The sequence below is a fragment of the Misgurnus anguillicaudatus genome, chromosome 3 (genome assembly GCF_027580225.2).
Source record: "Misgurnus anguillicaudatus chromosome 3, ASM2758022v2, whole genome shotgun sequence".
NCBI lineage: Eukaryota > Metazoa > Chordata > Actinopteri > Cypriniformes > Cobitidae > Misgurnus > Misgurnus anguillicaudatus.
In genome coordinates, this window is record NC_073339.2 from 34,757,220 (window position 1) to 34,901,398 (window position 144,179).

The 144,179-nt window shown below is 38.5% G+C and overlaps 2 protein-coding genes across 15 annotated transcripts; both read right to left on the reverse strand.

The window, feature by feature from the left end:
• Positions 1-410: 410 nt before the first annotated feature.
• Positions 411-8,599, reverse strand: casp3a (caspase 3, apoptosis-related cysteine peptidase a). 4 transcript variants are annotated; one of them, XM_055205694.2, is made up of 7 exons: positions 8,441-8,599; positions 7,442-7,544; positions 6,313-6,455; positions 5,871-5,999; positions 4,831-5,006; positions 3,718-3,826; positions 411-1,552 (listed from the first exon to the last, which is right to left on the reverse strand). In XM_055205694.2, the coding sequence occupies exons 2-7, from the start codon at positions 7,483-7,485 to the stop codon at positions 1,323-1,325; spliced, it is 831 nt and encodes a 276-aa protein (XP_055061669.1). In that variant the 5' UTR covers positions 7,486-7,544; positions 8,441-8,599; the 3' UTR covers positions 411-1,322. The 4 variants fall into 4 exon arrangements, with proteins under 4 accessions (XP_055061669.1, XP_055061670.1, XP_055061671.1 ...); XM_055205695.2 differs by having other exon boundaries at positions 7,442-7,565; positions 8,441-8,589; XM_055205696.2 differs by lacking the exon at positions 7,442-7,544 and having other exon boundaries at positions 8,441-8,562.
• A 2,674-nt stretch (positions 8,600-11,273) lies between these two features.
• On the reverse strand, positions 11,274-109,395 carry fat1a (FAT atypical cadherin 1a). 11 transcript variants are annotated; one of them, XR_012368565.1, is made up of 31 exons: positions 108,172-108,321; positions 103,115-106,398; positions 79,856-80,170; positions 64,591-64,652; positions 56,349-56,675; positions 55,372-55,582; positions 54,939-55,007; positions 53,492-53,631; positions 45,057-45,332; positions 44,327-44,537; positions 39,600-43,670; positions 38,284-38,480; positions 37,727-37,880; positions 34,396-34,629; positions 30,378-30,767; positions 29,927-30,141; positions 29,380-29,517; positions 29,139-29,282; positions 26,626-26,823; positions 24,991-25,804; positions 24,769-24,897; positions 24,491-24,648; positions 23,008-23,470; positions 22,772-22,925; positions 21,185-21,295; positions 20,440-21,086; positions 20,218-20,352; positions 18,057-18,118; positions 13,981-14,040; positions 13,538-13,573; positions 12,805-12,849 (listed from the first exon to the last, which is right to left on the reverse strand). XR_012368565.1 is itself a non-coding variant. In XM_073865519.1 (30 exons), the coding sequence occupies exons 2-30, from the start codon at positions 106,371-106,373 to the stop codon at positions 12,772-12,774; spliced, it is 13,377 nt and encodes a 4,458-aa protein (XP_073721620.1). In that variant the 5' UTR covers positions 106,374-106,398; positions 108,172-108,321; the 3' UTR covers positions 12,623-12,771. The 11 variants fall into 11 exon arrangements, 8 of the variants coding, with proteins under 8 accessions (XP_073721611.1, XP_073721604.1, XP_073721616.1 ...); XR_012368561.1 differs by lacking the exon at positions 18,057-18,118 and adding an exon at positions 17,766-17,806 and having other exon boundaries at positions 12,834-12,849; XM_073865519.1 differs by lacking the exons at positions 13,981-14,040; positions 18,057-18,118 and adding an exon at positions 17,766-17,806 and having other exon boundaries at positions 12,623-12,849.
• Positions 109,396-144,179: the final 34,784 nt, after the last annotated feature.

The following is a 144,179-nucleotide window of genomic DNA, read 5'->3' on the forward strand; positions in this document are numbered from 1 at the left end:
AAGGGAGTGAGGAGCTGTAGCTCATTTGCATGAAAAACGTGCCCAAATAGGTGCATTTTGGACATGTTATAACAAATGATCTGTGGGGTGTTTTGATCAAAAACTTCACAGACAGATTGTAGGCACACCTGAGACTTATATTACATCTTGTAAAATGGTCACGATATGTGCACTTTAAAAAGTTGATATGCAATTTTAAGTGTTTAAAAATAATTTTAATGTCAACCATAAATCTTTAATCACATATTAACCAGCTTCTCAAGTATGACCCTCTATTAGACTAGTCGTAATACAATGTGAAACTGAAATAATTTTCTGTCTGTCTGTGTTTTATATCCACATGCTTTAGTCTATAAATACACCTTGAAACCAGACTGTCAAGGCCGTTTCAGTAAATAATGACCACACGGTGCACTGCAAAGTTGTTTATTACATTGAAATGGTCTAGTTCGTACATACACAAAGGATGTGTTTATGCATAACAAATATGATTAAATAATAAACATGCAAGTATGACCGGAACTTGTATGCACCTCACAGCATGAACGTAGAAGTACACATTCAACGAGGTCTTAAAAGACCATTACTGGAAAATAAGGTAGGCTACTATTTGTGAGTATAAAGATGCTGCGCTCATTCCTTAGTTTGTAAAAGTTATGCACTTATGCAACAAAGCTCTACGAGGCAATAACTGTACATGCATTTCTGTACATATCAATACTTAAAGCACAAGCTTATCTGGTCATGCATTAATGTCATGTTAGAAATTATATTTTAAATAATGTGTGTATTGTGCCTCGGCAAAGACCAGAAGTGTTATAAAAAACGTTATTGTGGTTTAATAAGAGGCACCTGTGAATATTTTTGATTGTAATTTTTAACAGAAGAGCCTTCAAGCTTACTGCCCGATCAATGCCCTGTGATTGTTTCCCTTTTCCCAACACTAGAATTAGTGCTGGATTATAGTAAAGTTTATTAAAGTCCCTGATTGCTGTAATTCTATAAATCCCAAAATGCCTCAGTTGATTGCATCTTTAGACATTGTCATTAGAAAACTTGAGGCACAAACAAGTGAAATGTTATAAGGTCACACAACCACAAACTTAGCACCTATATTACACACACAGACCAAACTTTGCAATTACAGCTAACATACACAACACAACAACAGTCCTGAGAATGCTGAAATGCCAAACTATAAGTATTTGGCAAATGCTACTAAGCAAGTGCTTCTAAAAAGTGATTTCTATCCGACACATCCGATGTGATACGCACACAGGAAATCTGGATAAAACCTCCCAAGTGCTCTCAAGCTTTAATCCTCAAGGGCTGAAGTACATCTCTTTGGTGAGCATTGAGACAATGCAGGGCATCTGTTTCTTGGCGTCAAAGCCGGGAGTGTTGGAGGTCGACTCAAAGTCGAGCGCTACCTTACAGTTGACCCTGGTCATGATATGCATGAGCTCAAGTTCTTTGCCATATTTTGCAATCATTTCACATAGAGACTGAATGAACCATGAGCCGGTCATTGTGTTTCTCCAGGAGTAATAACCTGAAAGAGGAAAGACTTCTGTTAAACATCGTATACTTACAAGCAAGTGATTTATTTAAGTTGATGTGTCTCAGTTAAAGATGCCAGGTTATGGTAGTCTGCTCTACCAAAACCGTATGTATCTTTGGGGGCATGTTTGCACCATTACTTAAAGCAGCTGTATGTATCATTGACTTTTAGCGGTTAAACTTAGTACGGCAGTCTAAATTCAAAATATTGAAGATGTTTTCTTTCTGTCCCCCTCTTTGGTTGCCAGACACATACAGGAGTAGTCCATGGTCTTATTTAAAGGAAAACACCACCGTTTTTATTTTTATTTTATATTTTACTATGTTTTTACCTCAACTTGGACGAATCAATACACACCCATCCCCTTCCAATGTGTGCACCCCCAATCCCTGCACAGCGCTTCGTGAATGTGTTAGCATTTAGCCTAGTCCCATTCATTCCTATGGCTCCAAACAAAAGTTTTATTTTGTGCCACCATACTTACTCGTGTAACTGCTCATGTACATGTAAATAGGGAAAACATGGAAGGCTTACAAATTTATCCCTGTTTGGAGCTAAAGGAATGAACGGGGTTAGGCTAAATGCCAACACATTCACAAGGCGCTGCACAGAGACCGAAAGTGCACGCACTGAAAAAAGATAGGTATGCATTAATTCATCTAAGTTGAGGTAAGAACATAGTAAAATATTGAAAAACAGTGGTGTTTTCCTATAAAGGACAAGTTCGGTATTTTGCACTTGAAGCCCTGTTTTCGGATTGTTTGTGGTGAGGTGGAACGGTTTTGACTGAAGTTCGACGTGTGCGGCTGCCCCGAGAATTTTTGGGTGTTTGTGTTTCACCTCTACAGTGGGTTTGGTGGTGCACTGGAATAGTCCTTCCTGGAATGCATTGAACTTTGGTTTGCAAAGACGTGGGGCTCACCGATTGGTCGGGGGTGTTCACTGGTGTGCTCACACAAAAATCGCTGCAAAAGATGCTTTCCAACAGGTGTTTTAGCATTCGTTGTTAACTTGTGGACCTATTTTTACAAACGCCTCACACCCGTACATTCTTCTTCCGTTGAGAGCTAGAATAATAGACACTCCAGCCCAGATGGTGGCGCTACTCCGCCATTGCCAATTGCAAGAATAGAAACAAAGTTCCCGGCGCGGAGTACTACCGTACCTCACAGCACATCAAATACAAGTCAATGGAGTTGGCAAAAACTACGATAAAACCTGTTGGAATGCATATTTTGCAGCGATTTTTGTGCGAGCACACCAGTGAACACCCCCGACCACTCGGTGAGTTTCACGTCTTTGTAAACGAAAGTTTAATGCATTTTGGGAAGGGTTGTTCCGGTGCACCATTGAACCCATTGTAGAGGTGGGAGGTAAAACACGGGCACCCGAGGATTCTCGGGGCAGCCGCGTGTGTCGAGATTTCAGTCGAGACCGTTCTGTTTCATCATAAACAGTCTGGGGGCGGGGCTTTAAGTGTAAAATACCGAACTTGTCCTTTAAGCAACCGTGAACACTGGCAACTGAGCTGTCAAATTACACTATTGGGTAAATTGGCAGTGGGAAGGATCATAGAGACCAAAAAAACAGCAGACAATCCGACACAATAGGCATATTTCAAAAAGACAATAACTGGCTACATCCATGTTTTTCAGAGATAGGAAATAGATATAGGAAATAGGAAAATTAACCATGGTTTTACTACAGTTAGCACCAAAAAAACATGGTTACTGTGGTAAAACCATGGTAACCACAAAATAAACATGGTTTTGACAACCATGGTTTTCAAAAACCATAGTTAAACCATGGTAAGTGTAGCAAAAGCATGGTTTTGCTAATGGTAATCAATACACCATAAAAACATGGTTACTACATTTTTACCACAATAAAACCATGGTTAATTTTCGTAAGGGGAACAGAGCATGTTTCTTAAATTTTCAAATATATTATAATATTTAGTACAGTGAAAAACCTACATACAGCTCCTTTAATTTGCATAATATTTAGTGTATGCGGTACCAAAACAACACATAAAAATAATTTGCTGTAATTTGTCCCCTGTGTGTGCAGTAGCACAATATGAGGAAATGTGCATTTATGTCTATGTGATGTGTCTTTTGGAAGTCATTGTGTCCTGTTTGTGTGTGTGTCAGCACCTGGTGCTGTCGAATAGGCATACAGGAAGTCGGCCTCAACAGGGATCCTCACAGAATCACCTGGGCCGTCTGTCTCTATACCAGGATCCAGCTCTGTACCTCTACAAGCCTAAAAAACAAAACGCAGCAACACAGTCAACCCAGAAAAGAGCCTCGCATTTACATTTTTCTTATAAAAGTAATATTCCACTTAAAAAAAAAAATCCTGATAATTTACTCATCCCCATGTCATTCAAAATGTTGATGTCTTTCTTTGTTCAGTCGAGAAGAAATTAAGTTTTTGGAGGAAAACATTCCAGGATTTTTCATAATTTAATAGAATTTATTGGGCCTCAACAGTTTACAGTTTTAATGCAGTTTAAAATTCCAGTTTCAACGCAGTTTCAAAGGGCTCTAAACAATCCCAAACGATACATAAGGGTCTTATCTAGCAAAACGATTGTTATTTTTTTGCAAGAAAAATAAAAAATATGCACTTTTAAACCACAACTTTTCGTCTTGCACCAGCCGTGTGACCTGCCAGCATGACCTTACGAATTACGTAATGACGTCGAAAGGTCACACTTGCGGACAATTTTAAACAATAAACTAACACAAAGACATAAATTAGTATCATTCCTTATACAACAACATCGGAACAGTCCTCTTTCTCCACACTTGTAAACACTGAAGCGGTAATTTTGCTTACGCCCTGCGTGACCTTTCGATGTGATGAAGTAAATACGCAAGGTCATGCTAGCACGTCACACAGCTAGTGCAAGACGAGAAGTTTTGGTTTAAAAGTGCATTTTTTTTCTTGCCAAAAAGTCGTTTCGCAAGATTAGACCCTTATGTATCGTTTGGGAATGTTTAAAGCCCTTTGAATCTGTCTTGAAACTGCAATTTTAAACTGCATTGAAACTGTGAACTGTTGGGGTCTAATAAAGTCTAATAAATTGAGCAAAAACCTGTAATTTTTTCCTCAAAAAAAAACCTTACATTTTTTCACGACTGCACAAAAGAAAGACATCAACATATTGGATGACATGGGGGTGAGTAAATTATCAGGATTTTTGTTTTATAAAATGAAATATTCCTTTAAAATACTTCACTCCAAGAGGATGGCAGACCCACCTGTATGAAGAAAAGTTTGGGCTTCCCCACTAGTGTTGGGCATCGGTCCCCTCTGAAAAGGCTTGTTAAGTCCTTGATAGCCACGTGACCATCCGTACCAAAAAACACACCATCATCTCCGTGACTCAACAACACACACACAAACGAAGCACAGCGACTGTGGTTGTCCCTGGCAACTGGGAATAAAAGCAAACGGCACTTAATGTTACTTTTTATTTGCAAAAGCAGGCAACAGTATAAAATATATCATTTTTTTTATTACATATTGGCAAAATCACAAGTAACTGTACCGTAACGTTTGCTTTTTCACACCTAGTTTGTTTGAGCCCTCCAAACGCTCTCGGAGCAGTTCAGGGTGTATGTAAACTCAGACCCTCCTAAAAGGACCCAAAAGTGAACTGAACTCAGACCACGTCCGGAGGTGGTCTGAGTACAGTTCACTTTTGGGTTCTTTTGTGAACACCAAAAGGACTGAGGTCACATTCGGCTAGTTCCTTTTTTGGTTCACTTTGAGTGAACTGGGTTTGGTTCTTTTAAAATGAACTATATGTGAAAACACCCTTAAAGGGGTAGTTCACCCAAAAACGAAAATTCTGTCATCATTTTCTCATCCTCATTTAGTTCTAAACCTGTATGAATTTCTTTTTTTCTGATTAACACAAAAATTATATTTTAATAAATGATAGTAAACAAACAGTTAATGGTACCCATTGAATTCAATAGTATTTGTTTTTCCTACTATGGAAGTCATTGGTTACAATCAGCTGTGTGCTTACTATCATTTATTAAAGATATTATAAGAAAACGCTTATGTTGAGCATTTCATTGTCGCTTATTCATAGAAGTGATATGAATAAGGAGTGCTTAATTATGTTATATCCAATATCTTTGGTTTTATGCAGAGATGATTATATTTTTCCCTATTGTATTTGAAGGCTTTAACTGTTTAAAGGTTGTAGGTCTTAAAAATAACTATCATCCAGAGAAACAAATAAAAATGTGCCAATTCATTTTTTTTGTGGACATAATTAAGTCCATACCTGAGGTTAAAACCTGTAAAATCTGCTGAACTGTCTGGTCATTGTAGATTTTCACATTGTATCCAAGCTTTCGAAACACGTTCATCACGTTTCCTGCATCTACGTCTGTGCCGTTGCGTTGGTTCATGCCTGTAGGACGTAAAGTGCAGATACTGATGTATGTCCTATATATAACTGCTAAACGAAACACACACCCCAAAAAAGATTTACATACATTTCCTTCCAGAACAAATTCATGTTTAATGTATAGATAATAAATAATAATAGTATAATAAAATAACAAAATAGTTCATTTAAAGAACAAAGATGACAACGTCAATGCGTTTAAACAATCATGTCAGTATGATGAGCATCAGAACTGACAACTTTCACAAAAACAGGTGTGGTTGTCCCAGCTTTCTCAAAAACGAACACCCTCAACTGCAGAAAAAAAGAGTGTTACCCGTCCTGCGGTCGAAGTTCTTGTTGTTGATGATGACACAATAACCAATGTTAGGGTAGTCCAGGCTGTATCTGAAGGGGTGCGACTGAGGCTTTGCATCCACTTGCATGGCCTGCTGTCCTGATGGCTCATCCTTACCAGCACTAGATCACATATACAAACAAATGCATTACAATCAGATTATACAAATCTGCATTCATTCGCATTAAATTTAGCCTAATAGGTGAAATTTGATTTGACTTTTTTGATTTTGTCTTATTTATTAGCTTCAAATATAATTTAAAAGTATTTGTGTGGACCATTTAAACCTTTTAATCTTAATAATTAGTTATCATTATTTGTGTGAGCAGGGTTTAAGAGTGAGTAAATGATGACAGAAGTTACATTTGATGATGAACTACCCATTTTAACTGGTGTACTCAAGAGCACAATGTTTGCTGAACATCAAATCATCTCAGGATTAAAAGTAAGTTACTGCACTTTAGTTACCAACCCAAACTGGGAACCACTTTTGCAGATGCTTTGCTACCAAAAAAAATCTGTATCAAGTGCAGCACAGAAATGGTAAACCTGGACGTCTGCATCATAAATAAGTTAATAAATGCCAATGATATTATGATAAAAGCTTGATCCATATAGAGACCGTTTCATCGGACGCACGTGCGGTGACGCGATACGCGTCTGGTCCGAACTTTACTTCCGGTTTCGTTTTTTTTTTTAATGGTTTGACAATTTGCTAAACTGAAATCTTGAACAAATACCTCGTCGAAAATAACAAATGTTTTGGTTTCCTAGGTAATCTACGTGTTGTTTATTTTGCTTTTTATATAAATAAACTACGTTTAAATACTTTGTTTTTATTTATTCTTTGCGAAGTTTACCGAAAGTTACGTGTTGACCACGGACGCCGCTTGTTAAACCGTCTATAGTAAAATACAGTTTGTTTAAAATCTCTAAATCTCTCATACATTAATCTAGTCATAATTGGGAACTATGCATAATATAAAAGACCAAGCAGGAACAAATCAATTTATACATTTAAACACGAAAGAGAACAAGCAAAGCATTAGGAAATCCAATACTGTCACTCCTGAAAGCTGCATAGCAACAGTCGTCAAGATGATCTTACTCTGTTTTGTCCTCGCGCCGCGCGTCCACGCAGTCTCCGTTCATCTCCAAGCAATCGTTAACACTTTTCTAAGAAGTTAAAAGGGGGTTTCCTCCAGAAGAAGCTGTTGGGAAAGTAAACGAAGCCGTTGGAAAAGTAAACGAAGCTGTTACACTGGCCACAGAGAATGCACGCGCAGGGTTGTGCTCTTGCAATAAGCCAATGAGAAGCCACGCGAAAAAAAAACACCATGACGTCCTATGCTTAAATTATAATATAATTTGTTTAGCAAATGGTTATAGCATGGTGTCATACGTAAGTGATTGTTGTATTGTTTACTGAATAGGCATATTTTGTGACTCAATAATAATAACAAAAATAGATGATAAAATATCAATAGGTGTACTTTCCCACACGAAGAAAACACTAGCATAATTGAGTATTTACTACATCTGTTGTACAATTCCTAGACAGTATACTGATTGTATACTACGGTATTTAGCCTACGTCAGTTTTATCGACTTGATATATGTGGCCGCAGTATAAATTAACAAAGTGTAGTTATTGTATAACGTTACTAGTGTGTTAGACACTTCACACCTGCAAATAATTGACATACTGGGTGTGATTCAAAACCTAGTGATCTGCATATCTAAACTACAAAGCACCTTTTGGACCTTAAAATGCTGTCAAGACAAGCAGCTGCTCATGGTGTTTTAAACCACAACCGGGAGGGTCAAGTTCCGCGTGTACTATGTACGACCAACAATAGTGCAAAAAAGGAAAGAGAAACAGACACTTCTGAAAAGTTTAAATACTTTAACGTTTTAAGCGCATACTTGTATCATCCATAAGTTTACAGGACAGTGGCGTAACGTTACATATATCAACTAAGATTTAAAGTATGTCTGCGTTGCATTGCGTTTCTTTGTTTGCATTTGAACCGTCAAACCGATAAAAGAACGATACAATCATTGCGATTTTAAAGTGAACGGTCGAAAAAATAGCATAGATTCTTACCTAAATAGCAGAAAACCCTCTGTTATTCAGAGCTTGAAATGTTTATGCTTCCCAAGACAAAGCGGTTACTGAACATCCAGGAAGTGTTAACAAGACTACACTCGTGTCACTATGGGAGAAAGCGCACTACACTGCGCGGAAGACATGCGCTACAATGTCGCCCTCTGTTGGACAGTTTATTGCTTTACATTTACGCGCTTTAATTCAAAGTGATTTGCATAAAAGGTGTACAAAAGTGGTTTATTATAAATATTTACAATTTATTTTAAAGTTTAAAAATAGTTCATTCAAATGTAAGATTTATCTCTCATTTTAAAATGTATTAATTGATGTACATAAAATATATATTTTAGAATACATAGAATATAAAGTTAAGATATAGTCTTGCTTGGGCTTACTTTGTCATAATTTAAGCTCATATGTTTTCCAAACAAGCCCACATCATGACTGATTTACCAAAAATATATTCATATACAAAAAGTAAAACATACATTTATTTATCCAGTGACAGAGAAATAAAAAAAATCCTTTTACTAATGTTTGTGAGTGCTCATCACCTATACCGGTAACATTCATCAGTTCTTCAATGCCTCATGAGAATCAACTCTCGGCCTCCAAACTGTTTTGCTAGCACAGACAAAATTGTACTTTGCCCTTATGGTAAAAGTGTCATGCCTCTATGATTTTTAGACACGTGTTGTAGTTTTCCCTTTTTTTATTTTCTTGCTGAGAATAATTAATTAGCAGACATCTATTATATAATGGTGCCACACAGTGGATAGTTTGTATAGGCCTATTTAAATATGTAAATGAAGGTATGGTACGGTAGGGTAAAATATTGGTGGTGAAAGCACACAAAGATCTGTTATCATGAAACACTTTCATTCAGAAGATCAATAAAGTTTGTAATTAGAGATATTCCTCATTAAAACCACATTCCTATTTGGTCTTAAATGGTTCCACGATGAATAATGGTGAAAAAAGACACTACTGTGCAAAAGTCTTAGGCCACCACCAGCAGACTTGTTGTTTTAGAAGTTTTAATGTCCATCCATGTTTATTTTTTAATATATTTTATTTATATATATATATATATATATATATATATATATATATATATATATATATATATATATATATATAAATGTTCAGGACTAAATGTCTTCTTTAGGCATCGTCAGTGTTTAGTGTGACCTCTCTTGGCACTAAACACATCTTGAGCGTTTTTAAGCAGAATGAAGTAAAAAACTAATTTCTTTCATTTAGGGGTGGTTTTCTGGACAGGGATTATCTTAATCCAGGACTAGGCCTTAGTTCAATTAGGAAATATAAGTGGTTTTAACAAACATGCCTTCCTAAAAACATTACTTCTCTGCATTTTCAGGCAAAACAAAGAGCACTGATGTATTTTAAGATATGTCAGTGCAAGATGTTTTCAGTTTGGACAGCTCTTACATTTATTTTAGTCTAGGACTAGCCTAATCCCTGTCCGGGAAACCGCCCCTTAGTGTTTGTAGTTCTTAATTCTTTAGCAATCAATCTTTCAGTAAGGGTTGTGGTTTGACCCATGAGATTAGTTTTGTACACAAGCTAAAAAAAACCCTCATGTTTCCATTTTAGGAAGTACTATTTGTTCATACACAAAAAACAACACATGTATTTCTTATTTGACATAATATCAAAGCATTTACGAAAGAAATTGCATAAAAATTACAAAAATATATTTATTTCTAAAGAGTCTTGAAACACCAAAGTTTTGGGTATTGTTGTGTGAGGTACAGCATGCACATGCATGGGTTTAACTCAACACTGACAATGTGATTTGCAGTCAGCATTTGAAGTGGATCCAAAACTTTCATAAGAGTTTTCCTAAAACCAAAATGTGCATCCATTTTTGTCATAGGTCAACTTTTTTTAAACTTTTTGATCAACTTCACATATTGATAGGCCTTTCTATCAGAACCAGCATTCACTTTTTTTTCTAGCAATATCAGCTAGCTCGTCTGTTGTATCGGACCACATGGGCCAGCCTTCACTCCCAATGTGCATCAATGAGCCTTGGCCGCCCATAACCCTGTCGCCGGCCCACTGCTTTTCCATCCTTGGACCACTTCTGATAGGTACTGACCACTGCAGACCTGGCACACCCCACAAGAGCTGCAGTTTTGGAGATGCCCTGTCGTCTAGCCATCACAATCTTGCCCTTGTCAAAGTCCCTCAGCATTTTCCTGCTTCTAACACATCAACTTGTCCTCAAAGTTGGACTCCTTCTGAAATTGCTCTAGTGGAGTCCATGCCTCGATGGGTCAGGGCTGTTTTTGTGGCAAAATGGGGACCTACATAATATTAGGCAGGTGGTTATAATGTTATGGCTGATCGGTGTATATATATATACTGTATATAATACACACCAGAAAACTAATGTTCTGTCAGACTTAGTCAGACTGTTCCTGTTTTTTATTTCTGGCAACAGCCTTGCTAATATGCCTATTGCTATGATAAAAAATCCACCTAACAGATGATCACACTCATTAACCATTTATGGGATAACATAAGCTAAACATCTAGCTTTAAACACTATAGGGTGGTTTTCCGGAAAGGGCTTATCCTAGTCCTAAATCTTGTGCTGACATATCTTGTGGCATTTTTTTGTCCCAAGATGTAAACCAGTAATGTTTATGTAAAGTATGATTGTATAAAACTGAAATGTCCTAATATGACTAAGTCCTAGTCCTGGATTAATTAAAAACATGTCCGGAAAACTACCCCTCCGTGTCTTAAAAATGTGCAGTATTTCAGATGTATGTAAATAAATAAATGCATGAGGCAAACACCCATTTTAGAGAATAATTTATTGCCAGTAGTAAAGCAGTTAAGCTAGTGGCAGTATTTAATAAAAATCATAAAACAAGACCATAGCATTGCTCACACACACAGACCCCTGAAAAAGTCACATGTCTGTGAATAATCTCGCACTATAAATAGATTGGGTCCCATTTTCATGGTGGAAAAATAAAGATGTTCCAAAGTCACAATTTACAAACAACAAATAAACAAAAGAAAAAATAACACATTACAAGAATATGCATTGCAGACGACCATCGACTGATCCGTGCCGTGAAGCGCGATTCATACCCTTAATTATTTTCTTTAAAATGTCTTCTTTGCTTGTCAATGAACATACAGTAAGGCGAATAATGACACACCATTTGAATCGGTATACTACTTTTCCTGTCTTTTTTTTTTTTTGGAAAATAAAAGGCAAAAAAATATCTACAAAAACCTAGTAAAACCTTGAAATCAAAACTGTACATTAAAATTTACATTACAAATGAATGAAGATTTGTATAAAAATCAGTTTGCATGGTTTTATCTATTTGAATACAGATTTCACCTTGAAATGATGCTTTTTCTCTCAAACAACAATACAGTTATGTAAATTGTACATCAGCATGGTCGTGTCAGACATCTTGTGCATGAGGATTGGTACTTTTTAAAAGTCTTTTTATGCTCTCTCTTCAATACTATGTTAAATAATAATAACAGCCCGCAAGAATTACCGGAGAGAACAGAGTTTTGCGATAACCCGGCGAGAGAAAGACTGTGTGCGCAAGTGTTTGGCATTAGTGTTATGTTCGCTTCCGTTCGTGTACCGTTGCGTGATTACGGTAGTAATACACAGTCAGGGTTTCATTTAGGCACTTTTGTTATTTTGCTGCGGTGGATCCAGTGTCAGACTTCAGTATGCTGCTGTTGGTGTTGAGAGTCCAGTGGCGGTATCACCAGCCTCTGAAACTGAGTTCCCTCCTCCTCTCCGCCGCTCTCGAAGTCGCTCATCATCACCTCCGACTCCTCGCAGCAGGCGGACATGTCCGAGCAGGACGCCGTTGACGTGTATAGCGACAGAGATATGTTATCTGCGGCCGGGGGATTGAACTCGCGGCCGAAGCCTAGCGGGAAGCCTCCGCGCCGGTACCCTCCGGTGGTGGAGGACGTGATGGTGCTGGAAGGGTTGGTCTGTGGTTCTGCGTCTGAGGAATAATGGTGCTGGGGTAGGAACTGGGTGAGGCTGTAGAGTTGGGGTAAGGGTGGGCGATGGCGCACCGCAGACCCTCCGGGACTGGAGGGGGTGCTGTTGAGCGCCCGTGTGGCAGACTGCAACGTGTCGTAGCGTTCCCCGTACTCGGGCACGGGCGGAGGAGGTGGTAGGTCGTCGTGGGCTGGAAAGTCATCGGGTGGAGGAGGGAAGTCGCTTTCGATGTCGTATCCGCCCGGATAATAGTCTGTGTCCAGCAAGGCAGGGTCAGTGTAAAGGGTGGGTGGGGACTCCCCTACCTCATACTGAGGGAACTCCTGGATTCCAGGAAGTTGAATGCTCGGCATCCAGTCAGATGTGTCCCAATGATAGCCTGTTGGATGAAAGATAAAAGTCAGTGATAGTCCAACATACAAATGACGCGGATTAGATTTGAGTTACGCACAGAATCACAAGAGGACGACTGGAGTCAATTCAGCTTCACTGAGGTTAATTTAAAAAATAAATTTATACGACAACTGAATTGACTTCAACACCCTCATAAATCACCACGCAGTTAATATCGGCTTAAGTTAGCAGTCAATTAAAACCAAATGCATGCAACGTCAGTATCACACCAACACAATGCACATCACAGTTTAACAAAAATATTACACTGGGTCGCACACAGATACACACACCACACATGTACAAACCACAATAACTCAAAATAAATTTATATAGATCAAAAGAACCATCACAAAATCTGACAAAACATTATTAAAGATCCATTTGTCCACAAATTTAATTATGAATCTTTCTGTGAGTTTTGAATGAAAGGGCTGAGTGAATTTTTGTGGCGATTTTACTGGGAACACAAAAGCAAAAATCAATAAAACACTATTAGTCCTGTGACAAAAACAGCTGGTTTTAAAATGAGTTTTGAAATGAGAGAGTTCATATAAAAGGGAACTTCTTTTGTCACAGAACTGTGGGCATGCAGAGTTTTGTTATATTGAAGGAGGGTCAAACAAACAAAATCAAAAGGCTTCAGGCAAACCGAGCAAAATAAAAACCATCACCTCTTGGGTTCTTGTGTTCATGAGCCGAGAATGACTCTTTAGACAAATGCGAACAGAAAGAGAGAGAGATGAGAAAATGTCAGATACTAGGAGATACTTCAAGTGAAGACTGTAGAAGTAACAAGAGAAATACAGCGTATATGAAGATGATCTTTATGCCATTTGCTTGCAAGCAAACACTGTGCATGCAAGGCAGAGAGTAAGAAATGTTTCTGATTCGTAATTTAGTGATCAGATTTCAATTCGCCATCTTAAATTAACCAAACAATGATATGCAATTAGAATAAAATGAGCGTCTGATTGGCTAACAAGGCATATCATTGAAATCTACATGGTGTGGCAAGTCAAAGAAAGTGTTGCTGGATAAGAAAATGGCATTCTTGAGACCTCATAATCACCCATAAGAAGGACGCAGTAACACTAAGGAAGCAGTAAAAGTATACCTTCTTTCTCCACCGAGTCAACAACAGAGCTGACAAGGTGGATTACAGTCACTAGGGAGGCTTGTAGGAAGGGCAGATAAGAGAAATCTAACATTAATTTTTTGGAAGTGAACATGACAGAAACGAAACACTGGACGTCGAGATAGTGACAGAGAAAGGAAACAACATAGAGACTATAGACACTTCATTCAGTGACAAAACCGATGGTTAATTTGATTGACTGCTGTGTCTAAACAGATAATAAGGTTGGTTTTACACAATTTCAAGTCCTATATTTGTTAGCTTTTGACTGAGATCCTGTTTATACCTGGTATTAAGATCCGCTCTAGTGATCCGATTACAATTGGAAACAAAAAAATTGCGTACTGCTTTTGAAAAAACGTCCAATTTTGTAAACGCATCGAACGTGCAGAAGCCTTCATTGAATACAGTACAGTACAGTACAGCTTCATTGTAATAACTAAAAGTTCATGCTTAAAGGGATAGTTCACCCAAAAAAATTTATTCTGTCATCAGTTAAGTACGTTATAAAGCTGCACTGCAAAAAATGACTTTCTTACTTAGTATTTTTTTTATCTTGTTTTCAGTACAAACATCCAAAAATTCCCAAATTAAGATTTTTCTTGATGAGCAAAATGACCTAAGAAAAAAGTCTAGTTTTTAGATAAAAATATATAATTTTAGCAAATTTGTGCTTAAAACAACAACAAAAAAAATCTGACAATGGAATAAGAAAATATTTCTTGAATTAAGTTAAATATTTCTTATTCCATTGGCAGATTTTTTTTGCTTGTTTTATGCACTAATTTACTTAAAGTTTATATTTTTTGTCTAAAAACTAGACATATTTTCCTAGGTAATTTTGCTCATCAAGAAAATACATCGTAATTTAAGAATTTTTTGATATTTTTACTTACAACAAGAAAAAAATAGTAAGAAAGTAATTTTTTTTTGCAGTGTAGTAGAAATATCTAAAATATCTTAAATCATGATGATTTTTCTTGATGAGCAAAATGACCTAAGAAAATAAGTCTAGTTTTTAGACAAAAAATACATATTATAAGCGAATTTGTGCTTAAAACAAGCAAAAATATCTGCCAATGTGGTGTGAAAAAAATCTTGAAATAAGTTTCCTTTTTTTCTAAAACACTTAAAGCAACACTATTTAGTTTCCATGTAAAAATGACTTACAGCTCACCCATGTGGTTGAAAAGCGCAACAGTGCCTGGTATCAGACACTCTTCTGCAGGCAGGGGAGGGGTGGAGCTGTGTTTCCTACCCTCCACCGCCACTTTCAGAGTGTGCTTGTATCAGCTAGGAGGCTTCTCAGGTTGCAGCAACAGTACAATTTGTCCAGTTAAAAGTTGTTCTATCACTGAAATAATTTTTGAGACATTATTTAAAGGTAAAAAAACTACATAGTGTTGCTTTAATTCAAGAACATTTTTCTTACCCCATTGGCAGATATCTTTGCTTGTTTTAAGCACAATTTCACTTAAATTGTATATTTATGGTCTAAAAATTCAACTTATTATCTCATTTTGCTCATCAAGAAAAAAGCATCTTAATTTAATACATTTTTTTTACTGAAAACAAGACAAAAATACTAAGAACATTTTTTCTTTAAAATCATTTTTTGCAGTGTTTACATTTCTTTGCTATGCTGAACACAAAGACATTTGTAATGAAGCAGGAATCAAAAGCACCGTTGACTTCCATAGCTGGAAAAAATACTACTATGGTGCTTAATGTTACAAACATTGCTCAAAATACCTTGTGTTTAGCAAAACAAAGAAATTAATACAGGTTAGAGGTTACGTAGTGTCAGGGTCCCGAATGTTATTAAGTGTATTGTGTCTTGTTTCTGGTGCCGGGATCCTGACACCCCTTATCCGTGTTCTGCGTCTGTGTGGAGAGTCATGTGGTCTGTGTTTATGTTTTGTGTACCGCATACTCTCCTGTCTTTAGTCTTGACCCTGCCCCCTCGTTTCCTTGTTAATTATTTATGATTGGTTTATTCCCTTCACCTGTTTGTCATTGTTCCCTAGTTTAGTTTTCCCTATTTAAAGCCATTGTGTGTTATGTCTTGTGCCGGTTCATTGTGTATCGTATGATACCGTCTCGTGTGTGCTTTGTCTGTCATGTCAAGATTATTTTCTAGTTATTGTCATTGTTTGCCCCCTCGAGGGTATTTATGTTTTAATAAACGTCTTTAAGTTATGAGCTGTCTGAAAAAATCTTGAAATAAGTTAACTTTTTTTCTTAAACAATTCAAGAAAAATGTTCTTACCCCATTGGCAGATCTTTTTTCTTGTTTTAAGCACAATCTCACCCAAATTGTATATTTATGGTCCAAAAACTACACTTATTTTCTTAGGTCATTCTGCACATCAAGAAAAAAGCATCTTAATTTAAGAATTTTTAGATATTTCTATTGAAAACAAGACAAAAATACTAAGTAAGAAAGTCAAAGTTTTGCAGTAACTCATTCACATATCAAATGATTTATGTATGTCTTACATGCAACATCTACATGATATTTAGTGTACTAAGGTTTTACTTTTTCAATCAGTACATTTCACAAAATATTTACTTGGATTTGAACCCACAACCTCGGCATAACTAGCTAAGAAACAAGAAGCGATCTGTTGAACATGGCCACTTGAGACAGATCTTAATACTGGGTGTCAACACTGGGTGTGATTTGAGGGATGAGTGAATGGTAGCGGATCTGGATTGGTTGGCACAGGCACACGTCTGGGTTAAGCTCTGGTGAAGGACTGTGGGAGTGACGTTGACGTACGTTATCTCATGATTACACACATGAACAGAGAAATGGAAGGAAGGATCGGGAGAATTCTCAAAGATAAAAGAGAACAAAGACTCTCTCTGAGGCCCCAAATCGAAAAAGATAGTCTCATGATAAAAAATAAAAGCAGCAGGGTTGACATTTTGGAAAAATATGGGTATAAATACAAAAAAATTGAATCCAGTGATTTTGTAAATCAGGTTTTCAGTGGGGAAGTGGTTAGGTGAGGGTCAGAGGTTTGAAAAGGACAAATGAGGGTCAAAAATCAGGTTAGATGACTTAAGTCATTTTCACACGACTCGTGTCAAGACTTTGAACAGGAGTGGAATAACCAATCAGCTCGTGGACACATTTTTATTTTTTCCACTGAAATAGCTTTTTTTAAGTTTGACATCATTACACTGTAAAAAGTGAACGTTGGATTAACTTAAAAAAATTTTCACCAATTGAAGTAATTTTTTAAGTGAACATTAAGTGAAAAAGCTTATTTTTTTAGGTGTTACCTATTAAAATATTTTTTATATATTTAATTAAATGTTTCAATTTTAAGTTAATTTTTAAAAATATTTTAAGTGTTATTTTAAGTAATTTTGTTAAGTAAATCCAACTTTTACTTTTTACAGTGTACCCTGACCTTTGTGTAACTTCACGTTTGAACACAAATGTTACGGTCTATTAAAAGCTGCCACAAAGTGTCACGAAAGTGCTGATGCATAATTTTATGATTATTCCCTGAATGCCACAATGATGTCATTCAAACTGTCCTGCAATCAGTGGTAGAGCTTTATAAGCCAGTACATTTTTGAACTTTGTTACGGCAGCATTGCACCTGGGGCAAAGCTTTAACTTGACTCTTCGCTCTATAGAGTCTAATGCATTGGAAAATGTTGACACAAGTCATGTGAAAGGAGCTTTAGACAGCTGTGACCAACAGAAATGATGTGTGCTGGAGACCCAACATGTGTACTTTTCATACCCTGCTTTTACACTGAGCTGATGTCTTCAACCATCCATTGGCTTTAGCAAGAAAAACAAAGAAGGGAAGGGGAAAAGAAGAAAACAGATCCAAAAAGTGAATTCAATACAGAGAAGAATATTAAAGAAATCATCGTCAGACGTTGCTCTGAACTTAAAAGTATTTGCAACAAAAGATGAAAAAGATGCGGGGGCTTGAGAGAATAGACGAGCTTTCTTCTTTTTATGCATTGAGAATTTCACAAAGCCTTCGGCGATTGCTTCCTTCCGCCGTGGGTGAACGTTAACTTACGAGCAGGCCTCTTATTTAAAACCGTGCTCGGTGTCTGTGGTGAGATTTGATCCAAATGGGAGCTGAAGCCCCAGTGCAGCGATAAGAAAAAGAGAGAAACCACATAACACATGACCCAAAAACATCATTCTTTACACTCGGTTACAGCAGTAAACAAGAGAAAGTCAGCGTTATCAGCAGATATTCAGTGAAAAAAACTACTGACACCATATGATGGAGCTGAATTATAAAGTCAATAAGGTCAAACACTTAAACTGAGTACACAAGCGTTACAGGCAATGTTCAGAAAGTAATACTGTATAGAGACAGAACGCACCGTGTCATAACCTGAAAACCACGCCCACCGGGGAAGAAACTATTCATCCGTCTCCATTGACTTTGTATTGCGAGAGGCTGCCTCCTTGTCATTTCTGGCTTATAACAAAAAACAGAATAATGCCTAAAAGCTGCTGTGTGACAGGGTGTACAGCTAACCCAGAAATACGTTTTTATAAGCTGTCGACCCCAAAAAACGAGTTTAAAGACACAAAAGTGGAAAACAGGCAACTTTTCATAGTACTACTATTAGTAGAACAGCGCCCACTAGAGGGAAACGTAGTCGGCGATCCACTTTTTTCTCCTTAAAGGCTGGGTTTTACGACTCGACAGCTTATTAAAACTTATTTCTGAGTTTTTTGGCCTGTTAGCTGTACACCTTGTCACACAGCAGCTTTTAGGAATTATTCTGTTTTTGTTATAAGCCAGAAATGACAAGGAGGCGGCCTCTCGCAAAACAAAGTCAATGGAGACGGTTGGATTGCTCTACCCCCGGCTGGCGTGGTTTTCAAATTAGCATAACTGTGCTCTTGTCTCTATTACTATAAGTAGTGCTATTTATACTGTCTGCAGTATGCACATTTTTTGCGTTACTAATAGGGGTGTCACGATTCTCTAAATCCTCGATTCGATTACGTTTTGATTCTTATGTCTCGATTCGATTCTCAATTTTTACCTTTATTTTTGAAAGCACAAAAAAATGCTGTGCCATTTTTAGATGGCCTAGCATTTCAGCGCAATTGATGAAATAAGATCACGCAACTTTCACACGCTTGCGAAATGAAACTGCGGAGATCAACCGCTTTAGTTTTATAGTTTTAGAAAGGCTAAAAATAGCGCTGTACACTGTGTGTTCGCGCCAGAAGTCAGAAAAGACGTAAAACATTGTGTTCAGTACCTCAGATTAGATAAATGGGCAGAGAGAAGGCAGTCTCCTGTGGCTGTTCGAACACATTCAACCACATGTGTGTTTACACTACAAAAGCTTGGAAAGCCGACCGGACGTGACATGGGGGCGTGGCAGCATCGACGATTCCATTTTTTAATTCGAATTTCGAGGTTGGGACTTAATTTTGATAGATTTCGATTTAAAGTCGAAATCGTGACACCCTTAGTTACTCACTTCATTCAAATACACTGTATCCCACAATGCAATTTGCTTTACAAATGTACTAATGTACTAATAAACTTAAAGGAACAGTATGTAGGATTGTGGCCAAAACTGGTATTGCAATCACAAAACTTGTGGCTAAAACTGGTACTGCAATCACACAACTGGTGGTCAGTACACAACATGACAACATAAACATCAGTTGAGGGCTGCAACTCCACTTTTTAAATGACAATATCCTGGCCGGACCACTGTTGTCAGTGATATAAGTATTTGAAATGAAAATGATTTCTTAATGTCTAGTGACATATCAGGGCCATTTTATGATTAATTGATATAAATTTCTTACATACTGTTCCTTTAAGTTACTTTACAAATTTCTGAATACTGCAGTATTTGCTGAATTAAACATTGTTTAAATTGTTTATAACTGTATAGTGTGTACTATTTCACATACTTCTATTCTTTAGGATCCCTAGTATATGCTGCAGAGCATACAACACAGTATGCAGTACACTAGCCTCTTAAAAAGTCCACTAATAAATTCCACTAATAAAGTCCACTAAATATATTCTCCCCTTATTTTTTTTTATTTTGACCAAACAGATAATCCTGTATAGATAAATGTAATGAACCCTACATCACAAAAGTTTATATTTAGGGTTTTTCTTTCGCTGTTGTATAGTCACCTGTAACATATGGTCAAACAGTGGGATTATCTCTGTTTATACGTACCGTTATCGTCACAGGACTCGGACTGGAAGGAGCTAAGAGACTGGACCTCAGACATGCTGCCTCTGGTGTTGTAAGGGTGACATGCACTGTCCTCCACTGGTTTCTTAGTCAGACATGAGTCCAGGTCCACCACTTTAGCTGTGAGAGAAAGAAATAATTGAAATATTTACTTATACATTGACAATGCATGATACATTTTGATAGCAGATGTGGATCTGCACATAGCGTCATAGTCATAATCCCAGCTGGGCTTCTGTATAGAGTCGCTGTCAGAAACTGAGTTGGAGGGTGGTGGAGGGGGCAAGTTAGGTGCTACGCTGCAGACGGCCACCGTCTTCCTATGTCCGTGGACCGAGTCGGGGTTAAACGTGCTAAATTCAGGATGCTCCGGTATAGCCGAGCCCTCAAAGGAGTTCCGATCCAGGTTGTTGCGGGAATCGCTAGGAATGCTGGGAGTGTAGGAGATAGGTCGTACGGGGACCTGCGGCGGGACATCGGAGTAGATGTTCTTGTTGAGTTTGGCATCGAAGTACGGCCGATGGAGGAAGGCGTGCTGTGTGGCGCCTATGCCGAGTTTGTCGTCGTCATCCGATTTGGATTTCGAGCGCCGGCATATGCGTTTGCGAATTATGACGAAGAGGAGGACTAGAATGAAGATGCTGGCGACGAAGACGACGATTCCGATAACTTCTTCTAAACCGATGTTCCAAGAAGTGGAGACGAAATCGTTGCGTATTTCTGTGCGGAGTTCGCAATGTCTGCCACTGTAGCCTGCCGAACAGTTACAGGTGAAGGAGCCGTACGTGTTGTGACAGTGACCGCCGTTGGAACAAGGGTTCTTCAGGCACTCATCAACATCGCTGAGGCACCTACACACAAACACACACAGGTTTATACGATAAATGCACAAATCAAAACAAAAAGCATGCTTCTCACAGTGCTTTAATTATGTTGCCGAAATACGTACCTATCGCCTTGGAAACCTGGCTCACATTCGCACACTGGGCCGTCCAGGCTATCGATGCACTTGCCGCTGTTTTTGCATGGGTTATCTGTGCAGTACGGACCCAGCTGACACCTGGGATAAGGAAAAAGTATTTAAAACTATTTACTTAAGGCTAACTCACCAAGAAGAATTGTGGTTGGATTGTTATAATTGCGTAAACAGAATATCAATTCTGTCTTTGAATCTGATTACCGATCACATCACCTCATCCAGTTTCTGATTAAATTTATAATTAAATAGGAATTACTGAGAAAGCTGCATAGATACGTGAAGGATTTTCTTACTTTTGGATCAAACCGTGCATATAAATCCATTTTAATTGACAAAAATATTGACAAGGCTTTACTTTATTTGGTTAGATATCTGGAGCATTCAAAATGTGATTAAATTAAGAAATATCTTATTTAATGAAATATCAAACTTTAAATATGACTAGACAAACAGGGAATAACACTATTCAGCACAAGGGGCTCAAGATCAAATTTACTATTTAATTAAGGAATTAGGAGCACTTGACAGTTTAAACTGATTAAAAAGTAAAAGTATGAAAAGAAAAACTTTCAGACCAATCTGCTGTAAGATTACAGTAATTAAAAACAAAGAACATGTCAGTGTATGCCGACATTTGCCCTAAAAAGTATTTGGGCTCTTAAAGGGACACTCGACTTTTTTAAATGAAAATATGCTAATTTTACAGCTCCCCTGGAGTTAAACATTTGATTTTTACTGTTTTTTAATCGGATCTCCGGGTCTGGCGGTACGACTTTTAGCGTAGCTTAGCATAATCCATTTAATCTGATTAGACCATTAGCATCGCACATTTTAAAATATCCAAAGAGTTTCGATATTTTTCCTATTTAAAACTTGACTCTTCTGTAGTTACATTGTGTACTAAGACAGATGGAAAATTAAAAGTTGTGATTTTCTACGGCGATATGGCTAGGAACTATACTCGCATTCTGGTGTAATAATCAAGGACTTTGCTGCCGTAACATGACTGCAGGAGGCGCAATGACATTGCGTAGTGCCCGAAAGCGGTCCCCTGCTATTGAAAGTTACCAAGGGGACTGTTTTCGGGTGCTGCGTAATATCATTACCCTTGCAGCCATGGTACAGTAGCAAACTCCTTGATTATTATGCCAGAATGAGAATATAGTTCCTAGCCATATCCGCGTAAAAAAAATCGCAACTTTTAATTTTCTGTAAACTTAGTACACGATGTTACTACAGAAGAGTCAAGTTTTAAATAGGAAAAATATCGAAACTTTTTGGTTATTTTTTTGCGCGATGCTAATGGTCTAGTCAGATTCAATGGATTATGCTAAGCTATGCTAAAAGTGCTAGCGCCAGACCCGGATATCAGCGGAATGGATTCCAAAACGGTAAAAATCAATAGTTTAACTCAAGGGGGGCTGGAAAAGTGGAGTGTCACTGTTTATAAACATGATTGTTTTAAATATAATGCATAATGGGATGCATTGAAATGGGATATTGTAGCATACAAGTCTAAATATCTATCGTAGCTATTGTAAATGTGTGTGCTCTCACCGTTGACCAGAGTATTGTCCTCTGCACTGGCAGTAGAAGTCTCCTCCCCGTGGGACGCATGTGCCTCCATAAAGGCAGGGATTAGATGCACAGGGACTGATACTGACTTCACAGTGTGTGCCCATAAATGCAGCGGTGCACTTACAGAAGTACCCTAAAGCACAGAGTATAGAAGCACATTAGCCAGTCCACCTCAATTTACCTGTGACTCAAATCCAAAATAGCACCATCCTTACCTCCATTAGGCAGCGAGGAACACGTGCCCCCATTGTTGCAGGGGTTACTGGAGCAGCCCTGGACCGGAGGAGACAAGCTGCATCCAGAAGCCGCATCCACCAGCTCCTCCAGTGTGACTCCAGAGTGAACTCCTCGAACCCTAGAAAGTGGCAGCTCCCTCCCGTTCAACACGATTCCCTCCAGACATCCCCGCAGCCCGCTCACCACCATCCTCCCCGAGCCGGACGTCGGCCGCGCATGGCCCCCAAAGAAGATGCTGGAGTCCAGGTTGAGGGTGCGGAGAGTACCGGGAGCAGTGCCAGATGCGGCGTGGACCTGATCCAGGACCAGTCTGGCGTAGTTGCCATCTACCTCGAGAGAGACCGTGTGCCACTGCCCGTCACTGACCTGGGTACTGTGGACGGACACCACTCCGGGCCCACTGCCACAGTCAAACTTGTACTGCAGACGGCCGTTGACAATCTGAAAGCAACACATGCGAGGTCAGCGTGAACGAGAACTAAGTGTCAACCTGCAATTACATGTGGGGCCAATTGTATTCAGTCAATTACAGATGCATTTTAGTCAATGTTTAGTCTCTCAAAATCATTTTAAGACCACTTAAGTTTAATTTTCCCAAAAGGTAGCAATACTTTTATGCAAATGAGGCGGTACGAGAAAGAAAGAGCTCCACCGTCTTTCTCACACCTGGGTGATTCTCGCAAAAGTAGACTTATGAGGTGCCATGAAACATTTTGATAAAAAAGTAAATGCAAAGTAAGAGTATCAAAATAAAAAGCATACAGTTATAGAAACATCTCTTCATGTACTATTTTGCACATGATTTCAAATGACATCATACAAACAATTTTTGTCATTTTTTCCACATTTAAGGGGAAAATTTTCATTACCGCAACGTGTCCATGACTGAATTTGGGTTCTTTGACATGGAAATATTTATAATTAAAAAAAATCTAAAAAATAAAAAGCTTGTGAAATATTATAAGGAATATAAATATGTCTAAGACTCTCTTATCCTCCGCAACAATTTACAATCATTGTATAAGTCCTCGAGTAACTAACATAAAAAAAAATAGTTGGAAGGGACATAATTGACTGTGACACTCAAGATGGCTACCAGGTAAGCAGTTCTTATTTTTTCTCTCCAGATAAAAGTTGAAATTTTGTTTATCATAGTACCTAGACAACTCTTAGTTCTCATTACCAAAACATGACTTTGTAAATGCATAATATTTAATGTAATATCATGTTGCGGTAATGATAATTTTTGATAATGTTAATCTATAAAATGTAAATAATTCTATAGGAAATATTTTTAATCCTCAAAAAATAATGGTTATAGTAAGTTCAGACCTTAATCTTATATGTGCAAAAAATAAAAATTGGCTTCAAGGGCTTTTTAAAAAATCTGATGCTGGACACCTTCTAAGTCAGGATTTCGTGAGAATCACCCCCCTCCTTCTATTTAGGATTCAGACTCACCTCCAGTATGCTATAGTCTGTGCCTTTGGCGTACATGACAGTAGCATGCGTGGAGAACGTTCTCAATCTGAGGGACAGTTTCATTTCTTCCTTGTTCTCGTTTTCCATCAGCCGGTACCGCGCATATCCATTTCCACTGAATGTTAATGACTGACGCTCTAAAACAGAAAGAGAATCGAACTCATGGGACATCATCATAGTTTCCACATTCAATTGTGCAATAGTATGGCAAACAGCACTTTATCTTAAACTTTAATAAAGACTCTTTTTGTCTATACCTGAGCATTCTTGCTTTCCTTCTGGGCAGACGCAGGTGAATTTGGTGTGTGCGGGATCTTCTACGCACTCCATGCCCTGAGGACAAGGGCTTCCTTCGCACAGCTTTTTCAAGACAGGACACTCAGCTCCTATAAAAACACAAACAAAGAATTAACCCTTCCCTGGACTGGTAGTGATACACATTAATAGAAATCTTTTATATGCACGCATCAGTCCCTTACCTTCACAGAGACACTTGGCTGTGCGTACGTAACGTGGCGATACAAAACTAATCCTCGCCGTGCTGTAGGCAGACACAGCCCCCGTCTCCAAAGAAACCGTCTCATTGCAGTAACTAAGAGGACAGTCTAAACCGGCACAGAGTTTCTTCACAACACGCACAATACGGACTCCGGTCATTTCTTCGATTACCCCGACCGATTCGTTCAGTTTCCTGTACACCACTTCCTGTGGCTGGAATGGACCTCCTGACTTCTCCAGTGTTAAAAGTACTTCCAGGTCACCAGAGGCATCAGCAGCAGGTTGTAAGCTGACCAAATGAACATCCCCACGTCTCACTCCGGCAATATTCCTTAAAGCCCGCAAAAAGTTGCGCCAGTAATCGCCGATAAACTCCTCGGGTGCGATTGCAGCGAAGCGTACGGCGATGGAGTTATTGAGCGCCTGGGCCGTTGCCTGCCGTACGTGAATGTTGACTCGGGCAGGTGCGGTAAAGCGACCGTCTGTTACTGTGATGTCAAGGGCGTATTGACCTGCGTCCAGATTCCCGCGTGCCACAAGTTTTCCATCGGCAGGGGAGACGGAGAACAGGCCAGAGTTTGGGGAGGAGGAGCTATCGAGGCTGTAGGTTAAAGTGTCATAGACGTCCTGATCTGTGGCGTGGATTTTACCCAGGACCCCACCTGAATATTCATCTGTTGCTGTGGTGATAAAGATGTCCAGAGGAAGAATGGCTGGTGGGTAGACGCTTTCTTCGATCAAACGGATGCTCACGAAGACTGTGGAGAATAATGGCGGTCGACCACTGTCTGTGACCTGATACAAAGATTCAAACAAAAAGAAATTAAGGATTCAAAGTATTTCTAACTTTGATATATATATAATTTTCTAGACTCTGAATATGGCTCAAATCCCTTGCCTGTTACAATCAGCAGAGGGAGCACTCGGGCTTAGATTTTTCTCTCGGGCAAAACAAGCAACAGCTCACAGAAATTAGTGAGTCATAGCACATTTCACAGTTCACACACAAAGCACACTGCAGTACATTTTCTAATCCCACGTATCAAAATAAACACCAATAAGCCAAACCGCAACAAAATGAAGAAATGCAAATCATGCGAATAACCCATGATGGCACTTTCGTAGGCGATGCAAGTTTTGGCACGCGCCATACAGAGAAGACATCCCCATTAATATCACACTACTGCTTCAGACTTACAAAATATTGTCTAATTCAATTTTTTTTGTGTATATATTTTTATATGCTCACTATGGCAGCCTAGTTTTTTTGTCTTTATATGTCTATATGTTTTGTGCGTGAGTGTGTATGTGTGTCATTCATAAAACCTTAAAACTCTAAATAAAATATTACAATAATATCACAAAAGGTTCCCGAAATGGAAGTGAACGAGACTGCTGTAATAATTTATAACAGTAGTTCTGCTCTGCCTGCAGCTGTTCACGTCTGCTCTTTCATCATTCTCTACTGGCCGTGCCTGACCTGTGTGGGGAATACTGAACGAGCACCGCTTCACCTCAACTATTCCTCATCCATCCTTTTAGACTTCCACTGAAAACTGAACACGGCCCCCTCGGCTATGGAGAGAATCGGAGAACCGGAGAGATTGAGGCCTCACCTGAGCTTGCAGGAGATAGAGCTCTTGCACCTGGCGGCTAAGCGTTGCTGCGGAGACCAGCGCGCCCTGAGGAGTGATTTCGAAGGCGCCGCCTTCATTTCCACTGACGATGGAGAACGTGAAAGGAGGTCCGTTGTGCGAGGCGTCGCGGTCAGATACCGTCAGCTGGAGAACGCTGGTACCCACCGGCTGGTTCTCCTACACAGTACACATATAGAAAGTGTTTAGTACATTACAATTTAGAATCACCTCCATAGTACCAACTTTTTGGTTGGATTTATGTTGCAGCAAATTCTGTTTCTGGTGACAATTTGCAAAAAACAATGAAAACTTTAAACATTAAAATTTAATGGATAATTGAATATTCTGTTTTAAGTTTTCTTCGTTTCTTTATGTTTAGCTTTGGTGCGTTGGGTGACATTAACCTCTCGAAAGGGGTTTTAGTATGCTGACAGTTTCTAAAGCATGCAGAATCACAGCATGTTGTCAGCGTGTTGCAACCTTTTCCGAGAAGTCGTGACTTTTGAAGTTTACTTTAAAGCACTGCTACAGCTAAAATCCACCAGCGTCAATTTAAAGTAAATTACTGTCGCTCCAAATGCTTATGTGCTTTCTACAGCTGTTTTTGAAAGCAAGAAAAGATCTCACTGCAAAAAATAACTTTCTTGTTTTCATTAAAAATATCTAAAAATTCTTAAATCAAGATGTATTTTCATGATGAGCAAATGACCTAAGAAAATAAGTCTAGTTTTTAGACAAAAAATATACAATTTAAGTGAATTTGTGCTTAAAACAAGCAAAAAATAAGATTTTTTTATTTTTGAATTTACTTAATACAAGAAAAATTCAGCAAAAAAGTCTTATTCTATTGGCAGATTTTTTTGCTTGTTTTGAGCACAAATTCGCTTAAATTTGATATGTTTTGTCTAAAATCTAGACTTATTTTCTTAGGTGATTTGCTCATCATGAAAATACATCTTCATTTAAGAATTTTTTGATATTTCTACTAAAAACAAGACAAAAATACTAAGTAAGAAAGTCATTTTTTCCGGTGCTTACACTGCAAAAAATAATTATCAAGAAAAAATGTTCTTTGTATTTTTGTCTTGTTTTCAGCATAAATATCTAAAAATTCCCAAATTAAGATGCCTTTTCCTGATAAGCAAAATGACCCAAGAAAATAAGTCCAGTTTTCAGACAAAGAAATATAAAATTTAAGGGATTTTGTGCATAAAACAAGAAAAAAAATCTGCCAATGGGGTAAGCAAATTTTTGTGTTTAAGAAAAATGTAAAAAAAATTTGCTTACCCCATTGGCAGATTTTTTTTTGCTTGTTTTATGCCCAAATCACTTACATTTGATATTTTTGGTCTAAAAACTAGACTTACTTGGGTTGTTTCGTTCATCAAGAAAAAGCATCTTAATTTAAGAATTTTTAGATATTTTTACTGAAAACAAGACAAAAATACTAAGAAATGTTTTCTTGAAAATAATTTTTTGCAGTGTACAAGAAAAATTCAGCAAAACATGTCTTATTCCATTGGCAGATTTTTTTGCTCGTTTTAAGCACAAATTCGCTTAAATTGGATATTTTTGCTCTAGAAACTAGACTTATTTTCTTGGGGCGTTTTGCTCATCAATAAAAAGCATTTTAATTTAAGAATTTGTATGTATTTTTACTGAAAACAAGACAAAAATACTAAGAATTTTTTTTCTTGAAAATCATTTTTGTAACATGGCTTCATTAACTAGTTTTTAGGTCCACACATCCAAAGGCAGTTGTTTCGACAAATGCCATTTAAATGAGTGTAAAAACATATATTTTTATATACAGTACTGTGCAAAAGTCTTAGGCCACCATGCCACAATTAGATTTGTTGTTTTTGCAATGTTACACTGCAAAAAAGCAAAGTATTTTAGTATTTTTGTCTTGTTTTCAGTAAAAATATATAAAAATTCTTAAATTAATATGCTTTTTCTTGATGAGCAAAATGAAATATCTAATTTAAGTGATTTTGTGCATAAAACAAGCAAAACAAAAATCTGCCAATGGGGTAAGCAAAAAAATTATTAGTATAGTAAACGGCAGGATCTCTTAAACCTAAATAAAATTAAATCCTAATTTCTAATTTTAAAGAAATTAGTCTTTTTACTTCATTCTGCTCAAAAACACTTAAGATGTGTTTAGTGCCAAGGGAGGTCACACTGAACACCGACGATGCCTAAGAAGACATTTAGTCCTGAAAATTTAATTTTTTGTATATATCCTGTATTTTCTTTGTGTATCTTAAAATAGATTGAACATTGAATATGGATGGACATTAAAACTTCTAAAACAACAAGTCTGGTGGTGGTGGCCTAAGACTTTTGCACAGTACTGTATATCTGACAAATAATATACAATATAAGTCAAGAATCTGTTTGGAGAAGAAAAATAACCCAGTTCACAATTTACAGTAAGTCCGACTTGAGATCTAGTTTTTGTGAAATCATATTCTCTTGAGAATTCAGACCTGTATAATGATGCTATAGTTGGCCTGAGAGAAGACAGGTGGGTTATCGTTTATGTCTGAAACGTCAATGTTGACCGTAGCGCTGCTGGATCGAGCCGGGCTTCCGTTGTCAGAGGCCAACACAGTTAATGTGTAACCTGAAGTCTAAAAAACACAAAACGAAATGTTGAATAAGACTAAAATTCGTTTTCAGAAAAGACAGACTGTGCAGCTGGTGCTGTTCCAATTGAGTATATTGTACCTTCTCTCTGTCGAGCTGCCGGGCCACTTTGACCTCTCCTTTGATCGGGTCGATGGTGAATGGGCTGCCTTGATTGCCATCAATGATGGAGAAGCGCACCTGATTACTGGAAGGACCATCTGCATCATCAGCCATGACCTTCACACACACAAACAAACACGCCCCTGGTTAAGATAGCAATTGGTACGGACGAGGTATGCAACACCATCTCCTTTTGTCTTTTTTTGAGTCGGTAACCATTGGCTGAGACCCTCAAGGGAAATCAGAAGGCACGCAAGCGAAACAGAGCTGGGTATCAAAGCCTCGGTATCACACTGACAATTTATATTCAGCATGATAAGACATGAACATCTCTAATAAATGACCAAAGAGAAGAGAGAGTGGATCTCTGGATTAGAGAGTGGCGTTAGTCACATGTGGTTTGACATTGTGTGTGCGGGATAAGAAAGCCTTGTGTTCGGAGCTTAAGGTGCTCGTGTTGATTTAAAAAGTGATTTAACACAAACACCTACATTCAGAAAATCTGATGAAAAACACGAAAACTCACAGTGAGAACGGTTTTTCCCAATTCTGCGTCTTCGCTGATCACGGCCGAGTATATGTCTTGGTTGAAGACGGGACTGTTGTCATTAACGTCGGTCAGGTTGATGTTTACCGTGGCCATGTCGCTGAGCGATGGCGTGCCTCCGTCCGTAGCCTCCACTGTTAGATAAAACTCATGAGCTGTTTCATAGTCCAAAGGTTCGATCACGAAGACACCACCTGCAGAGGGGAAAATGTATAATATTCAATATTAGCTCAATAACAATGAAATTAATTTAGGTATTAATCAGTAAATTATAGTTGCCTACTGTATATATTAGAACAAATGTTGCCACACAAAATGTTGACTTTTATTTACTTCTACTCGTATGCATGCAAATGTGGGAGCACAGGTATGCAAACATGTTTTATACATTTAATTGGCCAAAACACAGTCTAGACAGATGTCTGCTCACCTGTATGAGGATCGACGCGGAACGCTCCCCTCTCATTTCCGCTAATGATGGCGTATGTAATCTCTGCACCTGCTTCAGCGTCTCGGCTGGCAGCGTGTACCCGCAGCACCTGAGTGCCAACAGACACATCCTCAGCGACCGTGGCCGTGTACTCACGACGCTCAAAGACCGGAGGGTTGTCGTTGATGTCCAAGATGGAAATGCTAATGGTAGTAACAGAGGAGAGATGCCGTGGTGATCCACGGTCGGTGGCTTTGGCTCGGAGGGTGTAAAGCGGCTGAAGCTCGCGGTCCAGGGGATGAATTATTCGCAGGACGCCAGTCTCTTCCTCGATAGAGAAAACGCCGTGGGCCGAGTCCAGCAGGGAATAGAAGATCTCTGCGTTAGAATCTAAAAAAAATATATAAATAAATCTGAGTTAACATCATTTTTGTGGTGATTAACATTATGCTATGTTGCTTGGGCTTATCTTGTTTTAAAGTGCACCTATTTCATTGCTAAAACAATTATTTTGTGTATTTGGTATAATACAATGTGTTCGCGTGGTTTATGGTAAAAAAAACACATTATTTTCCACATATCGTACATTTTTGTAACTCATTGATTTGAAAAGCGCTGTGTCCCTGATTGGCCAGCTAATCTGTACATTGTGATTGGCCTGAATACCAATCACAATGGTCACAGGTCAGCTGGATATGTGACGCTCCTTACCATGTTTGAAAGATTCGGTCACAATGCAATGCTAACAGGAGTTAACTTACAGGCTGTGTCCGAAGCGGGAGGAATTATGATTATGTTGATCTTGTCTACGTCACCAATCCCAGGAAGTAAACTGATGCCTACAATCCGTGTGTTTGTTGTAGTCCAAGAAAAGAGATTTAAGATGATAACTCGCATCATTTACTTTGGGGTTTCTACCTTTTGCATATCATTAACATGAACTAATACACACTTACATACCAAAGCAAATGTAAAATTGTGAATCGGAATATAGGTGCTCTGTAAACTCATACTTATTTATTTACATTTATGCATTTGGGAGAAGTTTTATCCAAAATGGCTTAAGGCCGAAGTATGCTCCATTTTTTATGCGTAGGCGAGGGTTTGCGTAGTGCGCAATGCAATTTTTGCCATCAGAAGAGTGCGCGCATACTGTATACGCACCACTAAACTTTTTAAAACCCAGCGTACATTGTACACATAGGTTGTGCATGTGCCTACAGGAAAATGTAGTAGGTAGCCCAGGAGATGCATTGCGTTTTGTCGTGTACACATACGACTCAAATAAACTATATTTATTTGCGCGTACACGTAAAAAAACGGACTATAGACGGTTTCATCGGACGCACGAGGTACACAAGTCTGGATCCGAACCTTACTTCCGGTTTCGTTTTTTTAATGGTCTGACTAGTTGCTAAACTGATCCCTTGAACAAATGCCTCGTCGAAAATAACAAATGTTTTGGTTTCCTAGGTAATCTATGTGTTGTTGTTTGCTTGTTATATAAATAAGCTACGTTTAAAGAACTTTGTTGTTATTTATTCTAAGCGAAGTTTACCGGAAGTTACGTGCGGACCGTGACAGCCGCTTGTTTATGTTGTTACTGCTCAAACGGTCTATACTCCAGGCTTTACAGTGCATATACATTATTGTTTATTAATTCAGTATGTGTGTTCACTGGGAATCGAACTCATGACTTTTGCGCTGCTAATGCAATGCTATACCAATTAAGCTAAATGAACTCATTACTTTAATAATGTTCTTTTAATAAAGTTCAAAATGGATAATATAACAACCACATATCTTATTATAAAAAGGGAATCAATTCACAAACATTACCAACGCATGAATACATTTTGCCAAATAAAAACAATTCAAAGCCTCTTGCAGCTACTGTATAATGTGCAACTGCATCATCATACTCTCCGCTCTGATGTCTTATAAATTCATCCTACAAAACAATCTGCGGTGAAACCTCTGGTCCAAAGCTGTATATTAAAAAGTCTACTTATGTGTGTATCAGGGGTACTTTTTTATTAGGAATAAATACATGTGCAAACAAACAAGACAGAGATAGAGCCCGCTAATCCCTTTAATGCATTTCTGAGTAAGCCTCATTTGTGAAGAAACAGTCACTCATTATAGTCGGTTAACACAAACTGTTGTGTTGTACAACGCTGCAGTCACACCAAATTACTGGTGTTCATGACAGTGTGATATAATATAAGCCTACTGATCAGTGAATACATTCTTTGTGTGTAATAGCTGTAAAATGTTTTACAGCTGTAATATCCAATGTTCTACAACATCATTATATCACACAAATGTCTTTTACAGCACCGTGCTAACATCATAATTTCGACTCGAATCAATATTTCACGTCCACTTGTTTACTTATTTAATAAGTAGGCGTGTAATAAGTGTGATAATGTACAATATGGGCTTCAAAACGATACCCCTCTCTGCTTTGCTTCAGGGTCATAATCACCCTGTCTGGATTTGTTTTGCGATGATGATAGACATTTCCTTTAAAGACTTCACATCAGGGGGTTTACAAAAGGCATCTGATGTTGTAGTTAAAGTTTGGGCCACTGATGCTGGGAAATGACGGAGGGAAGTGTGGAAGATTGCTTTTGTTTATGCTGGGCTTATGTGAAATAGAGCCTATCTGATTGAGGATAAAGAATAATAATGGAAAGAATGAGTGCAAACAGAAAACAAAGTAATTAAGTGGAAACGAGTAAAAGACAGAAAGCGAGAGGTTTGTCGTCTTTTGGATTAGAGGTGCTGCTCTTTTTGAATGTGAATGTAAGATTGTTTTAGTCTATGAAAAGCTAATGTCTAGGTAAGAGATAATGTATAGGCAGCAGGTTGTTATCGCAGAAAGAGCAAATATAGGAAAAGCAGATATTTTATTTGCTCATTTTAAAAAAATAAGGACCTTTCGTGATGAAAACATGTTTACTTTCGGTTTTAATATAGGACAAGACGTTCAAATTTTATGAACACACTATTTGGTTTAATCATTTGTAAATATAATGCCGGATATGTTATTAAAAGACATATTTATATTTCGTTTTGTGTAATATTAAACTGTACGCGTCAAAATGATTTGCAGCATCCGGGTTACCGTGTGTTATTAGTTTTGAGCGGTAGTATCGTATACCACAGTTACAACAGACATTGCTCTGGTAGTTATTTTAAGACATTTGACAGGTTAGGTGTGCGTTTGTCGAAAAATAATGCATACCCATGTGTACCTGTGCATTCACACCAGACGTGGTAGAGGCGCAACAACGCGCTATATGCGCGTAGATGGACGGTTAAACATTTTGAGTTTGCTAGCTTCATTCGCGCGTGGAAGCCGCGCGTGAAATTCTAGTCATTCGAGACATTCACGAGGAAATTCGCTTCATGGGAGGGGCTTCTGCGACTCCGCTCGCTTCCTGTAATCACGTCACTACTAGAGCAAGCTCCTGATTGGTTAATGCGCCGCAAATATCCGCCAAAGTTCCGATTTTTCAAGTGCATTTGCGCTTACCATCGCGTCTTTGTATTGACTTAACATGTAAATCATTCGCGCTTGGTGCCTCCACCGCGTTTGGTGTGAATCCAGAGTAAGGGTTTGGTCTTGTAATGTTCATGTCTTTTATTTTGAAGTTCTTGTTTCATGTTCAGGTCTTTAATTTTGATAGTCACAGACATGTCTGTCTCTTGTTTCCCTATTCCCTGATCTGTCATGTTCTGATTGGTTCCCTGTCTGTATATAAGCCCTCTTGTTTCCCTTTGTCCTTGTCAAGCTTTATTTTAATGCAAGGTATCTGCTGTAGGTTCATGCCATGCAATGTCTTGTCATGTTTTGAGTTTGTTTATTTAATGTTGTTTTATTTAATAAACTGCATTTGGGTCTACAACTTATCCCCTCACATATATGGATATCATTACATCATGTAACATTTCTCAACCAATCATAATAAAGCGTTCAACAGCCCCGTGGTATAAACATTGATAAACTTACCAGCGTCGAGGTCAGAAGCGTACAGGCGGGCCACGGGCGTGTTTATCTCCGTGTTCTCGAACACAGTGAAGGTGTAGAGGTCAGAGGTAAACAGCGGAGCATTGTCATTGACATCTTCGACTGTGATTTCGACGTCTGCTTCACAAAATCGCCCGCCTCCGTCCACAGCGCGCACCTTTATCTTGTGCACCTCCTCTTCCTCTCGATCCAATGGGAGCAGTGTTTTTAATTCACCTGGTAAAACAAAAATACACTTGATTATGCGTTTCACAGACAGTTTTTTCTTTCTGTCTTCTTGAGGCATCATTGGCAATAAAATCTAAGGATTCACTACGTTTTTTGTACCTGCAGTCTAATGCACAGATGCCATTTTTCTTCTACCATCTGACTACATAAGCTATCACAAAGAGTTTATTGCTTTCTCGTTCTTCACGTCTGCAGTGCTGTCGCTTGCTAAAAAACTCAAAATTCACCCTCCATCGATCACCATGAACATCAGCCGGCGCTACGCTAATGAATAAGACACAATCCAATTCCATTCCAAACTATCTCATCTGTCAAGTCAACAGAACACTCAAGGAACGCTCTCAAAGCAAAGCAGTTTATTTTATCAGCAACCAAGGGTGACAGTCGTATCTTTTACGATGAAAAGATCTGACCTAATAATATCAGCATGCATGTCCGTGTGTGCCATTTATCTGTGAGGGGGCACAGTTCTTTTGTGTCCGATAGGTGACTCTGTGCCAGCTGTTCGGTGTGCCGTCCCTTCAGCTGGAGAACTGGAATCAATGCAGAGTGACTAATGGAGAGCTAAAATCATCCTTGCACACAACAGCTTTACGAAATGGAAAAGATTAAACAGAGTAAGGGGGATGGTGGGAAATAAAAGATATAACAAAGAAGGACAGAGTGCAGTCTGCATGTGGGTTGCTCTGAGAAAAGGAAGAGAGAAAAAGCAACCACCAGCTTTCAAAGGTCTGGCTGGCTCGCTCAACGGCACTCTTGGCATCGCTAACTTGTAATAATGCTTCCCTTCATTTCCACGATGGAATCGAAAGAAAAAAGTGAAGAAAATCCTCCATGTTCACTAAACCCACACAGATGAACAGTAGCACTCCTTCAGCCTTCACACTCCGAGTTATCAAAGAGCCAGTGAGTTGCGCCTTTACAATAGCTTTTGTGTTACATCAGTGTGACGCCGTCACAAACCCACTGTTGATTCCTGCCCTCCTTCCGACTCTAACCAATGTTTAATTCAGACAATTGAAGGAGTCACGCTGACACGCTTTAATAGCCAAAGTGGAACGGCTAACAAGCCGAAATGTTTTGATAAAACATTTTGCACGTTTGCTTTAAGCTACGTACTTCTCTGGAGCGTGCCAACCGCAAAGTAGAATAGAATAATGTCACAGTAACAAAAGCCCAAGGGTGTACCCCCTCCATTGAAATTATAAGAGTAATTAAATGGGAACGATCATTATAGTTTTTTAAACGTACCACAATGTGTTTGACTGCAGGCACAAGCAAACGAGGTTGAAAATAGCTGTTCTGCGTCAACGTATGTGGCATATTTTCGGCTGGCTGAAAAACTCATTCTGTTCCGTTCAATGCAATGCCTTATAATGGCAATTGTCGAAAGAAAAATTTTATTGACCCCTGCCTTTACAATGTTTGGAATACAAACAGTATTAGTCATATTGTGGACCAATTGCCAAAAACACATACACAAATTTTCTCCAAGCAATGCAACAGTGCAACCACCATTAAAGCAATAGTTCGCCCACAAATGAAAATTATCCCATGAATTACTCACCCTCAAGCAATCCGGGTTTAATATCCATCATCTTTCAGATGAACACATTTTCAGTTATTTCAGAAAGCTTTATAACTGTTTAATATGGGGTCTAACTCCTTCAAACCCAAAGAATGGGCATCCAACCTTTGCAAAAGTAATCCACACGGCTCAAGGAGGATAAGTAAAGGTCTTTTAAGTCCAATTTATAGTTGTGCGTCAGGTCTACGCCGTAGGTTATCCGTAGCCTCTGCATAGCCTGAGGTGCACCTCGTAAAATTTTTAACAGCGGGTCAGTTCTACGTGGACCGCAAGCGCTGTGATTGGTCCACTAAAACCCCTCCCATCAGGTAAACAAAATGTTGTGTTTTTGAAGAAACCTACTTTGAGAGGTGATAAAAGAGAACTAATGAAGGTAGGATGAAAGTTTTTTTTTTAAATCAGAGGGTCCGTTCTTTCATTTGATATATTGTATGTATATATATTTAAAGAAGAGCATTTTCTGGAAGGCATTAAACTTTTTTGAAAATCATGAAAAATGCTGGCGCTGGCTGGCAACTTTTTTTAAAAACGCTGGTGGGGAAAGAGTTACAGTAAGAGTAATTGATGCCATTTTATAAGAGAAATATCAATTTTTAAAACTTTACAAACGAAAATAACTAGCTTCCAGTCACGACGTCATCTTGGACTGTACCAATGGATGTGTAGCTATAACAACTCACAATGCACGGTTTTCGTGGCAGTCTTCTCTCAATGAATCTTACGCAATGAACAGGACGCATAATGTGTATTGGCCCCTAATATAAGCTAGTTATTTTCGTTTGTAAAGTTAAAATATGGATATTTCTCTTACAAAATTGCATTGATTTCTCTCAGAAGACCTTTATTTATCCCACTGGAGCCATGTAGGTTATGTTTGCAAAGTATGGATGCACATTATTTGGATTTGAAGGTAATAGAACCCATATTAAACATTTCTAGAATAACTGAAAATGTGCTTGTCTGAAAAAAGATGGACATATGCATCTCGAATGGCTTGCGGGTAAATAAATCATGGGTAATTTTCCTTTTTGCGCAACCTATCGCTTTGCTCTGTTCTATGTTACAGCCCTGCCCATTTTCCTCATTTTGTTTGTGTGAGATTGCAGGTACAGAGGCTCCTCCTTGATGGGCGGGACTCCAGTGCAGATTATTGGCACCTGTGGCACCCTATTTAAGAGGCTCATGGATCTGAGCTTTGTCTCTCTTATTTTTGTTTGTGTTTTTGTTTGAAGAGTGGGTTGATATTTTGTGTTCTCATTTGTTTTCCCCAACTACACAAACCCCATTTTCCAACAGTTATTTAAATTTGTTTCTTTTATTATTCTTTAATATTTTGACCCTAGACATTATTTGATTAACCTGAAATAAATTATAACTTCTTCATTGAAACACATATTTGTCTAAGTGTCCTCTTTATGTTGTGACTTTGAGCCGGGTCGTAACATTTACAAAAGACTTATTGGGCCTAGTAATGAATTTATAGATGCAAATAAGTACCTGTCTCAGCGTCTATGCTGAAGCGTTCTGATCCGGACCCAAGCAGCTCATAAGAAATCTGTGCGTTGGAACGGATGTCAGCATCTGTGGCAGAGACCTGCAGGATCAGCCTACCAGCGGGGGAGTCCTCTGGGATGTTCTCCATATAGAGTGACTGCGGAGACAAAACGGAGACATTTGAAGAGAGGAGGTGACATCATAGATGGGATGGTAAGGACAAAAAGAGTCCAAGATTTTCACTGCGGGAGTCCTATTAAATTAACATTTTTAAAGAAGGAATGCAGTATATAATAGAAGCACATTTTGTTTTACAAAAACTTCCATAAAGCTCTCGCTGTGCAAAATCACCCTCTTTGTTTCTTAAACGCTGCATTCCACATAAGGACCTTTTCAAATCCCCACTGACATTCTCTTTTTCTCTCTAAGTCTCGTCCCATTTAGCATGCACAGCGGGTAGGCAGCACCCTCCCCTAACTGACAGAGTCAGACTACATGACATTTTGCTGCAATGCACTTCCTTATACACACACACGTACACACAAAACTAACATTCATACCTTCTCACAAATTGGGCTGTTGTCGTTGGCATCCAAGACCTTGACTTCAACCACAGCCTTGGCTGTGAAGGTCCCGTCAGTGGCAGTGATGTTCAGCAAGTAATTGTCCCTCTCCTCCCTGTCCAGAGGTTTCCGCACAGAGACCTTCCACTCGCCTTGAGTGTGCTCAATGCCAAACTGCCCCAAGGGGTCTCCACCTTCAGAGAGGAAATGTTAGAAATGTCAATCAAACGAATTAACGTGATCGGCAGTTAAAATGACTATGCATTTGGAGGCTATTTTTAATAATCACATATGTGTAGCAACTTTAGTAATGACTCAATTTTCTCTGCTTATAGTTCACAGGGCTCTGTTAAATATCAAAGACATCTGAGCAACGAGTATTCTGCAGCATTTGGCAAACTTAGTGTCTATGTAAATAAGTGGTAAGGTGACAATTTTTGTCATCACTCAACGATCAGGCGAAGATGAGTGGATGTAATGAGACAGTTTTGCGTGCCAAGAAGTGTTCATCTCATCTCCTGCTTGGCATAGATGTTCTCACAAATTAATTATCACCAGAGGTGAAACATTCCTAGTTCGGTCCAAACGTGTTATTGGGAAAATGATTTAATTTTCTATTTATAATCTTTTTGTGATCCAAGTATTATTTTTGCCTTGGCTTTATATGTCTTCCCTACAGATGTGTGATATGAGAGAAGTAGTTTTAAACTTCTCTTCATTTTTTATTAAAAATGTCCTAAAATGACATTTGAGTTAAAGGGGATATTTCAAAAGAATTTTTTAAGATGTAAAATAAATCTTTCGTGTCCACAGTGTGAAGTTTTAGCTTAAAATACCATATATATAATAATTAATTATAACATGTTACAATTGCCACTTTGTAGGTGTAAGCAAAAATGTGCCATTTTTGGATGTGTCCTTTTAAATGCAAATGAGCTAATAAAATGCAAACACTAATCGCCATGATGGTGGTTTGTTGACATTGAAATCCAATTGTGCTGCCAATAATTTTTTCTCTCTCTCTTTCTATCTGCACTAAATGGTAGTGCTGTAATTGGACAGTGCAGATTAAGGGGCGGTAATATTATAATAAGATGCCCTTTTGACATCACAAGGGGACCAACATTTCAATTACCAATTTTTAACATGCTTGCATAGAATAGTTTACAAAAACTATGTAACTTGGTTGTTCTTTTTCACTTTTTTTAGGTTAGAAGCACTTGCGACCCAATTATAGCACTGAAACATGGAAAAAGTCAGATTTTAATGATATGGCCCCTTTAAAATATACTACAGTAAAAAAGAATGCTTACCTGTGATGAAGTAGTTGATTTGTTTGTTATTGTCCTCTGTGTCCAAGTCTGTAGTGCTAAGTATGGCAATAACTCCCCCGGGTGGGTCATCTTCGCTTACTGTGCCCTTATAGATCTCTGCTGTGAAACGTGGTGGGTTGTCATTCACGTCTACCACTGTGACATCCACCTTGGTAGTGGCAGTCAGCTGTGTCTTGTCTCCACGGTCAGTGGCCAACACTGAAACTGTGTACTTGTTTCTGTTTTCGCGGTCGAGTTCCTTCAACGTGCTTATCCATCCGGTCTCACTATTGATGGCAAACAATTCAGCAATGTCTCCTGATTCTTGGTTGGTATCCAGATTGTACACCACTTGTCCATTAGTACCCGAGTCCAAGTCTGTGGCCTTAACCTGCATAACTGGGGTACCACCTGGGAGATTCTCCACTACGAAAGCTTCATAAGGGTTTGACTCAAAGAGGGGTCGATTATCGTTGACATCCTTGACCTGGATGCTGATGTCTACAGAGGAGACAATTTTGTTGCCTTCGTATTCACTTTGCGCTTGCAGGATTAGCTGATACCATTTGGTGCTCTCGTGGTCCAGCTTCTTTTCCAGCTTCAGAGATCCAGAGTCAGGGTCAACCACGAATACTTCATCCTGGTTGCTCTCAGGAGTATTCCCTTTCACCAAACTGTAAACGACAAGCTGATCGCTCTCCACCTGAATGACATCTATTTCTGAACCGAGAGGAAGATCCTCATCGATGGCAAATCTGTAGTGAGACTCTACGAACTTTGGCACTGGGACTTCAGGAGCAAGTATCTTGACATACACCGGAACAACAGAGGACTTGGTGGGATTGCCGCCATCTTTCGCTCGTATAAGAAACGTGTATTGCTGGTTTTCCAATCCAATGAGGCTTTCCTTTGTTACAATGACACCACTGAACTGGTGGATTTCAAAATTCTCCTCAACATTATCTGCATCTGCTTCAATAGAATATGTAATGTCTGCATTACTGCCTTCATCCATGTCGGAGGCGGCAATCCTAAGTATGGTTGTTCCTCTTGGCACGTCAGAAGCCACATTAACTCTGTAATCAGCAGCTCTGAACTGTGGAGCATTATCATTGATATCCGTTAAAATCACATTCACAGTGCAGAATCCAACTTTGCCACCACCATCCTTTGCGATTAAAGAAATCGGAATTACTTTCTCCAGTGGGTTCTCTCGATCGAGACTCTCTAAGGTAAAAATTTCTCCATTTTCAGAGATGGAAAACTTGTCTTTAGCAATGTCATTTACTATATGGTAGGTGAGTTTTCCGTATGTGCCTGAATCCTCATCGGTTGCTTGAGCTTCTGCCACCAACGTTCCAACTGGGGAGTTCTCGAGGAGCTCAACCACATAATCCACCTGGTTAAAGGTAGGATTGTGGAAGTTAGCGCTAATAACATTAACTTTTACAACAGCTGAGCTTCTGAATACACCATCTGATACAGACACATTGAGGTTGTGGAGAGACTCCATGTGGGGTTTACGGTGGTTAGATATGACTATGGCTCCAGAGGCAGGATCTATTGCGAAGTTTTGCTCTTCATTTCCAGAAATGATTGAAAACTCAAGTCTACCACTATCTGAGCTGTCAGCATCTGAAGCCTGAACCTGGGTGACAAAGTGGCCTCGGGGTGCCAGTTCGCTGACTGTGGCTTTATATAGGTTTTGTGAGAAAACTGGAGCATTGTCATTAAGATCTGTTACATCAATTAACACTGTGACTTCACTTGAAAGTGCAGGCACTCCACCATCCACTGCTTTAACTGTCAGCTTGTGTGAGGCTTTTTCTTCGTGGTCAAGCATGCGGGCTGTCCAGATTGTGCCTGTGTCACGGTCAATGCTAAAGTAATCTGAGCTCTTGTCTTTATCTTCGACAATCTGGTAGAAGAGTACTTTATTGTTACCGGTGTCATCATCTGTAGCTGACACTTGTAATACGGACGTTCCGATCACCAATGCCTCAGAAAGACTTGCGTTGTACAGTTTAGTGTGGAACACAGGTGGGTTGTCATTAACGTCCTCCAAGACTATGTCAACGAAGACTTCAGCTTTGGCACCAGTTAGAGAATCTGTGGCCCTTACGCTAAGTTTATAGGCTGGGTGTTTCTCGAAATCTAAAGGCTTTACGACCTGAATGACGCCGGTATTGAAGTTGATAGAGAATTGATTGAGAGGATCCCCTTCTGTAATAGTGTACACAATTTTGGGGCCTTCAGAGTCATTGGCCTGAATGTGCGCAATAGGTGTTAGTAATTGTATATTCTCCGGGATCTCCAGACTGTAGAAGGCTTTCTCAAACACGGGCATTGCTTTGTTCACAACCATTATTGGCACATCAACAGTAGAGGACAGTGCTGGTTCACCTTCATCTCTGGCCACGACTGTGATTACAAATTCAGTGTCGACATGATCCTTTTCAAGTTTCTTTTTAAGAGATATCTCTCCATCGAGGCTGATCTGAACATACTCATTTAGCTCCTTAAGGTGGTAGTTTATCTCCGCATTTCTGTCAATATCTGCATCCATTGCAGTCACTTGTGTAATAGCGTGGCCCACTTCAGTGTCAACCTGGACAAGCGCTTGATAGGGTAAATTGACAAACACAGGTGGGTTATCATTGATGTCCTCGATTATGACAGTGACAAGCACGTGAGCTATGTCAGATACCTTGTCTTCTCGGCTCACCTCCACAACAATATCAAATGTGTTTTGCTCTTCTCGATCAAAGGGTATGCCTGTGGAGGACAGTACTCCTGAAGTACGGCTGATCTTGAATCTTTTATCAGGATTCAGAATGGTGTAAAACAAAGGTTCATTCACTTGGTTTCCCACTGCAGCTATTACAGCTAAAGTCTTCGTCTCTAAGCTATTTTCTGGCACAGATGCCTTGTATGATTCTTGTGTGAACCTGAGATTGCTCTCCTTATTCTCTCTGACATTTATTTTTACTAAAGCTGTTTTAGAAAACCTGCCATCAGACACTCTCACTCTCAGCTCATACCTGCTTCGAAGCTGAGTGACATTTTGAATAGTGATAACCCCTGTGACTGGGTCCATTTTAAACTTTTCCCCTATATTTCCTTCAATAAGAGAATAAAAAAGCCTTGAATTCAGAGCGGAGTCTGCATCTGTGGCGTTGACTCTGATCACCTCTACTCCTTTGTAAGTCGGCAGTAAGACTGTGGTTTCATACAGGTCCTGGATAAATTGTGGTGGGCAATCGTTGACATCAATGATCTCAATTGTCACATTGGCAGGGTTTTCTGAAAAATGACGTGGGACTCCCATGTCATGGACTTGAACAGAAAAGCGAAACATGGACCTTTCCTCATAGTCCAGTTCACTTATGGTTCTGATTGCTCCAGTGCTGGAGTCAATGGCAAAGTAATTATGGGCAAACGGCTCAACGATCTGATAGACCAGCCTGGAGTTTGCATCACGGTCATTGTCTAAAGCACGGATGACGAGTGGTGTGTTGTCTTTTGTGAGGACCACACTGTTGACCGGAGAAGACTCACTGATCTTTCCAGTGAACTCGTCTTGAATGAATGCAGGTGCGTTATCATTCTCATCCTTCAAGTGAATCAGTAAAGTAGTGTTACTAGCCAGACCGGCCATATTAGTTCCCTGAATGGTTAATTTGTATGATGGAATAGTCTCGTAATCCAAAACCGAATGGGTCACAACTACTCCCGAGTTAGGGTTGATATCAAATGCTCCGTTTATATTTCCGTCTTTAATCTGGTAGAACACAGATGACTGGCTGGTAGCGGTAACCAGACTAACAAAAGTTCCAGGTGATGCAGTTTCGCTAACCTCAGCAGAAAACTCTTTTTCTGTGAATTTCGGCATGGCATTGTCTGAAATTGTGACAGTTATGTCGACAGCGGCGGTAGCACTAAGAGATGGTGTGCCTTTGTCAGTGGCTTTCACAGTTAGCTCAAATTGGTTCTTGTTGCTGCGGTCCAGCTCCTTTGCCAAGGTGATGGTGCCCAGGACAGGATCAATGGCGAATGAATTGGCAACATTTCCTACGAAAGAAATACAATAAAGCCGCATCAAACAACTTGCCAAAAAGATATTGATCTTCATTGTCAGAACTGTTTAGATCTTATTAACATTAAACTTGTGGTGTCAAACATGCTGCTTAAAGATGAAATAAACATTATGGATTTACTTGTTGAGTATTTAAAATGACATCTTTGTATCTGTTTGTTTACCTTCAAGCTGTATTTATACAACAACTTGACAGATTGTATATTTGATTTTGCAGTTAGCCATGGAAAGCAGTCATTCAGTATGTGATCTATGTGAACAATGTTTGCAGTCTCACACATTCACTACATTTCAATCTGTAATCTCACATATTTCAAATATGCGCATTCTTAAAAGGGCACTTGACATCATATTTGCGCTATGCTTTGCTTTCAAAACCCTCACACAGTTTGGTGGGCTGCAGGACCCTTGGCTGATACACTCATTATCTCCCACACTTTGAACTCTAAGTGGCTATTATGAGCCTCCGCATTGCTGTGGCTTTCTCGCTGAGACCGTGTGATAAAACAGCGAGTTTTGACGGACTTGTCTTTCATGTCCAGATCTCCACTAATTTCATATAGTCTGGTCTTAATATGTTGTTTCCTAAACCAAGTAGTCAAGAAATTATTAGATCAATCAAATTAATTACCTGACTCGATGCTGTAGACGATCTCAGCATTCTGGCCTTTGTCTTTGTCAAGGGCAGTGACTTGAAGCACAGCAGAGCCAATGGCAGCAGACTCGAACACGCGGCCCACATACGGTGAGCCAGAGAACCACGGCGCATTATCATTGGTGTCCTGCACGTTTACAATCACACGCACCAGGTTTCGCTTCACAGGGATGTCTTGATCACGAACCTTCAGTGTGAAAGGGTATGAAAATGAGGTAGGGGCAAATCTTTAACCTCTTAATAAGTTTAAAAACACATCAAACTTGTACGTTGAGATATAAGAGACATGTAAGAGATTCTCTTTAGTTTAGAATTAATAAAAGCAAACAGGATTTTTTTTAGGAGGGATAGCTGAACATTTTAAAATCAATCAAGGAAAAAGAAAAGATTAGGCCAGTGGTTCCCAACCTGGGGTATGGGCCCCCCTAGGGAAACCCCCCCCCCCATACAGGGGAACGCGCATAATCCGAAATGCTTTGAGCTCAAAAAAAGAGGTGCATAAATTTTCCACTTTTTTATTATATGCTAACATTGTTAAAATATGTAAAATAATTATTTCAATTTTGCTCGCTCTCTCAACATGCTGGTCAACATAGAGGGTTTGGGGGGCTCAGATAATCGTATATGTAGTTAGAGGGGGCCCTTAAGGAAAAACCATTGGATTAGGCAATATAATTTTGTAATGTGGAAGACCACATGACCTTACCATGACAGTTAGTGTATGTTGATGCATGGTTTCATGGTCCAGTCTCTCCGCCGTGTATAGCACGCCACTTCCGGGATCTAATCGGAACTTGCGTAGGCTGAATGGATCAGTGCTGCTGAGGAGGGTGTAAGTAAGCTTGTTCTTCTCATCCTGGTCTGTTGCTGAAATTTGTAACACCTCTGTCTCAGGTGGAGTATCTTCAGGGACGTTTACTTCATACTTGGGCTTAGAGAACTGGGGACGATGGTTGTTGGTGTCGATCACTTTAATAAGAACCTGTGAAAATGTAAAAGATTTAGAAAGTGTATTTGGCTGCTTGAACTAATTTTTGTGAGCATGATATTACTATTCAGAATAAGTGCGTACCAATGTACATTACATTGATCACAGAACTGAAATATTACATGGAACAATTCACATATGGCCTGGAAATACCAGACAGGCAAACGGAGAGATTGAATGACATCATTATTATTATTATTATTATTAATGTATGTGGACCAACAAGATTTTAAATGAAAGTATGCAGATTTACCACAGCTGATCAGTGTTTAGCACTTTAAACAACACTAAAGAGGTATTGTGGATCAATGCAAAAAAATAAATAAATCACACAGCACTTGATAGTACTGCGAATGTCTCATGCCTCCTATAATGGCTGCTTTGATATTGACCGGATCAATACCTAGTAACACCGCAAATATTTCAAATGCTCGGTTATTAATCATCTATTCAGTAATCGATGTTGGCAAACCTGTGCACATCCAGAGGAGTTGTGACTGGGTGATAAGAAAGCTGCAATGACATAACATGTTGACATTTCCGCTGGTAAACAAGCATTGCATGCAGAACGCATGGGTTGTGTTTAATTCACAGAAGGAAATGCCGCAACTATGTTACTGCATGCTCATAAAGAAATTCTTAATACATAAACACACATACACCACTAAAATTTACATAAAAACACAACACACACTGCATCTTTACACACAGGCTTATGCAATTGCGAGCCACGATTCTGAGTCACAAAAACCCAAAGGCACATCATCTGTTTGAAGACACACGCTAAACATTGCCCCTTCGTTTTTTTTTCTATGAAAATCTACCTTCTATCTGTTTGGCTTAAGGGTGAGAGCTCCATACATACAGTAATACAGCTGGAAATGCTATCAATAAATAAAGGCTGCATGTGCATCCATGAGCAGTTTTAACAACCAGACATATTTTTATAAGCTCGGGACTGAGAACAAAAGAGTAAACACAAGAAGTTTAGCATGCCAACCATCAGGGGGCAGTGTTTTACACAAAAAAAGCTTAGTGGATCCACTAATTTAAACCAGGCATCTTTTTTAAATGGATCGGCCAAACACATGTCGGTTTAGCCAAAGACTGTTCAGAGTCAAAGATGCTTTAATGTCATTTCAACATTATAAATAGTGTAATAAAAAACTACATCCGGACCACATACGACAACACAGGATTGACAGGAGGATGCTGTGCTTAATAATAAAAAACAACACAGTGCTACACAAGACAGTAACAGCACTAAGTTATGTTACTTATGTTAAATAAGATTCTTTGAGATTGTTTGTTTACACAATCTTTAAGCTGGATTATGTAAGTTAAGTATAAAAGTGTGCAGCTTTCACACATCATTTAATAATCATCATTTAATAATCTTAGAAACACGAGCAGATTTTCATAAACTCTTAATTAGGTGCTCTAAAATGTCAATTTTGCATTACATGAGTTACCGTACTCATCATATGCTTTAGTAATGGATTCAAACTTTTTCATCGCCTCTGTCAAATATGTTATTCCTGTGGAAAATAAATTTACCAACCACGCTTAATGGATGCAGCCAAAAAAAGACATAGCTGTTAGCTGGCACTTGCTGTCTCAGCTCAAGATCAGACCGTGTGGGTGCGAGTGTGGGCAATGCTCACACTCGCCCTGACAGCATCAGCACGTCCTCTGTCCCTAAAAGCACGTTTGGTTTCATCGAACGCCAAAGGTCTGAAAGAAAAATCGTTGCTTTTTCTCTTCTCTCTCGTTCCTTTTCCCCGCACACCTCACCCTAGAGACTCTCCGGCTACCCCTCTCTTTCAATCGTGCCAGCACAGCTAACTGAAAGCAGCGGGTAAACAGATGAAGCTTGTAGCCTGTATTTGTTTAAATCTTGTCCATATAGACGCTTTAGAAACAGGCTTGATGTCAGCAGCATTCACAGCACACAGGACCAAACTCAGCTAATATCTAACAAACACATGGAGGGAAGGACAGATGGAGGGATTGAGAGGAAGTGGTGAGTGAGGCAGCGATTAAAGGAAAAAGATCAGAGAGTGTGAATGACAGATGAAGAGGGATGTGTGTGTGAAAGACAAAACAGGAGAAAGATGAGGAAGAGCAACATTGAAAAATGAGATACTAGGAATGAGAAAACGAATGTAATATATATATAAACATACACCCACACCTACAATGGATGATCACTAAGGGAGTCTCTATTCTACAAGCTAGCAGCATACTATCGAAGAGAAATCCCTTTTCCAACTCCTACAAATATTTAATACATACACAGAAAGTCCTTTCCTCCCACACATTGGCATCTCACATCACTGGGTTAAAATATCTTTGAATCTCTCTCTATGTCTCATACAAAAGCGTTTGATATGTTTTTGGTTTAACTATTATGTCTATTATCTGAGCCATTTATGGTACATTCACATGGGGTGAAAGCGTTAACGCTTTTCATTTACTTTTAATGGGTGACGTCATGCATTATGCAAATAACCTAGTGCGAGCCAGCAAAGTACGTTTAAGCAAGGAGCATGTGTAGCGGCCACTGTGATTGGCTGTTGGCCACGCTTCAGACAAGCCTTTCGTCAAGCATTAACGCTTTTGCCCTGTGTGAATGTACAGATGCACAGATGTCTAAAAAACTTAAACAGGGTTCCCACACCTTAGTTAACTTCAAATTCAAGGACCTTTCAAGGACTTTCCACGTCCAATACCCTAAAATTCAAAGACTAAATGTGGGGACACATTTCAAGTGAGAGCAAGGTTACATCGTGTACATTCCCTTTCGAGGAAACTTGTGCTGCGTCACTGCGGTGACACTTTGGGGACTCCAGGGGTAAGTGCGTCTGAATGTGTATATCAAATTCAACCAATGGGGAGGCTTAACGACAAAGACAGGGTGACGTGGGAGCCAGTAAGTATATCGCTATCTTAAATATTGCCAAAGACGGTGTTACAGGAAGTATGTCAAGGGAGACGCAGCGTCTCGTTCCCTTCTCGGGGAACAACAGTTACATACGTAACCCGAGACGTTTTCATTTCTTTTAAACACAATTATGCAAAAAAGCATTTTGGTATGAATCAACATTCGCATACAGAAGATATAAGCATTTAAAGCGAACAGTTTAGCACTTGTGCTTATAAAGTCTAGAATTTTATGATATTACTTTAGACTACACAGGGAATTGTATGGATTTTTTTCCAGAAAACTTCTTGCATAAAATAGATTCAAGAACTTTCAATGGCCTGTATCTATGAATGTTTATTTTCAAAATCTTTGGATAACTTATAATTATGACCCGGTTGGGACCACCCCAATTCAACAAAATCACATATCCGCTGCTATATCGGATAAACAAACTATACCCATTGTTTCCATAATGCTGGGTTGTTTGGGAAGCTAAACAAGCTTAAATTTCCCTCACAAACAACAACCCATTTCTTTAGTGACGTTGATTTCGTGTCAGCTATTTGTTAGTGTGTGCGTGCACTATTCTGGTTGAAGTGCCCATATAAGGACTTCCACTGTACTTTCAGCTATAAAATGAATATACATAAAGCAATATTGTTTCATGAATTTCTCGTAGTTTTCTAAACTTGTACAAACCCTGGCGAAGTGCATCTGGCACAGAAATACTCTTTTTTGACAATTTGCCTATGTTCAGCATGAAGAATCCAACTCTTTAACTGTGTTAATAAATCAGTATGCATGCAATAGCGTTATACCCCCCCTTTACAAATAACAAACAGAAGTGGGCAGTGTTCATCCAGACCCCGGGTGAGCCATACTTCTCCTCTGTGACATGTCTTGGGGAAAATGGCACAGTTACAAACACACAGAGTTGCCACACATTTTCGCAAAAAAAAAGCCTAAAATAGGATTACACAAAGCGTATGCCTCCCCCTCTGCATTCTTTTCTTCCCTTCCAAAATAATCATAATCCCTCATTGCCTGTCTGAAATGTGGCGCTTTTCTAAAGATTGAGGCGAAAAAGAAACGTGGAGATAAATGGAAAAAGCAACGAAAATAGAGCATGCAGAAGGTCTGGCAAACCCATGTGGAATACACATGACTTTGATTTAAACAAAGATATGCGGCTCTGCGAGTAGGAGAGAGCTAATCGCTTCAGGAGAGGGTCACTAGACGTACAAAGGCAAAAGCAGAGCCTGAAGGAAGATTTGTGATTAAAAACATGTGCATGGTGGTTGGCGAAAGTAAACGACATCCTACAAATATAGCGCACAAAATAAATAAAATGCCCTCTTTGGGTATCTGCTTAAAATGATGTCTTTGTTCAAACTCAACTGGCACACATAGATATAACCAGCTTCATGCCACATGCTGAAATTGATTTCGGACCCATAGTTTACTTATATGCAGAGTTTCCAAAGCAAGGGTTTCTTGTCGGCCGGTCAATGAAAAATAAAAGATAAAATAGGTTTTGACAGATTTGAATCAAATGCATATTACCAATCCATCTTTCTCCTGCTTTGTAAGCCGAGATGAAAGCTTGCAGACATGCACTTAATATCGCCACTGTAGTGTTTTAAGGGCAAATATTTGCCTCATTTGTTCCTTTAGACTGGTTTCCTCTACAGCACCTGGATTTTCGTTTGCAGAGGTATTTGAAAGTGTTGATGGGTATAAACTGGATTTTGTCATTGCTAATTAGTCAGTGAGTTGAAAACTCCTGTCAGGGTGTTCTGATGTGCTAAGGATGTAAAGAAAAAACAAACTGAGTATACAGTCTAGTTCATTTACACCAGCGCTGAGTAAAAAAGAAAGCCTTGACAAATCAAAAGGAGTTCATTAATGGTATCCGGTAGTGTTGCGTGATATGCCCCACAGGGTTCCCACACCTTAGCTAACTTGAAATTTAAGGACCTTTCAAGGACTTTCCAGGTCCAATACCCTCAAATTTAAGGACTAAATGTGGACACATTTCAAGTGAGAGCAAGGTTACCCGTGTTACCTTTTAAGATACTTTGTTACAGTTCCCTTTCGAGGGAACTCGCGCTGCGTCACTGCGGTGACACTTTGGGGACGCCTCCAGGGGTAAGTGCGTCTGAATGTGTATATCAAATTCAACCAATGGTGAGGCTCAATGACAAAGACAGGGTGACGCGGGAGCCAGGAAGTATTTCGCTATCTGAAATATTGCCAAAGACGGCATTACAGGGACGCAGGAAGTATGGCAAGGGAGACACAGCGTCTCGTTTCCTTCTCAGGGAACAACAGTTACATACGTAACCCGAGACGCTTTCATGTGTCAAACAAAAGTATGCAAAAAAGCATTTTGGTATGAATCAACATTCGCATATAGAAGATATAAGCATTTAAAGCGAACAGTTTAGCACGTGTGCTTAAAAAGTCTAGAAATTTTATGATATTATCCTACACTACACAGGGAATAATATGGATTTTTTTCCCAAAAAATACTTGCATAAAATAAATTCAAGCACATTCAATGACCTGTATCTATGTATGTATATTTTCAAAAACTTCTCAGGGCCTTGAACCCCCACCAGATTCACAAACTTTCAAGGAATTCAAGTACCCGTTGGAACCCGTTGGAGTGAGATCGTCCTATTGTCAGCCTGTGAGATTGCCGATACACAATTGTATTATTGCGGGGCAATAGCTTACTCATATCTTTTTACTTATTTATGACAAGCCACTGGATTGATGGACAAAAAAGAAGCTGATTTACTCTAAGGGCAACTGACAACAATCACGACCGCCACCTTCTTAAACATGATGCCATTTATTTCAAGCGTGTCATTTTTAGCTTTGAAATTTCTTGCCAGGGAGCGGGAACATCTAGCTGATTCGCGCCTACCAACCTCTCTAGTGAAAGGAAATGTCATAGTCGCATGAATTACAAGCTCAGGAGCAAGGAAGAGTTTGAGTCGTGTGCATTACAAGCTCTCTCTCGCAAAGAGAGGCCCACAATCTCTTATGCAGGGAAAAGCTTGCAATGTCCAATGGTGTCGCGAGTGTGGGAATGTTAACCTTCATTATTATACGCCAGGTTATATTATATCTTTGGAAACTTGATTTTGATTAGTCAATCGTGACATAAAGATAACAACGGCCAAGAACTGATAACATGGCTTATCAGCGAACTGTGAGTCATATTGATTGGTAAATATAAATATGAAACACTAATAACATATGAACATTTACAATTGATTAAACCAAACCGGATGTTCATCTTGTTTGAACTTCGCACATTGGCCTAAAACAGCTAGGAAACGTTTTTCAATGTGAAAGGTTTGCTGTCATGAAAATGAGTTACTATATATTAAAATATTATATAAATATTATATAAAAAAAATGTTGCTGGGCATAGATTAATCTAATACATAATAAAAGTTTTTTTTTTTTGCATAATATATGAGTTTGGGCTGTGTAATTATTATGTTTACATGCACACACATTCATCTATGTATATAAGAAACATATACATGTGTATTTATATTTATTTATATATATATATATATATATATATATATATATATATATATATATATATATATATATATATATATATATATAACATTTATTAAATGTATGTATGTGTTTAAATAAACATAATTTTACACACAGCACAAACCCATATATTATGCAAAAAAATTAATCTAGATTAATCTATGCCCAGGACTAAAAAAATACATCTGGATGCTAAAAGGGCGTTAAGAAATATTTTGATTCTTGGGTAAAATACTGTATGTTTGTGAGAGTCACCCTTATTGTTGTTCACTTTGAGACTTTAGTTTTATATTATTCTAAATACAAGCCGATAGAAGAGACGATCAGCTGGCAAAACTGATAGCCACCCATCTTTTGATCTATAGCCAGTATTTAGTATTTCCCATCGAAGCCTCAATCTCCCCAGGCTAACAAATACAACTGAGTCTGATAAACCCAACACAAAAGAAACCGAAACCCAGAAAAATCTGAGCATAAGCAGGTCCATCTAAAGCAAGACGCTGCACTGTCTGGACACTGAGCCTTGGGAATGTGAAGACTGTAACTGATTTGAGTTGAAAGGTCTGAGGGTCCAATAATGGCTTTAGATTAAGCATGGGAGATCGAGAGACGCTTTGAAGAACTGAAGCGCAGAGACCTTGTGTTATGTCATTGCCTCTGTGTTTGGAAATGCATTCAAAAAGAAAAAGGGAGAAGATAGATGGGGGGCTTAAGTTTAGGGGCGTGTTTGTTGCTGTTATTTTTGCATGCAAGAATGTACATGTATGTGCACGGTGGTAAGCCTGACCGCAGCGGTCTGCTTGATCACAAGAGAGTTCTGACAGTGTTGGCTAAACATATCCTGGGAGGGGGCTAAAGGGTTTTCTGCAGTCGGCCACAATAGAGGCTCTGTTTGGGCACAATTGTGACCCTCAACCGAAAAGTTCCGCTCATCGGTGACCTCTTTAGAAGCATATGTAAAGATTTACACATGTATAAACTGTGTGACCAGTTTATGGTCACAGAAATGATAAAAAATGCAAACTTGCAAGATCAGAGTCAATGCACGCTATCAAAAGGTGTGGTTAATATCGCTCGCACAAGATAAACTTATAATTTAAGTAAAGGGAGACAGAGCAAGACTGTCAAGAGAGCGAAATGAAAGAGCAAAAGGCCAGACGGCTTTATCCTCCTCACACGTTCCAGGAATGAGACAATGGAAGATTCCAGGAGGCTCAGCCAAAAACTCTCCTTCCGCCAGGCGAAGGAATGTCTGCCAGCATGATGTGAGGTATTTGAAGAAAATTCATGTAGCTAATCACAACTATATGGCTAAACTGTATGGACTCTCTTTCCAAAAGTTTATGAACAAGCCAACAGAATCTAGACCTAAATTCAGCTAAAATCTTAACGAGTTTCTGGTCTCTGAATGTCAAATCTCAAAGCTGCCCCTCTAGTTAGACCTGACACCTGCTTCAAATCATGCAATCATACAGGACTTTGCTTAAAACCTTCAAAAGTAACTGCTATTCTGCAATATTCAGATAAAATCTGTATGGGTACCATACGTTGTACGGTAGCTTTTGCAAAAAATGACTCCAGGCCTCTATGATGAGCGAACAATGCTTTGCTTCCATAAACACTTCATTAGCGATTCAATTACCTGAGTGCTGACAGATCTGTTGCCATCTGTTGCGTTCACCGTCAAGTTGTAATGGGATTTCTGCTCGGCGTCCAACGCTTGGGCCACGATCACCGTCCCACTCGCCTTCCTCACCTCAAATCGACTGTCAGAATTACCACCTGTTGAGAGGAGGTTTTCACCACAACCAAAATGGACAGGAAATTAGATGGCCATCATCACGAGTTAGGCAGCAGACAGAGAAAGAGAGAAAGAGAGAGAGAGAGATATGCACAGGTGGCTAAAGTGTCAAGTTTGTGGTTTTGAGGCGACCGCCTCTCACTTGGTGTTTGCCGCATTAACACCCGACAATCTGTATTCTCAAATGTTGCTGGCTTACCTCATTAAAAGCCGAAACGTGTAAAATGTCACAAAAAGACTAGTAAACATGCTCACCTGCTCAATAAAAAAGTGTGTGGTTAATTTTGGAAGTGACACGAGGCCCTTAACTATGCTCCACTTAGCTAATCATTGTAAATGTTAAAGGGGACATATCACGAAAATCTGACGTTTTCCATGTTTAAGTGCTATAATTGGGTCCCCAGTGCTTCAATCAACCTAGTAAATGTGAAAAAGTACAACCTAGTAACTTAGTTTGGGTAAACCATTCTCTGCAAGCATGTGAAAAATAGCTCATTAAAATTGTGATGTCAGAAGGGGATAATAATACCGCCCCTTAATCTGCACTATCCAACCACGGCACTGCTATTTAGTACAGAGATCAGCTCATTTGCATTTAAAAGGACAATTTTTTGCTCACACCTACAAAGTGGCAACTTTAACATGCTATAATAAATCATCTATATGATATTTTGAGCTAAACCTTCACATATGTACTCTGGGGACACCAATGATTTATTTGACAGCTTAAAAAAGTCTTGTGAAATGTCCCCTTTAATGTTATCGCTTCCAAAATCTACACACAACTCTGCTAATTTTCTTTTTAAATAAATAGCATTTAAAAATATGTAATATTATAGAAATACATTAGCAGTTATTTAAAATCAGACACTTGACATCATAGCCAACACTGAGTTTAAGAGTTTTTTTTTTTGGGGGGGGGGGCACTCTGTAGTATGACTAACACATAACAACAATGAAAACACTATACGTAAAAGTACTTGAAAGCACTGCGCTTTCAAGCACACTATATGCTGGCATAGATAACAAAGCTACTTTTCAAGTATCCACTCCTCTCAAAGGAAGTAGAGTCCAATCTCTCTGATTCAGTAAACCAATCATAAAGTAACCCTTTCTTTGCCAGCTCATAAGCACTTTGTGAGGGAGAATAAATACTTGGGGATAATGTGGTGTGCTTAATGTTTGCGAAAAACGGTCCCAACACCACATAGGCACAAGACAAAGCAGATCACGTAACAGATCTCGTAATAGCCACGTGCAGAAGTATTAGGAGATCTGCAGCAGATACCTTCTGCAGTGCAGTTCAGGTCGCAAGCCATCTGAACGATGTAAAAGAGCTCTTTAGACGCTATGTCCTCTTCCAAAGCCGAAAAGAGGAGCAGGGAGGTAAATAAGTGGAGGAGAGAGAAGCAGAAGAAACCAGACACATTCCGAAAGAGAGAGGAAATAGGCAGAAAGAGAGAAAGTAAAGGTTGTCAGTTATTGGTTAAAAGATAAAGGGACAGGAAAAGGATGCAAACTATTAACTCGTCGTATTATGACACACAAAGGAAGATAAAGGTTATGTCGTGCACACAATCATACTTCCTCCACAGAGACTCATTAGCAGATATAATCACATATTGTAGTTTATATACTGTATGTTAAAATTAGGACACACGCTTAAGCATTGAAAGGCTATCAAACAACACACAGTATGCAAACGTTTAAGACCACCATACCTGTTATCTCAAACCAGACAGGAAAGTCCACAGGCTCCATGGTGATGACCCCGACCATATGAGCCACAGGGTCGCTCTCCATGACAGAGAAAGAGTAAAACGGCTCATCGAATGCTAGGGGGGCGTCACTCGGCTCCGGCTTTTGGATCCATTCGATGTGTAAACGGCAAGTGGACGATTTCTGGGGTCGGCCATTATCCACTGCTTTAATCTGGTTGATAATGTAAATATGAATAAATGCATCAACGATACACCTACAGCATGTTCGTTCTTTTCTTAATACCGGTATATAGTGTAGTACGATTATTTTTTAAACATACTTTAAAACAAATAGTAGCCTCAAAAAAACTAAAATATGAGCAATGCATGCTCTTATGAAACTAAATCGATTGTTATTTTTTCCAATTTAGCTGATACCACTAGTGGTGTAAAAATTAAAGACTGCACCTACACTCCAATAAAAAATTTACAATGCATGCTCGTAGGGAGTCTGTATGATTAAAACGGTCATCATTTTTGCAGTTTAATTGGTACCAATAGTGATGTGAAAATTACACAGTGATCTATTGAGATATTACCTGTCAGATGTTAACAAAGAGATAAAATTTGCTGAACACTACTAAATGTGGGAAAGCAGCGCGGTGCCAGAACACCTGTCACTGTGACGTTTACAACGCGACAGATGTCAGGTAATGAAACAACGGGTGGTCTGGCAGGAATCTCACTGGCCACATGGGTAGCCAAAAAGTTGACTTAAAGCTCGTAAAATTTTACAATTAGATAGACTTCCAACAGTCAAAGAACTCAAGTTTACGATTCTTATTTCAAATCTACAGTAAAGTAGTGCCTAGTACAAAGTATGCTGGATAGCTTACATTTATTTGCAATAAAACGTTTATTGCTCCATCGAGATGTTTAACTGCTTTGTTCCGAGTAAAATCTATACACAAATTTAAATGAGACAGTAAAGTCATTACCGTTAGAATATCATACTCTTCAGGAGTAGACACCCTCTTGGCAGAAACCAGGCCAGTTTTGGGCTCGATGAAGAACTTGCCCTGCTCATCTCCATCCTCTATGCTATAGGAAATTTCAGCGTTTGGTCCTTCATCTCCATCTGAGGCAATGACACGGTACACATGATCTCTCTTGAGCGATCGCTCTTCTGTTTTTTCTCGCTTGGGCAGTTTTATCTTGTAGACTTTCTCAGTGAACTGTGGCCTGTTGTCGTTCTCATCCAAGACTTTGACGATGACTCGAACTGTAGTGGACTTGTTAGGAACGGCTTGATCAGACACTGTGATCTGTGAAGAACGTGAATGTAGGCAGAGAAGAAGAAAGAGGAAGAAAACAGATGGTTAAATTTGAAATAAACCCTGAATCCATTATTAAGACTATAATCTCTTTTCACATAAAAACGTTCGGTTGATGACATTTCCATCCATCAAACAGATACTCCCTGACAGCTTCAAAGTTTGATCTATTTGGAAAGAAAGTTTCAGAGGGGGGGTGGAAAAAAGGCTGTAATTGAGGGGGCGGAAAGCTTCATTCACTCAGTTCTAGTTTCCTTCTTTGCTTTCATGTCGAATAAGCCCAAAACTCGGGAGAAATCGTGTCATAATGAACATTTTCAATTAGAGTCACAACCGCGAGATGTGCGAAGAACAATAATAGAACAAACACGAGAATATCTGACACAAGTGATTGAAAACCTTCATTATAGCGAGCGCTGCAATCAATCGCCGTTCAGAGGTAAAGAAAAATCTCCTGTTCGGAACACCGGGGCAAGTGTTCCTATCCAAGTCAATTGGCTGACAAAATTGAAGTAATTCCCTGTGCGCTTAGCTGTCAAGCAATCTTTTCAGAGATGTACAGAAGGCGAGAAGGGGCTTTCGGGGGTTGAGAACAGGTTGTTATGCGTTTCTCTGTGTGACTACATGATGAAATTTTCCTTCATCATTTCTTTTTATATCATCTGATCAAGAACACGTATTGCGATCGTGCTACCCACACAACCATGTGAAGTTTTTTGCGACATGTTTTCATTTTTTTTGTTTTAAGTGTGACGGCCTCATTAAAACACAATGCAAGAGTTATTGTTGAAAACGTTATATTTTACATTCATATTTTAGTTATGTATTATGCATTTGGCAGACGCTTTATCCAAAGCGACTTACGGTGCATTACAAGCTATACATTTTTACCAATGTTTGTTCCTGGGTTTGAATCCATGACCTTTTGCGCTGCTAACGCAATGCTCTAATACTGGGCTATACAGGATGTGTTGTAAAATCTGCAAAAATGTGTATGTTTATTAAACATTAAGAAGTATTAATTTTTAGTAAAAACAATTTTTTTACACTTCACATTAACTTAGGGACAGTGAAAATATTGTCAGGAAACATAAAAATCTATACAATTAACAGTAGAAATGCAGCATTTTACTGTGTGTTCACACCAGAGACAATAGAGGCGGCAAAAACACGCTATTCGCATGTAGTTGGATGCTTGATCATTTTGAGTTTACTCGCTTCATTTGCACGTGAAAGCCACGCATGAAATTCTAGTGATTTGAGACATTCACGCAGAAATTCGCATTATGGGAGCGACTCCGCTCGCTTCCTGTAACCACGCCACTACTAGAGCAAGCTCCTGATTGGTTAACGCGGCACAATTTTCCGCCAAAGTTCAGATTTTCAACTTGCACGTTTCCCGTAGCAACCCTCAATTTGTGACATTCACGCCGCGAGAGTTCCAGACGCATGTAAGTGCGTCTTTACATTGACTTAACATTGAAATCATTCGCGCCAAACGCTCTACTCGCGTTTGGTGTGAATGCAACATTAGACTTTCCACTGATAACAATTACAGAATATTCCGACTGATATCTGTCGATATCAATGCTGATAGTTTGGTGGTTATATTAGCTTAACTAAATACTAAAAATATATATTTTTTAATGTTATTCTCTAATAATCAGCCAATTATTGTCAAAATAATCTGAGAAAGTAACATGCATTGGTTACACATTATTTTGATGATCCCTGTTTTCCATTCTGTCATTACGGGTTGGGTTAGTGTTAATAGTATTGTTTTAAATATATTTGCACAATCAGTACAATGCCTGTCACTATAAAGTGTTAGCAGATCTTACCAGACAGTCTATTAATACTCTAATGTAAGTTGGCATGTACATGCAACATTTGGGGTCCATCAAAATAAAGTACCGCCTTGTTTGAATAAAACATAAATGTTTTGGGCATTAATCCTGCAAACAGGGTAGATTGTTTTAGTTAAATTGCCTTCTGGTGACAAACGGAGACAAAAAGTTGCACACAATTTTTAACAGCAAAGCACTTTTGTCAACACTAGGAACTGTAATAGGGATGAGAGCTGTTTCAAATGAGCAGAGACGCGAGCATTAAGCAGACGCTGGTGGTTTGTTGAGCATATACTCAAGCTCAGAACGCCGTGTCCAATCTCAGCTGGTGTGCGTTAACCAGCTCATTAATTTCCGCTGGATATCTTCAGTTAATCTCGGAAAATGCCCATTTGAGGCGGCTTAATGGTACGCCGGTGCATACGCTGATGAATGCAAACACGCGGGGAGACGCAGACATACACACTATTTCCCGCTAATGAACTCGCTAGACTCGCGTAACATTTGATGCGAAATTACTGCGGCCTACAGTGAAGGCAGACGAATAACAGGCCGGCACAGTCGTTTCAAAGCATCTGTTCAACACTCTGTTAAAACTTTCCAGTAGTTGCACACACACAGCATTCGGTGTTAACAGTGAGCAAACCCATTATGTGTATTTATTTTCAAAGCTGTCCAAGCTCTCTGGCCAAACAGATTTAATTAAATAAAAGGGACATGGTCAGCTTCAACAACCGATTCTCCTGAGCTGACTGCTTGTTTGCAAGCTTGCAATGTATTGCTTTTTGCAAACGTTTTCTGGCAGCATTGTCTGGACAGAACTCAGGGTACAATTTTAATGTAATAAATAGATACAAGGCCTCCTCTAAACACCAATTACATTACTCAATTTTTACATTTCTAAGTTATATTATACTTCTCCTGAACAAGCTTTACAATTTAAGTTATCATTCATGTCCATAGCACAAACTTGCAGTATTATGTAAAGTACAAACTAACGCAGGGTTAGTTGTAACATGGACTGTTTAAATTGTTGCACAAGGTAAGCGTTTTCACGCTGCCAAAAGACGATCTACCACAAATTATTGTTATTGATGAACGAGTGTTTAGTGGCATGTAAGTACATTTTTTCATCATATGTTTTTTTTTCCGGTTTCTAAGTTGAGACACCAAATCCAATGCTATGTCATATTATTAAGTTTCTTGTTGACTAAAACAGCATCGTTATAAAAAGCAACTTTTTTGGTGGGCTTGAAATATTTTGACCCAGCGGGGTTAATTGTAACGCTGTGTTACAACTAACCCCTCAGCACTTACGATATGAAATGTTAGCGTAATTCTTACCATTGCTTTAAAAATGGCTACACATTAATGATTGCTGGCTATACATTTTTACCAATGTGTGTTGGAAATGTGCTTTTCTTATCAAAAATCGTGTGTCAAATTTATTTTTGTTTATATTGATTGAATAAGGTCACATCAAAGATTGAAATCATAATGAAATAAATGGCTAAAATCAGACTTTGATGCGCATTATCTCAAAATTTGATTTTGAAACTGTAGTATGGTTATTACAGACTGGGTCACATATAAAAAAGTTTGTCATAATTGTGCTGCTTTTTCTCACATATTTAGACATTTGTATCCATTTATAATCAAACTGTTGTTAGAAAAAGGCTGGATGAATGAATACAGTGTGTGGATACCTGTCTATTATAGACAGATATATAAACAATATCCACTTCAAGTATATAGAAAAAATAGTATTGAAATATTTGCCTGCAAACTTAATTTTTAAGTTACAAAAATTAAGTTAAGTTACAATTAACCCCACCTATGGGGTAAGTTGTAACATTTGCACTTCTGTCACGTTAAGTGTAATTGTCCAAGAATGGTAAGTACTAGAAACAAACTTCAAATGTTCATTTGTAGCAGAGATGTGTGTGTTGCTTGTGTAAAAATATAATTAATCAAACTCAAATATTTTTTTGAATGATTGAGCCAAAACCAAAAAGCATTAGGTTGTGTTTTTTGTTTAAATCTCCAACCCTAAATAGTCCAGGTGTGAAATCGAACCCATGACCATTGCATTGCTAACACGATGCAAAACTGTAAATGTTTTGAACTTCCAGTGAAGGAATTGAAGCAACTGCATTTAGATGCATGGCAAACAGACGGAATAAACTTCATTCTTTGTGAGTCAACTTAAATGAATCGTGTTAACATTTCACTGTTTTGTTTCGAAAGTTCAAAGACCATCAGAGCAGGCCCTCTGACGTGCTGTGCATGCCTAAACATGTCCCAAATCTCCTCTCTCGCTCTTCTAGCAAACTGCAAGCATTCGCATACACAAACCCCCTTACTCTGCTCCCGTAAAACTGCCTCTACCCTCCCCCAGGCATCTAACCTAATGGAGCCCACCAGCTCATTTCACAGTCTCCAAGGGCGTTGTACCCAGCAGGAGAAAACTGCCCCTGGGAACGGACAACCAGACTCCCGGGCGGGAGGCTTGGTGAGACGAGACCCCTGGAGGGACGATGTCAAAAAGAGCTTCCTGTGGCTGGACCCCTGACTAAACAGCAGGCTAAATTGCTGGGGTTGTCATGGCTACTGATGTGGGCCACCGGAGCCAGGAAAGAACAAGAGGAACAGGATCCGAAAGAATGCATGTGAAAAGCAACCCGACTCATGGTCATTTGTTTATTTGCTTGAGCCGGTCTAAAGCGGAGCGGTAATTTAATTAAACGTGAAATCATAACGGTCCCAGAACGTATTCGACGATCACTAAGAAAAGTCATTGTTGCTTTTATACGCAAGACTAGCCTGTTTTTCGGATCCTTTAGCTCTAAAGAGGATGAAATTAGTGTCACAACATTTCAAAAGTGGGTTTTTAGCTAACAATTAACCCTTTTTGTGGGTCAAATTAAAACGGCAGTGCTACAGCCATCAAAGTGGCGCTTTCATTACAAATTAAGTGCCTTTAACTACCATCTAAAGGAAATCTGACTCTAAATCTCCAACTGTGAGCAATGTTCCCTTTAAAAGTGTGTATGTCTCTTTGAGCAAAAAAAAGAGACTCATTCAGTCTTATTATTGTTAAAAATGTGTCTATTTTTACCCATTTGAAAGGCTTGGAGTATACATATGCCTGAAGGGTGTAGTCACACAGGATGTGTCTTGCTTTTAGTCTGCATTTTTTTTTTAATTGTCAGTCCACGTACACATGCATCAGACATGCCGCTGTGTTGTCTCGCGCCATTAATGTAGCATTTTAAAGACGCTGGGTCAGGTTAAAAATACTTTGAAAGTATGCTTTGAGACCCCTACATTTTTAACTATTTTAAATGCAAGTACACGTGCCCCTTTTAAAAAGTATGTCTGGTTTGAGTCCGGTGGTCGTGACCCTAACCTAGCCTAATTATACAGGGTTTTAATTAAATCCAGCTTTTTCGAACAACTCACGACTAGTTCATTCAAAACATGTAGTCTCCAGACATACCTCTGCTGTCTACAGATATGCTAATATATGTTTATATTTGTTTTAATTAAACCCATATAGACGTGTGTGATTGTTATTATGAATTCAAATTCAGGCCAGGTCACAAATGCATGCAGCTAATATACTATATTCAACATAAATAAATAAACCCACAAGCACCACTAAACTCCACTTCTGACAGTTAAGAAAAAAGAAAGCTTCCTTAATTAAAAACCAGAACCACAAATTTAACCTTGAGGGGAACCTGGCACTACTAATATTTTGCTGAATCATTGGCATTAGTTAATTACAAGCCTACAGTCTGTCGGTCAGCGAACTTCGCTTTGAAGTCAAGCGGAGCTCTTCACATCACTGAGGCATGCAGAGAGGAAGGGAGGATGGACACTGGGTAAGCGTATGCTTCAGGGTGTATCAACCTCCCTGCTTTTCTTTCCTGTCCGCATCCCTCCTGTCATTTGCTCCGTTCGCGATACAATTAAAACCGTAGAGCTGGCTTAAAAGCAATGGGAGGGGTTGCCATAAATTTGCCGAAATTAAACAACGTGCCACAGGCCTTGAACTGCACTCAATTCAATCTTCAATTGCAATCTTTAATGATAATTAAAGGAGAGTCGGCCTCTTAAGTCTTTAGTGCACAACTTGTAGTGATTTCGGCAATCTACGTTTTTCGGGAGGCAGGAATAAGGGGTGGGCAATAAAGAGTTATTGAGAGAGAGAGAGAGAGAGAGAGAGAGGAGGAGAAGGAAAGAAGCTTGCAGCTCAATTAAAATCCACAAGTATAAACTTTGGCAGGGCAGGGTGACGCTTCCTGTTCTGGCCTGCATAATCCCGAGACGGTACACTGAGTGAGAACAAAGACAAACCACCCCACACACACATACTCCCACTTACACACCTACCCACCACACACACCGGATATCTAAATCCCCCTCTCAACCCTCCTATGGTTGCAGTTTAGTTTGGTGGCAAAACTCAAGCTTGTGGCTTTTAATAAGTTATTAAAGCTGTTTTATAGACTTTTATTCATTTCGCTCGAGAATTTACCTAATAATATTCCAACTTTTTTTAAGAGAAAGTGACATTTATTTACATTTATATGTTTATTTGGTAGAGGCTTTTATACAAAGTGACTTACTTCAATGTCTTTTACAACTAAACATGTACCCTAAGAATCAAACTTGCTGTTGCTAACAGTTCAGCTACAGTTAAATTGATGCGCTTAAAACAATACTCCAGCCAAATATCAAAATCACCCCGATTTACTCACCCTCAAGCAATCCGAAAAAGTGCATCCATTCTTCACAAAAGTAATCAACACAGCTCCAAGTGGTTAATAAAGGTGCTCAGTGGGTTATCGATGCAATTATTTTGTAAGAAAAACTTTATAAACTATAATAACTAGCTTCCGAAAACGACACCATCTTGGAATCACGCAATTTACGAGAATTTTAGCGTAGTGAGTATATCAATATTTCAAACTTTATAAACTATAATAACTAACTTCCGATAACAACACCATCTTGGAATCACGAGATTTATGAGAATTTTAGCGTAGTGAGAATATCCATATTTCAATTGTTATAAACTATAATAACTAGCTTCCGATAATGACACCATCTTGGACTTATGCGATTTACGAGAATTTTATCGTAGTGAGTATATTCATATTTCAAACTTTATGAACTATATTAACTAGTTTCCGATAACGACAACATCTTGGACTCATGCAATTTATGAGAATTTTTTGCATAGTGAGTATATCCATATTTAAAACTTTATAAACTATAATAACTAACTTACGATAACGACACCATCTTGGACTCACACGATTTATGAGAGTTTTAGCATAGTGAGTATTTTCCTATTTAAAACTTTATGAACTAATAATAACTTACTTCCGATAACGACACAATCTTGGAATCACGCGAATTACGAGAATTTTAGCGTAGTGAGTACATCCATATTTCAAACTTTATAAACTATAATAACTAGCTTCCGATAACGACACCATCTTAGAATCACGTGATTTATGATAATTTTAGTGTAGTGAGTATATCCATATATTAAACTTTATAAACTATAATAACTAGCTTCTGAACAACAACATCTTGGACTCATTTGATTTACAAGAATTTTAGTGTAGTGAGCATAGGTTGCCAACTTGCCATAGGTATGTTGCGCAGAGACTGAAGATGGCATCGTTACTGGAAGCTAGTTATTATAATTTATAAAGTTTAAATATGGATATTTTTCTTACAAAATCACATCAATTTCCCACAAAAGACCTTTAATTAACCCCCTGGAGCTGTGTGGATCATGGATGCACTTTTTTGGGGTTTAGAGTCAGACGTTGTTATAAAGTGTGGAAGAGCAAGGACATTTACTAAAATAACTTTAAATGTGTTTGTCTGAAAGATGATGGACATGTGTTTCTCAGATTGCTTGAGGGTAAGTAATTCATGGGGTAATTTTGATATTTGATATCTCTTTAATTGATGTCTATGGGACAAGTGTATGGTTGAAAAATATGTATTATAAGACAAGTATTAAGCTGTTTTACCTCCAAAATATGTTCATCCTGTTGCTCTCGGTCCAGTTTCCGTGAGGTGGTGGTGACCAGACCTGCAAGCAAAAGGGTACAATAATTAAACATTGCAACTGCATGCACCGTATATTAAAATCTAACTCACTGCAACAGACACTTAACGAATTTACACAAACATACACAGAAACCATTTTATTTAAACATCAGTCCTTCCAGAAAAAGTTTTTTTTTGTAATTGTTGCGGGCAAAAATCCTTGCAATATGAAAAAATGCAATATGCAAGTTTATGCGATGAAATTGCGGGAACTTGCAAAAAACTGCAGGAACTTGCAAAAACTGCGGTTGGATGAAAAAAAAGAAAAAAAAGTGATTCCCCAAAAACCCTGTTCTCACTAGACTACTACCTTAATGCAAAGAGTCATTTCTTATTAATTTATGCGGCGAAAGTGCGGCATATTTGAAAAAATGCGGCCACTGACATATGCGGACTTTGGCTGATTATGCATTGAATCATGCGATCGTATAATCACGTTTTTCTGGAGGGACTTAAATATACTTGTAATCACAACAGACAAACTTGCATTTAAAAAAAACTTATTTGCTTTATTTATTAATAATTTTCACTCTTGAGTATATCCCTTGATGTCTCTGAAGGGAGGTTTTGGCAGATTTATCAAACTTCTGGTGACAATTTTGCCCTTCAAAGCATAGTCAAGTAAACCCACATGCATAAGCGCTAAATAAATATGGAGGTTTCAGCGATATAGAAGAGCAGAAACAGACCTTCCTCTTGACAGTTGTAAAGCTGAATAAATGCTCATGCATAAAAGACACGCTCACACTGCTTGAAAATACAAACCTCATGCTTAGCCATCCACACAACAATCACTGCAAACAACTTCAACACCACTAAAGGCGTTTAAAGGGAAAAATGCAACCATCACTCTGTTTTCCACATGTGTGAATGTGTAAGCAGATTTTATTTACTTGCATATGATATGTGTGTGCTTGGTTAGGTTTAATATTACAGCAAAATATTGTCCATAATAAAAGAGATCCAACTGAAACTGGATTCAAGCATTGAACGCTAAAAATGGGAATAAATTGGCAGAAAACCATTAAGAACAACAATACAAATGAGTTCACGTTTCTGTACCGAGTGTCTCGATTCCAGATAATAAGCAGACTTGTGTTTCTTTTTACTATAATGGTACATTAGACAGGGTAGAGAGCGTGGTGGACAGTGCCAACCCTGGCCACACGAGAGACGCCTACCAACCGCACCATGTCTGATTAGTGCCGAAAAAGGATTTCCGAAACCAAAAGCCATCGATGGGACACATGCATGGAGCAGAAATAGCACGGCCGCAACACGCCTCTTGCTTCTGTTCAAATCTGTGTTGGGCTGCTAACCATCTCCTACTCTGAGTTATGCATGAGAATTTAAATAAAGTTTAAATGAGGGCATCTTTTCACATTTGAAAATTTACATTTATAGACCTGATTAGAAAAAGAACCTGGATTGAGCGACTGAAACGGTATTAGTTAGCAGGTTTCATGAAAATACACAGAAAATATATTTCATTTAAATGTTCTCTGCCTGGCATTGCAAAGTTATAATATGCCAATTTTTTTACATTTTTCATGTACAAACTGCTTAAACCAAACCTCTGAACCTTTTCACAAGAAGTTAATTTTTCTTAAATCAGTCAGAATACACAGTAATTGCAATTGTCGTTGCTCTGCTTGCTAAATAGCATTTTATTAGTTAATCTTGTATATAAAGCTACAAGTATTCTCCCGTTTATACGCAAACACGAGGGCCCGTGTACAAGTGCGTGTGATGCAAATTTCGTCATCAGAATGCACGCGCGCACTGCCAAACTCTTGTACACGTAGGTTGCGCATGCACATACAGGGGAATGTATTATGTAGCCTAGTAAATACATTGCTTTTTGTCGCAATGTGCTTGCGTCAAACGTCTGTGTACACGTCACGAGTCAAGTGAACTATACTTTGCACGGCTGTGCTTTTGACCCTGCACTTACTATACTATGGGCTTAATGGATATTGAGCAGTACCCAGTGGTTTGCTGTCTGCTATGGTAGTGATGTAACAAAGAAGGAACCAAGGCAAATAAAGCCATTTTTCACCTGGCTTTTGTTCCAAAAGAGTGTATTTTATTTCAGGGCTGAGGTGTACAGCTGTTGAAAAGACACACAAGAACAAGCTGCATAAAAGACGCCCATGGCTCATACCCACAATCCACTTTTCCCTGGCCAAAAAGCAGTGGTCTTCTACACTGTGGGCTGAGCCAGGCCATGAAAATTATAGCTGTGCCATTTTGGGAAAAAGAAAAACAAGAAACTCGGAGAATAGAAAGAAAGCCTATCCAAGAAAGGCACTGTGAGAGAGAGGGAGAGAGAGAGAGAGAGAGAGAGAGAGAGAGACAGAATGAAGTATCTTCGGCAATGGGTTGAAGGTTGGCAGTTGATATGAATCATGCTCTGTTTGCAGCCTCCTCATTTCATTAGTAATTGAGCCCTCAGATAATGTTTAGCCTCATTGTTTCTGAGAAAGCAAATGAATTCTGCCCAAAGATTTCATTATTTGATCCATGACTCTGTATTCTGAGATATTTAGATTCGGTGCTGCTCTCGCTGAGTGCAAGCTCATGACCCTCGGCTAAAATTCTCTATGCTAACCACTGTAACTCCTACAGTAAACACATTGTGAAACTCACATAGAATGATAGTGCCGCCACACTGCCTCAGCCTTCTCTGGAGAAAAGAAAGGATGAAATGAGAAAAAAAGCAAAAAAGAGCAATGGAGAGCCTCTGCAAATGACACTCTTGCCTTTCCTCCAAAACACTTATGCACTGTCGAAAAAAGAAGGGCTATTTTCTCTTCCTGCCTCTCTTGAACTTTCCCTCGCTCGGGCGGAAGACCATTGATGGACTTTAGAAGCAGGATCGTTTAACAGGCAGGAATGCAACACCTCGTATGCGAGGCCAGGATGCCGCATTCCCCATTAAAGATCTCGAACACATGTTAAAGCGCATACACTTAAAGGAACGCGCTCTCAGGCAAAGATAAATGTATATGCGAAACGCTATCGCTGCCCACTAACAAGCATAAAACAGCCTGTGCCACGGTACATAGACAAATGAGCGGGCATACAAAGACGCGCACTATAGTGGGAAGAACTGGGCAGCGTTCCCGAATCCATCCTTACCCTCCTCCCGATTCTAAGGCATACTGTGTGAGTGAATGGCAGCCCTTTCAAAGCTGAGGAGAAGAGAAAAAAGGGTAACACTTGAGGTAGAGAATGAGGTCTTTGCTGGGTTTGTGACTCTTCTAAAAAGCCTCACATTAGCCTTCTGCCATTAACCTCCTGCAGAACAGTCAATGAAGCCTATCAAAGCCCATCTGAAATTCATGCACTCACACACACTCATGCGCATACAAAAAAGTCAAGCTGCGAATGCTGAAAGGCATTCTAATAATAATTTTACTATTTTTAAACTATGTCAACTAGTTAGTTAAGGAGCGTTTACAAAAACTTGCAAGCGAAAGGCAGTCATTTGTTTTCGCAGCTATGTGCGCAATACTGTCTGTTGATGATTCAATAATTATGCGAAATCGCACAACAAAATGATACAGCCACTACTAATGGAAGTGCAGATAGTGAAGCGTACACGATTTTAAACAAACAGGTACTGCAGTTTGTCAGACGACTTATCGTTTTTAAGTAAGAAAGTAGTTTTTATGGAAACAAAAGCTGTTGTCTCCAGGCACTTCTTACACTATGACCTCTCAAATGCATTGATGGATAAGTCCCAAATCATCTGTATAAATCCCATCAGCCCCATCCAGCTTTTTGGCTCAGTCGCCGCATTTAGCAATCAAGGCCCCTAGAAATGGGGCAGCTGATAGTGGGAAATTCCTATTTGAGAGCGGCTGAGATTACTAACGTGAAGCTTTTAGACCTTCGCTTTATTCGGTGTACTAACTCCATTTAGTGTGTGGGTGAGTGAGAGAGGAGAGAGAGAGACGGTGAACAAGAATAAAGAGACAAATCCCTGGCAGATAATGTCTCTTTCGAAACATTCTTTCTGATTAAAGTATTTCAGGGCTCATGGCTCACTCATGCATGGGGACGACCTGGATTTACTAAATCGCTGCATTCCTGCCTCTGTACGAGCATGTGTGTGCAAGGCTGTGACTGTATTATTATTTTTCTTTCCAATGCACTGGCCTGTGCCATAAAAGCATCCGCCTTGTCTTTTAAGGGTAGGGCTGGGTAAAAAATCTTGATCCTCTTGAGCGGACATAGTTACACGAAATTACTTCAAAATGCCGCAATTATCCTTGTAAACGTAGTATTTGTAAGTAGAATATTGGATCTGTACTTTACATGTAGGTCTTAAAGGGACAGCACATCTAATAACTTCCATGTCTGCAAAACTAAAATTTGTAATAAAATATTTGATTTGTATTGATCAGATTCAATGTGTCTGGCATGATTTTATTGTTAATTTGCATTTTTTAATCAGACTTTTAATAAATTCTGCTTAAAAACTGGAATTTCTGAATGCGGGTATTTGACGCTTATTTACGTGTATGTGAACATACGCGCACAGTCGGACGCACAGCCATAATACTTAATTCTACTGTTCTTATTTGACTCTTTCATGTACGCAGATGTTTAACGCATGCGCATTGCGTCAAAATGGAATGCATCTCCTGGGCTACATACTACATTCTCCTGATAAATTTGTTAGTTAAGGTGGTAGCGTTGGGCAGATGGGCGGGGCCTAGGGGCATGGCAATCAAAGGGGCGGGGCGTACCTAGCTAGCAGGTTGCTCAAACAACAAAATCACCAGCTAACTTACTTTAAATTTGCAAGAACTATAGACTAATACAATAGCAGGCTTAAATAAACCCAAAACACAAGTCCACTTACAGTTCTCATGAACACACGTTTGATCAACTGGCTATCCACATCGGACAACATCTTTGTCTCATTTCGGCCGTGTGGTGCGCATGTATGCTCGCGGTGTGAAGCGCGTCCGCGCTATTCTCAGAGATGTTTTTTTTTTGGACGACCTAGTTAAGGCGGTAGGGTTTCCCAGCTTAGGCGGGCCGCCCAAACTGCAAAGTGCTGCGGGAAACCCTGGACCATACTTCGGCCTTAAAGCATTTGATGAACATATAGTACGTGCCGAGAGCTTTCAATCATTATCTAATTTTTGACTGAGGTGCCGTTTAGTGGCTTTTGTAACGCTTAATTTATTACTAATCAATATTTGTATGAAACCATATACAAAAGAATCAAATATAATTGCTAAATTGGTCGCAATACCCAGCCCTATTCAAATGTGATGCATGTTTCCGTGCCACCAAGTGAAAGTAATAAATGCAAAACCGTGGTATTTAGTTTTGAAACACAAATATTCGCCTCACAAATTCATAGCATTGGTTTGGCACGAAGATATGTCCGGTTCGTAATACAAACCTGCTGTGTATATGTTTTCTAAGAGCCCAGACTTTTTGGGAACCTAAGAATAGCGTACATACAGTTGTTTGCAAAAATTAAACTGGGATAGGAAAAGTATGCCAGTATGGAAAACATGATACACTTCGCTTTAAGGTAAATATATTTTTCTTTTACTGTGGTGGATTAGATTGCATATATTACATTACACAAACAATAAACAATATACCCTACGGACAGATTCTGCATAAAGACTGAACATAGTACAATCTGAAATCAGAGGTGGTTCTCTTTTGTGGACTTTTACTTGGAGATTGAATATCAGGAAAGATTTCCGGCGTGTGAAATACGAAGGTTAACAGTAAACAAGCAGGACAGGTGCGCTGGTGGATATGCTTCACAAGCTTCTAAAACCATGCAACTTTATCCGCAAGAATGACATGAAGGGAGGGGGAGCAAGTTGTGTTTTTTCTGCGCCTAGCTTTAGTTTTCCATCCTTAATAACCTTTTGTGCCTCGTGCCAACTATGGGAGCCTAAAAGGCAGGAAATGACAGGAAGTTGTTGGACGTAGTATCCATTTCTCTTTAAGGCGAAACCCTTTGAAAAGACTGCCCGGCATTGTTGCCTAACCACCTCTGTTTTTCTGCTATCAAAAAAGCAGAGCCTTGCTGAGAATTGCTAGGAAAGTGTAAAGGAAGAGGAAAGAGAAGAGGAAAGCAGGTCTTGTGAATCATTGCCTTGATATCATCCTCTCACTCCTATTAAACAAGCAGAACGGAGCTCAAAGGCGCAGAGGTGGCACGTAGACTTCTAATTACCTGAGCTGATTTCTATCCCACCAGCCAATGTTCCTGATATCATCGGCACTGCGAGCTAAAACTACAGTGGGAAAGGGACAAAAAGAGAGCTAATGCAGATATCAGGTATTACACCAGAGATTTGAGATTTTGAGTGATTTGTGTGTGTGAGAAGGGGGGTGCACAAGAGAACAAGAGCTGCCTGCATTGAGCCGAGCACAATTCTTTCACATTTGCCCGCCAGCTAAAGAAATAATTCCCTTACCTAGAGACAACCTGAATACCCAAGGTGCAATATGAACACTCTGCAAGTGCCAAACACTATTAAAAATGGGTACAAAATATTAAAATAGTTGAACAGTAGAGTAATTTGCTAACTTACTAGAATCTGCAACATGTTTTACATAATACTGCAGCAAGAATTGTGTAATCTGCAAGAACAATAGTTTGACTGTTTTGTAAGCAAATCAAAACATCTTTACTGACAGACTCCAAAAACTCCATGTGGTGTATTGCATTATGCCATATAAAAATATGAGGATTAAAGAGCACCAATTGTCCGATTCACGATTTTACATTTTTGCATACCCCAAAGTAAACGATGACGCAAGTTATTATCTCCAACTAGGGCTGTCACGATAAATCATGCAAATGTGCATTTTCTCAATGAATGAATTTTAATGAATTACGGTGAAATCCCGGCACATCCCAAGGCTCCCTTTGTGCCACTGAAGAAGTAGCATCACAAACGCTATTCCAGGAAATGTCTTTAGGAATATTTATATCGCTGTTCTTCAAATTTGTTTCAGGTATTTTCATGATAATAAAAAATATTTTGAATGATTTTGCTAAACGAGTGTTGCTTTTTTAAATGCATGTTATAAACAACTCCGACTCATAATGATTTTAGAATGATAAGGACTTCCTACTGACCAAATGCCGTAGTACACAGAATCAATCTAAAAACGATAAAAAAAAAAAGATTCTGAAACGATTTCAGGGGAATTTTTAATGGGACATGCGATTAATCGCTGCAGCCCTATCTCCAATGTAAATTTCTTTTCTTGGACTACAACAAACACACGAATTGTAGGCAACAGTTTACTTCCTAGGATTGGTGACGTAGACAAGACCGACATTATCATAATTCCAACATTAAAGTTAACTCCTGTTAGCAACCGAATCTTTCAAACATTATAAAGCGTCACATTTCGGGCTGATGTCAGAGGTATTCAGGCTAATCACAACGTACAGATTAGCTGGTCAATCAGGGACACAGAGCTTTTCAAATCCATGCGTTTCAGGAAGAGATTGAACTCTGGAGCTACAAAAATGTACGGTATGTGGAAAATAATCTGTTTTTAACCATAAACCATGTGAACACCACGTGTATTATACCAAATACACAAAATAACATTGTGTTTTAGCAATGAAATAGGTGCTCTTTAAAAACATGATGTGTCATGTTTTTGTAAGAAGTTGCATTTTTTAGACTGGGAGACTGCACTCTGTACCGCAAATATGCAAAGGAAAACAGCTAAGTGTTTTCTTTGTCATACATACAAGATGTTTTTTTAATAAAAATAATTTTTCATTGCTGGTAAGAATTATAATTATGGCCTGTAAATGTTCTCAATTCCACTCCCACTGGCAACGGCACCACTAGCAAAAATAGCACAGTATTATACTTTCATACTTCAAGCACACCACGTTACATTTGGACATATGAGGCTATTGCAATCTTTTAATCTCACTTGTTCACCTGACTTGCTTTTGTATACAAGACACAAATATCAGTTATGAAGAATATACTGACATTTGATCCTTCTGTTTTCCCCCTCTCTCTCTCTTTCTTTGCACGTATGCTTTTCCTCTAAGAAACGAGTCAACCTGCTCACTTGTGCAAATACACAAGCTTTGCTCGCAAAGGCATTTTCCTTTATCGCACCGTTCAAAGTCCGACTCAGCGGGGTGCTTTCGAAAAACCAGTCTGAAAGCAGCTTTTAGGCAGGTGGGTTAATTTTTCTTCACTGACAGGTAGTGAGGAAAAGATCTGTCTTACACATGGCCAAGCAAAAAAGCTCGGTGTAGTCATTCAAGAAGTGCATTTCACAAGGGCAAAGGAGGAGATAGAGAGGTTTGAGTTCTACCCACACACCTCGTGCAGAGCAAAGGCCTCTGGGATAGACCTCGAAGATACAGAGAAAATAAAAAATAAGAGAGAGGATAAAAATGCTGTATGCTATGCTAGACAGAGCGTATACAACAAATGCAGGCACATTTATGCGGGAACACACATGGGTGTGCTTTTAAATACACACAGACACATACTTATGCAAGATCACAACCGAGTTTTACTTTTATTACGTTTACTGCCCTGTAAGCAATAGATTGGGGTAAGTGCGAACAGGTTAATCAGAGTCGGGCTCTTTTGCATATCATGACTCGAATACAGGAACAAACCATTCACCTGCAACTTTAGGATAAAACTCAAAAGGGATCCATGTTATTTCTTCTAACTCCCTGAAAAATTGTGGTGCTTTCTGTTGATTCTGTCTATGGTGCATAGATGTCATTTAAAGCTACGGTCCACAGGGGTCATAATGTACAAATTATTGCATTCTATGCCGTCCACTTATAATAAGATATGTACCAATCAGTTTAAAGATCACATTCTTTCTCATACCATTTTTTAAACCGTAGTTAGTGTGTAATGTTGCTATAATAGCATAAATAATACCTGTAAAATGATAAAGCTCAAAGTTCACTGCCAGGCGATATATTTTAGACGATCCAGCCCTCTACTTCCTGCTTTGATGACGTCAGTAGAACAGTTTTTGACTACACTCCGCCCACTGGAATACGTTGCTAACAACAAGCTAAGCTGCTATCCAATCACAATACGCTAAACAAGCTACACAATCAGAACTCGTTACGTATTTCTGAAGGAGGGACTTCATAGAACAAGAAAGACATCAGTCGTTTTGAGGACAGTGAAAACAACGCTATACAGATAAGTAAATTGTGTAAAAAATACAGTGTTTTTAACACGTTACATTGCGCACTGTAAACACAATCAAAGCTTCAAAAACACAGAAAGAACGGGACCTTTAAAACCATTAGCATATAGACTATAGCATAAATCTTGCCCCAAAAATCGTTATGATGTTGTATGGGGTAATTATTTTGCACCCTCCTTAGAACCCTTAGAATTAAACAGCTGTGTATTCAACCATACATTTCACTTAACTTATATATGTAAATTACCTCTATAACCTCCGTAAAGCATTTACGGCATGTGTCCATACCCATTTCGGAATGAGCTATATTTGCAGCTTTTATAAATGGCCTGGGTGGACCGGGCAAGGAGCTATGTTGACAAAAATACGATGAGCCCTTTTATTTTAAAAAGATCAAGGAAATCCTATATTCCATGACATGTCCCTTTCAATAAAACTCAAAAGCAGTGCTAAGACCTGTTTACCACTGCCAAAAGACAAACAGCACCTATAATCTGAGCCCTCGCACACAAACACACACACACGCTCGTGACTAAATCAAGCAGTCAATATTGTCCAAAAAGGTTTTGTGATCAAGCGCACGAAAATGTCCGCTGACAAATAAAATAATCAAACTCAGACTCTGCACATGTGCTCGACGTAGACTCACTAGCGAACCAACAAACAAGTTTATTCAGATTCTTCCCACAGGTCCTATTTTTCCAGAGCTGCTTTGTAGAGGCGCCAGCGTAGCTCTCTGCTGTTTCCAGGCATGTAATTACAAAGGGTTAGCCTGCTGTATATTTAACTGCTTTATCACCAGGCGTGACATGTATGGAAAGAAAATAAAATACTAATATAGAGGTCAGCGATGTTCGTTTCTAGACGAACGAGGTTTCGTGACATACCTGCCACGGTTTGCGTTTTGCTGGCGATGTGCCAATAAAAACCTTGTTTAAAAGTAAACAATGCAGGTAGCCATGGTGTTTTTGTGACTTGTGATAAGGGTACCTGTTACGAGTTAATTGCCTGATAACTTTAAGTCATATCACATGAAGCAGCTGTAAATGTGTTGTGAGGAAAATCCTGGAGTATGTTCGACGCACACGGTTGCCTTGCAAAGTATAGTTTATTTGAATTAATTGCATGCGCATTGCGACAAAATGCAATGCATCTTCTGGGCTACAAACTACATTCTCCTGTAGGCGCATACGCGACCTACCCGTACAATGTATGCACGGTTTCAAAAATCCGGTGGTGCGAGTACCCGCGCACGCACTGCGCAATGACGAATCGCGTGACGCACATTGATCGCGCACCCTCATGTATGCGTAAAAATGGCTCTGACTTTTACATCTACGCACAAATGCACAAAAATTGCCACCTTTTACCCAAGTTTAAAGATTCAGTAAGGATTTTTCTTTCCTTAGCGCTGCTTCTTAAACTTCTGAGGTTTCTTGTGATGAAAGTTTAGCAGGTATTGATATGCAGGTACACACCCGACACGTCTGTCACTTTACCCTCCCTCAAAAACATGCCCTCAATCTCTCTCTTTCTCCCACTTAGTTCACTGCAGAACATTTTCAAAATACCTTTAATCCAGAAACAGGCAGTATTAACCTTTACTAAGAGATCTTATCGTTTTTTTAAAGACTTTGCTTTTTTTGAGGAAACTGAAAGCTTCTGGGTCTTTTAAGTGTGGTGAAAATGATAAAGAGTAAATTTTTATATATTTTCGAGGTAGTATCTTAAATGTTAAGCTTTTTTGAATTGCTTTGAAAAGCAGGGAGAAAGACAGTCCTTGTCATTTCTTGCCCACGGTAAGCCTGTGCAAACTTACACTAAATGAAAATCAATGTGGTCAAAACCAATCAACCTTGAGGCTGAATTCTAATCATTTCATTGATCGCAAATAAACACCCTCTTTATTTTTAGAAACACTGTTTCAATGAATAGTACAAATTACTACATGATGTAACTAGCACTGCGTGGAGCAAATCTCTTCTAGATCGCTATTTAAGTTCGTTTACTGGCTTGTATACGCTGTGCGCCTGCATGTTATCTTCAGGAGTTAGCTGAACCAATCCCTGATCATTCTCAGTTGTGTTATGTCTGAGTCTGAAAGTGTTTGGGTGCCATCTCACGCTTTCCCTGCACTATGTGCCATCCACATTACAGCATCAGGTTCTGATATGGTCCCACAGCGATATCAGTTACGCATGCGGAGATCTGATACGTACTTTGAAGATGACAAAATATTTCAGGAACGTCTCTTGAACCTTCTCCATGATTACTATAAACTTAGCTAAAGGAGTTGCAACCACTTCTTATCTGTTTCTCATGGTAACACACACAAACACATTATAAAAACCCAGACATCCGCCACACTTGGAACATTTAACGCCTAAGAAAAGTCTGAATGCCTCGATTTTCCTCTCTTTCTTCCCTTTCGTTCTCTTCCTGGAATGGATCCAAGTGTGGAACAGTTAGTGAGAGAACACAGACTGCTGGATGACAAACCCTTATTTGGTCTGAAACTCTCATTGGCTACTGCTAGCAAAAATAACCTACACGTTTGTGTATGTGGCTGCATGGGGGAAAAGGACCACACATGTCTGTAAAACACTGTGAGAGAGGCTGACCACCAGCTTTCACAGACTGGCCAAGACCTTCTTCTGCAAGGAAACTTTTGGCGAGTTTCTCAGACGAATTACTTTCAGATTCACCAAGTGTAACATAGTTTAAATGTGGCTTTCACATCGTATGTCCTTATTTCATCCATTAGAAGCTTGAGAATTTGAAAGAAATGTACCTAAATGTAGAGGAAATTAGTAATTTATCAATTAGGATTGTGCCGATAGCCAATAGTATTGTGTAATGTGTATCGACAATCGTCAGACATATCGCCAATAGCAGGCTTTCATGACGCTACTTGGCGATATTATTGTTATCATCATAGTCACATTAACATGCACGCTTTTCCTTGCATGAGAGGGTTTGTGGGTTTCACTTTGCGCGAGAAAGCTTGTAAAGCGTGCAGATTCCTTCTCGCACGCACCTGGACTTAATGCGCGTGTCTTGAACTCTTCTCAGACCCGGCATGGACTCCCTTTGGTAATGCGCATGATTCGGACTCAATTTCTCATCATCAGCTTCTTTTTGTCCATCAATCAAGTGACTTGTAATAAATGAGTAAACTACTGCCCCGCACCCAGATCCTATCATGTACTGGCAATCTCACAGGCTGACGATAGGTAGATCTCAAAATGGGGCATATCGCCCAACACTAATCTCCATGGTTCCCACACTTTTGTTAACTTCAAATTCAAGGACCTTTCAAGGACTTTCCAGGTCCAATACCCTCAAATTCAAGGACTAAATAAGGGGACACATTTCAAGTGAGAGCAAGGTTACATCATGTTACCTTTTAAGATACATTGTTACAGTTCCCTTTCGAGGGAACTCGTGCTGTGTCACGGCGTTGACACTTTGGGGACGCCTCCAGGGGTAAGTGCGTCTGAATGTGTATATCAAATTCAACCAATGGTGAGGCTTAACGACAAAGACAGGGTGACGTGGGAGCCAGAAAGTATATCGCTATCTGAAATACTGCCAAAGACGGCTTTACAGGGACGCAGGAAATATGGCAAGATAGACGCAAAATCTCGTTCCCTTCTCAGGGAACAACAGTTACATACGTAACCCGAGACATTTTTATGTGTGAAACACAACTATTTTGGTATGAAGCAACATTTGCATACAGAAGATATAAGCATTTAAAGCGAAGAGTTTAGCATGTGAGCTTAAAAAGTCTAGAATTTTTATGATATTATCCTACACTACACAGAAAATAATATGGATTTTTAATAGCGAATTATAGTGACAAGCTGAAAAGACTGCTTCTTCAACACACCCAGTGGAGGTGTAACACAGACGCCTCTAGCTTTTCCTCTTTTAACACTACCAAGATAGTTCACCTATCAAAATAAACCACATAACGTGGATTAAAGGTGTATCAATGCACACCTCCCACTAGTCTTGTGTAGACTAAGGCACGCAACATTGGGGCAACCTCTCCTCTGCTTGCTCTCCTAAATGTAAGCTACAAAGTAAAATAGTCGTGTCATCTAAACATACAAAAAGTGATAAAAAGTTCAGTGACTATGCCCATGATAAACAACGTAGAACGTCACTAAAACTAACAGTAAAATACAATAAAATTGAATAGATGCGGTTCAGATAATACAATACAGATAACATAATAATGTACAAATGCTTGTAAGTGTGTTCCTTGGGGTCAAAGTGACCATTTTGTATCTTTAACAACATGTACAGTGACTGAAATAAGTCTTTTACCACACTAAAGTGACTTTTACTTGTAATACTTGATTGCATTGCCTCTCTTTAAACCAGTTTTTCTCAAAATTCCATTCCTGAAAATCACAGCAATCAGCCGAATTCACATAGACATAACTTTTGTTTTAGACAAAACTATAATGGAAATGAAAACAGACCTGGAAAGGACATGAACCCAGCTTTCATATGGTATCAAAACCTAACATAATTGTAAAAAATTCACCATGTGATGGGTTTTCCCAGATCTCACGCACTGTGCTCAGATTTGCCAAGATACCAAAGTCTCTAATCAAAATAACATCCAAAATCAAATTATCTGGGCTATGCTATCCACATTTATTACACAACATTATTTTATAATTAACAATAGACATTTGTGTCTATAATTGTACATCCTAAGGCAATACAATTTTCATGTTGGAATGTACTAACTACCACCATATTCCTCAGTGAACTTTACCAAAGTTGTTCTATGCACTCAAACAAGTTCAGACAATAATAGGGAAGATATCTCAGGCGCAAGGTTATCTGACCTAACATGTTTCAAAAAAGTCCTAAACTTGAAGTGTGAATCATTTCGAAGTTCCCCCCACCTCCGGATCCGCTTCTTGTGTCTTTTTACGCCTGTTCTTCCTCGGTATGCCAGCAGAACTGTTTTCTGCTCTACGGGGGAGAGAGGAATGATGGGGGAGCCATTGCTGTATTAAATATTCAGTGTGGGTCCATTTAGCAAACCCCGTATGCATACACAGTGATCCATAAAGAGGGTGAGAAATAGAGCAAAGCGACAACAAGAAAAGGCACGTGAGCCTTCATAGATTTGTTCACTGTGCATTGTACTGAACCTTATGCTTGAGGACATTTACATAAAAGTCTGAAACCCCAGCATGCATCTTTAAAAAATAGTTCACCTATCCACTATATTTGTGTGTTTCAGTTGATGTCTAATTCGATGGACCAAGCTTTGATGTTAGGTAAATGTGAGATTTTTGTCTACAAGGCAGCCGTTTGTCTGGTAAATGAATGACTGGATGAGTAGCGTGTTAGCTGAACAAATAATTAACAGAAATGTTGTTTATTAACACCAAACTATACTAAATGCTGTGCTTAACATTCTAGCTTATTGTTCAAAACAAAAAAATAACCGGAGACGTTACAAGTTTTTGTGCAATACGAGCAATAAAAAAAGAAATATCCATGGCTTCTTTAGGTATCTTATCCAATAAAAGTACTAGGCTGTGAATAAACCACATGAGATCACAAAAATTCCCAAACAATTCACTTTTAGGACCAATGCCCGATTTTGAGAGTTACACCAGAGTGAAAGAAAAATTCATTCTGGAACGTTATTTTTGACCACCGTTGTGCGATATTTCAAACTCAGTGTGAAGCCTTAAAATGTTTTTCATATAAAAATTAGCCATGCTGTGAACAGGCTTTCAGCTTAAACACTATTTCTTAAAAAAAAATGAACTGAAATATCAGTCAATGAAAAAACAGATCAATCACTATTCTGAGTGAATGTCTCTCTCCATCAAAAAGCAGACAATCTACTTCTGTCTTCCTTCTGGGCATCTTTGCACAAATCTGTAAGATGAAAATACAGAGCTCTATCTTGGATGCACTCACCTGTTTTAGGGTTGATGCTGAAGAAGCCCTGGGGGTTCCCGCTGGAGATCCTGTAGGAGAGCTTATCGCTGGACTGGGTGTCCGGGTCGAGCGCCTCGATCTGGATTATTGACACGTCTTTAGGTGAGTTTTCCATGACGGATGGGTAATAGACAGGTTCGGAGGTCTGAGGGGCGTTGTCGTTGACATCCTGGACCTCGATGTACACTTCCACGAAGGAAGAGAGCGGGACCACGCCACGATCTGTGGCGTAGACCGTGAGCCAGTAGTGAGGCACGGTCTCGTGATCCAGCAGCTCTTGTGTCCGAATCACACCTGAAGAGAACACAGGGGACATTAGATGAATGATCTGGTATATAGCACCTTTCTCCAGGATGACACAACAGTAATCACATTTCAATTCAATTTGAGATACTGAGATAAACCCTGTTTCACAAACAAGGCTTAAAGGAAAACACCACCGTTTTTCAATATTTTACTATGTTCTTATCTCAACTTAGATGAATTAATACATACATTTTTTCAATGCGTGCACTTTTAATCTTTGTACAGCGCTTCTTCAATGTGTTGGCATTTAGCCTAGCCCCATTCATTGCTATTGCTTCAAACAAAAGTTTTATTTTGTGCCACCATACTTACTTGTGTAACTACTCATGTCTTTAAATAGGGAAAAGATGGAAGTGTTTGGTGGCTTCTAAATTCATCACTGTTTGGAGCAATAGAAATTAATGGGGCTAGGCTAAATGCTAACACATTCACGAGGCACTGTACAAAGATTAAAAGTGCATGCACTGAAAAAAGATACAGGGTTTCCCGCAGCACTTTGCTGTTCGTGAGGCCCGCCTAAGCTGGGAAACCCTACCGCCTTAACTAGGTCGTCCAAAAAAAGGCCGCCAAGTGCATCTCGGAGAATAGCGCGGACGTGCTTCAAACTGCGAGCGGGCACGCGCGCCACGCGGCCGAAATGAGAAAGACGTGGTCCGGACCGTCAATGTCTGGAGGATAACTAGCCAGTTGATAAAACATCTTGGAGAATAGCGCGGACGTGCTTCACACCACGAGCGTGCACGTGCGCCACACGGCAGAAATGAGATAAACACGTAGTCCATCATGTCTGGAGGATAGCTAGTTGATAAAATGCATGTCCGTGAGCACTGTAAGTGGACTTTTTTTTAAGCCTGTTATTGTATTAGTCTATAGTTCTTGCAAACTTAAAGTAGGGTAGGTGGTGATTTTGTTGTTTGAGCAACCTGCTACCTAGGTTTCACATGCCTGTTGATAAGATATGATTGTTGAGCACTCTTGCTCACTTTATTTATGTGCATTATTTACATGCTACAGTAGTTACACTCCTTTAAGACAATATAATTAATAGTGGGAAATAATCAGTTTTTACAATCTTCGCACTATCTATCATTGTTCGCAAGACGTTCTACAACATCTGCTTTAGTTTGTGTTTATTAACCCTTTAGTTCCACTTCATCACGCAGCTATTCCCGTTAGAGGTAAAAACATTCAATTCATTAATTATCTAGTATGTGTTCATTTTCTGTCATAGTTTCTTCAAAATTAAGTTTTGAGTGTTTTAAATAAAAATATTTTTAATTTTCATCATGATGTGCAAGCCCCGCCCCTTTGATTGCCACGCCCCCCAGCCCCGAAACCACCTTAACTAACAAATTTTCTGCGGGAAACCCTGAGATGGGTATGTATTAATTTGTCTAAGTTGAGGTAAGAACATAGTAAAATATTGAAAAACTGTTGTGTTTTCATTTAAAGCTAATCCTAGACTAAAACACGTTTCAGTTGTTTCAACTAAAAAATAACTCATAAAATCTGTCAGTCCAATTGATTAATCTCAAGATACACATCAGCAACATCTTTTTCTAAAGCATGTTTATGGAAGATTCTTAAACATCTAAATTTAACTAACTTTAGCAAAGCCTTGTCTATGAAACCAGGCCGAAGTGTTTGTTAGGTCAGGAGATTATAACACATTGACCAATATAAAATAGCATCATATAGTCTAAGCCACCTATATGATTGTACACTATTTCACACATATTTTTCAAAGGTCCTATTCATTTTTCTAGGTGTACAGCGGTAAGTGGGCTTTTAAATATCAGCTCTACATTTCCCATTCTCCATCATGCTTTGCCTACCATAAATGCAGCTTAAGAAGCAGATAAGTGTCTCTGAAAGCTTTGAAGAGAACCTAATACCTCCTATGGATTGTCTTATGGACCTCTTAGTGCAAAATGCCTTTATTAAACTCAACTAGCTTGGAGCCAAAGTCACCTGTTTAGAGTCTCTACCTTGCAATTTGAAAACATTAGAGATGTTTGGGACACTGGCCACGTGTGCCGCATTGCACTCAGCTGTGTCAACAGTCCGCCTATTCAGACGGCAATACTCTCTGTTTAACGGCAATAAAAGAATGAGAGGGGGTGGAAGAGGAGGCTGTCAAATTGCAAACATCAGCTCTGCCTACAAAGACCGACTCAATACGTTACATATGATGTTCAGAAGAGATGAAGGGAAGAAGCGAGAGAACAAGAAAGCGACGGACTTTGATCTTTGAATTTGCATGCACGCAGGCATGAAAAGGTGTGGCACAATTTATGTTGCACAATAATTCGTTACGTTTTATTGTATTATCTTTCCAAATAAAACACGAGCCGTCTGGTGGCAATAAAGGTTCGGCTCGCCTGAAAGAACCCTGCCTTAAGGTTATCTGTATCCGAGTGATCTCATCGTTTTTGAGGCAGGCGTAGGTGGACGGGAGAGAAGTAGAGAGACACTCCCTGACCAAAGTTTACAGTGACCTGAACAGGGAGCTTCCTGTCATTAAACTCAAGCTTTCTCCAGGCCTTGTTCAATTTTAAACTTTTTAAACTTTGAAATGATACCCATTTGGCAAAAAATATAAGACCTGATCAGGTTTCAAACTTTCAAATCAAGAACATACAGTTAGTGTCATTCCCTAATTCTTAATCCCCATTAAAGCCAACTCAGCATTTTTTTTGTTTAGTTATAAAGTACACTCAGATAACGTTCATATATGAGAGCATGCATTGGGTTTCACATGAGGACAAAAGAGAGCAAGAACAATATCCTGCTTGTTCAAGAATGATCTTTTCCATAGCATAGCTCCAGTTCAAGTGTCCTACAGGCTCTTTGTTTTGTTAACTTGCTCTGCTGGGTTCCAGCAAACTTTTGCTGCCTCGAGGGGTTTATACTGAGAAAGAAGAGCAGTACTCTTTTAAAACAGACAAGGAAAAACAGCTCCTTTTCACATGCTCAGGGATTTCTCATTTGACTTTCTTTGCCCTGTTTTTCCCATTCATCATTGATCTGGAACACCTGACGTTAGCTGGGTAGCTTAAGGCTTTAATATAGGAGGTGTGCAGAAGGAAACGGATAGCTCACTTCATCTTGCCCGTGGCTATCGGGGTGTAGGTTGGCCCATACATCAGGGCTGTTATAAACTCGACACTGTCAATGCCTGATGAAAGGAATGCGCATAAGGAATGAAAAACTTTGGTAAAAAGAGCTCAATACTTCCTTCTGCTGTGAACTTTCAACTACATTTGTTATGTTGACGCTCGTGCAAAACTTGCCAGAAAAACGTTAAGGATGAAATGATGCACGACGAGGTACATGCTAAAGGTTAATATTTAAGGTTAGAGATTTGTCCAAATCGCTAAGTATTAACCTTTGGTGTGTGGCTCATTGTGACTGCAGGGCTTTCTGATGGGTTGCACATATCATATTTAAGTTTTATCAATGCAACTCAGATGTTAAACTTTACAGTTAAGTTCCACATAGGGGTAGGCGATATATCATGATTGTTTTAGGAAAAACACGGTTTTATCACGGTTATTTTTCTTGTTGGTTTTTTAAAGACTATTTTGCCATTACTGAGTCCTACAAGGTAACAAATATGGGCGGACAGTACGCGTACAACACCGCATGCGGGAGAAAATGTTGAGACAGGACACTCCACTACAAAAATGACACAAAGGAAATAGACAGCATTTTCTATTTTCTAAAATTTAAAACATTGTCGCCTGGCGTTAGGATTAAGAGTTGGGTTTGGGTAAGGATGTCATTTTATGTAAATCTAACCCTGAACCGAAGCAAAAATGGTAAGAAAATAGGACAAAACAGTTGAGAAACCAATACATGACAATGACACATAAACAGAAATTCGTGATACGATCACGAAAAAAACGGAAATTCGTGACAGTATCACGAAAAAGACTAAAAAAAATTACGTGACTATAGGTACGTAATTTCGTGCGACTGGGCTGTACGCGCCTCAGTTTTTCACATACTTGATGTACGATACAACGATATTTTCGAAAAAGTGGATCGTGGAGACATTTTAATCATTCACGATCAAATATTGTCACATTGCACACCCCTAGATCCACATTAGTTATACATTAGTTAACATGCACTAACAATGAATAATGCTTCAACTAGTGCTGCCTCACGATTAGTTGCGACTATCGTTTGCAGAATAAAAGTTTTTGTTTACATAATATATGTGTGTGTACTGTTTATAATAATTATGTTTATATAAATACACACACATACATGTATAATTTTAAGAAAAAAAAATATTTATATAATAAATATTTATATATAATATAGATTATACGTGTGTGTTTTTATACATAATTATTATACACAGTACACCCACATATATTATGTAAACAAAAACGTTTATTCTGCAAACGATTAGTCGCGACTTATCATGAGGCACATGCGTGTACTACGGCTCTGTGATCAGTAGGAATTCCTTATCAATCTAAATCACTATGAGTTTGATTCGTTTATACCGGTAACATGCATTTAAAAAAGCAACAATCACCAAACACATTAATTCAAAATATTTTTATTATCATAAAAATACCTGAAACAATTTGAAGTACAGCGATATAAATATTCCTTTAGACATTTCCTGGAATAGTGTTTGGTATGCTGCTTCTTCTGTGGCACAAATGGCGTTTCACCACGAGAGCGCCCTCTGGCTTTTGGATGTGGCGGCTTTTCACCATAATTCATTCAAATTCATTCTTTGAGAAAACGCGCATTTGCACGATTAATCAGCACAGCCCTAACACTGACTTGTGCTTACATATTAAATTTAAACTCAAATCCTAATTTTTGAGCAACAAGTCCATCCAGAATTTCAGGTTTAAATCGAGTTTCATTTTGGTCCATCACTTTTAAAAACATCAAAGTAACTTTCAAACGTCATTTCTGTTGACATTAGTTAATCCACAGTGAGGGAGAATAAGAACAAGGTGTAAATCGATGTTGAGCATGAAGACTATTCCCAGAATGAACAAACGTGATGCTGTTAGGGAGAAGAGGGCTTAAAAAAAGGATGACTAAGACAAATGAGTGTGTGGAAGAGAGGCTAGCAGAGTGTGAGAATGTGTCAACCAGAGTCAGGGGGGTTTTGGAAAAAACATGCAAGAGAAGATGAGAGAGCTGGTAGGTGATAAAGCAAGGTTGAGATATAGTATGTGTTTTGTCTCTGCCAAACAAGTGTCCATGCTTTAGTGCTCATTCGAATGACTGGGGGATCTGCACAAAAGAAAGCTCCACTTTCAAACCTAAAAAATACCTTTTATTGACCTCTCTGCCAACCTCCTAAGGCAATCACCAGGATGATGACTTCATCAGCATGCAAACAAAAGGACTTGAAACTTTATGGGCATAACACGCCACGGTGTGCTTCATATTTCATGTATATTTTTGCCTTTTGTACCCTTTTCAGGAATAAAAACAGTAGAGCAATGGGAAAGCTCAATTGGCAACCCCACATGAATAGTTAAAGGGGCAATATTCTGCAGCTAAAAAGCACATTACTTTGTGTATTTGGTGTAATACAATGTGTTCACATGGTTTGCGGTTAAAAAAACACACACATTATTTTCCACATACCATACATTAGTGTAGCTCCTCTATGTCTCGTCCTTCTGTAACGCATCGATTTGTATAAAGCTCATTGTTGTAAGAAAGCGCGGTGTGTTCCGATTGGCCAGCTATCCAGAGTGTTGTGATTGGCCTAATACCATAATTGCGTAAACGGAAATGTGACGCTCCTTACCATGTTTGAAAGATGAGCTCCCAAAACAATAATAAAAGCCAGGAGATATTATCGTCTTTACTACCTTATCAATACGAGCCTAAATCTGACCCAGAAAATGCAGATGACCAAGCTGATCGATCAACTTTACCAGTGCAACGTGAGCAGAACTTAAAAGATCGGTAAGTTAAAGGACAATTTCGGTATTTAACACTTTGAGTCTCATTTCTGGTTTGTTTTGGATGAACTACAGTGATGGACACTGAAATTTTGACAATGGGTCGTGTCTTGACTTTTTGACTCGTTGACTGCTTCAGAATGGAAGTCAATGGCCATGCACAAACATGTCATTAAAACAACATTTAACGATCATTTTCAAAACTGTGCTACTCATCAAGTGGTTTGTGGTGTTCGTTGATTATTAAAAACAAGTAGTGTAGCGAAATACAGTTTCTGTCGTGTTTTATTTGGCATTTTGTGAAATTCCATTGACTTCTCTTGGAAGACTCATTTCTCGCTGATACATCACTCCGTTGCCGAAAACGGAAAATGGGTCTGTTTACATGTGATTGTAGTTTTTTCGCTTAGTTTCTCTCAGAAGAAATTTTCCCCTTATTTGATGGCTCAGTGACCAGCCTTAGGTTTGAAGTTGAGCTTGATTGTGACTGTCTATACGCTAGACAGCAAGTTCCGTTCAGCGTCCTTGTATGGCAAAGTGGTTGTCGCCATCAAGTGGTCGGGAGTGTGCTAACGCTTCAGACTCAAATATAGAGCGGAATTATATACGCAGTTGTGAGGTATCTGAAAAAAGTAGTTCCACTATAGCAAATAACACGGATTGAAATCATACATTGCGCCAATATATTTGTTTTCAATCATCAACGAACACCACGAACAACTCGGTGAGCAGCACAGTTTTGAAAATGATCGTTAAGTGTTGTTTAAATGACATGTTTGTGCATGGCCCTTGACTTCTATTCTGAAGCAGTCAAGAGACGCTTCTAACAAGTCAAAAAGTCAAGACACGACCCATTGTCAAAATTTCAGTGTCCATCACTGTAGTTCATCCAAAACAAACCAGAAATGAGACTCAAAGTGTTAAATACCGGAATTATCCTTTAAGAATACTAAAACATAAAACCATGCGTTTGTGATCGTAGAAACAACATGTGCTACTTTACACTACTTAAAACTAACGTTTGAATCGTCAGTGTGAAATTCTTTAAATAGGAAAACATCGGCTACTTAAAGGATGTGAATCAGAAGAGCCAAGTGTACTTGCAAAGTTGGAATTGCTCCACTTTTTAGACAAAGACTTTGTGTACATCTAGCCTTGTACTCCCCGGTGTTCAGATAGTAGTCCTCCTTTAATTGTGCAGCACACAATCAAACATTTGGGCTGTACTTTTCTGAAACAGTGTTATAAAAAACCTAACCACTGGTTTCTTAATGTTTACTCTATCGGAAGGCCAAACAAAGTAGTTTGCCTTTCGCAACAAAAAACACGACATCTCCGTGACATGGCGGCGCAACAATACTACAGTGCAAATGAAAGCTACACCCTCTATCTTTGCGTATACATTAGGGAAGTGTTATGCAAATGTCCTTTTCAGTATAACGTCCATTTGAACGAGACATTTTAGGAAGATGTGGATGAGGCTAAAAAAAGATCTCTTTGGGTTTGAAACTTTACAGATCTTCTATATGTACAGACATCTTTTAACTAGGGCTGTCAAAATTAACGCGTTAATAACGCGTTAACGCAAATTCATTTTAACGCCACTAATTTCATTAACGGAGATTAACGCAACGCGCAATTTCTGTTTGACCCTTGGTCCAGCCCATAGTTGAATGAACAGAGACGCAGACAAATGTGACTCTCTCTAAATGAGTAAAAGGTTTTCATAGAAATAAGAACATTAAGCAAATCGTCTACCAAATCCAATGCTCTAAATGCTCGTTGGACATCTGATATGATCTTTATTTATACGTCTGAGAGGTGTAACGTTACCGTCCTCCTAATGCTTAATCTAATACAAAAATGCGTCTCAATTCATTTTGGTTTCGCTTTTATGCATGACTTAGAAAATAGACTGCAGGACTTGCTTGATGTTAAAAGAGTCATTAAGAGAGATAAAGTTCGGTACCTGATTAATGTTAAAGAGTTATTAAGTGCGATCCCCTCACGCTGAGTCTGACTGACTGACATCTGAAGCGCGTGCACACAGACGCGCGAGTGCGCGACCCGGATATATATATAGACATCTACACAAAATTACAGTTTTACAAAAATCTGTTTTGATAAGAATTCACGCAGGTAGGATCTATAATCTGTTATGTCTTAAGTAAATGTTTGGTTAAGTGGTGGGCAGGCGCGGAGCTATGGATTGACAGCTGGCCCGCCCAATCAGAAATGTAAAAAATACTACTCTGTATAGTTAGACATGTATACTACTTTATGTGGTGTAATTTATCTATTGCATGTTATGTTAAAAACAGTAAAATTATAAGTAAGCCTGATAACTATTTAAAAACTATTAAAGCAGTTGAATGTTGCGTTATAATGAAATATTCCCGAGCAGCTTTCAGCCATGATCACTTTGACAACTTTTTTTGCAAGCAAGTAGAAAACGTATTTTGAATAACAACACGTTACAAATATGTGCTGCGCGCTTTCCTCTCAATAACATTAACACACAACAAATATGACAGCGGGGTAAAAAATAGAAAGAAAACATCTGATCATAGTGATGTTGTTTGATATAGCGATATAGCAGCACTATAAGTCACGCCACGTTTATTGCTACACTTTATACAATATAGCCTATTGCTTTTAAGCAACAAATAGCCTATCATAACAACCTATAAGCCTACTGTGTAATTGAGACATTAATTTAAGAAATACATTAAAGCAGAAAGACGTAGGCTGCGGAAATATAGTGGGTTCACTTCAATCCACACCACAGACGTTCTTGGTTTGCTTCTTATTTATTAAATCGAGGCAATTGTTTGATCAAACATTGATTAATATTAAGATACAATTTATACAAAACGAAATTCACTTTAAAGAAAGTCTTTCTACAAAACAAACCTCGCAAAATCGCTTGCCCGACGTCCATTACGGGCTATGGCGAATTCCTGTCGGGCTAAAAAAAATGATGCGCCTTGGCCGTCGGGCGGAGGAAAAAATATTGTAATGTGTTTGCATTCTCTCAGATTTAGTTAGGTAATTATATTGTATGTAATTCGGCGTCATCTTGTTAGCCATTACTATCCTCACTAACAAGTGAAACTGTCAATGAAGTGAAAGCATTAAATCCATTATTCCTTTCGTTCACGTCTGATATGCGCGCTCCTCGGCTCCGCTCTTCACGAGTAGGCTTGCTCTTGTGCTCATCAAAAAGTATATTAAATGTTTATTTATTTGTCATTTCGTTTAACCCCAGAGTTTAACATTATTCTAGCAATTCCCTTTTTCTTTCTTTATTTAGTAAGTTAACTTAAATATGTGAGAACGAAAATATATTTTTAGTGATTTGCATGAAGAGAATATGATGTTAGAAGCTTCATTTTAAGCATTTAGTAGCCGTATTTATTTAAACACTTTAATAGGTTATTTAAAAAAGTATAAGGTTTTTTTGGGTTCATTTATATTTCCTGTCACTGTGTGCAGGTTCTTTTTTGTAGGCTATGAGAGCCCAATTTTTTTTACCAAAAAGGCTTAATAAATGTCACGTTGCATTACAATTTAAAGTATCAATAATGTCAAAAATGTGACGTGCAGTTCGGGTGTGTGTATGCTGTTTAAATTAGTGTTCTGAAGTTTTGACGAATTTTATAGACTTTTTATAGTTTCTTATTCAAAAGTGACACCCATAGATTCAGGCCCACCCGGACTTAATCCATGCCCACCCATATGTCACGTTCTGCATCCGCCACTGGTGGTGGGTAAACATGTCTGATGTGTAACATTATATTAGATCACTTAGATTTTAAGCAGTCTGTCCTAATGTCAATCAAACAAAAGGAAAAAAGTTGAACATACATTGATGATGTTTTTGCTTTGTGTGTGCTAAATCTATTAGTTTTACCAGTGATTTTAAGGTATTGATGTGGTAATATAATGTATGGATGTGGTAATTTTTGTGGTAATTTGACTCTTTCAACTTCAAACACGTGTAGTTCTGTCATATTTTGTTATATTTCAACAAATCATGCATTGTTCTATGTTTTAATAGAGAATGTCAAAATATGAACAACTATTTTTTTTAAAATTTGCTAATTCCGACTCAACTTGCCAGCACAGGTCACAAATGATGCAGCAGCAAACAAAAATGGAGAAAGAAAAATCTTCTTAATGGAAAATTCGTATACAAAACAATGGCTGGTGATTCTGTTAAAAATGTAAACTGGCTGTTGTTAACATACATTTGCATAAAGCATCTATATATGTATATATGATTAGAATATTAAAAACCTGAAAAGTGTTAAATTAGGGTAAATTTAGAATGGATAAAAATGTGCGATTAATTTGCGATTAATCGCAGTTAACTCATGAAATCATGCGATTAATCTAGATTAATTTTTTTAATCTATTGACAGCCCTACTTTTAACCCTTTAAAACCAAAGGAAAACATGAATCGGGTTATATGACTCCTTTAATATATCAAAACAGATACACTAACTACTAGGCCATGATGTTCAATTTTGTTGAGGGTGCATAATGCTCAGGACTTGTAGGCTTAAGGCAAATTCACAAGTGATACAAATTTAAATGGACTATTTCAGTATTTTACTCCAATTTGTACACTATTCATATTAAATGAAATGCTATCATTTTACAATAAGATTGTATTTTTTAACATTTATAGTTAATGCATTAGCTAACATGAACTAACAATGAATACTTCTACAGCATTTATTAAGCTTAGTTAATTTTGCGTTTACTAATACATTTACATTTCAAAAGTCTATTTACAGTAGTTAATGCACCATGAACTAACATGAATTACTGTATGGGCATTAACAAACAATAAATTATAAAAAACTATATTTCTTATTGTTACTTCATGTTAACTAATCCATTCGCTAAAGTTAACAAATAAAACCTTATTGTAAAGTGTTACCAAAAAATTTACAAACAATTTAATTGTATATTAACTGCCTTGCGTCTGGAGAAAAAACATAATACAATATAAGTCTTAGTAAAATAGTATAATATTTCAGAATGAGGATAACAGACACACTGATGAGTTTAAAAATCATGCCATAAGTTTCTAAATAGTTTTTCGTACAAATATTTTATCCAACATAATAAATTTACCAACTAAACTGCCCAACTAAAAAGCAAGTTTGTCCCAAAAACCCTGCTGAGTGGATTAGAACCAGATTCACATGCAGGAACATTTACCTAACAATACGCATTCTCAACAGGATTTTGATTCGTAAACAAAAGCCTTCACGATAAAAACCAACCCTGACCGAGAGAAGGTTTTGTTCATTGTTTTAAAGATGCTTCAGGCATTCTTTAGACTTAAAGCTCTGGCCTCCTTATTAGCATAATCTTTAACAAACAAGATGCTCTAAACGTTCCTTCACTGCAAAACTCCCTGCTCCTTAAGTCCTGGGTATAATCTGTTCTTTTTAGCCTTGCAAAGCATACTGTAGTTCATTTTACTCATACATGTGCACTGACGCATGCGCATAGCTACAAATTGCATTACCTCGCGTGGCCTACATCCTTAATACTCCTGTACGTGCATGCACGAACTACGCGTACAATGTACGCAAGGTTTAAAAAAATCTAGCGGTGCGTGTACAGTAGGTATGCACCGATATAGAAATTTTGGCCGATACCGATAACCGATAACTCTTTATATTTGGGGGCCGATAACCGATATATATAGGCCGATAAATATTCATATTAATTTCACAATGAAAAACTCCCAGACCGCGGACATCTTGTCTTTGCGCTAGACTAGCATACTCTTCTTAAGCCCGCAACATGTGTCATCTTCGTGCTATGTCACATGGCCAGCAATGAGCAAGTGAAGTGGTTCAACAAACCAAAATAATCCATAATTTATCGGCTTTCATTTATCGGCCTAATTTTGCTATCAGACCGATAACCGATAATATTACAAATAAACAGTTATCGGCCGATAACTATATGTCGGCCGATATTTCATGCATCCCTAGTGTACAGTACATGTGCACTCTTCTGATGACGAAAATTTCGTCATGCACCCTATAAATGGACCCTCGCGCACACGGAAATAATGGTCTATACTTTAGCCTTTACTGAAACATATCATCCTTTATCTTTAAATGAGGAATAGCATTAAGATTTTTTTTTTAAGAAAACACACGCAAACAGTCCACACTATCTGTTATTGCAGTGATTCACTCATTACACTGAGGTGTTTCAAAGGTATGCTGCCACACCTTTGAATAAACCATGGTTGAGGAAGTTGTGAAACCTACCTTAGGGCTATAGAATATGATGACAGAAATACAGCAGGTCTTTCTTTCGCACGGCTTTGTAGGGTTTTTTTTACCCTTAAGCGAGACCTTTCACAGCTATCTGAGCGCCACCCTGAACAATGAGAACCGCTCACACTGACTCAACATGGCTGACCTTGCATGTAGGTGTGTGTACACATCTGCGTGTGTGGAAAAGGAGACAGCGAGGAAGTGGATTTCATTCCCAGACTGCTTCAGCATCCCCAACGACAGACTGAATCAGATTTACTTTACTCACACTGACTGTTAAATAGGTTAAAAATAAAAAATTTCCTTCGGAAAATGAAAGCAGATGGGCACCAGGTTTGCGCCAAAAAGCTTAAACAAACATAAAGCAATGATGGTCACCAATTAATTTAATTGTATAGCAAAAAGCAGCTTGGATATCCTGATACAAATCCTACAAAAAAAATAAGTTCAGAAGACATGAAGGTGATTAAATGACCACGCATTTTAATTTCTCTATGAACTATTCCTTTAAGGCTTGTGTCCTGGCAGAGAGTATCAAGGACCAATGACAGGAATGTTAAGTGGATTGGGGAATAGCACAGTCTCCATTTTCCCTTCCCTCTTCTACTGTTTCTCAGCTTGGCAATAATAAGGGTCAGAAAGAAGGTCTTGTCGAAGCCATGGCCTGGTGGGTAGGGCATGTGCTTCAACATATTGCACAGTGTTGACCAAGTTTAAATCTGGCTCGGGTCATTTTCCAATCCCACCCTATCTTCTCTATCATTTACTGTCTGCTTTATCGTCTCTGTCAGTACAAAAATATGGAAAAAATAGTCATGTCCAACATACTGAACTTTAATTTACTAACAAGACATGAGTCAAATGTAATTCATGCAAACAGACCTTCCTTTCATTCCCTCTATTCTTTTAACACTTACAAACACATGGCACACAGTCAGTTTGGGAGATTGCAAATTCCTTGTGCACGAAAAGCTGGCAACTGCACCAATTTAGAAAGCCAAGGAAGATTATGGAGGTTGTCAAAAAGAGGATTATGATATGTAAAATCCTGTTTAGCCCCACCGCTAATTTTCATAAGAGACGAGTTGCCTTCGAATACTGTCAATATCGTTGCTTTTTTCCGGCAGATGATGTGTAATGAGCCACGCAAGTTTAGCTCCTGTAATCATCAAAGCCAAGCTTGACAAACTCTGAGTCTGAGCAATTCTCTGACCTTCAGAGAAGACTTCACATATGTACTGGAGGTGGTGCAGACAGAAGGCTAAGTTGGGGCGGCTTAGAACGTGCCATACTTTGAAACACTTTGAACTGGCTTGGTTAATTCTGTTCATCGGGATCCTGCATTCCTCCACCTTTTTAGGCCTCTTTCACACATGCTTACATAAACTTTCTCAGCCATTTTTCTCTCTACCTCCTCTTTCTTGAAACTCTAGAGGAATACTTTAGATTCCTACGTCAAAAGCAGAAGTATTAGAAGGGAACCCTCGGCTAAGCTCCCACTACCCCTTTCCCGGCTTTAATCATATCATTCTCTCAGTTCCCAGTGGGTTTTTTTTTTTTTGGGGGGGGGCTATAAAAGAGACCCCACTTCACTTTAACTTTAGTGATGCAGGAGTGCCTAGATAGTACAGCACAAGCCTTGAGGAACATTCGTACCCGACTTCAAACTTCAAGCAAACCCTTTTCTACTCAATAACCATGAATACTACTGTACTCCAGAGAGCAAATGCTGACTGTTTGCATGAGATTACTTTCCAAATTTTTTTACTTTTGTAAAGCTCTAATTGCACGTTATGGGAAAAAATGTTTTCTTGAATCAAATCCAAAAAAACCTACTGGAAATTTCTCATAGACCTGCTGCAAGTGCCAACGTTATCAGCCTCTATATGAATTGAGGAAGCAATTAAAGAATGAGTGCTTGATGACTTTAACAAACAGTGCGGTACACAAAAGCTATCTTATCTGCTATGCATCCTGGACAAGCGATTATGGGCTAGCAGAGCCTCTTGAGTCAACCCTTTATTTCCGTGTTACGCATCATTGCGTTTTCACTATATCATCCGGGCAAACAAAGCAGCTGGCAACCCGACTAACCCTACAGAAACTGTTAGTAACATTTGCCTGGAGGGAAAACTCATACTTACAGAGGAAAATAATGATTTCACTGACTTAATACAGCACACGGTCTCGCTCTACATATCCCGCTAATCACATCATCTTAAAAACAAATACAACGCGGATATCTAACAACTGCATTTTTAAAACAACGAATATTGAGTGATAAACACAAGCATGCATTAACAGGAAAGCTCGTGGAAAGAAATTTAACAAATGAATCAAATCTGATAAAATATGCTGCCCTGGAGCAAAGAAAGAAAAACAAACCCGAAGCTTGTATTCAGAAAAAAAGCACATGAAAGTGCAATAAAAGTGGAAATTTATCAATGAATGAACACGGTTGACAGGAAACTGTGTTTTCTTTGCCTGCTTCAGTCGATTAATTCCAGATGAGAGATTCTTTTGACACTTTCCCAAACAGATCCTTTTGTCCCAGTCACCTCATGTTATTGCAAAGACCTTGTAGTCTGGCGGCGAGCGGGTCTGTTTGCTTAAAATATCATATTTAGTATTTGAGGATGCTCTTTCGCCCCGAACTCACTCTGATAACAGCCGCCTGTCCTTGTTATGACAACATATTTTTTAAGCATGAAATAGCAGCCCGGTGACATAGTAGGCAATGGCATTATCACCAGGCCAGCACATTATCGTCCCGGTTCATGCCGGAGAGTTTTTCTCGCCTCTTTTGGGAAAGCTGATAAGACTATGAAGTGCCAGTGTGTTTCATATGGGGTGCTGCCTTGACATTTTGAAAGCCTTATTTCTTTTCTCCTCACTTTTCTATTTATAAACTTGCGCTCCTCGGAGTGTTTCTATGTGGCGGGGATCAAAGGCGGTTTAAATACGGCAGGGAGGAGGCTGGCGAGGCAATAAAACGCGGGGAATAGAAGTCATTAGGTTCAAACCCCAGATGTTGACTCTTAACTAGCCTCCTAATTACATCTTTATATATCATTACGAACGTAAATTTATTCGCAACTGTTATCTAGAGGAAAAGCTACACGAACCAACTTTCTGAAACAAACATCAACATTATAGACGGTTTCATAAAATGCACGTGCTTTGCTGCGGTTACGCGTCTGGCCCGAAATTAACTTCCGGTTTGTGTTTGTTTATCGGTTGGCTAGCAACTAAACTGAGCTTTGGAACAAATACATTGTGGAAAATAAAATTCGGTTTCCTAAAGACGAGGGAAGACGGTGAGCAGGGATCACCGCTGTGTGGATTTGGCAGCCAGGCAGAGTATACATTAACTTTATACAGGAATGTCTGCTCAGTCTAATAGTTGATACGCTTTAGAAATGATTTAAACTAACGTAATTTACTGGTTATTTATTCATCTTGTTATTTAAAAGAATCTATTATAGAAGTACTGTTGTTATTAAATCTATGGGTAAGTCTAGCCGAAGTCTGGGCAACAAACGCTGTTTGTTTATGTTGTTGCCCGTTAAAACCATCTTTAATGTTGGATTACATTTCTTCAAGTAATTCGCTAATGTTCAGTGATGCTATGATTTGTACGACCGAGCAAATCAACTAGTCTAAAAAAAAAGGTTTCAGGTGCAGGTTTCTAATGATAACACTGCAGATTTACTAACGCTCCATGATGCAATGATTTCCTGTGCCTTTGTTGCAAGCTGTTGCGATTATCTGCAGAGCGTCGAAGCCTGATAGTGAAATGAAAAGCATTTATCTTCATTTCTCATCCCTAACCTCTGAGTGGAAACGCTGTGGGTGTGACATTCATAGTCCCAGGTTGTGCTATGCTAAAATGGCAGTTAACATTGACGCACAGTCACATACAGTTTGAGAGTAGATGCATCATACTGTTTGTCTCACGTCGACGGTTAGCGCCTTTGGTTTCGCATTTTGCTTTCACCAGTGCCGTGTTTACATCTGCTGTCATTTGCCTTCGATTCTTGTTATAACAGTCTGACATCACAGGGGAACAGTGAACATGGCAATATTGGTTACTGTAATAAAAACTGGCAGTGCTGGAAGCCGGTCCAACGCACATGAAATCTGAGTATGAAATATTGGGCTACATGCTGAACTTAATTTACTAATCAATTCTTTCTACGGTGCACATTTCTAAAACTAAAACATTTTGGTCTTCTGTGCTGATTTTATTTGGGGACATAAAAATAACAAAAGGTAACATCGACACGAGTTCCCAAAATGGACTTGATAGTTGGAGACGGCAGTCGACTTTAAATAGGGAAAGTATGCTTTTTATTTAGCACCCTACAATCAACTCCTGATCCCTCTGCATTCCAGAACCTTGTTGCCTCAGCAACAAGACTCAAGCAGAGACTAAACGGAGTCAGTCATGTACCCTCCGCAAAAAATACTGGAAAAGAAGTTGTCACACTCTTGAGAGAACGAAACCAACAGCGAAAAAGCCAAGATAGCCCATAGAGAGGCTCAATATTTTGAAACATAGTGAGAAATGGACAAGGTAAAAAGAGAGAGCCCTTTATTGCCCCTTTTCATTCTGATGACCCCCTTTCCCCTTCTCCTGGCCAACCGAGAGGTAGGCAAACATGAGAAGACAAAGCCGCCAGCACATTCCTCTGTTATCTGGCATCAGAAAGAACCAGCCAACCTTTATCCACAGGAAGGGCATATGAGGGGTACATATGGAGTTTGCAGTATAAAGACCAGTATGTGCATTTGCTTGCTAAACTAATTTATTTCTGTACAAAGTCCCTTTTCATTACTAGCCATAAGAAAAAGCGAATACCAGTCACAAAGCAAAAAGGCGACATTTCAAAAGCTCTCTCATACCTTTTCACACAGCTAAAAAGGAGTACTTAATTTACTGTGTCAGCTACTACAGTGTTTTTCATTTTTAGGAATGCTACATCGGCTGCCATAAAAACGCCAAAAGTGCTTTATAAAACACATTGAAATTAAACCTGTCTTGAACAACATACTAAAATGACCTGGCAGAGTACATGGGGTTAAATAAGTAAAAGATGTTAACAGAAGTGAACAGAAGTACATAATTTACATGGTTTAAGGCATGGACTTGAATGAGAAAAATGCTTTTTGCCTTGCTTGATGGGGAATATTAACCAGAAGTTGAAAATGTTTTTTGTATGCTGTGTTCTTATATCACAAGTCAGTCCGCATTCTGTAGTCATCAATCAAACAGGGAATGGAGTTCCCAGTAGATGGTTTTCTACACTGGCCCGTGGAAAAAACAAGATATTTTTGAGCGGTGAACGTCAGCGAGGGGATCAGACATGGTTGCATGCTCAGCACTATGGGACGGACACTGACCTAAAGTTGTCTGGCTCAAGCAGATATGACTGTATTTCGATAAAAGCTAAAGGGACCATACCATCAGTGTGTCCTGACCAGAGAGGAAATAATCAATAATGCAACCAGCTAGTTCTCATATAATTGAAAGATGTTCTGGTACGCGTAACTATTAAATAGGGAGAAAACCTTGAACCACTGTTTATGAAAAATTACATATTGTGATATCTGTGTTTGCCATGAAAAGTGACTAGTCATTATGTGTGCACATACAGTTGCGCTACAATTATAATGTTTATGTAAGTCACTTGCACTTGTACGGTGATGTTGATATTAGTGTTAAAGAGTTCATAGCAAGAAAATCTGACTTGTTCCATGTTTAAGTGCTATAATTGGGTCCCAAGTGCTTCTATCAACCTAGAAAACGTGAAAAATATCAACCCAGTATTTTTTTTTTTGAGTAAGCCATTTTCTGCAAGCATGTGTAAAATTAGGTCGTTCAGATTTCGGCTGTTTTGTGAGGTAGGTAGCAAGGCCAATTATAATAATACCGCCCTTTAATCTGCATTATCCAACCACGGCACTGCAATTTAGTGCAGAGAGAAAGAGAAAAAAAATAATAATTGACAGCACAATTGAGTTTCAAACCACCATCATTGTTATCAGTGTTTGCATTTTAGATCGATTCGTTTTCGATTCACAAGCTATCAAATCGATTCAATTTTTGATTCCGGTTTTCGGATCGGTTTTTATACTCGATTCTCGATTCAACTCAATGAATATAGATTTAATACAAATACTATATTAATAAAAAAGAACAGTGAACAGCAGTTTAAAGTGGGTAATTAATAAAAAGAAATTAAAAGCCACAATGCTACCGTCGTCGTCTTGCTTGGAAATCTAAAATGTTTTCATACCTCTGACTTTTTATGTGAAGGTGGCATCAACGTCGATGAAACACCTGAAACCGCAATTTTAAGCACTGAATGAATAAATGACCGCTTGCCTCTCGCTCCTTGGTAACATCACGCAAGGCAAAAAAGAGGGTGACATCTAGTGAAGAAGGCTAGTAATTAGATTAATGTTAATCTTACTTTCACTGTTTGCGGAAATAAATATGAAAGAAAAAAATCGTTTCTGCTCTTTGAGAATCGATTTTGAATCGACCACGTAAAAAACACACACGATTAATCGAAAAATCTTTTTTTTTTGCCCAGCCCTACTATCTCATGGCAATTCGTACTAGGGCTGCACGATTAATCGCAAGCAATTATCATGCACATCTCATCTCATGCGATTAATTGTGCAGCCCCAAATCATTATTTTACGAGGTGGCTAATTCGTATGACTACATTTGTACATTTTTGTACGATTGGCCTTTACCCCTGTGACATTGGGGTTAGGAGTGAGGTTTTTTATGATAATCGTACGTTTTTGCACATACAAATTCACACGTATTAGCAAACCCGTGAAATATGTATGAATTCTCTTGAGTTCAGGCTGAATAAATACATAATAATGTAAAATATGTTATAAGTGAAGTGACATGATAATACAATGTTATACTCATGTTTGTCAAAATACTTCTAATTCATACAAAGAGATTATCTAAATAAGCTTCTACACATCTGCTAAATTATGAGACATAGTTTCCAATTACATCATCAAAGTATGCATCACCCCAATCCAATTTTAACAAGCCCTAAAACAGACCAGTACTAAAGTTCAAACTTTTTATTCCTTTAATAAACTTCAAATTTTAGTAAGCACTCCAAGCTTTTAGATGGAGTGCAAATTGCTTTATCACATCTCGTGTGTTCAATTTGGCAAAAAAATCGAAGCGGTCTACATTACAGAGCAAATGTAATATAGTAGCGCAGAAATGTACTATTCTCGGTAGACGGGAAAATGAGAAAAGTGCCTAGTACACGTGATTCCGGCTCAGGAGGAAAAAAGGAGAAGGTGTTAAGACTGAAATGAAAAGTTAATGTTATTAATGTCAGTTATTTAAAGTGGGCATCCAATTTAATCATATTCAGAATCAGTAACCTATAAGTGTATTTCTCACACTTAGTTTTTAGCGTTTTATTTTATAAATACAAAAAGTAATTAGTTTCATACAGTATATGAACTATAGTCGAAGATCCTTGACCCGTGAATTTGCTTTCCACTTGTTCTCTTTTAACCAACTGAGCCTTATTAAATAAAGACACAAATATATTTGTGTGGCTCTGGTGACATCAATTAATTTAGCAGCACACCTCAATGCCTTGCGCATCTGTGCTTGTATGTGTGTGGCGTTTTCCGACAAACACACACACACACACACACCAGTCATAAAATTAGCTTGGTTTAAGCACTAAGGTCTCACCGAGGCTCAACATAGCTCTGAGCTCTTCACATGTTTGTGAGAACTATACATGTAAACACTGCTGCTGTTGGTCACTCAAACAAAGCGAAAAGGCAGACCATAAAATGACACAACCGATTACATTTTCAAGCGAGACTAAACTTATTTAAATGTGAGAGTATGAATTCCAAACATGTCAAATTCACATTAATTCTTTCAAAATTGAGGTTTTTGAGGACAGCCTTCATGTCAATCAAACAAAAATACATCTATGGAAAGACAGGGCATGCTTCAAATCCCTACAAGGGAAAACTACTGGAGTCAAGCATGTAGGGTTCAGTCAAACATAATAAGAGGGGGTAGAAATAAACAACAGACAACATTTAATTTGCACATTCTTCTCCATAACCCAAACCCCCAAGGGTCTACTGAACTAGAGAAGAATAAAATGGATAAACACAAACACATGGAAATATATTGCAAAGCACAGTTAGCCATTCAGTCCAGATGTGCCTTAGCCACTCGTAAAACATGACTAAAGGTGTCTCTATACAGTCTATAGCCTTTGGCAGTGGTGACCACTCTTTGTTTTTTAAACTATTAAGTGTTAAACAACAAATGAATCTACTACTACTACTACTACTACTACTCTACTTATGGATTCAGCCTTGGGTTTAAGATTGATTCCTTGCTTGAAATATGATCTTCAACCCACATGTAGTGACCTTAAACCTCAACGCCTCCCACCCAAACCTCCAAATCAGCCCCTCTTCTAATCTTTCCATTCCCATGGGAGCTGGTGTTACCTCAGGCATATCTGCTTTGCTACCAGCCCTGCGTATAATCATTAACAATGGGACTCAGAAAAAGACAATGGCATGGCCAACAGAGCAGATAGATCCATTGAGGGTCAGAATGCTGGGGAGCAGGTCATATACTCCTGGTGACCTGAATGTTTTATATGACAAGGAATAATATATCTGAGGTTGAGGACTCACAACAGACAATACTTAGTGCGGCTGATGAGTGGCAGCTGACAAGTTGGTAAATATGAATTAAAAGAAAAACATTTTTAATCAATAACGCCAAAGAGAAAACACTTATTCTGCACTAAGGATAAAAGTATTTACAAACCATTTAAAGGTCACGTTCTTCCTGATCCCATTTTTCTAACTTTAGTTAGTGTGTAATGTTGCTGTTAGAGCATAAATAATACCTGCAAAATGATAAAGCTCAAAGTTCACTGCCAGGCGATATATTTTCTTTAACAAAATTCCCCTTTTAAAGCCTTTAGCGAATGGCCGGATTGGACTACAGCCCTCTACTTTTAATGACGCCAATAAAACAGTTTTTGACTAAACTCCGCCCACAGGAATACGTCAATCGCCAGCTTTGGCTCAAACGGCTCTGCTAAGCTAAGCTGCTGTCGAATCACAACACACTAAAGAAACTACACAATCAGAACTCGATAAGTATTTCTGAAGGAGGGACTTCACAGAACAAGGAAGACATCAACCCGTTTTTAGGACAGTAAAAACAGCAATATACAGATAAGTAAATTGTGTGAAAAATACTGCCGTTTTTTACACGTGAAACATGAACACGTTATATTGTAAACACAATCAAAGCTTCAAAAACACAAAAAGTACAAGACCTTTAAACAATATTTACCTATAATCTATTAGAAAAATCAACCGACATGCATTACAATAAACTTTCCTTCACTGTAAGTGCAGCAAAGCTCAATCTCCATAATACTGGGCAGGCTCAATAGCCGACAGATGGTCTTGTTGTGGTGACAACCCTATGCCAGTACATCCTGTCATGCTAAATTTCCAACCAAAGAAAGCAAGATTTCACAAAAGCGATCAATGGTCTAAATTGCTAATGTACCTTCTTTTTCCTGGCAATTTTACAGTAAATTGATTTCAGGGGTCATTTGTTCAATAGCAATATGTGGCACAGTCTAAAGCTGAAGTTTTTTTGTTTTTTACTATATAACACCATCCTGCATAATGTAAAGAACATTTAGTGAAAATAACCTTGATGCACACACATGCTTATACACATGCACACTTAGGTTTATACACATGCACACTCAGGCATATTTACAGTCTTGCAAGCTGTACATGGGTATATTAGGCCTTTACTTTACACTGGGTGGCCAGTACTGCTCTGTGTCAAAACTCAAAAGACCGTTGGAATTCCAGACTGCTTATTTTAGATTTTTGGCACAGGTGCTGCGAGCGGTCAGGGCAGCTGAGAGAGGTATTAATACATTCTTTGTATAAGGATAATGAGGCCAGATGTTGACTTTTGCCTCAAAAAAATGTTTTGGTTTAAAATGCATCGTTTTCTAACTCTCAACGGCTGGAACAATGCATAATACGCATTAAGAACCTCATGGCTTGGATAAAAAAAAGTATCTATAAACGATAAATAGTCTGGGTTTGATTTTTTTTACTGAGAAAGAAAAATAGACAGGGAAAAAGAATGAAGAGGAATATGTAAGCACGGAAGTTGGGGGTGGGGAGGGCGAGCAATCCTCTTAATACCAAGGCAACTAGTTTGGAATGTCTACAGCAGGTCTGAGAGACAGCTGCTCCATCTGTTCCTGCCATCAATTCTCTCTCCTCCGGCAGAAAAATGAAACGAATCAGGATGCACTTCATTAGCTCTATCAATAACATCCAACTGCTACCACCAACCTGCACAAGCATCCAACTGATGCCACGCAAAATGAATCCCTCCTTCTGTACAAACAAAAATGCCAGCGATACAACAAGTCCTTTCACATTTGCACCCCTCATATCACTGGCCATTTTCATGCATAGGAGATTTGTAAGTTGAATAATTAATGACCCGACAAACATCCAACGCACCCACCCCTGTCCTGAACAGATAAAAGGGTCAAGGAAGATAACTTACCAGTTTCTTCATCAATAGTAAAGATCCCAAGGCCGGACCCATCCCGTATGGAGTAACGGATTTCTCCGTCTCTTCCTTTATCCTCATCCTGAGCTGTGATTTTCATCACTGATGTTCCAATGGGCACATCCTCTTTAATATATCCTTTATCCACAAATGATGGGAACAACGGTCTGTACAGATTTTCATTCACATCCACAACCTCCACTTCAATGTGACAACTTGAAGATAAAGATATGGGTTTTCCTTTGTCCTTTGCTCTTGCAGTGAGACTGTACACTTGCTTTTTCTCGTAATCCAGATTTTGCACAATTCGTAGAGCACCGCTCAATTTGTCCACTTCGAATTTCCCATCCCCGTTGTCTACGAGGCTGTATCGTACCTGGCTAGAAGGTCCAACATCAGGATCATGAGCCTCCAGCCACATAATAACTGTACCGATGGGTAGATCCTCTCGTACTTTAACGTGATAGTTTGGGGGAATGAATTTTGGAGGGTTGTCGTTTACATCATCCAGTGTGACTTTAAGTAACACAGTCGAAATAAGTTGAGGTTCAGCAGTGGCCTGATCCTGAGCTGCTATCTTCAGCACGAAACTGGGTTGTACCTCACGATCTAAAGGCTTCTTGACCGTAACAACCCCAGTCTCAGTGTCAATAGCAAATTGATCTGTGTCTGCCAATATGGAGTATCTGATCACGCCATTATCCCCGAGATCTTTATCTTTTGCTTCAACCTGAATGATCTCTGTGCCAACAGCTGTGCTCTCGCTGATTTCCACTGAATATGCATCTTGTAAAAACTGTGGGCTGTTGTCATTAGCATCCAGAATCTTTACATCCAGTAGGCGTGAAGAGGACTTCTGAGGTATTCCAAGATCGTATGCAGTAATGTTCAATGTATAGTGATCGGCTGTTTCCCTATCAAGGGGAGAATACACTTTGAGCCATCCACTGTCCATGTCAACAACAAAACGACTTCCAGCATCGCCTCCAGATATAACGTAAACCAATTTTCCATTAAAACCGCTGTCAGAATCTGAAGCACTCAGATGGACAATCCTGGCTCCAACAGGCAAGTCTTCTTTGACTTCAATCACACTGGGAAAAGTGTCCAAAAACTGGGGAGCAAAGCGGTTCACGGAGTGAATGTCTTGGAAGTTGTCTTCAGGTTCGGTTTGGCTGTGGAGCTTGCTACCTTGAAGGAGCTTTTCTGCCAGCATGCTGGCGACTCCAGTATCAACACATTTTACTTGGACCGGTTTGCGTGCTGTAACGACTGTAACATTTAAAAACATAGGTTGAGTTTCGTGTTCTCCATCGCTGGCTATTATCTGCAAGCTGTGAAGTGACAGTTTTGCTGCCTCACCCTCAGTTAAGGGCTGCTTTAAAGACAGTACGCCTGAGTTTGGGTTCAGCTCGAAAAGATTCAAGTCATTGCCAGCTTTTATTGTGTACCGTACAAGCTGCAACTCATCAGCATCGATAGCAGATACTGTTGTTATCTGTTCACCGACACCATGATCTCTTGGCACAGTCACATCACAGTCCACATTCTCAAAAAGTGGCTTGTTGTCATTCAGGTTGTTGAGCGTGATCGTAACCTGAGTTTCTACCTCACGCCGAAAAGGGGAACCCCAGTCTGATGCCCGCACTTTTAAAGTATAAATCCTTGGCATCAGTTCATAATCCAAAATCTCTGAAGTACTGACGACACCAGAGAAATAGTCAATAACAAATGGCTGGGGATTCACATTGGCAATGCTGTAAGTGACATATCCATTCTCCCCGCTGTCTAAATCAGTGGCTTTGACTGTTAGCACACTAGTGCCTATCGGCATATTTTCATCAACGCTAGCTTTGTGAGATGTTTGTTTAAATTCTGGAGCGTTGTTGTTCACATCAATCACATCAATAATGACTTTAGCGGCTGCTTTTTTGTCACTGGTCACAACTTCTAATTCGTATCTGGACACAGAGTCTGCATGAAGGGGTCCAGCCGTTGTGATCAAGCCTGAATCTGCATTGATGGCGAAATGATTTTTAGCCAATTTGTGTTTGAATGCATACTTAAGTTGGGGATACTTTGGCACAGCTGTTACCATTACAACAGGTGTGTGCAGAGGAGCAAATTCACTCACGTTGACTCTGTATATAGCTTGACTGAATTTAGGAGGCCCTACTTTAAAGTGGGGGGATGTGACATGGATGACCTTTGCTGATGAAAACTGGGGTGGACTTCCTTTGTCTTTGGCTTGCAGTGTCAAGTTGTATCCAAAGGGCTGACTATCCCATTCTACTTGCTTAACCGCTTTGATTTTGTATTCCTTGCTGCCCGGGCTTGTTCTCATGGCTTTAAATTGCTGAAGAGGATCACCTGCAACAACGCTGAGGGACGCTATCTCACCATTTGCTCCTTGGTCATTGTCTTCGACAGTCACGATAGCATAACTAGGGTCCTTGTCAGTGTCTGATGGTGCTAGCGTTACAGCAGTGATGACCGGTGCATGCTCATTAGCCTGTTCCACTCGTACCGTTAACTTAGCCATGCTGCTAAAACCACTACTACCATACAGCTTCATTCCTCGATCCACAGCAAAAATCTCTAATTCATACTGCTTTGTCTCAGAGAAGTCCAGCTTCCCGGTTAGTGTAACCACTCCACTTGTGGGGTGGACCGAAAACATGTCCGTCCACTCTCTAAAGCTGTAGTAATACTCTCCGTTCGTACCAATGTCTGCATCCGTTGCCATTACCTTTGCTACACTTGTGCGAATAGCTGTGTTTTCAGGTAATGATATACTATAAGAGGTTGGGGAGAACAGTGGCCTAAGGTCGTTTGTATCTAGCACCTGAATCCTGACTCTTGTCCGAGCCTCGGCATTTGAGTTCTTTTCCATGGCTTTGACTGTGAGAATATAGTGGTCTTTAACCTCTCGATTAAGAATGGCACTGCTACCTCCTTTGGTCCTTATTCGCAAAAAGCTAAAGTCTCCCAATTGGTACTCTTCAGCTTTGAAAAGGTTCTCGTTGTCTCCCGACACAATTTTGTACCGTATTTCCCAAGCGGGGTCTGTGATGTAGATTCCCATTTTGACAGGATTTTCCACATAGGTCTTAGCAGCAGAGTTCTCATAAATGGTAGCGTTGTAAACAGACTGGGTAAACTGAGGGACAGGAGCAGTGCCGAGGCTTTGGTTCCAGGTGCAGCCGCACAGGAGCAGCAGAACCGCCAGCAGTGAAGTCACGTGGTTCTGCATGTTTGCAGAGCACTCTTCACTGAAACTGTGAAGAACAGAGAGAGAAAGTTAAGTGATAATACACACATAAAATAATGAAATTCTCTGATCAATTCATTTTTAACACATTTACTTTTAGACTTCCCTCAAAGACATAAAAACCTAAGTAGTTATTAATTGATTATAATAGCTTACTCATAAGTTGCAGCAGATGCAGTTTACACATAAGCAACTGACAGACATCCATCTAAATATCTGTTTACGGCACATCATGACTTGGAACAGATACGATTAGTGCATCGGTGTCCAAAGAAGCAGACGCTGGCTTTTTGTCTAAATTTCCTATTACACCGAAGACACCATGACGGCAGACAGGCCAAATGATGAATTGCTGTGAAAAGCGCAACGATGAAGAGCCCCTGGTGTATAAACACAGTCGCATTCCACTGTTCTGAATAAATTAGCTTATATATTATTCTCAAAATGTTTCTGGCATATATATTTACCTATAAAAAGCTTATTACATAAAGTTCATAAAAAGCAAACCTGCATAATAATGTTTACCACACATTAATGTGCAATAATGACACAGTGGCCTCTACAAAATTGTATATTTCTGTACATTTGTATATGTCTAACTAGCAGTGGTGACTATTGTATTCTGTCTTGTTAACAGTCTGTGCAAACATTTTAAAAGTTTTCGTTGTATTCATTCACGGTATTTTTACACAACAATAAATGATTATAGTGAAAACATTAACAATTATGTTAATGCATCTGAAAAATCCTAAATGAAAATATTATATAAATTAATAGTTAAATATCACCCCTACCACACTTAGATCTGCATTGTATAACATAAACATCCCAACTGGTACAATATAAAGATCTGTTGGTGATTGTATATAATTTAACCATATGCACTCTAATTGGTTATTATAATTTGTAAATAAAACGTAGTAGTTTTTGTAATATTGTTGTTTGGTCTATTTTCTGATCATCTGGAAAGCACAATTTGCATGGCTAACCATATTAAACAAATCTGTGGAAAACTTTCAGCGTCGGTATCATGTGTTAGCATAAAGCGATTTGCTGAGAGACACATTGCCAGCTTGCCCGAATCAATTCAGATCCGATGAAAACCAGTGATATCCGTGTAATAAATTTAGAAACCATTTACCATTCATACTAGACTTCACGTTGACAGAAATTCACAACCTCAAAACCGCAAACGGAGGTATTCGAGACATGTATCGTTTCCCAGTGCATCCTCGCGCTTATGAAAGTATCATCAACTGTCTGTTACAGTAGGTTCACTTCAGAAACGAAAGAAATCTGAGTGAACTTTCTCAGCGACATCAAAACACTAAAAAACCTATTCGTTCTCGACAGACTGTACAAGACCTTCTATGTTAGCTCTCTTCAAATGATCTTTTAAAAATGGAAACAAAAATAAAGCAACAAAAGAGGAGCTTCTGCATCCCCATCCCCCAGTCCCGTCAGTCTCTATTCATTTCACGTCGCCACACTGGTGCCTTTACGAGCCAGCCAGATGTATGAAGTTCCCGTTTGAAAACAATTAGCGGACCACTCTGGACTCCGCTCGTCTTTAATAATTCAAAAGCAATTGAAAACATTGAGTACACTATCTGCTTTACGCCACGGTAAACAAAGCTGCAATGTTTCATCTACGAAAAGCCAGTGGCAACTTTGCAAAGCGAGCTGAGTGAAACTTTTAAACCATTTCTAAAAAGAGCACAAAACCAGAGCGCTCGGCGTCAAAGAAAAATAATTGTAACCGTTGCCCAGTCATGCTTACCTATTACAACTCTAACGTCCTTTGTTTGGTGGCTTTTCATGAAGTTTATAGGTTCCGAACGTCCGCATGGTACCGATACTCTCAGCCGTTCTCTCCAACTCACTCAACTCTCCAGAATCGCTATCTCTCTCTCTTTCTCTCTCTCTCTCTCTCTCTCTCTCTCTCTCCCACAAAGCGCTGTAAGTATCGCTCCGCGTTCCCTGCGCACTGCACGGATCTACTTCCTATTGGCATGAAGATGAAACAGCCGTCGCTCTCCCCTCGCAGTGGGACAGAAGTCCTCTTTGATGTTTTATATTATGTGCCAATACTCTATCTTTGATGAAGAAATATGCTGCATCGTACGATTTTAGAACAAGCAAATAAATGATCTCCTGATCTTGGCATGGATTATTATGATAATATACGTTAACCCCGTGAGAAAGGTACCTACTTTACCTACTAGCCTACATTATTTACAGGTCGAGGTTTATTTAATTAACAGAACTTCTCAAACGCAGAGTAGCAACACATGCCTTGTGGAAATTTTAAGTTTTATTTTTACACAGAAAAGCCTTTAAATAAAAATAAAACAGTGGATCTAGCACGGCACACTATTGCTCGCGAATGATGGCGCTGTCTCACTGCTGTACCCAAGCGCGAGCGATGCACGAGGCTTTGCTCTAAGCTCTCTACTTCAATCTGTGCAACAGACTTTATAATACTTACATCAATTAAGTCACTTGTTCCTATTGCGTGCACTTATTAATATTATTATTATTAAGAGACAAATGTATAATGACCCTTATTATATTTGATGTAGTTTAAGTTGCAGAATTATAATTATTATGGAACGGTGGTTGTAGCCTACTAACAGTTGTATTTGTTATAATATTAGTAATAATGTTTGCCTGTTTCACTGCTGCATTTTGTATGAAAACAAAAGGTTACATCTGGCGAAGTTGAAAAGCTATTGTAAAAGTAACTCACCAGATACAGCGGGCGAAAGCCGCCGCTCCAAAGTTGCGTCTATAGGATCTCCAGGACGTTTTGGCAAAAAGAGTAGGTGAGCATATCTACGCATGAAAATTAATAAACACTGCTAATAAATCCGTGATGCGGTAATTCCTACATTTCCTTAAAGACGCGAGTTCCTCGCGAGCAGCATTCTGTACGGCCACGCGTGCAGAGACTATTCACAATACTCTCACTCGGCTCGGAGCTCGTGCGTTCGGGCTGTGAAGGAGGAGGCGCGCGGATCCTTCCTCCGGGATGCCTTTCTGGCTCCTCGCCGCTGTGACGTCACTGCTCGCGCACTCGGGGGAGTCGATCATTTGATTCAGTGATCTCAGCTCACCTCTGCCGTACACTTCGTCGGTTTCGCGCTGACATTGAACGTTTTTTTATTGAATTATCAGCGTAATGGAAGTTTAAAAGTCGAAACTTCAGCCGTTTGTGTCGATCCATCACATTAGGATCAATAAGATAGAACACCCTGCCTCTTAAATATACTTCATCATGTATAGCTCCTGTGTTCCTATTGGTAGTGCATTGCATAGGGGTCTGAGCCTCAGGGAAAACACACACTGATAAAGTCTATTGTAAGTGTTGTTTTTGAGTTAAAAATAAAAGTTTGTTTTGGTCTGAGAAATGCCTTGATGCTATCATGCTGCAAGATCACAGGTTCAAGTCCCAGGGAATCCATGTAGGGCTACTGATAAAATGTATAGCTTGAATGCACTATAAAGCCACTTTAGATTAAAGCATCCGGCAAATGTATATGACACTGATTCATTGTCATAGCTGGACTGTGGCATACTGCCTAAATAGGACCTGATGTTCAGAGTAGTCACGCAAAACATTTCCCCTTGTGTGTGTGTGTCCTTGTGTGCCTCCCACTTCTCCTCTTTCCATTTATCGAGATGGAGGGTCATTCAGTCATCACTCCCCCCGCACACCACCACCACTGCACCTTTCTGCACACTCACAAAGACACACTGCTTTACTCTGATCCCCCCATAAAGGTTTAATTGGATTCCGGTCAGGTGACATGAGGGAGACGGCCGGTGCTTTTGATCCTGCCAGAGCCAAAACATTCCATTGCTGGCCTGGAGTTTGAGGAGCGCTGACCTACTATGAGCGGGCCTGCCGGAGTTGTGTATGCGTGGATTATCTTGGTTCTCTTGAACAATAGTCATGAAGGGGAATTGGCTGAATTTTACATTGAATGTTTGAAAGATAAATTTACCCAAAAAAGCTTCTCTCGTGGAATTCTTATCATATAAGTAACTAACTAATTAAAGATTGTAGAGCACAAGACGTTTCTTAAAATAACTCTCTTTCTTTATTACATAAAGTTTCATAAATATTACAAACATATTGGAACACTAAACATGATACGGTTTTAAACAAGTATGATGAAGTTCCTCTTGAAAAACAAGTGTAGTGCCACCAAAGTCCTTTTGAGGAAGTCACGTCACTCCGCTGCCATATTTGCAACGCCTCCAAGTTTTGGTTAAAGGATTACTCTATTTTCTTAAAAAAAAACAAAAAATCCCGATAATTTACTCATCCCCATGTCATCCAAAATGTTGATGTCTTTCTTTGTTCAGTGGAGAATAAAATATATATTATTTTAAGAAAAACAGTACAGGATTTTTCTAAATTTAATAGACTTTATTGGACCCCAACAGTTTACAGTTTAAATGCAGTTTAAAATTGCATTTCAACGCAGCTTCAAAGGGCTCTAAATGATCCCAACCGAGGCATAAGGGTCTTATCTAGCAAACAATTGTCATTTTGAGCAAGACAAATAAAAATATGTATTTTTTTAAATCACAACTTCTCATCTTGCACCAGCCGTGTGACGCACCAGTGTCATCACAACAAAAGGTCATGCATGACCACCCAAGTGTTTAGAAGTGTGGAGAAAGAGGATCGTTCCGACGTTGTTGTATGTGGAATGATACTATTTAACAGTGGCGGCTGGTGACTTCTTTTTATGAGGGCGCTTGATGCGAAGTTTGTCACAACATGTATGTAGCCCATCATGTGTGTGGTTCGTAATTTCAAAATATGTGTTCTGCGCATCCAGTTCCTGCTGCAGACGCGTCTAAAGGGTTTATGATTAAAGAGGTGCTGTTTGCCAGATACTTGCATGGTCTCATGCACAATCAGAGTTTACTGTTAAGGGAGTGTCTTGCGTGCATTTTGTGAACGTGAGCGTCTCTTTTATCATAAACGGTTTTGAAGCGTGTGCAGCAAGCACTTATTTTGACAAAACACGTGATGCACATGGTTCACATGACGCAACAAACACATATTTTGAAAACACGAGCAACACACATGACACTCCAAACACCTATTTTAAATTTGCGCCCCCCGGATAAGCAGTCACGAGCCGCCACTGCTATTTAATGTCTTTGTGTCAGTTTATTGTTGAAAATGGTCCGCAAATGTGCGTTTCACATATGTACCGTGTTATCTTTGTTTTTTACTCACTGAATGTGTTAAGGGTAGATCATGTCACATGGTAATGCTGTGTCCTCAATAACATCATAAATGACAGTAATAAGTAATAAAGAGAATAAGATGAGATAAATAAGTGTCTGCACTGTAAAAAAATTAAAAGTTGGTTCAACTTAACAAAGTAAGTTACCTGTTAGCCTTCAAGTTAATTCAACTCAAATAATATGAATTGACACAACATTTTTACCAAACGGTTTTTAGAGTTAACTAATATTTTTTAATTTGAATTAACTCAAAATTTTAAGGCAACCGGGTAACTTACTTTTTTAAGTTGAACCAACAAATCTTTTTGTACAGTATATAGTGGAATTCTTATCAAATAAAAATAATAATGAATTAAAGATCACAGAGCACTTTATATAACTCTCTTTATTACACAAATTTCCATTAATATACAGACATATTAGATCACTAAAGATAATACAGTTTTAAGCAAGTATGACTCATAAAGAAACCAATCTTGAAGAAGTTCCTCTTGAATGACAAGTGTGGTTCCACTTATTTAATGTGTTAAGTGTAGATCATGTCATATGGTAATGCTGTGTCCTCAACAACATCATAAATGACAAAAATAACCACACAAAAAGGAAATAAGATGCGTTATAATTATAATTTCTGTCTTATTTAGAAAATGTGGCAGTTCATGAGGAACTTGGCTGTCACAACACACTCTTTTTCTGCTCTCTGGGGAAGATTATCTCCATAAATCCTTCAAGCTGAAAGTCTGCGCATAATTGCCACTTATCTAAAAGAAACACCCCACTAATACATGCTGGAAATCACATACGAAATATTAACACCCAATCTATTTTCATGATTTCTAGTACACTTGATTTTATTTGCTGTTTTGCTGTCACACTGTACATACATAGTCACTTAAGAGATGCCCTATGCAATGCACAGCTGTTATAGCAGTACAAGTAAACATGCATGGAGGGATCTTACAGGTCATCACACATGGACCATACATATTTCCACTGACTGGAAATATATACTGTAACTGTATTCATATTTGTGTACATATCTTATTTGAGAACACTATCAGCATCCGAAGTATCAAGTTTATAACAATCAATTTACACATCCATGTTTTTAAATTATTTTAATACAAATAGACAAGAAAATATAGTGACTAGTAACGTGACAAAAATGGAAGCGTGGTGTCTGTCAGCTGAAACTGTTAATTAAAATAGGGACAATGTAGGTTTGCTTTTGCATCTGTCTAGCCAGACTGAGTTGTTGTTCTGGAAACTTTACATGATCATGACATTATTCCTCCCTCCAGCCACTCCTATACTTCCTGGTATTAGACCAGAAGGTTTAAGGTGCCAATAGAACCAATTGAACAATGTTTCTTTATTATTGATGGACATTATTAGGCACCAGTGGCTTGCTGGAGGGGTAATAAAAGACTATACATGCAAAAAAAATACACATAAACTTTTCAAATGGAATTACAAACAGATAATCTCAAAAACAACATTGTCCTTCTTGCATAGGTGGTGAATGTAAATAAATGTCTAATCCCAGCACTATACTAGATGTCAGTCAGGCATTACATTACATTTACATTTAAGCATTTAGCAGACGCTTTATCCAAAGATTAGGAAAGAATAAAAGTGATGTCATATAGGGAGGCAATAGAGCAAAAGGTGCTTATACCAAGATACAAGTTTTCACTATTCCAAAACAATACCTTTTGAGATACTATCTTAGATAAAAACTATGGGATTAAAATTAAGAAACAGACATAAATTATTAATATAATCTCTGTTATTTGAGTTTAAACATTTAGGCTTGGTTTCACAGACAAGGCTTAGCTAAAGCCAGAACTAGGCCTTAGTTAAATTAATAGTTACATTTTATAAACATGCCATATGAAAATATATTACTGGTGTGTGTATCTTAAGACAAATGAATGGCAGTGGCATATTTAAGGTCTGTCAGTGCACGTTATTTTCAGTTGAGACAGCTCAAATGTGTCTTAGTCAAGGACTAGCCTTAAGCCTTTTCTGTGAAACCGGGGGTTGGGATTAAGTTAATGTTCTGTCCAAGATTGATGTCAACATTGGAACAAACAAATCAGGATATAGGATATTTATTTAGCATAACATTTTGCTGGTTTTCATAGTATTGTTTGGTATGTTTCTCTCTTACATTGTAATTACAACTAGCATTGCTGCTTGGATGTTTAAGAGATATTGTTATTGCAGGCATGATGTTTACATCAAGAAAGACAAGTATGATCTTAGTTGCCTGGTTTGTTTTTTAAAAAAAATATATCAATGCCATGCATTTCCAGGAAGCTTGGTATAAACATAGCCTATGGTTATAATGAACTACAATTAATTTTACATAATGTAGCATTAGCTTGTCACATTGCAACTCCTATAAGTGGGAGAGTTTTTCTGATGAATGAAAATGAAATTATAATCTTACACCAGTGGAAAATAAATAATGCAAAACATGGAAAGATTCAGTGACAAATTAATGGAAAAAAGATGCTGTGCAAACTTATAACATGGCATACAACCTACAAACCCTAAACCACATAAGTTAAATAGACTATGGTACTCCTGGGTCATGGGTTATAAACATACTGATAAAAAATGTATACCTTGTAAGTCACTTCATATAAAAGCGTCTACAAAATGAGTTAATGTAAATGTAACTATTACCACATACAAATGCAATGTATTTTCATGCATGTGAATTTTAATCACATCATTTCATTCAAATCTGTAGATGTGAATATCTGAACTGAAGCACTTTTATGTGTCAAATCCCTGAAAGCAGTGTGAGTCACAGGCTTATTTTGACAGACTATAGTATCACACTGTCATGTAGGTTTTTGCCCCCTTATTTCTCAGTTCCCCATCAGCTGCATTGCCCCTCACTCGTAATCTCATGGAAAATGTGTTGGATTACACACAAAAGAAACATTTCCATACATGGATTTTCATGGTTGGATTAGTACGGTCGGTCATACACTAGAGGCACTTCCGCACATTAAAACCATGTGGAGGATAAACCATATCACTGTCGTTCTGCCTTCGCTGTGCTTTGATTTTTCTGGAAGTGTAGCGGTTGTCTCTCTAAAAGCTGGTTTTCTCGTGTGTACCCCTCATGGAAGGATCTTGGAGCTTTATGGCAAACAGGAAATGGTTCCGCATCATAGGGGAACATGCCCAGTCTAAGACTTTTGTGGGATTGGCCTGTTGATTGATCTCTTTATCCCTGTGACCCTTCGGGATTTTTGAGCATACCCATCTGAGTCTAGTTTCACCAAAGCATTTCTATACGAACACCACATGTTTGAAACACATGGTAATGAATCAAGGTGTCGTTGTAGTAAATTTGAGTTATGAATATTGTCAAATAAAAATGTGGAATTTTATTTTTGGAAGTTTTTGCTGTCTTGTAAATGTGTTCCTGTAGTTCAATTGGTTGATCATTGCATTAGTAGCAACACAAGTTTATGGGTTTGATCCCCAGAGAACACCAGCCTATTCTCACGAGAAATTGTACATATTTTAGTTGGCTAATTCGTATAAATTCATACGAAATGAATCATACGATTCTCATGAAAGAACAACAATAAAATCGAACCCATAACCCTGCCCCTAACCCCAATGTCACAGGGGTCAAGGCAAATCGCACTAAAACTTACGAATGTGGTCATTTGAATTGATACGAATTAGCCAACTCGTGAGATTCGTAGCATTGGAGAACACATAATGATATGACATGTAAGTCACTTTGGATTAAGGTGTGTGTCAAATACAAACATGTAATAACTAAACAAACTATACAGTAATTTTTAAACATTTTTATCATAACTGAATTTATTGCATGCAATAAATTAAAATGTGTAAACATTAAAGGGATAGTTCACTCAAAAAATTCTGTCATTATTTACTCACCCTCAAGTTGTAACATTCCTGTATACATTTATTTGTTTTGCTGAACACAGTGAAAGATATTGTACTTTAGTGTTCATGTTCCTTTCCCAATATATATGACCATGTGCTATTCTACTCATGCTAACACAGACACAACTGAAGTCTGAAACTTCAGTCCATGGTAATGCGGCTTCATGCAGATTTGATCCATAACACAACAAACAACATAAGTGAGACATTGCACAGAGTTTGAACAGTAGGTTACATTTCAAGTATTTGCATTCCATGGAAATTCAGCTCTATTCGGCCCTTAAATCTCTTTCTCTCTTTGTCTCTCTCTCTCTCTCTCACTCTCTCTCTCCTAACCCCAACCATCACAAAAACCTGGCTGTCTTAAATTTATGAAAAAGTACCATACTAGTCTTTTTCAACCATGTTTATTGCATTAAAAACATGTCATTATACACTATTGTATTATATGGCAAAAATATTTTTTAAGTAAATGTAAAGTGCACCTATTATGCAAAATCCACGTATATAAGGTGTTTGGACATAATGTGTATTGGCAGTGTGTGAACACAATCACCCTATGATTAAAAAAATCCACCTGCCTGTTTTTAATTCCCATGAAACCAAAGCAGTCTCATTAGACATGCCGTTTTGATTCTCTTACCAATGTGAGGTCACTTTGATAAGGCCCCACCCATTTACAGTCATGCATTACCATAGTTTTCACCCTCAGCGAGTTGTACTCTGTCAACTAGATGCTATTGTCTCAGACTGTATTAATCAGATCTATTTTAATTGAAGGTGCTCACTGTCTGTTTGTAAGAAAGTGAGGAGCTGTAGCTCATTTGCATTTAAAGGTACAGACATTAAAACAGTGCATTTTGCTCCCACCCAAATAGGGTCATTTTGGACATGCTATAACAAATCTGTGGGGTTTTTTGAGCTTAAACTTCACAGACACATTCTGGGCACACCTGAGACTTATATTAAATCTTGTAAAAAGGCCATAATAGGTGCCCTTTAACAAAAGGGGTTAATAGCCGTCAAATTCCAAAAATTACAAAATTGTAGCATACAAAATGGTCAGTTAAATTTATGCACTATATTCCTATAAGTACAAGTACACACAAGGAGCTCAAATGCAAAAGCCACCTCAGTCGAAAATCAGATAATGATATTAACCGAATGTTCTCTGCACGTATTATACATCCATAAAATACTTTCGCTTCAAATACTTTTTTCTAGCAAATACAGCTTGTAAGAGCGTCAGTTAATGCATACGTCAATGTTAAGGTAAATATACCAGAATAGATACAGGCAAATAGAACAAACACTGTTTCTGCAATGTTGTACAATTCTGAAACATTAAATCTTGTGAGTAATTCAGCTGCATGAATGCACTATCATCTAGATCAAGGGAAAGTGAATGATGACTCAACCTCCCTGTGGAGGACCAATAGGAAAATGCTTTTTTTTGCAGTGCTGTTGCCATTGGGTTGCATCTGAGATACACCTTGACATTCTCATTTGAATTCTGCTGAACTAATTGAATCGTTGTGACATCCAATAAAAATATCCCATACTCAATACATTTTTCATCCAGATTGTTGCAAGAGAAGCCACCGGTTAAATATTTTACTGTTCTTGTAAAAATTCTCATTATTTCTCTCTCTCTCTCTCTCTCTCTCTCTTTCTTTCTATTGGATTTATTCTGTCTCTTTTTCTCAGCAAACTTTCCTCCAACCTTCAGGGGCACAGGCACAGGGACACTTAAGAGACCTTTATCTATTTAGACAAAATGCTTCTCAGCTATTCTAGCAGTGTCCACTGGGCCATCAGTCCTTCAACAGAGCTTCTGTCCTTCTGACGCACACACTCAGTGTCACTCACTGTATCTTTGAGTCTGTGTCAATGGCATTTTAAAGTAAGTGAAGTAATTTCATGCAACCATTTAAGTTAAAAAGTGATGGCGTGATTGTTAAGTATGGTCATCCATGTGAAACGTGACCCGTTTAACCCATCCGGTATACCCAAGTCATGAAAACCCACCATATTCCCGCAGGCAGTGCCCGGTGAGCAATTTGGGAAAAAGTGCCTCGCTCAAGGGCAGCTCAGTTGTAACTCAGCCGTGAGACTCCAACCGGTGACCTTTGGGTTACAAGCCTCACACAATTAGTTTAATGAATGCTGCATACATTATAATTTAGTTAAATTTAATCAAGTGTAGTAAAATTGAATTGTAATTTTTAAAGCAACACCAAAGAGTTTTTTTTTACCTTAACATAACGCTTCCAAAACAGTTTCAGTCGTTCATCCACTCGAAACAGGGTGAACAGCACTTTCACATTCGCTTTGCAGCCCTCTATCGGCCAAAACCGCACTAAAGAAGTTTCCAACCGTCAGGTAGTGGTCCTGTAGTTCGAGACCTACAATCCAATCAGAGCCAGCTATGCCTCAGTATTTATGACAGTGGTAATGGACAATTACACTTCTAACCTGTAGGGGGAGCAAAGAGCAAAAACTCTTTGGTGTTGCTTTAAAGTTGTTTCAATTCAGACGTGACCAATACTAACAATGCCCTCCTTACTTTTGTTTATTTTTACCAGACTAAACTATTCAACCCATTAATTTGTGGTTCTGAATAAAATGCAATGTTCACTGGTGAGTAACAACGTTTTATGTACCCACCATAGCCAATGAAAATACTGTACTGGCATCTTTAAATAAGCATACTATTCTTCCTAAGAAAATGTCTGCTTGTCAATGTATTCTGCAGGGATTCACACTAACTGTACTATTACACATAGTTTTCCTTTTGTATTAGGATACATCACTCAGATGTCTCACGTGTTAAACAAAAGTAAAACTGGGAATGAACATTTGTGGAGACTTCCAGAGGCAATAAATTTAGGCCAAGGCCTGTGGTATTTCAAACGCAACTCATTTTATAGGAGATTATAATTAGTCTGTTTTAGGGCAGATGAAAAATGGCCACATAAAAAAAGTAAGTCTGCATTTTTATCACTATCATTCTTTCTTTTCTTTCTGTAGGCTATTCTCTATTTTAATAAACTTAATTGTTGTGTCCTCTCAGGAGTTTGACTGACAGCTGAACAGAAAACCTATTTGCTTGAATAAAGGACAAACACACAAAGAGCGTTAGAAGGTCTGTTACAAGAATAGTAAGATGGAGGCTGACCAGGTTGGTGTGTGTAATTTGTCACTATTACTTGTACATGTCTCTTTTTTGTTTTTGTTGTTCTTTTAAAGGGAAAGTATACAAACAGTTCTCTCCTAATGAATTCATCCTCATGCCATCCTAGGTGTATATGAAGTTCTTTCTTTAGCCAAATTAAGTTGGAGTTATATTAAAGCAATATCACTCTCGAAGTTGTGTGATATAGATCTATATCAGCATGGCTGTGGTTAGGCCAAAGGTTTCGTTTTCACTATAGATTTGAAGGATGAAATCTAACCCTTCAGCCGTTTGTTTTGAATGTCATAACTGACTCCCGTGGTGTGAGTTTTCATTGCACATGACAGAAGCGGGAAGAGCGTAGGTTGCAGGCAGTTGAAAAATTAGCATTACTAACACTATACATCCATTAGAATACGTGTTAAAAACAAATGAACTCTTTCCCGCCATTGACGAGTTATCTCGTCAATCTGCAATAGCGCTATTATCCACCAGGTGGTGCTATTCCGCAACTTATAAAAACCGGAAGTATTGCCCTAGGGCAAACAGCTGTATGTGCGTGTATGTTTTAAAGATCGCTCTGCATCTGATCTCTATCAAAATTCCTTCACAAAAATTGATTTATTTCGGCTTTTTGCTCAAAATTTGGTGTTTTTGATGAAACCTACACATAGGCTATTTGAGAGGTGATAAAAACAGAACACATGACGGTAGGATGAAACAGATTTTTTTGTTTGAAAGCAGAGGGTCTGTTCTTTTAATTCATATATTGTATGTTTATATATTTAAAAAGGAGCATTTTCTGGAAAGCATTAAACTTTTGTAAAAATCATGAAAAATGCTGGCGGGGAAAGAGTTAATAAAGTGTTTATAGTCTGTGCTAATAGTTAGTGAGAGAAATAGCACTATTATACACACTCTTTTGTCACTGGAACGGTTTTAAAAAGGACCTAATACATACATTTATGGCGCTTTTCCATTTCTCCACAATTTAGACAATTTTAATTTTATGGTGGACTGAAAAATAACTTTAAATAAATGTATGGGGATGTATCCCAACACCGCTCTCACTTGTATGATGTCACAGCAGTAGGCAGGGCAAATATAACGACACGCCTATAATCCCTCCCACTCCAAAGTGTTACTAAACTCGATAGAAAAGACACAGTAACTTTTCAATTTTTTCTATTCAATTTTATTTAGCGCTTTTCACAATATTTAATTGTTTCAAAGCAGCTTTACATTAATAGAAGCAGTAAAAGCACAGAAAACGACAGATAGCACAACATAATACACGATAGCATAAACAGTCAAATTTGCTGCGGCTATGACTCGACATTATAAGCGAGCATATTACTAATGTAACGTCTAGAAGAGGAAGCTAAGTTAAGCCCAAGAAGGCTGCCTCCCCGGGGTAAAAAACCCCCTAGGAGAAAAAAAACCCCGGGATGTTTAGCCAAGTAAATAAAAAAAAGTCCTAGGAGGGAAAAACCCTTGGGAGATATATATGTATATACACACATATAAACGGATAAGGAGATTAAGCAGAGATTAAGCTGGTTCTGTCGGTGATCGTTGGTCAGGCATCAGCTGGGCATCACGTTGAAGGACGACCAGTAGATCAGAGGTGTGCCGACTTTCACATCTACCGGAACTGGGTCTGTTTGTCCCATTGTCCTCGGGGTCAAGGACGAGACAGGGAGAGAAAAACAAAATCATATTAGCGTAGGGGCCGTTCACATGTAATGCAAGTGTCACACAGTGATGTGGTTTAATCAGCTTAGTTTCAGACAGACTAACTATTGCGGCATAATTATATTATCCACAGTTGAGGATTTTGCAAATTGGGGGCCCACTGCGACGGTATATATGGTAACTAAGGGTCACCTTCCTGTCTTTAAGAGAAAATGAAACCTGTCGAACCGTTTGACTAAGGCCTGTAACCCCACTGTCGTTGTTAATGCAGGTTCAGTGGCAAACGGGTCTATATTGCATACTATTTACAAGACCACAAGAAAACCCCAACATCGCAACCTGACCATACGTGTCAACCCGTTTGACTAAGGCTGGAGGCCCCACTGTCGTCGTTAATGCAGGTTCAGTGGCAAACGGGTCTGTATGTAATACTATTCACAAGACACATGAAAGCACCAAATCGCAACCCGACCATACGTGTCAACCCGTTTGACTAAGGCTGGAGGCCCCACTGTCGTCGTTAATGCAGGTTCAGTGGCAAACGGGTCTGTATGTAATACTATTCACAAGACACATGAAAGCGCCAAATCGCAACCCGACCATACGTGCCAACCCGTTTGACTAAGGCTGGAGGCCCCACTGTCGTCGTTAATGCAGGTTCATTGGCAAACGGGTCTGTATGGCATACTATTCACAAGACACACAAAAGCACCAAAATCGCAACCCGACCATATGTGCCAACCCGTTTGACTAAGGCCGGAAGCCCCAGTGTCGTCGTTAATGCAGGTTCAGTGGCAAACAGGTCTGTATGGCATACTATTCGCAAGACAAAGAAAGCGCCAAAATCATAACCCAACCATATGTGCCAACCCGTTTGACTAAGGCTGGAGGCCCCACTGTCGTCGTTAATGCAGGTTCAGTGGCAAACGGGTTTGTATGGCATACTATTCACAAGACACACGAAAGTTCCCGACCATACGATAAGATAAGGTTTTTAATTATTTATTTGGTTGGTCTGTGTTATGACTGCGAGTGCTTTGTTCCGTACAAATAACTATTTCGAGTTAAGTACCTTTACTAGACAAATTATGCGAATGCTTTGTTGAAGAGAAAAGTTTTAAGTCTAGTAACGTGAGCTGACCCGACCTTACCCAAAACCAAAGTGGGGTACTATGCAATGGAAAAGCGCCATTTGATACAGAAATATAGGCCTACTTTTTAGGTACCAATATGTAACTCTAAGATACCAGTTTGTTTTTGAAAACTGAAAACTTTTGTAGCTTCGTGTACCTTTTTTCTGAGAGTGTTCAACGAAGAATAGAAGGTTTTCACGACGCGTCATCAGAGCGGTAGTCGCCATATTGGAGGCACTACGCATTACAACAGAGCACAGGAACTGAAGTATATCCCGAACGTCGTCAAGGAAAATGGCTAATTATTGCCGTGTTTGAGATTGTACCATTAGGACAGTTTGAGAAAAACATCTGGAATATTATCGACTTCCAAAAGTTATTGAAAACCAGGGAAAGGGATGCAAAAAATTATCAGAGGAGAATTTGCGCTGCAATGCCTTAATGCCAGTGTGCTTAATTGCTCATAACAAATTTTCTGTTGTAATGAAAATAATATTGTTAATATTAAATGGTAAAAACAATTATTGCTTTTATTGTTTAACTGTGTGCTTATTTTACTGTAAAGCACTTTGGTAGGACACTGGCTATTTTAAATTTGCTATATACATAAAGCTGACATATTTATATAAATAAATAAATATGATATATTTATCACATATGGGCTCGGCATGAAAACCAGGTAGTTGACTAACTTAATATCGGGATATGCAACTGAAGAAAGAATCGCCGGGTCGTCACGAATCCAAGAAGAGGGAGCTAACTCGTAGGGATCTGCACCGCCTATAAATTGTCATTTCTCGAAATAACGTGCCTGTTCTTATGGTCCAAGTCCTTCCCTATATGTCTTTGAATCTTGGACACGTTTTCTGTTGTTTAGACATGTCTACATTCACTTAAAGTATCCAAAGCGCACAAAACTACATTGTACTCCGTTCAGATTTTTACACAGAGTGCCTCCACAATGGCCACGCATCCGGGTTACCGACCAGAACGTGACGTCGGTGAAAACCCTCTATTAGAGGAGTGCGTTGTTGATGTTCACTAATGACGATTTATATGCTCTCATTAGTGGCAAAACCATACAATGTGCTTATACATGAATATCAGCTGACATCACTCACTTGTCTTCCACAATTTTTCAAAGTGGTCACAAAAGGACTAGAAGCTATGCCTTCAATATGTTGTGAGCATCAAAATCGCTATTTTTACAACACTAAGAAGGCTCGACACAACATCATACTTTGCTCGAAGTATCACCTCTGGTGACCACCAGCTAAACCAGCATCAAACCAGCATAGACCAGCATAATTCCCATGCTGGTGTGATGCTGTTTTTTTTAGCAGGGATGGACTTCCATGTTGGGTAATAAATGTTTCTGAATTGAAACAAGGTTTATGAGAGAAAACGATTATTATTTTGAGCTTATTAAGCAATCAGTACTTACATACACTGTAAAAAAATGCAGCATGAAGTTAAACAATGTGGTTTTTGCAAGTAAATTCAATAAAAAAACATACTATTGTAAGGAGCACCAATTGTCCGATTCACGTTTTTAATTTCCTTTGATGTGTAAGTGTATAAATCTACACTTGTGACTTAAGACTGGTTTTGTGGTCCAGGGTCACATTTGTCTGCAAATTAGTAGCGAGCGAGGTAGCAATAAGAAAAGAGTGATTGAGAACAAGTGAGCATGTGAGAAAGAGAGGGAGTGACAGAACTAAATTAAAATACCTTACCTGTCCTCTTCAGTGGTTTTATAGTGTGCCCAGTCTAACGGAACTGTGCCCTTGTCAAATGAGTTCAGTCAATACCGGTCTATCACAACCACGTAACAATGCGCTGTCTGCTTCCTGATAGACAGCCCTTACACGCTATAAAAGGTCACTCAGGCTTTACGCAAGTCAAAAGAGTACAGATTGAAAAGGATGCGTTGATATTAAAAATAAAAATTCAATATAAATGTCATGATTCATTTTTTGTATGTGGTATCTTCCTACGTAGCAATGTCACACTGTGAGCACGAATGCATTGAGCCTTAATAAAAAGTGACTTTAGGAATGGCCTCTTAAAGGCACAGTTCACCCAAAAATGAAAATGATGTCATTTATTCTGCAATGCACTGTGAAATCTTATTAGCCCAAACCACACAGTACAAAACATCAAATATAATCGGCTATACTATATCACCAAATCAATCTCAAGGCATTTCGTGGTATAGTCCCAAAATATTTGATTTATTTATTTGTGTACATTGACCTGTTTTTTTCATGTTACTCAACACAAATTACTATATATTGTTTTCTTTTTCATGTGATTTTATGAATTAGTTTCTAGTTTGTTTTTTTTACCATTGCCACTTGGGGTTGTCGCAAGTGACAACAGTTTAAAATTCAGAAAAGAAATCTAGAAACAAATGCATAAAGTAACATTGTCGCTTGGGATTGTCCAACCTGATCTCACAAATTTCCATGGTATAGTCACAGACTATTTTGCTCATTAATCCGTGTCATTGTCACGGATCTCCGCATTTTTCCGTGTCCGTACCACAGACTTTCTGTTCCGTGTAAGTTTCACGTATTGGTTATTCAATTGTTTGTCGCTTTGGTTTGGGGTTAGATTTGGGGTTTGGGTTAGGATGTCACTTTAACTATTGGTTTATACTATTTTTTCCGGATTTTTTAACGATTGTCGCCTGACGTTAGGGTTAGAGTTGGGTTTGGGTTAGGATGTCATTTTATGTAACAGAAAGTCATTCTAACCCCAAACCCAAGCGACAATGGTAAGAAAATAAGAAAAACAATTGAGCAACCAATACGTAAACTGACACGGAAAAGAAAGTCTTTGGTACGAACACGGAAAAATTAAGAAAACACACACGGAATATAACATGGAAATTTGTGAGATCAGGCTGGGTTGTTGCAAGCGGCAACAGTTTAAAAATTTAAATCTTTTTTTTAGAAACCAATACATAAAGTAACATCCTAACCCAAACCCCAAATCTAACCCCAAGCAACAATAATTAAAAAAATAGAAATAAAATTTCTAACCCTAACCCTAACCCAACCTAACCCTAACCAGCGGACTTGATCCCCACGCCTTGCTCTTGCACCCAAAATCATGTCCCTTCTGCGGACACGGGATAAACATATTTGCACGAAATGCTGCACAAAACACGTCCACTACATGAGAAAAGCTGTAGCCGCGCCAATTCCGCCGCTTGCCGCGTACCATTTGAAACGCGCTTTAGTCTTGCATTTCAATTAAGTTCCTTAAGCCCATTTCCTTTCAATGTCATTAGACAAATCCCAAAATCCACAAAGACTGGTTTGTATGCATCATAACACCTGATCTTATATACCCTGCCTCACCTTCATTGTGTTAAACCTATGACGTTGCCACAACAGGATTCAAACATGTCCACACAAAACAAAATTCCTTCAGGCTCAGCTTTACTATAAAAGTGATGTATATTGGATGGCACAAATGTGTAGAGAGCTTTAGTAATGATTATGAAAAACTGTTGGAGACTTGCCTGTTTGATAAAGATAAAGGTATATAGCATATACTTTCATGCATGTTATTTCAGAACCTGCGCCTACAGCATGTCAAATTACAAAACAGCCAATTCACATTCTTTCTTCACCTGGTTTTGTGTCTTTTACTTTCACATTTTCCAGCTTTGCATACCATTTGCATCTCAGTATGGTCAAATCACTGGCAGTAAGAGCAAGTAAATCCGTCTCCCAGTACCCAATGCAATAGACGTACACATTAAGATGCTATAAGACAAGCGTTCAGCCCCAAGATGCATACATTCTCTACTTTTCCTGTGACATCTATTTCTTTTCTTCATCCAGCAGATAACAATGACAAATCTCCTCTCTATCCTATACTCTCTTGTGTAACTTTGTACACTTCCAAATAAAAGAAAGGGAATGTCAACAGAGGGACATAAAACTCAGACCAAAGCAGCAAAGAGCACCGTATTTATTTATAAAAGAAAGAAAGGAAGAAAGTATAGGAAGTTACAGTGCAGCTGTAAAGCATCCAATAGTAGCAGATAGGGAAAAAATATTGTATCTCAGCAAAATCTCTGCTGATGTTACTGTTTTTTGGTTTGTTGGTTGAATTATACCACAATAATCACCAGCCCTGTCATTCTTCAGACAAACCTTTCCTTTCTTCTAATGACTTTTATGTATGTCAATTACTTTTAAACAGTGTACCTGCAGATCAATGGTAGAGCATTGTGTTATTATCACATTTACATTTGATCCCATAGTGCTAAAATATATACTGCATGTATAAATGCACTGTAAGTCACTTTTTTGGATAAAAGCATCTGCTAAATGCATGAATGCAATCAATGTAAACCTTTTCAGTGTTTTATGCCCTATAATGCTAGCCTGGGTGTCAGCCAAACTTAGCCCCGCCCAGAACATTTCAAGTTGGGATGTTCGGTCTGGTGTCGTTCCGTTGTGGCGCAACTATGCTCGACCCATAGCTGGTCAAACCAATCAAATTGTCAGGGAGGGCGTTATACGATGATGGACAGATGATCAACAGTAACGTAATCAACCACGTCGCTTGCGTTGAATCCGTTTACAACAAAGACGGCTGCCACAGTTTTATGCTTGCATGAGGTGGCATTTCATGCAATTCATAAAGGAAAAAATATTGCAAAACTTTTCACAGGTCTTCACATGCGTATAAAAGCCACATGATCACTCTTAAATATTCATAATTGTGTACTATAACGATGCCCCAGAAACACTCCATGTACGTATAAGGTGCTTTCCTTGCCATTACTTCTTGGATAACGTGCCTGTGTCTCTTTTGATTAAAAATAAAGGCTAGTGCGGTTGCTGTTATAGACGTAAACCTACTGTAGCGAGCCTCAATTAATGTAGTGAGCCTCACACAGGGCACCAAATAATGTATTGATCTTTACATGGGGCACCAATTTTGTACGTAGTTTGCCATACACAGGACACTAGAGTTTGTGTGAGTGTTGGTCACCTTCACCTGGAGTATGTGTGTGTGTCAGATGACCCCTCCCTTGTATGGGATTTTTTTTAAGGCAATTTAAAATTATCAAATTGACTTATAAAATATAAAATAAAATCGCAAATATGTCTCAAATCTAAAAATTAAACAATAAAATAAAGATTAAAACTTTTCATTTTTAAGGTGATAAGGCATTTGACATCTCATTTTCAATACAATCTTGAGGCAAGACTGCCAATATTAAAATTAAAAGACAAACTCGAAAAGGAATCTGTAAATACATTTTTTTTAAAGGCTTTTTATTTATGCCCAAGCAATAACAGTGACAAAATTAAAAATCAATGTTCAGTTTTAATTTTATGTTCTTTTTAAAGCAACACTAAAGAGTTTTTGCTCTTTGCTCCCCCTACAGGTTGGAAGCGGAATTGTCCATTACCACTGTCGTAAATAATTAAGCCTACTACAGCAAAGCTGGCTCTAATTGGATTGTAGGTCTACCGTAAAGCAGGATTTTGTAGTTTTCACTTGAACTACAGGACCGCGACCCGACGGTTGGAAACTAGTTCGGTGCGAAGGGCTGCAAAGCGAATGTGAAAGTGCCGTTCACCCTGTTTCGATTGGATGAACGACTGAAACTTTTTTGGAAACGTTATTTTAAGGTAAACAAACTCATTAGTGTTGCTTTAATTTGTTGGTTTTCATTTTCAACTTGTATGCAAATTCAAGGTTAATCAGTGGGTGGGGTTTACTTGCTCAAGAAATGGGGATTGGCTGAAGCAATGTTGCCAACTTAGCGACTTTATTGCTACATTTAGCGACTTTAAGACCTATTTAGACAAACCTAGCAACTGTTTGAAATGTGCATCTCTCTCTGGGTCTACACTTCAGACAAAAGTCTCGCACGAGTACTTAATATAACACCTCGTTATCCGACAGCAGAATTAGAAACCTTGAATAAAAAGCCTTTTCAAGTTTGCCTTTTAATATGGGCAGTCTTGCCTCGAGATTGTATTAATAATGAAATGCATTTTATTTTTTAATTTGGTAGAAAAGATGCATTATAACCTTGAAAATAAAATAATTTAATTTAATGTTTTCATTTCTATTTTAGAATTTATTTTTCAAATTTGGGACATATTTTGCGATTTAATTTTTTATTTTATCATTTAATTAGTTAATAAAAAATTTGCTGAAATAACCTTCCCTCCATCTAAATGGATCATTCAACAAAAAAGAAAATATGTTAATTGAAGGGAGCTTGCCATGTAAATTATTTGAACGATTTTGTGAGGTTTTGGCTAACTTATAGATCGGGGTTTTCAAAGTGTGGGTCAACACCCATTTGTGGGTCACGCAGAGTAATTTGGCTATTGTGGTGAATCACAAAAAAACCTGTTTAGACTAGCAATGACAATGATTTTGATATTTTAAGATCCACTGTTGTAGAGCCTTTAACTTTATTATCAACACAAGAAGACGCAGTTGTAATAAAGTAAAAACCAAAACATTACTAAATTAAACTAAAATATTAGTATGATAGTAAGGATAGAAACTAAAGTGCAAAGAATAGAAATTTGAGTTCAATTTATAGTAGAATGTTTTCTGTTTCTAATAAGGTGATGACCTGATTTCTCATAAGACAAATAATAAAATAATCATCTGATAAACATTAAAAATTTAGATATGCAAAATTGAAAGTAGCTTCACTGACAATACACAAATGCCAAAGTCTTTGGAAAGAGTTTGGGTTATTGATATTTATGGTCTTTTATGCTTCTTCTACCAAGTTGCATGTATGTTAAATACAAGTAACTGAAATTTTTTAATTAGTTTATTAAAAATATTTAGGTTATTGCAAAATTATAATTGTTATATTATAGTCAAAAAAGTCATGACCTCTGATGTGGGACAGACTAAAATCTCCATTTAATTTTCATGCTAGGTTCATTTTAACTAATAGGTCTCGCATCAAAAACATGGGATTTGTGTCTCTAATGCTTTCCCACCCTTTGGTCGCTTATCAACTCAAACCATTATCGCACCTAGTATTGATTGCTAACCTTTAGATAAACAAATCTTTCATTTAAATTAAAGGCACCATGTGGCCGACAGAGAGGACGAGGGAGTATCAGACTTATACCGCACCTCCTCCATTAACTCACCTCTACTTTATACCAGCCAAAGTCAGTGCATACGTCTCTCTGACAGTGTAATTGTTTGGAGGTGCTAGTGGCCAATTTCAATTGAGTGCAAACAAGAGTAATCTGTGATAGCGGACAGTAAAAGAAAAGCTCACTACGGTAAGGGGTGTTGGGGAGAGAGAAAGGTTTTAATTTCAGATTGTTATCAGTTCTGTTTCGACCCGGGATCATAATGGCTTGCTTTCTCTAGCATACAGAAGACAAAGTGACCGAAACGTTTAAGGGAAGTAATCTCGATTGACCTTGCCCTTTAAATGGATGACCGGCTGCAGCGGTAAATGAAGTTGTTTGTGGGCACAGGGCCGGGGATGACTGCTCCCTTTGCTGTGGTGGAACAACGCTTCATATCTATGTTTGATTTATTTGCCTCTACATTTGTCTTGGTGAGGTTATTAGCTATTATTAAAAACTACGGCACACCTTAATCATCTCCTGCCCCCAATATGTTCCGCACAATGTTTGGCAGTGATCGACTCATTCTGACCCCTGGGTAAACTGATACCACAGCAGGAAGACATTCATTCACTCTCTGATGCTTTGTCTCTCTGTAACATGGTAAATTCGGTGTTAAAAAGCTATTGAGACGCCTACATAAGCAGCTGCTCTTTAAAGCCAGATGTATAATAGAGCAGTTCATATGCAAAACCCTCTAAGTACGTTTGAAATGTTTTCTTGTAAATTAACATTTTTTATCAGGTGCTTATGTTTAAGTTCAGTAATTTCACTTTAATGTCAATAAAAAGGTTATTCATCAGTTATTTTCACAAATGTCATTTCGTTGACCCCTACGAAAATTAACCATGGTTTTACTACAGTTAAAACCAAAAACTATGTTTACTATAGTAAAACCATGGTAACCACAAAATAGCCACGAGCCGTTTCTCAATATGCGTTCTTGTCTGTACTTGCGTTCTTGTGAAACGTCATCAGTCGCGGACCAAGTACTGTTCCAATTCAAAGTTTGCATCAAGCCCAAGTTCACATAAAATCCCCGGATTTGTTCTTGATCTGCCCATTTTATCGAGGATGCATCAGAGGAGACTTGTGTGGACTTATGACAGCGAAGTTTCCCAGAATGCATTTCGCGTCAGGAGTTCGAGTTGCAAGTTCGAACTACGAAGGACACAAGTCCGAGTTTGGCGTACTTGGTATTGAGAAACGGCTGTGGTTTTGACAAAAAAAAAAACATATTTAAACCATGGTTAGTGTTAGCCTGGGTTTTCCCATGTTGCCTTGCGGGCAAATTTATTTACGCTGCAAGTCTAGCATGGAAACTATGATTTATAACAGATTTTGTTAAAATGTTTGTATGATAATACTGACTTATACATTGTTTTTGAAATTATTTGTGTTGAGAGTCTATTCATGGTGTTTCCAAGAATCCTCTAAATGTAACATTGTTGCATAGCATCTTGGGAAAAAGGCTTTTTACCCAATACTGATCTCAGACACAGACCAGCAGTCAGAGTGACAGGTACACGGAAAAGAGGAGAGCGGTGAGACCGCTGACCTGCAGTCTGGGGTCATGGAATCCTATTACTATCACATAGAGCTTCTGCCAGTATCAGAGCAAAAGCGCAGTCGCTCAAATCCACGACGTATTGAGTCGCCTACGCACACTGCTAACAAAAGTGGTATGTGTGGCATTTAGCTGCTCTTTTTAAAAGGAATGGATGAGCATTTTACTAATCCCTGAATAAAGATCTTGGAAGAACATATTCACGGATCGACATAGAAAAGAAAGTGTATTTTAGTTAAAAATATGTCTAGCCTATCACTACCATGTTTTTTTGACGTGTGCTGCAGACTTGTGTTCTTTAAAGTAACTTGGTATTATGGCACACTCTTAAGAACAAAGGCTTAATAATGCCATGTGATTCCTGTGTCATAAAGCTGAAATGGGTAATTTTTTGTTATTAAAATACCAATCCCCGCATCAGGATAGTTTAGTCAAAAGTGAACATTGTTTTATTATTAAAGGAACAGTATGTAGGATTGTGGCCAAAACTGGTATTGCAATCACAAAACTTGTGGCTAAAACTGGTACTGCAATCACACAACTGGTGGCCAATCGGAAAAAATGACAACATAAACATCAGTTGAGGGCTGCAACTCCACTTTTTAAATGACAATATCCTGGCCGGATCACTGTTGTCAATGATACAAGTTTTTGAAATGAAAATTATTTCTTAATGTCTAGTGACATATCAGGGTCATCTTATGATTAATTGATATAAATGTCTTACATACTGTTCCTTCAACTTACCTTCATGGGATTTCAAACCTGTTTGACTTTCTTTCTTCTGCAGAACACAAAAGAAGAGATTTTTTAGAACATTGGTAACCAAACAACAATGGCCCATACTTACTTCCATTATATGGATATTTCTCAGAATATCTTCTTCAGTGTCGGGGATAACGCAGTACAAGTAACGTGCATTACCTAATAACATTACTTTTCTAAAGTAACGCATTACTTTATAAATGTACACATTAATATTTGAGTTACTTTTTCAAAAAAGTAATGCAAGTTACTTTTCACTTTAATTAATTCGATAAAAAACAAGGTATTGAATTAAACTGAACGTTGTCATGTGGAATTACGCACTTTATTTGTGCGCCCCTGCGGTTTGAGTCAGAAACGGAGATGACAGGCCAGAGCTTGAAATTTTTGCGATGGAAATCTGCAGAATGCAGAACTTCTCAGTCATAAAAACACCTTCAAGGCCTGAAAGAGATCAAGGCTCATCCAAGTAAGAAAAAGTAATGCAAAAGTAACTTAAAAGTAACGTAATTTTTACTTTCCATGAAAAGTAACTAAGTAACCCAATTAGTTACTTTTTGGTGGAGTAACTTAATATTGTAATGCATTACTTTTAAAAGTCATATACAGTTTTTAAATGACACGAGGGTGAATAAATGTTGACAAAATTAATTTTTTGGTTGAAAATATCATGCAGAAATAATTAATCTACTGGAAGGCTGACTTGTCCAAAAAAATTTTGCTTCTCTGGGGTGGGATCTCTTTATCTAACCAATGAAATGGGAAAATGGGGGACGTATAGCAGGACAGTTGTATTCACTCAGTCTAAACTTTGATGATCTGCACTCAACCTGACCTTGCTCCTAGTCCTTAGTAAATCATTTGTATTCTAGGGTGTTTTTATTTTGTGCCACTTTGTCCTCTACAAACTATCAGTACGAGAAGTCTAGAGACACCAGACCATTTGATCAAACTCAGGAGAGAGAGAGAGAGAGAGAGAGAGAGAGAGAGAGAGAGAGATATGCAACTGTCATTGCTCTCATTTATTAGTCTGTGTTTAAATGTAGAGGAGGTTAAATGTCCTGCTGTCAGATGGATGTGCTGGACCACCCAGTTTGGCATCCTCTCTCTTCCTTTAAAAGTCTCTGTGTGCGCGCGCGCACACACACACACACACACACACACACACACACACACACACACACACACATTAGAGTAAGTAATCTGTCTCTGGGTAAATAAGTGTTACACTTCCGTCACCTCGGGCAGAGAGAAGACAGCACAGAGGTCACAAGTAACAGTCAAAAATGCTGCTGCCGGTGTGTGTGTGCGTGTTTGTGACAAAGTGATCTGATACCCCCATAGCTGCAGGGTTGTAATCTCACAGACTGTCTCTAAGGAAGAGTTCTGCATCCAGCATTAAAATCCCACCAGGACAGTGTTCAATCAAAGTCTTTCCCATTTACCCACAATCCACCACTGATAGCATCTGTGAAATCGCAATGATATTTCCATGTAATGCATTAATATCCGTTTGCATAATTAGAGCTCTAGCAAGTGATATTATCACACAAAAAGGGCATTTTCCAAATGGCATATGCACCCTTGTAGGGGCGTTCCGGATGAAAGTGAACATCTGAATCCCTTCGTGAAGGGCCCTTTCAGATGTCCGTTAGCGAAGTGTACATGCACGGTCGCTTCAAGGAAGTTCCGTTTGTGATCATGTGATCTTGGGTAACTTGTTCTTGCGATGCATTTTGAAGTTCACTAGTTCGCCTGCGCATTCAGATATTCAGACATATATGAACCAAGAGTCAACATTACCGTCTAGAGCCGCGAGAGTCCGCTATATGCTGCTCCTGTATTTATGTAATTCATTGAATTCAGTGATGTGGAATGACGAGCCTGCGAACTTGATGCGCGTTGGCCTGTTCTGTTCATTTAACATATTCAGCCTCCCATGTGTGTTTTGTATTCTATTGTGTATCGTGTAAATAACTGATAATGTTACGTTAACGTACGGTCATCTATTCAGCCTGCTGTTCTGTCTGCTATTGTTTAGTTGAATAACTTGCCTTTCCAGATTAAATGTCTGTTCTTCGGCTTGGATTTTGTGAAATAATGTGACGTGTAATCCATTGCAACTTATATATGTTTTTCCGTCTTCATGACACATTTTTGATTGATGCAACTTATACTCCGGAGTGATTAAAGGGCTTGTTATAGTCGTGCGTAGGTCCTACGGCATAGCAGCAACGGCGTAGGTTCCACGCCGGTTTGCATACTTTTGCGTCGTCGTGCGCGTAGACGTGCAAACACGCGCGCAGGCCGCTGGTAGGCAGTAACCACGCGTGTAACCACAGTAGCAACGCGAACGCCGAAGAAGAAGAAGCTTGGCAAGTTAAGCCACAAACGAAGAAGAAACAGCAACTTCTTGTTTATAATTTGAGAAGACCAGCAATGATGGATGTAAATAAACAGTGACTTTTGTAGCAGCTTGAGTTAAATCACTCCTCAACTTGGCCATTCTTTGTTTTCGCCGTTGCAAACGGAAATACCTATGACGCAGTTTTTTTTACCTGACGGGAGGGGTTCTGGTGGACCAATCACAGCGCTTGCAGTCCGCGTAGAACTGACGCGCTATTAAAAGAACCTACGCACGACTATAAATCGCCCTTAAGGGTGCGTCTCATTTCTCTGTCTTACCCCTTACCCCTACCCCTCGGTTTTGCGCGTTAATGTGAGGCGAAGTGGCGTCTCAATTCTCAGTTTGATCAAGGGCTAGGGCCAAGGCGTAGGGATACATAGCCCTTGAAACGAAGTGTGATAAGGACCACACTTAAAAGAGAGGGGTAAACGTTACCGTAGGAATTTCTCAGGAGAGCCGACATCAAGATTTTTTATGGCTGAGCGTCGAACAGTCAAGGAGTTGCACAAATAAAAGTAATGTTATTTTCAGCAGTTTAATTGAGATTATATTTTGACACTCATGTTTAAGATACTTTTAATAAAATGTTCAAGCAGTTTTAATTGTAATGTTTTTGTTTTGAATCGCTAGTTAAGCCGCTAGCTAGCAGATAAGTTATGCGCTATTTGTTGAGCTCAGCTCAGGCAATCGATACCACAACCTGAGACGATGTCATCTTCTTTGTTTATGCCAAAGCTTGTTAGTTGACGTAGCATCCAGTTAGCAGCAAGGGAAGGTGACGCAAACGGTAATCGAGTGATGTCTCATTTTTTTAGAGGAACGATCTGTCTTACCCCTTCCCCTTCACTTGGTTTCGAGGGGCAAGGGGAGCCGGGGCTCGAGCCACAAGTTCTACCCCCCTACAACAGAACTGCACAGAGGAAGAAAGAGAGCCGTGAAGGAGGAGATGGGAAGGAGGCCTAAAGGCTGCCTTATATACGCCAATAATGAAGATTGACAGGCCTGAATATTTAGGCTCCTCCCAAACCTACGTTTAGAACTACATAAAATATGGGAATTTGAAATAATAAAAACATAATATTTCCTGGATTTCATGCGCATTTGCAGCGTTGTCAAGGTAACACTGGTTTGTCAGTCACTTCGAAGATAAAAAACGCATATGAGACCATATATCCCCTAACACCCTTCAAAGCACTCACTATAAGGGCTCAGCCCTACTCCAAAATGTTTTTCAAAAATCACACACCCCGCCTTTAAATTGTGCTTCAAATTTCTAATCAATGCCTTGAAAGACTTAAACAATAAATGTGCAATGATAAGTTGTTCACATACTGTCTCAAAAAACATGTTAGTTGGCAGTCTTATACTGCACTGTAACTATGTCTTTTGAAAAAAAAAAACCTTTTAATCATGGTTGCTCAAAAAGTGGGCAGTCTGTTATCTCCTGCTGTGCTCTGTTTGTTACAAATATACCACAATACAGCGCTAATAGAAATGATTTCAGTGGGTGTAAGATGAGAGCAAATATGGATAAGGCGAGAAGGATGTGCTGAACCCTGCAACACACAAAAAAATAAAGGCTTTATACTGCAGAGCAACAATGGATAATCATTCAATAAACTACCACGTTGCTATGGTTACTGAAGTTTATTTGTGCCAAGAGCTGAATTTAGGTAACTGATTTAAATCCACACAATTGGACCATTTGCCTAGTGGTATAGTATAAATTTTGGGTTTTATTTTATCTCTGCAGAATATCAGAGCGCAGGTGCAACGCATTGCAATTTAAAGTCTCAGTTTCCATGTAATCACATCTGGATAAAAATATCACTCGGTTTATTTTAGAATCATATGGAAATCATATGCTAAAATAAAGAACAAGATATTATTACCTTTCTTATGAGGAACACAAAAAAATCTTCCCAGGAATAAGAGCACGCTTATCCAATTACAGATAAGAGTCATTTGTGAGATTAAGGTGATGACCGCTGGGTCGAAAGGTCATCCTCAAGTGCCCTATGCATTTAGCAGTAACAGTATAGGTAGGGTGGAGATAAAGGGTTTTATTTTTCCATTGCATGCAGGGTGAAGACAATTCAACAACAAATGTCCAGGGGATAAAAACTACTGCTCATAACACATAGCTACAACATGCCCGAGTGCTCACAAAACCTCCCTGGACTGATAAGAAAAACATGGCATGTGGTGGACTGAGCCATGAGACTGACTTTCATCATTGTCGAATGCAGTGGGGGTGAAATTGCTCCAGCTAATAGAGTCATTTATTTGCACACGCTGCACTTCATTCTTGAAACGAAAGTTTTTATGAAGTTTTTATAAAGAGTTCATCACAATGATGCTTTAGAAGAAACATTTTTCTTTTAGTCAAAGGGTCTTTTCATTCTCACTTTTTAACAAAGGAACTAAAAAGAAGCTTTCTTTATGGAGCCATACACCCAAAAATTGATCTTCTACGGCATTGTGTACTACCATTATTTTTAAAAGTGTGACTCACTAAAGAAATTTAGTGATCAGGACAGTGTGTGCAAAATCTTTCCAGACCCGAACTGACACAGCGTAGCTAAATATATGGCCAATTATAATGCACTTTCATATCATTTAATGAATTACTGCTGCCATGCGCTAATGCTAAACGTACAAATGCTAAATGTTCACGATCACCTCTTTATCATAAAAGTCTGTTTACCGTATGCTTTCAGTGGGCGGTAATGCCGCAATGTTAATTGCACCAGGCGAATAGAGCCAAGTGTTGCAAGGCCCAATCTATAATAAACCTGATTTACATAGAAAGAAGCTGTGTTTGTGCTATAAAACAGCACAAAGATGTTAATTTAAATAACTACTCTGTTTCAGTCCGTTTCAGCTCAGAGCACCCGGTCAAACTGATTTGGGGCGGAGGGGAATTAGCAAACAAATGCATGTTTTTGAGTGGAAAACGGTGTGCCAAAATGAGTATAGCAACTGTGAATTCATCCTTACGTGATTATTTATAGAAGATCCATGTTACCAATACAGCAGAATTAGAAAAAAGTATCTTTACTGTAAATACAGCTTTGAATTTGTCAACACGCAAGATCACGCGAAGATCACAGTGATGTCACACCATTCATATAGAGTACCATGCTAATCATAATGTGAACAATATGTGAGCTCATTGTGATTTCTAAATATTGAGCAGGTTAAGGCAAAACAAATATATGACAAGAGGGGAATTTTACTTTCCTATATCTAACTAGGAAAAGGTGGATACTGGAGGATCACAGTGATGTCACACCATTCTCACGTTGTGAGTAATATGCAAGCTCAGAATGTTGAGTTCATTGTATGAGTGCACAATGAGTATGCCGTGACCTCACATAATGAAAATAGTATAAGTGCACTTTAAAGGAACAGTATGTAGGATTGTGGCCAAGAATTTGTAATCACAAAACTTTTGGATAAAGTTGGTACTGCAATCACACAACTGGTGGCCAATACACAAAATGACAACATGAGGGCTGCAACTCCACTTTTTAAATGACAATATCCTGGCCGGACCACTGTTGTCAGTGATATAAGTATTTGAAATGAAAATTATTTCTTAATGTCTAATGACATATCAGCGCCATTTTATGATTCATTGATATACATTTCTTACATACTGCTCCTTTAAGTGTGGCGTTTGATTGCACAGTGAATGTGCTGTGACCTCACAGCGTGACAATAGTATGAGCTCACAATGTGAGGTTATATCACACTCACCGTGTGCTCATACTATGGTCACAATGTGAGGTCATGCAACACTCACTGTGTGCTTTTTTCATGGTCATAATGTAAGGGCACGGGACACTCATCATATCAGGACAGCACACATGTCTGAAAAATGTTTGCTCAAGAGTAGAACGTCACCATTTTTACCTATAATTTCTAAGAAATATTATAGGAATGATCATAGGATCAAATTTAGGACATTTTCCACAAATCATTTTATACAGCCCTATACATGGTGTGTAAATACCATATAAAATGTCATCAACAAGGTTATTGTATCAAGAAGCCTATAAAGTTCTAAAGCTCATACATATTGTGGATAAAAGTGACCAGGATTCAAAGATTTGTGTTGTCCAAGCATTGTGGCCTAGTGGTTAGAGAGTCAGGCTTGTTTGTAACCCAGAGGTTGAATCCCACAGCTGGCAGGAAGTGATTGAATGGTTATCGTGTTTGTGTGTTTGTGTGTATGCGGTCGAATTGGGAGAACACACCCGAAATTCTGGCCAGGATGTGTCTGGGGAAAATGGCATGTATGATCACTATGTAACGATTAAATCGATTCTGAATCGCAAGGCTGCAATGCTTTGTTTCATGCACAGCTTGTGCGTGTACGACGGCATTTGGTCAGGAAGTCCTTATCAAGCTTAAATCATTAGGAGTCGGAGTCGTTTATAACGTGCATTTAAAAAAGCAACACTCGTTAAACAAAATCATAAAAAATATTCTTTATTATCATGAAAATACCTGAAACAATTTGAAGAACAGTGAAATTAATATTCCTGTAGACCTTTCCTGGAATAGCGTTTGTAATGCTACTTCTTCTTTGGCACAAAGGGAGTTTCTGCACGAGAGCGCCCCCTGGCGTTCGGATGTGCCGGGATTTCACTGTAATTCATTAAAATTCATTCATTGAGAAAACGCACATTTGCACGATTAATCGTTACAGCCCTAATGGTCACCTTTAACATCTGGAACTTTGTATATTGTGTGCTTTATGGGTAGTATGAGCTCACAGTGAGCGTGCGGTGACCTCATATTGTGACCTTCATGTAAGCACACAGTAATTTAGACCCACATTGTGACCACATTATGAGGATCTTGTAAGCTCATGTTGACTTCACTGAGAAATTAAACTTCAGAAAGGTTTCAGAATGGGCAACTTCGGTCCTGGAGGGCCGGTGTCCTGAAGAGTTTAGCTCCAATCATAATTAAACACACCTGAAGCAGCCAATTAAGGCATACTAGGCATACTAGAAACTTTTAGGCAGGTGTGCTGAGGCAAGTTGGAGCTAAACTCTGCAGGACACCGGCCCTCCAGGACCGAAGTTGCCCATCCCTGAGGTAACCAATCCGTGAGAATGCCACAGAAAAGAAAGTCCGTGGCAGGGCCACGGAAATATGCGGAGATCCGTAAGAATGCCACGGAAAAATTAGCAAAAAACGGACTATCCCACGGAACTTTGTGAGATCATGTTGGTTACAATGACAGACAGGTGACAAAAAGTGTTGTTACTGTGAAAAATGGACCACAAAGAAGATCAAATACCCAAACCAACAGAAATGTAGGAAACCTAATACGAAAAATTCCAACATGATTAGGAATTGATGTCTTTTTTTTCTCCAGAAAGCATCTGAACATAAAGCATTGCTGAGTTTAGAAAGTTTTTTCCTTCACCGTATAAATGAAGCAATAATAGCTCTCTCCGAACAATCCTCAAGATTAAAATTTTATATTTTTTCCCTAATCACATCTAGTTAATTAAAAGGGTGTCATTCCAAATGATAAAACTTAAGAAACAGATGCTATTTGTGAATAGGCTGACCATAAGCCATTAAGCCATATGGCTCAACTGTTCAAGCAGATGAGAATTTCTTTGCAGTCTTAAGAGTCTTATATTGAAATTGCTTGCATTAGGATCTGATATCAAGAGGTTTGTTATTTGTTATGCTGGTGCTGTTTCCAAATTGAAATAATTGATTTCCCCCTAGGTGCAAATTGTCAGGCTTTTGTCATGTGTCGCTGTTTGATTTGTGCGTGCTGTGTTTGATTCAAAAGACAGGCAAAAAAACGCTCCTTGAACCCGGGCACATATTTCACTCGACAATTTATTTTAGCTGAATAGGAAAACATACCTTTTTGTACACCACACTAACTGTTGAGATTTATACGAAAAGGCGTAATTTGACCTCACTTCCTACCACAGTTCAAACAGTCGCTGACCGCAGGAGTGACCTTAGTTCATCTCACAGCTGACCACAGGACGACAAACAGAACGCATGGTGAGAAGGTGAAGAGTTCAAAGAGATTCTTGAATACATTGGGATCGGTTTGTGCTTCTTTCCATTTACTGTTTAAAGCAGCTTTTCACATTTACATGCTATATACTGTAGCCGGGATTCTCACCTCGAGGGTATACGTAGCCTGGGGGGCACTTTAAGCAGACTGCATGGGTACTTGTAAATGGGACTTGGATTACTTTGTTAGTCTTATTAGTCTACAGAAATTAAGATTGATTTGGACTTCATTTACAAATAAATTTGCTTTTGGGTCTTTCCGAGGAAAGTTTCTTCTACAAGCACAGACTTCTCATTAAATCGATTATAGACGGTACACGCTTAAAAATAAGGGTGCTTTACAACGCCATAGAAGAACCAGTTGTGGCAGAATGGTTCCATAAAAAAACATTTACATCTGAAAAAACTTTTCGTATAATAAAAGTAGTGAAAAATGATATTTAGATGAAAAAAGGTATGGTAACATTTTGCTTGAAAGGGTGTTCAACATGGAAATTGAGGAGATTTTATGGACATTTATGACAACTGTCATTAAGTCACTGTCATCTGTTCGATTATGTCATTTTTAACACAAAGATGACATTGTTTGAAATGTCTTTGTTATGACAACTTGACATAAACCAATACATCATAACTTGTCATAAATCTGTCATAAACATAACATAGCAGAATAATTATCAAACTTAAGAAACTACCTAGCTGTATAAGTTAACATTACATTAAAGTGTTATTTAAATGTCATTAAGTGTTAACACTGTCAAATAATTTGAAATACCTTAACAAAATGCAACACACACGTCAAAAGATTGTACTTGAATTTATGTATGTGCACAATACCTAAAAACTGACAACTAACAGCACTTGTTCTTCCTCACACAGGGGGTTCTGAAATTTTCTGACATTTGTGAAAAAACAACAAAACATTTAATTAATTAATTTAATGTAATTAACTGTTTTTGCAGCTGTATGGACCCAACACTGCATGGCTTAACCCATTATTGTACTGTTTTCATTTAATTTTAGATGAATCTGTCTCCAAATGCAATAAAATTTAATTTTATAAATAATAATAATAATAATAATAATAATAATAATAATAATAATAATAATAATAATAGTAATAATAATAATAGTAATAATAATAAAATTTTCTGACATTTCTGAAAAAAAAACATTTAATTAATTCATTTAATGTAATTAACTGTTTTTGCAGTGATATGGACCCAACACTGCATGGCTTAACCCATTATTGTACTGTTTTCATTTAATTTTAGATGAATCTGTCTCCAAATGCAATAAAATTTAATTTTATAAATAATAATAATAATAATAATAATAATAATAATAATAATAATAATAATAATAATAATAATAAAATGTTCTGACATTTGTGAAAAAAACCAACAAAACATTTAATTAATTAATTTAATGTAATTAACTGTTTTTGCAGCTGTATGGACCCAACACTGCATGGCTTAACCCATTATTGTACTGTTTTCATTTAATTTTAGATGAATCCAAATGAAATAAAATATAATTGTATAAATTTTATTAGTATTATTATTGAATGATTGATTTTATTTCTTAAAAACCTGGAGGAAACTTAAAATAAAAACATTATGAACTGAAGAATATTCATGACGCTGTTTTTATTTGACAGAGTATTAACACTTAATGACATTTTAATGTCAAATTATATTTGTACCACTGTAGTTGAGGTTAAGAAAATTATTCATGATGCTGTTATAAAACTATATGACAGAGTATTAACACTTAATGACATTTTAATGACAAATTCAATATGTATCACTGGTAAAAAGTGATCAGTTATGTTGTCATGGCAAGTTATGACGTATTGGTTAATGTCAAGTTGTCATAACAAAGACATCTCAAACAATGTCATCTTTGCATTAAAAATGACATAATTGAACAAATGACACTTAATGACAATTGTCATAAACGTGAATAAAATCTCCTTCATGTTCATGACACATGTCATGTCATGATTATAAAGGTGTCATATCAGTCTTATGAACACCCATTCAAGTAAAGTTTGAATGAAATGCACTACTAAAAGTGAAACTTGGATCTATTTTAAAAAAAATACTAAAGTTTTATCAACTTCAATTTTCTCAACTTTAATAAAAATAAAATTAGGACAACCCTGAAAAATGGCTTTTTCCACTTAAATATTTTTACTTAAAGGCGACATGGCATGAAAATCTGACTTTTTCCTTATTTAAGTGCTATAATAGGATTTCCAGTGCTTCTATCAACCTAGAAAATGTGAAATAGATCAACCCAGTAACTTAGTTTTGGTAAACCATTTTCTGCAAGCACATGATAAAATAGGTCATTAAAATTTGGCTCTCCTTATGATGTTAGAAGGGGATCTTATTAGAATAATACTGCCCCCTTAATCTGCACTATGCAACCACGGCACTGCCATTTAGCTCAGAGAGAAAGATAAATTACAGCACAATTGAGTTTGAATTGCAACAAACCACCATCATTGTGATCAGTGTTTGCACTTCATCTGCTCATTTGCATTTCAAAGGACACACCCAAAACGGCACATTTTTGCACACACCCATAAAGTGTCAATTATAAATTATCTGTATGGTATTTTGAGCTAAAACTTCATATATGTGCTCTTGGGACACCAACGATTTATTTGACGTATTCAAAATTATTGTGACATGTCCCCTTTATTTTTTTTTAATTAATCCAACTTTTACTTTTACAGTTTTTACACTTTTCAACTGAAGGGTTCTTTGAGGAACCAAAAATGGATCTTATGCCATTGCTGTGAAGAACTTTTAAGGGACCTTTATTTTTAAGAGTGAAACAATCTACAATAAAGCTTCATCAAATTAAATTCTAATAAGAAATGGGTCTTATTAAAAATCTCCAATGCTAAAAGCTTGTGTGAGGGTTAGGATCAAGGGATGTAAAATATCATTAGTAAGTTAATAAAAGTGTCAGGTGTACCATGATAGAAACAAACAACTGCCTGTGTGTTTGGTTTTCCAGTAATGAATGTACTGTACTGTTACACCTCTAAAGCTTATTTTAATTGCCAGTGCCAGAGATTTTCTTTAATGAATCACCTAATCTTAATGAAAAACTTGCCACAAGATTTATCACTCCTGAGAGAAACAGTCACAGAATCAGCTTGAAAAATTACTAGAGACATTACATAAGGATCTTTGGGAGGGTTAAAACTGATTAGTGTTGTTTATACGTGACAGATGAACAACAGCGTGAAATGAGGCTAGTTACACTGCCTTTCACCCAGATTAATCTACACTATAAAAATGTTTGGGTAAAATATGGACAAACCTGTTGAAACTGTTGGTTTCAATCGTGATATTCTGGGTTGTTTTAACCCATGATTGGGTGAAATAAGGACACATTCTAGGTTAATTTAATTAAACAGTTAGATTTGGCCAGAGGCGATTCTAGAGTCTATGGGGGCCCCAAGCAAAAATTCATAGGGGGCTTTTCCGACCAGTGTTATGAACTATAGCTGCTATTCAATTTGGCCTCCCCATTAGTTAGATTAAAGGAAAGTACTGTTCAAAAGTTTAGGGACACTTGACTAAAATGTTAATAGTCATAGATCTAGAACAATCAAGAACAAAAAATAAAAAAGAACAAAGTTGCACATTAAGTAAGGTCTAAAATTAGTCTGTATTTTATTAATCAAATATAATAATTAATTTTTATAATAATTATTAATTTTAATATATATATTTATATTTATTTTTAAAGCTACAGAAGTGATTTTCTCTTGTCTTGGGTTGTTTGATTAACATAAATGACATACTTAACTAGGTTAATTGGGGTTACTGTCTTTTTAAGACCAAATATGCACAGACTGGTTTCTGCTTCTAATCTACACATACACTAGATTAGAAGATTTGAAATAAACAAATGTTTTTATTAAAAAAAGAATACAAGCCCCCCATTTTTCCTGACTTTTTTGAATGCCTGCTGTGTGCAATGTCCTTTGCTTAACCCACTATTCTACAGTGCAACAGTTACTGCGAAAGATACATACAAGTGTAATCTTTATCATACCTAACATTATTAACATGTTTGGAGGCATAAATGGCATAACATGTTTGAAAATAATGACAGCAGAGAAATATTTTCTACACTATGATAGCAATGATTAATAACTTATTTTTACAAGAATATTTTTACAAGAATATTTGAAGAAACCAGTCATTTTATGAAGCTATACTAAATAATCTTAGTCATAGTTACTGCTAACTGTTATGTAAGTTAGTATCCTAGAGTAAAATATTAGTAAACTAAATCTTAATTTTATATCTGAAAATACAGAACAGTATAACACATACATCTGTTGATTTTCTCAGCAACAATGCAATTCTATAGACTTGACAAGAGGTTTTCCTGAGATTTTTCCTCTAATATTTGAGACCTGACAGGGTGAGGATGTAGTTTGTCTTACCTCCCTTAACTCATCATCTCTCCGTTCTTCTTCCCTTTCCCTGCTTTGCACAAAACATTTCTGATGTACATCTACACAGAAGCCAATAATGATTGAGTCAAACTCAATTAAGTTAGAAACT

Coding starts and splice junctions, on each gene's coding strand:
- fat1a (XM_073865510.1), bottom strand. CDS start 106,373: ATGCAGAACCACGTGACTTCACTGCTGGCGGTTCTGCTGCTCCTGTGC. Junction 43,671..44,326: donor CGTCTACAGCATCGAGTCAG/GTAATTAATTTG, acceptor TTTCTTTCGTAG/GAAATGTTGCCAATTCATTC. Junction 22,926..23,007: donor TTCCTCGCTGCCTAATGGAG/GTAAGGATGGTG, acceptor TCTGTGCTTTAG/GGTACTTCTGTAAGTGCACC.
- casp3a (XM_055205694.2), bottom strand. CDS start 7,485: ATGAACGGAGACTGCGTGGACGCGCGGCGCGAGGACAAAACAGA. Junction 6,456..7,441: donor CGGCGCGAGGACAAAACAGA/GTAAGATCATCT, acceptor TATGTGATCTAG/TGCTGGTAAGGATGAGCCAT. Junction 5,007..5,870: donor TTTACAGGTTTTAACCTCAG/GTATGGACTTAA, acceptor TTTTATTCCCAG/TTGCCAGGGACAACCACAGT.